Raw genomic sequence first — 144,179 nt, 5'->3', positions numbered from 1 at the left:
TAAACTAGGATCCCAAGCCACCACCCTAACCACTGAGCCAACACCAGGCTAAACTAGAATCCCAATCCACCACCCTAACCACTGAGCCAACACCAGGCTAAACTAGAATCCCAAGCCACCACCCTAACCACTGAGCCAACACCAGGCTAAACTAGGATCCCAAGCCACCACCCTTACCACTGAGCCAACACCAGGCTAAACTAGGATCCCAAGCCACCACCCTTACCACTGAGCCAACACCAGGCTCAACTAGAATCCCAATCCACCACGCCAACCACTGAGCCAACCCCAGGCTAAACTAGAATCCCAATCCACCACCCTTACCACTGAGCCAACACCAGGCTAAACTAGGATCCCAAGCCACCACCCTAACCACTGAGCCAACACCAGGCTAAACGAGAATCCCAAGCCACCACCCTAACCACTGAGCCAACACCAGGCTAAACTAGAATCCCAAGCCACCACCCTAACCACTGAGCCAACACCAGGCTAAACTAGGATCCCAAGCCACCACCCTTACCACTGAGCCAACACCAGGCTAAACTAGAATCCCAAGCCACCACCCTAACGACTGAGCCAACACCAGGCTAAACTAGGATCCCAAGCCACCACCCTTACCACTGAGCCAACACCAGGCTAAACTAGAATCCCAAGCCACCACCCTTACCACTGAACCAACACCAGGCTAAACTAGGATCCCAAGCCACCACCCTAACCACTGAACCAACACCAGGCTAAACTAGGATCCCAAGCCACCACCCTAACCACTGAGCCAACACCAGGCTAAACTAGAATCCCAAGCCACCACCCCAACCACTGAGCCAACACCAGGCTAAACTAGGATCCCAAGCCACCACCCTAACCACTGAGCCAACACCAGGCTAAACTAGAATCCCAAGCCCCCACCCTAACCACTGAGCCAACACCAGGCTAAACTAGAATCCCAAGCCACCACCCTAACCACTGAGCCAACACCAGGCTAAACTAGAATCCCAAGCCACCACCCTAACCACTGAGCCAACACCAGGCTAAACTAGAATGCCAAGCCACCACCCTAACCACTGAGCCAACACCAGGCTGAACTCGGATCCCAAGCCACCACCCTTACCACTGAGCCAACACCAGGCTAAACTAGAATCCCAAGCCACCACCCTAACCACTGAGCCAACCCCAGGCGAAACTAGAATCCCAAGCCACCACCCTAACCACTGAGCCAACACCAGGCTAAACTAGAATGCCAAGCCACCACCCTAACCACTGAGCCAACACCAGGCTAAACTAGAATCCCAAGCCACCACCCTTACCACTGAGCCAACACCAGGCTAAACTAGAATCCCAATCCACCACGCCAACCACTGAGCCAACCCCAGGCTAAACTAGAATCCCAATCCACCACCCTTACCACTGAGCCAACACCAGGCTAAACTAGGATCCCAAGCCACCACCCTAACCACTGAGCCAACACCAGGCTAAACTAGAATCCCAAGCCACCACCCTAACCACTGAGCCAACACCAGGCTAAACTAGAATCCCAAGCCACCACCCTAACCACTGGCCAACACCAGGCTAAACTAGAATCCCAAGCCACCACCCTAACGACTGAGCCAACACCAGGCTAAACTAGGATCCCAAGCCACCACCCTAACCACTGAGCCAACACCAGGCTAAACGAGAATCCCAAGCAACCACCCTAACCACTGAACCAACACCAGGCTAAACTAGGATCCCAAGCCACCACCCTAACCACTGAGCCAACACCAGGCTAAACTAGAATCCCAAGCCCCCACCCTAACCACTGAGCCAACACCAGGCTAAACTAGAATCCCAATCCACCACCCTAACCACTGAGCCAACACCAGGCTAAACTAGAATCCCAAGCCACCACCCTAACCACTGAGCCAACACCAGGCTAAACTAGGATCCCAAGCCACCACCCTTACCACTGAGCCAACACCAGGCTAAACTAGGATCCCAAGCCACCACCCTTACCACTGAGCCAACACCAGGCTAAAGTAGAATCCCAATCCACCACGCCAACCACTGAGCCAACCCCAGGCTAAACTAGAATCCCAATCCACCACCCTTACCACTGAGCCAACACCAGGCTAAACTAGGATCCCAAGCCACCACCCTAACCACTGAGCCAACACCAGGCTAAACGAGAATCCCAAGCCACCACCCTAACCACTGAGCCAACACCAGGCTAAACTAGAATCCCAAGCCACCACCCTAACCACTGAGCCAACACCAGGCTAAACTAGGATCCCAAGCCACCACCCTAACGACTGAGCCAACACCAGGCTAAACTAGGATCCCAAGTCACCACCCTTACCACTGAGCCAACACCAGGCTAAAGTAGAATCCCAATCCACCATGCCAACCACTGAGCCAACCCCAGGCTAAACTAGAATCCCAATCCACCACCCTTACCACTGAGCCAACACCAGGCTAAACTAGGATCCCAAGCCACCACCCTAACCACTGAGCCAACACCAGGCTAAACTAGAATCCCAAGCCCCCACCCTAACCACTGAGCCAACACCAGGCTAAACTAGAATCCCAAGCCACCACCCTAACCACTGAGCCAACACCAGGCTAAACTAGAATCCCAAGCCACCACCCTAACCACTGAGCCAACACCAGGCTAAACTAGAATGCCAAGCCACCCCCCTAACCACTGAGCCAACACCAGGCTGAACTAGGATCCCAAGCCACCACCCTTACCACTGAGCCAACACCAGGCTAAACTAGAATCCCAAGCCACCACCCTAACCACTGAGCCAACCCCAGGCGAAACTAGAATCCCAAGCCACCACCCTAACCACTGAGCCAACACCAGGCTAAACTAGAATGCCAAGCCACCACCCTAACCACTGAGCCAACACCAGGCTAAACTAGAATCCCAAGCCACCACCCTTACCACTGAGCCAACACCAGGCTAAACTAGAATCCCAATCCACCACGCCAACCACTGAGCCAACCCCAGGCTAAACTAGAATCCCAATCCACCACCCTTACCACTGAGCCAACACCAGGCTAAACTAGGATCCCAAGCCACCACCCTAACCACTGAGCCAACACCAGGCTAAACTAGAATCCCAAGCCACCACCCTAACCACTGAGCCAACACCAGGCTAAACTAGAATCCCAAGCCACCACCCTAACCACTGGCCAACACCAGGCTAAACTAGAATCCCAAGCCACCACCCTAACCACTGAGCCAACCCCAGGCTAAACTAGGATCCCAAGCCACCACCCTAACCACTGAGCCAACACCAGGCTAAACGAGAATCCCAAGCAACCACCCTAACCACTGAACCAACACCAGGCTAAACTAGGATCCCAAGCCACCACCCTAACCACTGAGCCAACACCAGGCTAAACTAGAATCCCAAGCCCCCACCCTAACCACTGAGCCAACACCAGGCTAAACTAGAATCCCAATCCACCACCCTAACCACTGAGCCAACACCAGGCTAAACTAGAATCCCAAGCCACCACCCTAACCACTGAGCCAACACCAGGCTAAACTAGAATCCCAAGCCACCACCCTAACCACTGAGCCAACACCAGGCTAAACTAGGATCCCAAGCCACCACCCTTACCACTGAGCCAACACCAGGCTAAACTAGAATCCCAAGCCACCACCCTAACGACTGAGCCAACACCAGGCTAAACTAGGATCCCAAGCCACCACCCTTACCACTGAGCCAACACCAGGCTAAACTAGAATCCCAAGCCACCACCCTTACCACTGAACCAACACCAGGCTAAACTAGGATCCCAAGCCACCACCCTAACCACTGAACCAACACCAGGCTAAACTAGGATCCCAAGCCACCACCCTAACCACTGAGCCAACACCAGGCTAAACTAGAATCCCAAGCCACCACCCCAACCACTGAGCCAACACCAGGCTAAACTAGGATCCCAAGCCACCACCCTAACCACTGAGCCAACACCAGGCTAAACTAGAATCCCAAGCCCCCACCCTAACCACTGAGCCAACACCAGGCTAAACTAGAATCCCAAGCCACCACCCTTACCACTGAGCCAACACCAGGCTAAACTAGAATGCCAAGCCACCACCCTAACCACTGAGCCAACACCAGGCTGAACTCGGATCCCAAGCCACCACCCTTACCACTGAGCCAACACCAGGCTAAACTAGAATCCCAAGCCACCACCCTAACCACTGAGCCAACCCCAGGCGAAACTAGAATCCCAAGCCACCACCCTAACCACTGAGCCAACACCAGGCTAAACTAGAATGCCAAGCCACCACCCTAACCACTGAGCCAACACCAGGCTAAACTAGAATCCCAAGCCACCACCCTTACCACTGAGCCAACACCAGGCTAAACTAGAATCCCAATCCACCACGCCAACCACTGAGCCAACCCCAGGCTAAACTAGAATCCCAATCCACCACCCTTACCACTGAGCCAACACCAGGCTAAACTAGGATCCCAAGCCACCACCCTAACCACTGAGCCAACACCAGGCTAAACTAGAATCCCAAGCCACCACCCTAACCACTGAGCCAACACCAGGCTAAACTAGAATCCCAAGCCACCACCCTAACCACTGGCCAACACCAGGCTAAACTAGAATCCCAAGCCACCACCCTAACGACTGAGCCAACACCAGGCTAAACTAGGATCCCAAGCCACCACCCTAACCACTGAGCCAACACCAGGCTAAACGAGAATCCCAAGCAACCACCCTAACCACTGAACCAACACCAGGCTAAACTAGGATCCCAAGCCCCCACCCTAACCACTGAGCCAACACCAGGCTAAACTAGAATCCCAAGCCACCACCCTAACCACTGAGCCAACACCAGGCTAAACTAGAATCCCAAGCCACCACCCTAACCACTGAGCCAACACCAGGCTAAACTAGAATGCCAAGCCACCCCCCTAACCACTGAGCCAACACCAGGCTGAACTAGGATCCCAAGCCACCACCCTTACCACTGAGCCAACACCAGGCTAAACTAGAATCCCAAGCCACCACCCTAACCACTGAGCCAACCCCAGGCGAAACTAGAATCCCAAGCCACCACCCTAACCACTGAGCCAACACCAGGCTAAACTAGAATGCCAAGCCACCCCCCTAACCACTGAGCCAACACCAGGCTGAACTAGGATCCCAAGCCACCACCCTTACCACTGAGCCAACACCAGGCTAAACTAGAATCCCAAGCCACCACCCTAACCACTGAGCCAACCCCAGGCGAAACTAGAATCCCAAGCCACCACCCTAACCACTGAGCCAACACCAGGCTAAACTAGAATGCCAAGCCACCACCCTAACCACTGAGCCAACACCAGGCTAAACTAGAATCCCAAGCCACCACCCTTACCACTGAGCCAACACCAGGCTAAACTAGAATCCCAATCCACCACGCCAACCACTGAGCCAACCCCAGGCTAAACTAGAATCCCAATCCACCACCCTTACCACTGAGCCAACACCAGGCTAAACTAGGATCCCAAGCCACCACCCTAACCACTGAGCCAACACCAGGCTAAACTAGAATCCCAAGCCACCACCCTAACCACTGAGCCAACACCAGGCTAAACTAGAATCCCAAGCCACCACCCTAACCACTGGCCAACACCAGGCTAAACTAGAATCCCAAGCCACCACCCTAACCACTGAGCCAACCCCAGGCTAAACTAGGATCCCAAGCCACCACCCTAACCACTGAGCCAACACCAGGCTAAACGAGAATCCCAAGCAACCACCCTAACCACTGAACCAACACCAGGCTAAACTAGGATCCCAAGCCACCACCCTAACCACTGAGCCAACACCAGGCTAAACTAGAATCCCAAGCCCCCACCCTAACCACTGAGCCAACACCAGGCTAAACTAGAATCCCAATCCACCACCCTAACCACTGAGCCAACACCAGGCTAAACTAGAATCCCAAGCCACCACCCTAACCACTGAGCCAACACCAGGCTAAACTAGAATCCCAAGCCACCACCCTAACCACTGAGCCAACACCAGGCTAAACTAGGATCCCAAGCCACCACCCTTACCACTGAGCCAACACCAGGCTAAACTAGAATCCCAAGCCACCACCCTAACGACTGAGCCAACACCAGGCTAAACTAGGATCCCAAGCCACCACCCTTACCACTGAGCCAACACCAGGCTAAACTAGAATCCCAAGCCACCACCCTTACCACTGAACCAACACCAGGCTAAACTAGGATCCCAAGCCACCACCCTAACCACTGAACCAACACCAGGCTAAACTAGGATCCCAAGCCACCACCCTAACCACTGAGCCAACACCAGGCTAAACTAGAATCCCAAGCCACCACCCCAACCACTGAGCCAACACCAGGCTAAACTAGGATCCCAAGCCACCACCCTAACCACTGAGCCAACACCAGGCTAAACTAGAATCCCAAGCCCCCACCCTAACCACTGAGCCAACACCAGGCTAAACTAGAATCCCAAGCCACCACCCTAACCACTGAGCCAACACCAGGCTAAACTAGAATCCCAAGCCACCACCCTAACCACTGAGCCAACACCAGGCTAAACTAGAATGCCAAGCCACCACCCTAACCACTGAGCCAACACCAGGCTGAACTCGGATCCCAAGCCACCACCCTTACCACTGAGCCAACACCAGGCTAAACTAGAATCCCAAGCCACCACCCTAACCACTGAGCCAACCCCAGGCGAAACTAGAATCCCAAGCCACCACCCTAACCACTGAGCCAACACCAGGCTAAACTAGAATGCCAAGCCACCACCCTAACCACTGAGCCAACACCAGGCTAAACTAGAATCCCAAGCCACCACCCTTACCACTGAGCCAACACCAGGCTAAACTAGAATCCCAATCCACCACGCCAACCACTGAGCCAACCCCAGGCTAAACTAGAATCCCAATCCACCACCCTTACCACTGAGCCAACACCAGGCTAAACTAGGATCCCAAGCCACCACCCTAACCACTGAGCCAACACCAGCCTACACTAGAATCCCAAGCCACCACCCTAACCACTGAGCCAACACCAGGGTAAACTAGGATCACAAGCCACCACCCTAACCACTGAGCCAACACCAGGCTAAACTAGAATCCCAAGCCACCACCCTAACGACTGAGCCAACACCAGGCTAAACTAGGATCCCAAGTCACCACCCTTACCACTGAGCCAACACCAGGCTAAACTAGAATCCCAAGCAACCACCCTAACCACTGAACCAACACCAGGCTAAACTAGGATCCCAAGCCACCACCCTAACCACTGAGCCAACACCAGGCTAAACTAGAATCCCAAGCCCCCACCCTAACCACTGAGCCAACACCAGGCTAAACTAGAATCCCAATCCACCACCCTAACCACTGAGCCAACACCAGGCTAAACTAGAATCCCAAGCCACCACCCTAACCACTGAGCCAACACCAGGCTAAACTAGGATCCCAAGCCACCACCCTTACCACTGAGCCAACACCAGGCTAAACTAGGATCCCAAGCCACCACCCTTACCACTGAGCCAACACCAGGCTAAAGTAGAATCCCAATCCACCACGCCAACCACTGAGCCAACCCCAGGCTAAACTAGAATCCCAATCCACCACCCTTACCACTGAGCCAACACCAGGCTAAACTAGGATCCCAAGCCACCACCCTAACCACTGAGCCAACACCAGGCTAAACGAGAATCCCAAGCCACCACCCTAACCACTGAGCCAACACCAGGCTAAACTAGAATCCCAAGCCACCACCCTAACCACTGAGCCAACACCAGGCTAAACTAGGATCCCAAGCCACCACCCTAACGACTGAGCCAACACCAGGCTAAACTAGGATCCCAAGTCACCACCCTTACCACTGAGCCAACACCAGGCTAAAGTAGAATCCCAATCCACCATGCCAACCACTGAGCCAACCCCAGGCTAAACTAGAATCCCAATCCACCACCCTTACCACTGAGCCAACACCAGGCTAAACTAGGATCCCAAGCCACCACCCTAACCACTGAGCCAACACCAGGCTAAACGAGAATCCCAAGCCACCACCCTAACCACTGAGCCAACACCAGGCTAAACTAGAATCCCAAGCCACCACCCTAACCACTGAGCCAACACCAGGCTAAACTAGAATCCCAAGCCACCACCCTAACCACTGAGCCAACACCAGGCTAACCTAGACTCCCAAGCCACCACCCTAACCACTGAGCCAACACCAGGCTAAACTAGAATGCCAAGCCACCCCCTAACCACTGAGCCAACACCAGGCTGAACTAGGATCCCAAGCCACCACCCTTACCACTGAGCCAACACCAGGCTAAACTAGAATCCCAAGCCACCACCCTAACCACTGAGCCAACCCCAGGCGAAACTAGAATCCCAAGCCACCACCCTAACCACTGAGCCAACACCAGGCTAAACTAGAATGCCAAGCCACCACCCTAACCACTGAGCCAACACCAGGCTAAACTAGAATCCCAAGCCACCACCCTTACCACTGAGCCAACACCAGGCTAAACTAGAATCCCAATCCACCACGCCAACCACTGAGCCAACCCCAGGCTAAACTAGAATCCCAATCCACCACCCTTACCACTGAGCCAACACCAGGCTAAACTAGGATCCCAAGCCACCACCCTAACCACTGAGCCAACACCAGGCTAAACTAGAATCCCAAGCCACCACCCTAACCACTGAGCCAACACCAGGCTAAACTAGAATCCCAAGCCACCACCCTAACCACTGGCCAACACCAGGCTAAACTAGAATCCCAAGCCACCACCCTAACGACTGAGCCAACACCAGGCTAAACTAGGATCCCAAGCCACCACCCTAACCACTGAGCCAACACCAGGCTAAACGAGAATCCCAAGCAACCACCCTAACCACTGAACCAACACCAGGCTAAACTAGGATCCCAAGCCACCACCCTAACCACTGAGCCAACACCAGGCTAAACTAGAATCCCAAGCCCCCACCCTAACCACTGAGCCAACACCAGGCTAAACTAGAATCCCAATCCACCACCCTAACCACTGAGCCAACACCAGGCTAAACTAGAATCCCAAGCCACCACCCTAACCACTGAGCCAACACCAGGCTAAACTAGGATCCCAAGCCACCACCCTTACCACTGAGCCAACACCAGGCTAAACTAGGATCCCAAGCCACCACCCTTACCACTGAGCCAACACCAGGCTAAAGTAGAATCCCAATCCACCACGCCAACCACTGAGCCAACCCCAGGCTAAACTAGAATCCCAATCCACCACCCTTACCACTGAGCCAACACCAGGCTAAACTAGGATCCCAAGCCACCACCCTAACCACTGAGCCAACACCAGGCTAAACGAGAATCCCAAGCCACCACCCTAACCACTGAGCCAACACCAGGCTAAACTAGAATCCCAAGCCACCACCCTAACCACTGAGCCAACACCAGGCTAAACTAGGATCCCAAGCCACCACCCTAACGACTGAGCCAACACCAGGCTAAACTAGGATCCCAAGTCACCACCTTTACCACTGAGCCAACACCAGGCTAAACTAGAATCCCAAGCCACCACCCTAACGACTGAGCCAACACCAGGCTAAACTAGGATCCCAAGTCACCACCCTTACCACTGAGCCAACACCAGGCTAAACTAGAATGCCAAGCCACCACCCTAACGACTGAGCCAACACCAGGCTAAACTAGAATGCCAAGCCACCACCCTAACCACTGAGCCAACACCAGGCTAAACGAGAATCCCAAGCCACCACCCTAACCACTGAGCCAACACCAGGCTAAACTAGGATCCCAAGCCACCACCCTAACCACTGAGCCAACACCAGGCTAAACTAGAATCCCAAGCCCCCACCCTAACCACTGAGCCAACACCAGGCTAAACTAGAATCCCAATCCACCACCCTAACCACTGAGCCAACACCAGGCTAAACTAGAATCCCAAGCCACCACCCTAACCACTGAGCCAACACCAGGCTAAACTAGGATCCCAAGCCACCACCCTTACCACTGAGCCAACACCAGGCTAAACTAGGATCCCAAGCCACCACCCTTACCACTGAGCCAACACCAGGCTAAAGTAGAATCCCAATCCACCACCCTAACCACTGAGCCAACCCCAGGCTAAACTAGAATCCCAATCCACCACCCTTACCACTGAGCCAACACCAGGCTAAACTAGGATCCCAAGCCACCACCCTAACCACTGAGCCAACACCAGGCTAAACTAGAATCCCAAGCCACCACCCTAACCACTGGCCAACACCAGGCTAAACTAGAATCCCAAGCCACCACCCTAACGACTGAGCCAACACCAGGCTAAACTAGGATCCCAAGCCACCACCCTAACCACTGAGCCAACACCAGGCTAAACGAGAATCCCAAGCAACCACCCTAACCACTGAGCCAACACCAGGCTAAACTAGAATCCCAATCCACCACCCTAACCACTGAGCCAACACCAGGCTAAACTAGAATCCCAATCCACCACCCTAACCACTGAGCCAACACCAGGCTAAACTAGAATCCCAAGCCACCACCCTAACCACTGAGCCAACACCAGGCTAAACTAGGATCCCAAGCCACCACCCTTACCACTGAGCCAACACCAGGCTAAAGTAGAATCCCAATCCACCATGCCAACCACTGAGCCAACCCCAGGCTAAACTAGAATCCCAATCCACCACCCTTACCACTGAGCCAACACCAGGCTAAACTAGGATCCCAAGCCACCACCCTAACCACTGAGCCAACACCAGGCTAAACGAGAATCCCAAGCCACCACCCTAACCACTGAGCCAACACCAGGCTAAACTAGAATCCCAAGCCCCCACCCTAACCACTGAGCCAACACCAGGCTAAACTAGAATCCCAAGCCACCACCCTAACCACTGAGCCAACACCAGGCTAAACTAGAATCCCAAGCCACCACCCTAACCACTGAGCCAACACCAGGCTAAACTAGAATCCCAAGCCACCACCCTAACCACTGAGCCAACACCAGGCTAAACTAGAATGCCAAGCCACCCCCCTAACCACTGAGCCAACACCAGGCTGAACTAGGATCCCAAGCCACCACCCTTACCACTGAGCCAACACCAGGCTAAACTAGAATCCCAAGCCACCACCCTAACCACTGAGCCAACCCCAGGCGAAACTAGAATCCCAAGCCACCACCCTAACCACTGAGCCAACACCAGGCTAAACTAGAATGCCAAGCCACCACCCTAACCACTGAGCCAACACCAGGCTAAACTAGAATCCCAAGCCACCACCCTAACCACTGAGCCAACACCAGGCTAAACTAGAATCCCAAGCCACCACCCTAACCACTGGCCAACACCAGGCTAAACTAGAATCCCAAGCCACCACCCTAACGACTGAGCCAACACCAGGCTAAACTAGGATCCCAAGCCACCACCCTAACCACTGAGCCAACACCAGGCTAAACGAGAATCCCAAGCCCCCACCCTAACCACTGAGCCAACACCAGGCTAAACTAGAATCCCAAGCAACCACCCTAACCACTGAACCAACACCAGGCTAAACTAGAATCCCAAGCCCCCACCCTAACCACTGAGCCAACACCAGGCTAAACTAGAATCCCAATCCACCACCCTAACCACTGAGCCAACACCAGGCTAAACTAGAATCCCAAGCCACCACCCTAACCACTGAGCCAACACCAGGCTAAACTAGGATCCCAAGCCACCACCCTTACCACTGAGCCAACACCAGGCTAAACTAGGATCCCAAGCCACCACCCTTACCACTGAGCCAACACCAGGCTAAAGTAGAATCCCAATCCACCACGCCAACCACTGAGCCAACCCCAGGCTAAACTAGAATCCCAATCCACCACCCTTACCACTGAGCCAACACCAGGCTAAACGAGAATCCCAAGCCACCACCCTAACCACTGAGCCAACACCAGGCTAAACTAGAATCCCAAGCCACCACCCTAACCACTGAGCCAACACCAGGCTAAACTAGGATCCCAAGCCACCACCCTAACCACTGAGCCAACACCAGGCTAAACTAGAATCCCAAGCCACCACCCTAACGACTGAGCCAACACCAGGCTAAACTAGGATCCCAAGTCACCACCCTTACCACTGAGCCAACACCAGGCTAAACTAGAATGCCAAGCCACCACCCTAACGACTGAGCCAACACCAGGCTAAACTAGAATGCCAAGCCACCACCCTAACCACTGAGCCAACACCAGGCTAAACGAGAATCCCAAGCCACCACCCTAACCACTGAGCCAACACCAGGCTAAACTAGGATCCCAAGCCACCACCCTAACCACTGAGCCAACACCAGGCTAAACTAGAATCCCAAGCCCCCACCCTAACCACTGAGCCAACACCAGGCTAAACTAGAATCCCAATCCACCACCCTAACCACTGAGCCAACACCAGGCTAAACTAGAATCCCAAGCCACCACCCTAACCACTGAGCCAACACCAGGCTAAACTAGGATCCCAAGCCACCACCCTTACCACTGAGCCAACACCAGGCTAAACTAGGATCCCAAGCCACCACCCTTACCACTGAGCCAACACCAGGCTAAAGTAGAATCCCAATCCACCACGCCAACCACTGAGCCAACCCCAGGCTAAACTAGAATCCCAATCCACCACCCTTACCACTGAGCCAACACCAGGCTAAACTAGGATCCCAAGCCACCACCCTAACCACTGAGCCAACACCAGGCTAAACGAGAATCCCAAGCCACCACCCTAACCACTGAGCCAACACCAGGCTAAACTAGAATCCCAAGCCCCCACCCTAACCACTGAGCCAACACCAGGCTAAACTAGAATCCCAAGCCACCACCCTAACCACTGAGCCAACACCAGGCTAAACTAGAATCCCAAGCCACCACCCTAACCACTGAGCCAACACCAGGCTAAACTAGAATGCCAAGCCACCACCCTAACCACTGAGCCAACACCAGGCTGAACTAGGATCCCAAGCCACCACCCTTACCACTGAGCCAACACCAGGCTAAACTAGAATCCCAAGCCACCACCCTAACCACTGAGCCAACCCCAGGCTAAACTAGAATCCCAAGCCACCACCCTAACCACTGAGCCAACACCAGGCTAAACTAGAATGCCAAGCCACCACCCTAACCACTGAGCCAACACCAGGCTAAACTAGAATCCCAAGCCACCACCCTAACCACTGAGCCAACACCAGGCTAAACTAGAATCCCAAGCCACCACCCTAACCACTAGCCAACACCAGGCTAAACTAGAATCCCAAGCCACCACCCTAACGACTGAGCCAACACCAGGCTAAACTAGGATCCCAAGCCACCACCCTAACCACTGAGCCAACACCAGGCTCAACTAGAATCCCAAGCCCCCACCCTTACCACTGAGCCAACACCAGGCTAAACTAGAATCCCAATCCACCACCCTAACCACTGAGCCAACACCAGGCTAAACTAGAATCCCAAGCCACCACCCTAACCACTGAGCCAACACCAGGCTAAACTAGGATCCCAAGCCACCACCCTTACCACTGAGCCAACACCAGGCTAAACTAGGATCCCAAGCCACCACCCTTACCACTGAGCCAACCCCAGGCTAAACTAGAATCCCAATCCACCACCCTTACCACTGAGCCAACACCAGGCTAAACTAGGATCCCAAGCCACCACCCTTACCACTGAGCCAACACCAGGCTAAACTAGGATCCCAAGCCACCACCCTAACCACTGAGCCAACACCAGGCTAAACGAGAATCCCAAGCCACCACCCTAACCACTGAGCCAACACCAGGCTAAACTAGAATCCCAAGCCACCACCCTAACCACTGAGCCAACACCAGGCTAAACTCGGATCCCAAGCCACCACCCTAACCACTGAGCCAACACCAGGCTAAACTAGAATCCCAAGCCACCACCCTAACGACTGAGCCAACACCAGGCTGAACTAGGATCCCAAGTCACCACCCTTACCACTGAGCCAACACCAGGCTAAACTAGGATCCCAAGCCACCACCCTTACCACTGAGCCAACCCCAGGCTAAACTAGAATCCCAATCCACCACCCTTACCACTGAGCCAACACCAGGCTAAACTAGGATCCCAAGCCACCACCCTTACCACTGAGCCAACACCAGGCTAAACTAGGATCCCAAGCCACCACCCTAACCACTGAGCCAACACCAGGCTAAACGAGAATCCCAAGCCACCACCCTAACCACTGAGCCAACACCAGGCTAAACTAGAATCCCAAGCCACCACCCTAACCACTGAGCCAACACCAGGCTAAACTCGGATCCCAAGCCACCACCCTAACCACTGAGCCAACACCAGGCTAAACTAGAATCCCAAGCCACCACCCTAACGACTGAGCCAACACCAGGCTGAACTAGGATCCCAAGTCACCACCCTTACCACTGAGCCAACACCAGGCTAAACTAGAATCCCAAGCCACCACCCTTACCACTGAGCCGACACCAGGCTAAAGTAGAATCCCAAGCCCCCACCCTAACTACTGAGCCAACACCAGGCTAAACTAGGATCCCAAGCCACCACCCTAACGACTGAGCCAACACCAGGCTAAACTAGGATCCCAAGCCACCACCCTAACCTCTGAGCCAACACCAGGCTAAACTAGAATCCCAAGCCACCACCCTAACCTCTGAGCCAACACCAGGCTAAACTAGGATCCCAAGCCACCACCCTAACCTCTGAGCCAACACCAGGCTAAAAAGATGTCGTGATGGTAATCCATAAGAGGATTGTGGTGTGGTGTTGTGGAATCGTAATGTTGTCATTCCTGCATTGTTTGGTATTTTTGTTGAGATTTCATCCCTCTATGTTTTTAGATCCTTGTGGAGGATCTCTTAGTCTTCCTCACGTTGTTGTTCTTGTGGACTTTTTTGTTTCACAGCCTCCAGTTTTCATCGAAACTTCCTGAAACTTGGCGTATATATGTAACAATACCCTGCGCAGGCAGCAACCATCTCCGATTTTGGAAAATTCTTCCCAGAAAAAAAAGTTGACGTCATAATATCGCCGCGAATGGAAATCACCTATACCATCATCTCCGAAACCAGGCAAGCCGTTTGAATTTTGTTTGCGGGAATCAAGCCGGGCATCAGCACAGATAATAATTTATCGCAAACCTGATACATCACAATGACGTCATATTAGTTTTTTATGACGTCATCATTAAGAGGACGAGGATCTTAGCTCATTTGAGCTTGTTATTATGAAAAATTGTTAAAAAAAAAAAATAATAAATCCCAGATGGTAAGTGTTTTCCCAGTGTTCCTCTCCATGCTCCAGGCACAGTATGCGCAGACAATGCCAATAATGTATTGGGAAGCATGATTCCTATCTTGGGAATTCCTCAAGTCTTGGCCCGATAGGCGCACCACGTACGTGACTACGCGCGATTGATAAGATTGTCCGCATCGGGTAAAAGTACAGATTGCCTTGTCTCGTGGAACATCATCCTCTCGCTCGGCGTCACGTAATCTTTTTTGGCAAAGTACGTGCGCAGGCACCGCGAAGTTCGTGAGCTCAGTCGTTGTCACGAAGGGCCCCCGGAGCACGTGGGCCCGCGAGGCGCAAGGGTTGCCTGCCGGACTGGGTGAGTTCGGTGGCGTTTTGGAACTCTTCCAAGCGAAGCAATCCGACTCATCCGAAGCATGACCCGCAGCTTGTGAACATCGTCATTGCGGAGGCGTTTCTCACGTCGTCCCGCGCACACCGAAGGAGTGTATTTTGTCGTGTGAACAATTCCTCTTCGATGCAGGTTTGTCAAGCTGTGTACGAGGTGGTGAGGAATTGATTGTTCGCTTAAGCGACTGCATGCACCGGTTGGTTCCTCGAGGGTTCAACCAGTAAGTTCATGCACGACACGCAGGACGGACAGATGTTAAAAAAAAATCAACTCATCCCCTTTCAACATTTTCACCATTTGTTGACTTGTAGCCCAGGATGAAATTCCATAAAATAAGACTTTTCCCAACCTTTACTTGCACATCGTAACCCACAACTTCCAGGTGAAAAACAAGATTGAGAAATTTCAGAAAATTAATTGAAAATACAAAACTGGAATACCTTGGTTGGATAAGTGTCCACCCCCCCGAGTGATAACTTGGTAGAAGCAGTTTGGACAGGAATTTTAGCTGTGAGTCTGTTGGGAGAGGTCTCTACCACCTTTGCACACCTTGATTGGGAAATATTTGCTCATTCTTCTGTACAAAACTGTTCAAGCTCAGTCAAGTTGCGTGGAGACCGTTGATGGACGGCAATCTTCAAGTCATGCCACAGATTTTCGATTGGATTGAGGTCGGGGCTCCGACTGGGCCACTCAAGGACATTTATCTTTTTCTTCCTGAGCAACTCCAGTGTATCTTTGGCTGTGTGCTTTGGGTCGATATCATGCTGGAAGGTGAACTTCCGTCCCAATTTCAGCTTTCTTGTCGAAGGAAGCAGGTTTTCCTCTCGGATTTTTCTGTATTTTGTTTCATCAATTTTCCCTTCTATCCTGACAAGTGTCCCAGTCCCTGCTGATGAGAAACATCCTCATAACATGATGCTGCTACCACCATGCTTCACAGGAGGGATGGTGTTCTTTGGGTGAAGTGCTGTGTTGGGTTTGTGCCAAATGTAACGTTTTGCATTTAGGCCAAAAAGTTCCATCTTGGTTTTGTCAGACCACAAAACGTTTTGCCGCATGGCGTCAGAATCTCCGGAGTGGTATTTTGCACTTCAAACCGGACTCAAGGCGGGGTTTTTAAAGTAATGGTTTCCTTTTTGCCACCCTCCCGAACAGGCCAGACTTGTGGAGTGTTTGGGATATTGTTGTCATATGCACACAGTGACCAATATTTACCATAAAGGTATGGAGCTCTTTCAAAGTTTCCATTGTCCTCTTAGTGGCTTCTCGAATCAGTCTCCTCCTGACTTGGTAATCCAGTTGGGAGGGATGGCCAGATCTTGGCAGGGTTTTGGTGGTACCACACACCTTCCACTTCTTAATACATGGCTTGACTGTGCTCAAAGGGATATTCAAGACCTTTGAATATATTCTTATACCCATCCCCTGATCTGTGCCTTCCCATACCTTTATCCCCAAGGTCTTTTCTTTGGTGCTCATGGTTGAGTCTTGACTGTGAAATGCACTACCCAGCAGAAGAAACCTCCAGGAACAACTGATTTTATTCTGAAATAATCAGAATCACTACAATTTAACACAGGTGGAGGCCAATTAACTTGTGTGTGATTTTGAAGGTGATTGGTTCCACCTGAGCTAATTAACAATTGTTATTATAAGAAGGGGGGGGGGGTGGACACTTATCCAACCAAGATATTCTAGTTTTGTATTTTAAATTAATTTTCTGAAATTTGTAGAGTTTGTTTTTCACTTGGAAGTTGTGGGTTACGATATGTAAATAAAGGTGGAAAAAAGTCTGATTTAATGCAATTTAATTCCAGGATATAAAGCAACAAAAGGTGAAAATTTTGAAAGGGGGTGTAGATGTTCTATTGGCACCGTATACTGTTCGTGAAGGACACTGTGACATCTTTAACGTCCACCATCTAATGACAATACATGGGACGACAGATAGTTTCAGGAGAATTGCCATGCCACTACTGGATTGTCGGAAAAACCCAGCTGGCTCATTAAAGATCCTCAGGGAAGGATAACTACCTGACCCACCTAGTCTGGTTCACACATGATGGTAGTCAACTCACTATCATCGTTCATGGTTATTCCCTTCCTTTCTCACAAGTCATTCTGAATGACTACGAGTCCAATTGTAAGAAATTATCCGATGATGAACTGTCTTGTTTTGAACCGTATTGTTTTGGGGATATTTGATGAAATGTTCCCTCCATTACCCAACATGCTTGGAGCTACGTGCCACCAATGTCTTTGCCAGAGAGCCACCATTTTTAAAGAGCCACCATTTTCTGGAAACACAGCTCGCTTCTGTCGTGGAGAGCTAGGACATTTGAACCATTTTGAGTGTGTCCATAATGGGTAGTGATGTTTCAGTTGAAGCTATCATGTCTGTTCATTAGCAAAAGAGCTTCACACTAGCTAAAGTGATGATGATCAGGCTTTGTGAAATTCAATCTCCATAATGATGTTGAGTTGTTAGCCCATCCACCACGCAGCGAGAGACAGGATTTTGCAATCGCTTTTGGGTGTGTATCAGTATCTTTGTCCAGGCCATAACATTTTCAACATTTGACCTTTTGTCATCAAATTTTCAACAAACCCTCATTATGAGAATATGGAGAAGAGAAATGAGAAAATCGTTTAAAAAAAATCACAAGGCAATGTCACAGTCAGTTCATGTAGCCGTTATTAGCCCGTCTGCTGCTGCGCAGCATGAGACGGCCGGGAGTTTTTTTTGGATATAACGTCGAGGCTCGTGGAAGAGTAAGTACACTGAACTGATCAGGATGTAACAGACAAGAACAGGATGCAAAGCACGCATGCATGGAGAAGGAAACCCCAAGGAGGAAAAACTGTACAATCAGGAGGGATTTTGGTGGGGTTAACGAGTGTAGAAAAGATCATGGTTTTGAATTAGGGACAACCTGAGATGGTGGTGAACAGCTGTTTTGAAGACCTGGAGAGAAGAGTGAGGTTGAAGAGGATGTGGAAGTTGATTCCAGAGGTGGGGAAAAAGAAGGATGAATAAGTGGAGGAGAGCAGTTATCCTGTATTTAGGTTGTTTTACCAGAAGGGGGTGGATGGTGAACCATGTAAGACCTGCAGAAACATGGGTTGGGTGTGGCTAGCACAGAAAGAGCAGAGGGTGCAAGACCAGAGAGGAGTCGGTAAAAGACAGAGAGACCACCAACCTGTCTATGATGGTGGAGTCATAAGCCCATAGACTTAGCTTCAGTGCAGGATAATCCAATGATCTTTAAGGTCTTGGTTTCCACAGCGTCAAGCTGAACAAGATGTGAAGCAGTGGAGCCAGTCCAATGAGGAGAACAGAACTCTATCAAGCTGCAGATGAAGCTGCAGTTCAAGCACCTTGTAGGTGGATAGGAGTTGAGGTATACCAAGGAAGGACTTGAAAATGCTCCGTTGACGGCTGGCTTTGGAGGCCAACGTTGAAATGTAGTTTGTCCAAGAAAGATCATGGCTGATAGTGAGACCCAGGAGTTTGAGTGACTGAACATCTTCAAGGAGGATTGTTAAGAAAGTACATCGGAGGGTTTGCCAGAAGGTCCTTTCGGGGAGAGATAGATAGAGATAGAGATAGAGATAGAGATAGAGATAGAGATAGAGATAGAGATAGAGATAGAGATAGAGATAGAGAGAGAGAGAGACATTTGCCAGGATTGAAAGACATGTTCCAAGTGTTTGACCAGCTTGCGAGAAGGAAGAGGCTTCTGCCTGCCTGTCTGAAGGACGAGGGATGTCACGGCAGAGGGTGGAGTCGTCAGCAAGTAGATAAAGAGGATTTTTCAGAGAGTTAGAGAGATCATTGATGAAGATCAGGAATAGGACTGGGCCCAGAACACTGCCTTGGGGCACTCCAGCCTTGACAAGGAGAGGAGATGAAAGGATTCCGTTGAGAGACACACATTGGATACGAGAGTCGAGGAAGTCAGTAAGCCATGTGTGGAGTTAGCCTTGGATGCCAAAGGGAGACAGTTTGTAGAGCAAGGCAGGATGCCAGACTGTATCAAAAGCATGAGATATGTCCAGAGAGACTTCCTGGATATCATGCCTGACATTGAGGACCTCCGTCCATTGTTGGGTGAGTAGAAGCAGCATGTCCAAGGTGCAGTGACCAATGGAATCCATGACCTTGCTGATGATTGGAAGTAAGCTAATGGGTCTGTAGTTAGGGGCATCAGTTTTTGAACATATTATTACCCTCGCCGAAGGAGGGGGGATTGCATTTCTGAACGTTTGTTCGTTTGTCTGTTTGTTTGTCTGCACAGAACTTTAATGTTTTTCTCCGCAACCACTTGTTGGATTGAGACGAAGTTTTCACTCTAGTCGTGACTACTCATGTAGAATGTTGTATTGGTATCTTTGACGTCATATGTCACATGGTGTGGCAGCCATGTTGGAAAACCGGAAAAACTTTGGACCTCTGTATCTCTAAAATCACACCGAGTAAAAAATTGAAACTTGGCACATGGCAAGTGCTCTTCATGGTGAATGAGTGTGATTTTATAAATGACACCGAAGGTGCCTTCGTTGTGACGTCATAATTGCATGCATTGCATGCTACATCTGATCAGTATGAAATTTTTTGGGGGTCATCTAGGGATAAAATGGTGCATAGAAAAAAAATTGATGACATCATCGGTCATGTGATTTGACTGCCAAGAGATGTCCATGGGCGGTGGAGAGGGGAGGGGGTTTGGGAGAGGGTAAGCATGAGGGGAGGGGCAGGGAAGGCAGCATGATGGGTAGGGAAGGTCAGGCAGGGTGAGGAGAAGGGAAGGTAAGGCAGCATGAGGTGAAAGGGAATGAATTGTGAGGGGAAGGGAAGGCAGCATAAGGGGTGGGGAAGGGAAGGCAGCATGAGAGAAAGGAAGGCAGTGTGAGGGGAGGGGAAGGGAAGGCAGTGTTCTTGTGGATCGGGCATTACGTGGCGGAGGTATGCGCTTTACAGGGTGCCCTTCTAGTTTTTGTTTTATATGAATCTATCTATGCCGAAGTGGCGGGTCATATAATGAAAGATCATACAAAAAGGGGAAACATGGTGTAAAATGAAATTGCACAGTATCAGCGAGCGAACCACCGCCTGACATACCGCACGCCGCAACACTTGTCCAAACGCAGGCAAATGGGCCCGGAACTTTGTTCAAGTCCATTGATATATTCAGTGACAGTGCGTATATTGCAAAGCACTGGCCAAGTGACTTAAGCACTCAAGCAAGCACTTCAACTAAATGGTTGAGAAGGAACAGCCCTGCTTGACAAGTGATTAGCGATCGCCAAACCGTCATATTAAACACCTCCCGGTGACACCCGAAATGTCAAACTATGTCTGGATTGAACAAAAGAACAGCTTTTTTAGAAGTTGGAACTGCTGCCAAGTTCAATTTTGGAGTTTAGATTTCGTAATTCGGCTTATTTTAAGAGATTCTGGAGGTTATGGCATGGGCGGAAATGAAATAAAGCAACGAACGCTGGCGTCTCCGGTCGTTCATAAGCATTGCAATGTATCCAGCGATTCTTAGGTATAATGATCAGGCATTCGATGATATAAGTGAGGAAAGTAGAAAAAAAAAACTTTATAGTTCAGACAACATTGTGGTCTTTTCCACGGCAAAGCAATGTTCGGCAGGCCAAAAAAAATGGCAAATTAAGACCACAGCGAGGGAGAGCAGGCTGACCAATGATGAGCCTTGTTTACATATAATTAAATAAGTCAGTTAATTATCTTCAAAAGGGGTGTTTAAATTAACCAAAACACCCAATTTTCACTCTTGCACTCCCTTGGAGTTCCATTGGTGTGCATGCAGAGTTTCAGGCTGATAGGTTTCACGGTTTTGGAGTTATGGAGGAGACACACTGACACACAGTGACATTTAATCTTTTAGATTTGAGCTTTTGTCATCAAATTTTCAACAAACTCTTATTATGAGAATATGGAGAAAATTATTAATAAATTTTACATAAATAATATTTTCTCTTGTTTTCATCAAGTTTAGTTTGGGTATAAACCGGATGCAGATGGGCTCTGCATTTTAAGATGCTTTCTTAAAGTAATGGGGAAAAAAAGAAGTACTCAAGAATTCTTCGTTCTTCAAGGAGAAGTTTTGTCAATTGCTGAATATTTTCTGGATTGGACATGAAAGTCTTAATCACGTGGGATCACCGTGTAACTCTGATCAAGTATGCTTTCAGCATAATTGACAGTGATGGTACCGGGGTCATAGTCTGAAGATTATCGGCTTGATGAAATGAAGGCAAGGGTCTTTCAGTCAGAGATGGAATGGTCTCCTTGCAAAGGTAATGGCAGCAGAAACAGTAGATAGGTTTAAATTGGAATCAGATAGATACCGAGAAGTATTTGAGATAGAGGGGTATAGTGAGAATGGCAGGACCTGCAGGTAGGTTGCGTGTGGATGGGTGATGGCATCTGGTGTTGGTGTAGCGCATGCATGATGGCCCGAATGTTCTCCTCCAATGTTAAGGTTCTTTCTAAGGAGACATTTATTGTTATTAGCTCACCTGGACTTTAGTCTGGTGAGCTTATGCGATCGGGCAGTGTCCATAGGTCAGTCAGTCAGTCGGTCGGTCAGTCAGTCAGTCCATAAACGCTTCAGTCATTATCACTTGAACCAAACACACGATTTTGTTGAAACTTGGCCACAAGCTTCATATGTGATGCCAAACGAAGTTTTATTGACCGCATCAAAATCTGTCCTCATTGAGGGGGGTCTATGGGGGTTGGTGGGAGGGGGGGGTGGTATTTCCTCTCTTCTCTGAAACTACACATACGATTTTGATGAAACTTGACCACTACCTTCATTTCTCATGATGCACCAAAGTTTGTTCATGGCATTAAAAAACCCCCATTAGATTTCACCAAATCTTTTAGAATTTTGGAGTGCCTTCAAGATTACCAACTTGATGTTGTCAATGGATGTCTTGGAACCCAACATCAGGCAAAGAAGAAATTTGTCTCCTGAGGGACACCAGATACCATTGAACAGTCACAGGGACAGACTTAATGGCACAGTTTAGCTGTTCAGGGAACTGAGGTGCAAAACTGTACGTGCGCCGAGGGTGGACAAGGAGGCTAATGTGCAAGGAATCTGTGAGTGGGTCGAGCATCACCTGTGGTCAAGTGATTCTCATCCTGCTTACAGGAGAATGCATGCATTGTATGACTCCCCAGGCCCGACCCAGACGTCTGTTAACCTCTGGCTCAGAGCCAGCAGAGACATGAATATCACTGCCAAGGTAAGTGAATCTCTCCGTGACCTCAACATCCTCGCCACAAACAGGTGCAGACAGGATAGCAGCATCCAAGATGTCATTGAAAGCCTGAATCTTAGTTTTTACCCAGGAAACTTGTAATCCCAGTGGCTCAGACTCCTCATTCAGCACCTCGAGGGCCCCCAAAAGGATATCTAGATTCTCCACAAAGATGACTGCATCATCTGCGAAATCAAGGTCAGAGATCGTGACATTCCCAAACGATGCACCGCAGCTTGATCTCTCTGACATCCTCCCTAGAATCCAGTCCATACAAGTGCTGAAAAGTGTGGGCGCCAGTACACACCCCTGATGAACTCCAGTAACAACTGGAAATAAGTCAAAGATGGTACCACCACATCTCACAGCACACTCAGTACCAGAGTAGAGTTAAGACATCAGATCGATCAGTTTTGGTGGCACCCCACGAAGACCAAGAATCCTCCAGAGGGCATCCCGATTCACTGAATCGAACGCTTTCCAGAGATCAACATAAGCTGCAAGCAGCCCCTGCCGAAACTCTCGTCTGCGTTCGGTGAGGACCCGAAGAACAAGGATACGGTCAATCGTTGACCTCATTGGTGTAAAGCCTGGATGCTGTAGACACTGGTGCTCAAGCAGATGGAGGCGAACCCGATCGAGAATTATCCGAGCAAAGACCTTGCCCGGCATTGAGAGCAGCACCACCCCTCGGTAGTTGTTGCAGTCTTTGCGATCACCCTTCCCTTTCCAGAGAGGGACAACAAGGCCCCTCTTACCTCTGGAAAGGTAAGGGTGATTGCTAGGACCTCAACAGTATACCTACCGAGTGGGGATGCTGCTCTCAGTGCTGAGAAAGGTCTTGCTTGGATAATTATTGATCGGGTTTGCCTCCATCTGCTTCAGCACTCAGAGCAGTTGGGCTTCACAGCAAAGAGGTTACCGATTGACCGTATCCTTGCTCTTCTGGTCCTCACTGAATACAGATGAGAGTTTCAGCAGGCGCTGCTTGCAGCCTATATTGATCTCCACAAATCATTCAATTCAGTGAATCGGGGATGCCCTCTGGAGGATTGTTCGTCTTCGTGGGGTGCTACCAAAACTGATCAATCTGATTTCTGAACTAATCTGTGGCACTGAGAGTGCTCTGAGGTGTGGTGCTTCCATCTCCGACTTATTTCCAGTTGTTACTGGAGTTCATCAGGGGGTGTGTACTTGCCCCCACACTTTTAATTGCTTGTATGGACTGGATTGTGGGTAGAATGTCAGAGTGATGAGGCTGCTGTGCCTAGTTTGGGAATTTCAAGATCTTTGATCTTGATTTCGCAGATGATGCAGTCATTTTTGCGGAGATGCCAGATATCCTGATGAGGGTCCTCAAGGCACTGAATGAGGAGTCCGAGCCACTGGCATTATGCGTTTGCTGGTTCAAAACTAAGATCCAGGCTTTCAAAGACATCTTGGATCCTGCTATCTTGTCCGTACCTGTTTGTGGCGAGGATGTTGAGGTCACGGAGAGATTCACTTACCTTTGTAGTGATATTCATGTCTCCGCATGTTGTGAGCCAGTGGTCAATAGCCGCCTGGATTGTCCCTTGTAGTATGTAATCCATATTTTCATTAATGTTTCGTTGTCTGAATTAATTATGTTCTGTTATCTCCAGAAACATTTAGTTTTTCTGCTACTCAGACAACGGTCTTTTTCAACCATTATCAGATCGACAAAGTGGTGGGACACCGTTACAGCCCACTTTCCAGATGTTCAATGGTCAAAAGCTGGATGGACACACCACCAGAGAGTACACTAAATTACATGCAGGTGTACCCCTAACCAAAAATATTGCTGAAGCATTCTGGAAGCCGGCTACAAACAGTGACCATTCAACTGTGGAACATGTATTCGGTGTAAACTGGGCCAATGTATGGATTTGTGTCACGAAGAATTGTATGAAGCTATTTCTGAGGTTATTGTAGCAGAACACGTTGGCATTCTGACTGCTGCACAGTTTGCAAAGTATTTTGAGTAGCAATCTGGATTGCATGACCTCACGGTGCATCGGCGCCAACCTCGATTGCATGACTTCGTGCGTTCATGTCATCGTGATAATATCAACCAGAAGGGATGGCAATCTGTCGTTCTCCAAAGCTGTTGTGGACGGCCCTCTCATGTGTACCTTCGCTACCGAAGGTGGAAGGAGGTTATGTTTTCACCCATCTGTCTGTTTGTTTGTTTCTTGAGAAAAATCGAAGATTTTTCAAGTATATCGGTTGGCCTCTTGCGTTATTCTGTCTCTGTCTGTCTGTTTGTTTGTTGTCAATCACCTTCCAGGTCACAATTTTAAACCGATATTCACAAAACTTCACCGCCTCGTGGAGTTCGTCATAAGCAAGAGGTGTATTGATTTTGAGGTCAAAAGATGATGATAGGAGGAAAAGCTCGAGATAACATTGTCATTGCAATCAGCTGCAACATCGGCAAAAGTCGTTGCCACACACAGGCCAAAGGTCAACAACTTTGTCAGATTTCTAAAATCCTCAAGTTTTATTCGTTCGAGTAGAAATTTGAACAGGATTTGCATATCAGGTCACTGAATTCAACCACCAATTATTTTTGAGGTCAACTCAGAAGGTCATCCCAGACCGAATTTCTAAAATTGTCAATTTTCATCCGAATGACATGAAATTTGAAGCGGATTTGCATATTTGTTCGTTGAATTCAACCACCAATTATTTTTGAGGTCAACAACTTTGGTGGAATTTCTAAAATTGTCAATTTTCAACCGGTTAACTTGAAATTTGAAGCGGATTTGCATATTTGGTTATTGAATTCAACCACCATGAAGGTGAAATTTGTTTTATGGATATATATTTTTTGTTTACACCATTGAGGCTCGTATGAGAGCTAATACACAGAGCGCACGACAAGGGGAGCAGGAGATGAGAGGGGTGGGAGAGGAAAGGAAAAAACAGTGTGGAACAGAGACATGAGGAGATCTGTGGAAGGGAGAGGGGTACAAAAGGGTAAACAAGAAAAAGAGTAATCAGAGATTGCAAACCCTCACCAGAACTTCTTTTGAGTGGTGTATTTTTTTATAGGTTTTCAGGTAAATCCAATATGGCTGCCAAACCATGTGACCTATGACGTCCTATGTGTGACTGTTTTGTTCCTCATGGATAGGCAGTCATATGTGTAAAGCGTCACCTCAATCTTTTCAGCCATGGAAGATTTTTGAAGGTGAAAAAAAATACCAAAAACAATATGGCTGCCGAATCACGTGACTGATGATGTCATCAAAAATTATTTATGGACAATTTTATCCATGGATGACATTCAAAATTTTTATACTAATCGGATGTAGCGTTCTACAAATGCAAAAATGACATCATAATGAAGGCACCTATGATGTCATAAAAATACCACACTCATTCTCCATGAGGAGTGCTTGCTATGTGACACTTGTACACCCATGGCTTGCGGAACACTTGTGTGAAGTTTCCCCTCGATTTGTCCAGCCGTTCTGGAGAAGATTTTTATAGGTTTTAGGGTGAATCCAATATGGCTGCCAAACCATGTAACCAATGACATCGCATGTGTGAACCTTTTGTTCCTTATGGACAGGCGGTCATATGTGTAAAGTTTTGCCTCAATCTGTTCAGCTACTTCAGAAAAGAAAATTTTTGAAGGTATGTTTTTCGAACAATATGGCTGCCAAACCACGTGACCGATGATGACATGAATTTTTTTTCTGTGGACCATTTTATCCTGAGATGATCCTCAAAATTTTTCATACTCATTGGATGTGGCATCCCACATATGCAATTATGACGTCATAAAAAAAAAAAATCGCACTCATTCAAAATGAGGAGTACTTGCTGTGTGCCAAGTTTCAATTTTTCCTTGGTGAGGTTTCAGAGATACAGATGTCCAAACTTTTTCCATTTTTCCAACATGGCTGCCACACCACGTGTCCCTTACAGAGGGACATATGACATCATAATTTTCATTGAAACATTCTGCATGAGTAGTCGCATCAATGATGAAAATTTCGTCTCAATCCGACAAGCGGTTGTAGAGAAAACACGAAAGTTCTGTGTGGACAAACAAACAGGCAGCCAGACAGACAGACACACAGACAAACAAACAAACAAACAGGCAGCCAGACAGACAGACAGAGAGACAAACAAACAAACACACAGACAGACAGACAGACAAACAAACAAACAAACACACAGACAGACAGACAGACAAACAAACAAACACACAGACAGACAAACAAACAAACAGGCAGCCAGCCAGCCAGCCAGACAGACAGACAGACAGCCAAACAAACAAGCGGACCCAAATGCAATACCCTCTCCAAATCCTTTGGCGAGGGTAACAAGATGGACACCTCAGGGACTTTCAGGTCCTTACACAACAGGGACTTTCAGGAAGGGAATTTGAAGGAGGTGGGTTTGGGGTGGATTAGTGTGGGGGGGGGGAGAGAAAAGCTTGTGGTTTTGGATTGGGGAAGAGAAGAGATGGTGCTGAACAGCTATTTTGAAGACCTGGAGGGAAGAGTGGAATTGAAAAGTGTGGGAGCTTGTTCCAAAGGCAGGGAAAAAGAGGGATGACAGAGTGAAGGTGGGCAGTGATTCTTGAATTTTGGTAGTTTAACCATAAGGGGGTTGTTGGTGGACCTTGCGCCCTGCGGAAATATGGGGTGGGGGGGGCAGAGAGCATGGGGGGTGAGGCCGGAGAGGAGACAGTAGAAGACAAAGACCACCGACCTGCCTGAGGTGAGAGAGTGAGAGGCCCAAAGACTCAGCCTCATCACAAGAGATACCAATGATTTGAAATGCCTTGGTTTCCACAGCGTGAAGCTGAGAAAGGTAAGAGGCAGGAGCACCAGCCCAGAGGGGAGAGCAGTACTCCATCAGGCTGTGGACAAAAGCTTTGTAAGTGGTCAGGAGCTCATGTTGGCTGAGGAAGGACTTTGCACGACGGAGGATTCCCAGTCGGTGACTGGCTTTAGAGGCGAGGTTGGAAATGTGGCTTTCCCAGGAAAGGAAATGGCAGATAGTGAGACCCAGAAATTGATTGAAAGGACTTCTTACAGAGGATTGTTGAGAAAGTAGATGGGGGTGCGGGGGGTTTCAGACGGTCCTTTCGGAGAGACATCGTGAGAGTGTGAGATTTGTCCGGATTGAAAGACATGTTCCACGTGTTGGACCAGTTTGTGATTTTACCCAGATCTGCAGAGAGCGAAGAAGCTGCTGCTTGCCGGTCTGAGGGATGACAGATGGTACGACAGAGGGTGGAGTCATCAGCAAAGAGATGAAGAGGATTTTCCAGAGTCGGAGAGATCATTGATGAAAACCAGAAAAGGAACAGGGTATCAGGGATTTTGCAAGTATCGTGACATGCACATCTTTCTTGTTTGTTTGTCTACAGGATACCTCAATGTTGTGGACGGATTCGGCCAAAAATTGTTGGACACGTTGGCTGTGTGACAAGGAATAACTGATTCAATTTTGGTGAATATCCAAATCTGATAATTTTTTTACAATGATTCTTCACCTTTGAGATAAGGGGCCAAAAACGATATATAGCAAGATGTTTCAAAAATTTATTGGGCCCAATATGTTCTTCTGGATCAGGCATTGCACGGTAGTGTTATGCTCTCTACCGAGTGTCCTTATAGTTGGGATTGTAATGCCGAGTTTGCTGGAAGTGCCATCATGCTCGTGTTTTAAGACACTAATATCTGCGAGCGAGCATCCTTCAGCCACTTTATACAGCAACCAACAGGTGACGTCACAGTCCATAATACATGTTTTATTGTTGCTATGGTTACGAAGCCATTTTCTGTAACTGGACAGTCAGCTTACAGAGGGCCAAAGCAACTACAATATTGTCTTGCATGAACCGGCAAGCGAGGCATGACACGCTGCTCCAGGGTATGTATCAGTCCATATAACTTTTTGGATAACATCTTGCTAAATCGCCTCGGGTTAATTTTTTTCTTCTTTTACATCGAGATATTCTGAATGCTTCCTAAGTTGCATCACCACTCGAAGTGTTGTGTTGTGACTCATTTTCTCTATGCAGGAAATGCTGGTCTGTCAATAACTGTTGAAGTGTTTTAAGAGGAGAGGACAAACAAAATCTTGAAGTTTTCATATCAACACAAAATATCAATTGTGTTCAAACTGCTTTCATAACAAGTGATTGCACTTTGCATTACCTATCGGGGCTGGCGATGGAGCTCACAGGGGTAAATGAACTTGCCTGTGAACTGTGTGGTCTTGGTTTACTTCATGACGTGACTGTAAACTGCCGCCCTGTTGTTTTGCAGGCTGGGCGCTATTGAGTGCATGATCCATCGAATGGGGGTAAGCCAGACCTCCGTCTGCCAGCATTGTTTGCCAGTGGATGTTATAGATCCCTCTGTGTCTTGTGAAAGGGTAGGCTGGCATCCATTGTGTGCTGGCATCCATTGTGTGCTGGCACCCATTGTGTGCTGGCACCTGCAGGCTAAATTCTGACTTCCTACCCTTACCATGTACCTCATGCAAGTCGCCGCTTAGTGCTGCTCATCAAGGTCGTCTGTATACGAAAAACCAGTGACCTATCGGGATGCTCAACTGGATTCGACGGATCCACCATCATCATCCAGTAGCCATACATACACACAAACACACACACGACACCCTGTAATTTCCCGCTGTGACTTATTATACCACGCCATGATTGAGCAGTAAATAACATTGTATTGTTTCAGGTGGGCGACCATGAGTGAGTGTAGTGTGAAACTGCGTGGGGTAGTGAGCACACATGGGCTTACAAGAATATATATATATATATATATATATATATATATATATATATATATATATATATATATATATATATATATATCATTGGAATACATTTCAATAAAAAATAATTGTGCATGACATTTGTAACAAGACATTATTGTAATAAATGGTTCAAGACAAAGGCAGACACTGATAGGCCTTATAGCAGCAGTACCAATGGACCCTCAAAGCTTGAACAATGGCAGCTCAAGCACCTCTCATGATAATAACATTTAAAAATCAAACGAACACATTCAAACATCGAAGGTGTGAGATCAGGTGGGGGTTAAAGTCTGGTGTTGGCTTGGCGGTAAATGTGTTTGGCTTGGGATCTTAGGGTTCTTGGGTTCAAGACCCTGTCGTGTGTTGAATTATCACCAGGTTGGTTGACTCAGCCTGTCATACTTCTGAGGTCGGCAAAATGAGTACCAGCTTACTGGTAACAGGGGAACTACATCAGTGGCACAGCTGCACCCCTAGAAAATGATGCAGCCAAGCAGCCACAGGGTGCATATGAATAAATAAACAAGATGATGTCACGCAGAGCACAATAGTTGCAAAATCCATAAAACAAATTTGACTAAAAAATAATTGGTGGTTGAATTCAATGACCAAATATGCAACAGCTCTTTAAATTTCAAGTGAGTCAGATGAAAATTGACAATTTTAGAAAATCGGCCTATGTTGACCTTTTGGCCAATGTTGACCTCCAAAATAATTGGTGGTTGAATTCTGTGACGTGATATGCAAATCCTCTTCAAATTTCATATCAATCGGATGAAAATTGAGGATTTTAGAAATGTCACCCAAGTTGTTGACCTTTAGCCTATGTTGACCTTTTGACCTCAAAAACAATAGGCTTCTTCCTTACGTCAAAGTCTACCATGTGATGAAGTTTCCTGAAGATCTATTCAAAATTGTGACCCGGAGGTGACAAACAAACAGACAGACAGACAGACAGAATGACCAAATCGACGAACCAATACACTTGAAAAAAAAATCTTCGATTTTGCAACCAACAAGTTGGAGGTTTCTGTGGATTAAGGGTGTGCTCATTTGCATGGATGTTGGGAGAAGGAATTCATGCGCGTGAGCTTATTGGTATCCTTTTTGGGACCGTCTATTATGGTATTGACACCCACAAACCAAGCCTGGTGTTGGCTTTGCAGCTAGGGTGGCTGGCTTAGGATACTAGAGTCGTGAGTTTGAGTCCAGTTGGCTGCTCAATTAACGCCAGGACTCAGCCTGTCATGCTTCCAAGGTCGGTGAAATTGGTTCCAGTGTACTGGTGGAGGGCCACAGCAACAGCGGCACAGCTGCGCTTCCATGAAACGATAGCTACTCGGCAGCCAAGCTGCCATACACAAGAACAGAACCCACAAACCACCTCGTCCCTGTCTGCATCATGCACTCTCCTGTCCTGTACCCTCCCACTCCCCTTCAAAGTATGAACATAACATAGAGATGGAATATTTGACACGAACAACTGCTTTTGTGAACCTTGCACGCACAGACGTGAATCCCCGTCTTGATAATTAAAAAACATCCTTTTGAGTATTATACAATCATTAAAACCCAAGAAGGTAAAAGATGATTACAAATGCCAATTACATTCAACTTCAAAGAAATTTCTCCGACCATTGTCGGAGAGAGGGTGCTCGGGTGCTCGGGCGGTGGGGTCTTGAGCCTTGGCGTGCGGTAATCGAGCAATTACAAGACACCGCTTGGGGGGGATTCGATCCCGGATCGATTCAGAGGAGAGAATATAGCGTGTCAACATCAAGCCTGTTGGTGATAAACGTTTGAAATCGATAACAAACGTTGCTAGGTGAGTCATGTGTGCAGCACACGCCTTATTAGAACGGACCAACCATGCATCAAAAGGAAAACATTAGGTGCACCCATCACTGCGAACCAGGGTGCCCTTAAATTAGCCTCTCAGGCTCAGCACCCGCTCGTTACACCGAGTTCATGAAGTTGCCAAAAAACCCTTGCAGGCATTCTTCGGTGGGACTCCAGATTGCTGCTTTGCTGCAAATCCGGTTTCCCTGGTGGGCAATTATTTAACAAAATAATAAATAATAACAGCCATCAATACATCCGAAAGGTGGAAATGGGAGCAGGAAAGCCATTTGGGCACCCCTAGGGCGACGGACGCCTTTTATGTGGATCCCAGAGATCTGGCTTGTGTCAAGTGCTGAGTGCGACACCGCCGGCGAAGCGACCCATGGCCTCCCTGTGGTTGGGTATGTGTATATGCTGTGCAAATTTTTTTAGACATTTTGCACTTTTCTATTGTGATGCATAAAGAAACTAAAAGTTTGTATTCGATGCAAACACATCTTTAAAAGGAAAAGAAAATCTTTTATCAAATCACTAGATTCACCAGTTCACCTTTTTCCTTCAAAACCATTGAAATTCTTCTTGGGACACTGTCAAATAATTTTGTTATAAACTCTTGTGGAATGGTGTTCCAAGCTTCTTCCAAGACCTTCCGAAGGTCATAGAAGTTGCTGGGATTCTTTTTCTTTGTCAAAATAGTAGTCCCGGACAGCTTCAATGAAATTGGGATCCGGGCTTTGTGGGTTCATTCCATGCGTTGAAGGACTTCAGGTTCCTCTTTCTCTTGTGAATAAGTTTTAATTATTCCAGCTGAGTGTTTTGGATCATTATCTTGCTGGAAGATGACTCATGCCTGGTGTTGGCTTTATGGTTAGGGTGGTGGGCTTGGGATCCTAAAGTCCTGAGTTCTTCAAATCCTGCTTGGCTGTTGAATTAATACCAGGTGGGGTTGACTCGGCCTGCCATCCTTCCAAGGCCGGCAAAATGAGTACCAGCATGCTGGGATGATTGAGCCATTTGAGTATCTTGTGTCGGAGTGGCGACCCATCCTGGATTGTGCCCAATAGCCCAGGAGACTGCTTTGGCAGCACCGATGCTCTGTACAGAGTATGGTCCCAATGGATGGAAGATGACTCATGGTGTTCCATGACCTTCCGAAGATCATATAAGTTGATGGGATTCTGTTGCTGGGATTCATCCCATCACTGGGAATAATGTAGTGGAATAAAATTTGTTTTTGCCTTGCTACAGTCAATATACCATCAATTTTCCAACACCACATGAGGATATGCACCCCCAAACCTGAATTGAACATCCCCTATGCTTAATTGTTTGATTCAAGCAAGGCTCTTTACAAGTTTAAGTTTTTCATTGTCTCACCTACGGTCTTCAATGAGATCCAAATACCTGAAACTTTGACTCGTCTGTCCAAAGCACCTGAGACCGTCGTTCCATCGTTCAATTTCTGTGTCCGAGTGTATGTTTCAGCCTTTTATTCTTGTTCCCTTTTCTTAACAGAGGATTTTTACTGAAACGCATCCTACAAGTCTCGATTTCAAGTGACCTTCGCACTGGTGATGGATGAACGACACCTGAGCCTTCTGCCAGTTCTATTATTAAGTTAACACTCGTCTTCCTTCTATTCCTCATGGGTATTATCTTCAAGTACTGCTCATCCTTGTTGGACAGCTTTTTGGATATTCCACTCCTGGGTTTGTCAATTACAGATGATGTTTCTCTGTGCTTGTTCATTGTGATTTGGATACCACACCTGGAAAATCGAGTGATACGAGCAATTTCATGAAATGTGTTTCCATCTTTAGGTGGAAACAATTATATTTATCTCCTACTGAAATTTTAGCCATTGTATTTTAAGCGAACAGTTAATCCTGATAGATCTGCATTCTGCAGTACAAAAAGTGGGGGTTTACCTTGATGGATGTGTAGACAAGAAAACCTGATGTTCATGATGAGGAACACCTGAGAATGAGTCAACAATTACATTTGATTAGTAAACGACCAATGCATCCCCCCCCCTATCTCCAGCTGTGTGGACCTCAAACATCTGAGGTCTCTGCTTTAACCTGACAGATCTCTTTCACAGAATCCTTCCAACCACAGGACATCCCCAACTCCTTAGTGTCTCTCCCCGGTTATCATCTCCTCCAATTTAATAGGCCTGAACCATACCCCGGCGGTGGAGTTGCACTTTACATCAATAAGTCAAGTCCCCACTGCCCTTGCACTGATCTTACACTTCCCAACCACCAGGAGTACCTCTGGCTGCGACTTCCTCTCCGCTCCCACCTCTTGTTCATGTGTGTGTTGTACCGTCCTCCGAACTGTGACGACTTTATCTATATCGCTCTCTCAGACAACATGGACAAAACTTTTAACAACTCATTCCAACTCTGTCTTATTCATATGTGGCAACTCCAATCGTCACAATGAAACTTGGCTTGGGGTTGGCACCTCTCTCACCAGCCATGGCACTTCAGCAATGGACTTCTGTGACTCCATGGGATTCGCTCAATTTGTGAACTTTCCAACCTAGATTTCTCCCAATGGCAAATCTTCCCTTCTGGACTTGGTGATGACGAATTTTCCAGCAAATGTCTCCTGCTCTTCCTCTGCTCCAATTGGTTCATCCGACCATATGCTTGTGAAAGTCAACATCTCTCTGGCTATTTTCAGAGAGCTGCCTCAACGTCAGTGAGTCTGGAATTTCACTCAAGTAGTTTGGCAGGGACTGCAAAGCAGCCATCTGTCTTCAGGACTGGTCAACCACATCGACTGCTGCTGATTTATCTCAGCCTGAGAATTCTTCCACAGAATCGTTCGTCTGTCTGTCTGTCTGTCTGTCTGTCTGTCTGTCTGTCTGTCTGTCTGTCTGTCTGTCTGTCTGTCTGTCTGTCTGTCTGTCTGTCTGTCTGTCTGTCTGTCTGTCTGTCTGTCTGTCTGTCTGTCTCTCAGATTCATCCCATCTTGTCATCAATTATCCTATATCTTCTTCCCACCATGGAACACTGAATCCTGAAACAATTTGCCTTCTCCTCCTGGAAGGCAAATCCGACCGAAGGCAATCTCGATGAATTCCAAAAAGTCCACAGGTGTGTGTTTGTTCTCAGGAGAGCCAGAAGACATCACCTGTCCAACCTCAAGAATTAACTTTCAAACTTGTCTACCTCATCGAAGACCTAGTAGTGCCTTGTGAAGTCTGTCTCTGGAGTATGCTCCCCGTCCATCCCTCCCCTCTCTTCAAATGGTACCACAGCGGACTCAGCCTCAATTCTGTGTCACTTTCTTCCAAATCTTGTGTCCCCAACCCCTCACTCTCAGTACCCATCCTTCCCTGTCGTACCCAACTACTCCTGTGCTTTGTGCCTTTTGCACCTGAGAAGGTGGAGAAGGTTATTTCAACCCTCGACTCAGATACTGGACTGGACAGCATCAGGTCATGTGTCCTAAAAATCTGCACTTGCACATCCTCTCTCTGCCCTTTTTCCCCACTATCACTTGTGCTAGGTCATCTTCCATCTGCTTGGAAATTCACAAACATCACTGCACTACATACAAAAGGTACAAAAACTGAATTGCTTAACTACAGACCTATTACCTTACTTCCAATCATAAGCAAGGCCATGGAATCCATCATCGCATTTGATATGAAAACCTTCTTTTTCTCCAACAACCTCATCTCAGATCACCAATTTGGTTTCAGACCTGGTCACTCCACCTTGGACATGCTGCTTCAACTCACCCAACAATGGATGGAGGTCCTCAATGTTAAACCTGAGATCAGGGCCGTCTCTCTGGACATTTCTCATCGTGCTTTCAATACAGTCTGTCATCATGTCTTGCTCTACAAACTGTCAACCTATGGCATTCGAGGCCAACTCCACACATGGTTTACTGACTTCCTCTACTCTCGTATCCAATGTGTCGCTCTCAATGGAATCCTTTCATCTCCTCTCCCTGTCAAGGTTGGAGTGCCCCAAAGCAGTGTTCTGGGCCCAGTCCTATTCCTGATCTTCATCAATGATCTCTCTATCTGAAAAATCCTCTTTATCTTTTTGCTGATGACTCCACCCTGTGACATGATATCCTTCACCTTCCCTCTTTTCAGGCAGGCTCTGCAGGCTCTTACCTCCCTTCAGACCTTGAGAAAAATCACAAGCTAGTCAAAGACTTGGAATATGTTTTTCAGTCCTGACAAATCACACACTCTCACTATCTCTCTCTGAAAGGACCATCTAGCAAACCCTCCTGTCTAATTTCTTAACAATCCTCTTGCGAAAGTTCAATCATTCAAACTCCTGGGTCTCACCATCAGCCATGATCTTTTTGGGTAAACCGTATTTCAAAATTGGCCTCAACACCAGCCATCAACTGGGCATCCTCTGTCGTACAAAGTCCTTCCTTCGCACTCCTTAACTCCTAGCCAACTTCATCTGCAACTTGATGGATTACTGTTCTCCTCTCTGGGCTAGCTCCCCGACCTCGCATCTTGCTCAGCTTGAGGCCGTGGAAACCAAGGTTTTCAAGATTATTGAAATATCCCACGCTGAAGCTGAGTCTATGGGCTTATCACTTTGCCATCGCAGACAGATCAGTGGTCGCTCTGTCATCTATTGCCTAATTTCTGGTATTGCACCCTCTGCTCTTTCGGTGATTTGTTCCCCCCCCCCACCACCCCACTCCTGCAGGGCACATACAGTCCACTATCAACCCTTTTCAGGTGAAATTACCTAAATCCAGGATCACTGTTCACCTCCACTCATTCGTTCCTATGTTTTTTTCCCCCACCTGTGGAATCAACTTCCACATCCTCTTCAATCTCATCCTTCCCCTCAAGTCTTGAAGACAGCTGTTCACCACCATCTCAGATCGTACACAATCCAAAACCATGATCTTCTCTACCCTCGTTAACCTCACCCAAATCCCTCCTCCTTCCCATCTTCCCTCCTTGGAGTTTCCCTCTCTATCCATCTTGTCCAAATCATGCATGCAGGTTTCACGTCCTGTTTTTGTCTGTTACATCCTGATCCATTAAGTGTACATATAGCAGACCCTTGCCTTGCCAGGACTGATCTAGTGTGGTGTTGTCGTACGTAATTTATCGACGTACTCACATGATAATTGCAATACTTTAATCAAAGTAGGAGCAAATCGATGTGTACAATAATCATGATCAGAAGATATTGCTCGTCTTGATTGTTGATATTCTTTTTTTGAAATCCATATTCAACATCATTATCCACCCAGATATACATTTTGGATCAAATGTATTGTTCAAATCTGCTTCATTGTCAACTCTCATTGTTATTCGAGAGCATTGTTGCTCATTGAACATTGTTGTTGATCAAGTGAGCTCACTCTCCTTGCAGAGAATGAACGCGAGTTCTTGTTGGCATTCCACCTGACATACCTGTCCTGTTTACGCGATACCTGATCACGCCCATATCCTTTGAACTATGGATAAACATCCGGATGAAGACATGACAACTGTGCCGAGTGAGGTCCCGCGGCAGTGCACGGCATATTTATTTTTCTCAATGGCCTTTCCATCGATTTATGTCGCGATTTGACTGACACAGGAATTTGCAACATCGACTAGATGTCTAAAGCAGCCTGACCAGCAAGCAGATGTCGATGTCTTCACAAGCCTGTATATCCTTCAATCAGCTTCTACCGCAACTGTCCCCAAGGCACTTGGTGCCAAACACGCACCTTCACCAACATCTCTGTCCTCCTCCACCTTATCTACCTTACCTCCGCTTCCTTTGCTCTACTCCATCAACAGTGCAAATCTATATTCAGCAACATTATCGTTCATCACAATATTGTCATTTTTAAAATCTATTATACCCAGAAAAACCTCTCACCATTCAAATATCAAAAGGATAAAAGTTCCACAAGAGGACAAACTATTTATTAAATACACACAAATGGAAACAGGTGGATGTTCAGATTGGTCCGGACATGTTGTGTATTTGTATACTTTGTAGGTGGTCCTCAGGCTGACAGGATGGTGTGGACTGAGCGCACTTACCTTTGATTCCTGACCAGACTAGAAACTGTCAGATTGGTGGTTCTTATGGGCAGGGTGTTGTATCAATAATCTTGAGACTTGTCCATTGGCATTAATTGGTTAACGGCGAGCTTTTGCTGGCGCCCTGAATAAATTCCAAATTGCTGCCCTAACTACTGCTGGGAGAGGGAAGGCAAACCACCCAGCATGACTCCTGGCCATGAAGCTGCTTTGGCAGAACCAACACTCTGCACGATCGGGTATACTGAACATGCATGAGGGCCGTACCAAAAGTAATGAACATCAGTGGATTCCACACGTTTGTGCCGGATATAGTAGAACACCAGTTATTCGCGACGTCTATCCGTCTGTCCACTCAAACATAAACCTCACAGACTCTGCGAGTTCACACCAATGGTGCTCTCTCAAGCCATTGTGACAAAATGGCTGTCAACGACGTATCGCTTCGCCAATGTGCAGTGGTTGAATTCCTCGTGAAGGAGAACAACTGAGCTGTAGATACCGATGGCCGATTGAGACAGGTGTACGAGATGCCTGCATGGGTGCTCGCAGTGTCAGAAGGTGAGTGTTGGCATTCCACCTGTCAGAAGGTGAGTGAAATACTTCGAAGCCAGAGCCACCGACATCTCCCATCAGCCATGCTGTGGTCGGCTGAAAAGTGCCACGACTGAATGCGACGAGCAGAAAGTTGATGGGCTCATCAGTCATCACTGTTAGGGACATCTCAGCTTGGTGTGGGACACCTTGGGATATTAGAAAGTTTGTTCCTGTTGTGTTCCCCATTTGCTGACGGAGGAAGACAAAAACACGCGTGTGGACAAATCATCACAGTTGCCTCAACAACATGCTCCAGAGGGTGATGACTTCCTGTTCTACATCGTAACTGGTGATGAAAGCTGGTTCCACCATTTTGATCCAGAAACCAAGCAACAAAGCATGGAATGGCATCACTCCACATCTACAAAAAAAATAAGAAAGCCAAAAAAGTATCCTCCGCTGGCAAAGTTACGGGAACATTCTGGGATACCATGGGATACATACTGGTTGATTTCCTGTACAAAGGGGAAACCATCAATGCTGCTTGCTATGTTCAGACGGTCAAGAAATTGAAATGTGCACTTCGGAAGAAGTGCGAAATGAAAAAAAGGTGTCATCTTTCAACATGACAACGCTGGACCTTACACTGCAGTCTGACATTGGAGGAACTCTCAAAGAATGGCTGGGAAGTGCTCCTGGACTTGGCCACCTCAGACTACCTTCTGTTGAGGCCCTTGAAAGATCACAAGAGAGGCGAGCATGATAAAAACGACGACGCAGTCCACATAGCTGTGTATAGCTTGTTGCAAAATGCTGGAACAGACTTCCACCCCAGTAAGCTTGGACAGCGCTGGCAGAAATGCATGGATCGTTCTGGATATTTTGTGGAAAAGTTATGTGGTACGTCCAGTTACGACTGATATCAGTTTTCTTTGATGTACCTTTGTTTTACTCGACAATAAACATGCTCATGACTTTCAGTACTGTGCGCGTGTGTGCGTGTACGCTTGCAGCGTTGGTGTGAGAAAATTTGGAGGATGTCTAAGGACTCAATAGCTCAGTGGGATATCACCACACAAGTGATGAGGTTCTTGGGATCAAGTCCCACGTTGTGTTGGAATTTTTTTCACACAAGCCCCTGTATATTATATTCTTGTGGCCATGAGTACCGAGACACCACCTTGTCACTCAGGGGGATTAATCCGCGGAAGAGCCTGACCTGGGTCCACCACCCACAATTAACGTTGCGGTACGGTGGGTTGTTTTAGAACCACGAACACCACCCAGTTAACCACGAGTTCCAGTGTCCACCGTCTAATTATTCCGTTTAACTAGAGGTCATGTGGTTACCTGAGTGCAGAGCGCGCCCTCGGCAAAGCACCAATGTTATCTGATTAGATCTCAATTAGGGCGGCTGAGCGTTTTAACCGCTGGTGCGTGCCTACTATTTTTGGTCAAATCTGTGGTAATTACCTCCCAGTCTATCTAGGTTCAGACAATGCGAGACCAATGGAAGGAAAGGACAAACACGGACAGGTTGGAAATCGACAAATAATTTATTAATAATAAAGTAAATAAATAAACCCTTTTTATTTTCCGAGTTAAATAAAGAATGAATTTCAAAGCAAAATCAATCAAAATGCCAGGAAAGAGACAAAGAGCAGATGCTTATCGGGGGTTGACTTACTTACAGCTGAACGCAGACAAGGGTAGAAAGCAGATCATTCAGGGGGAGGGAAAGAATTGTCTCGCTCACCAGAAAGTCGTCCGTGAAGCGAAAACGTCCTGAAATGCGTGCGTGCATGTCACGTCCATCGCCAGCACCCAGCTTTGCCGTGCACCCTCTTGCGGGGCAGCCTTGAACGCCAGACGAAGTCTGGAGGGCACCGAGATCATCCATCGTGGGTTTAGATCCTGGTGTTGTTGGTGACCGACCCATGCCTCATTTGTTGGTGGCACTGCTCACACCCACAAGCGCACCACACGCTCACTTGCCCAGGCACTGGGAAGGGCGAATTGTCTCGTCAGCACTGGTAAGACACCCGCTTCTTGCTTGCTTCTCTCGCCCTTTGCTTTTTCCTCTCTCCTACTCCTCTCTTCTCATTCGTTTTTATATCTCCAGGCCGTCTCCGCGGGGTGCCGTCCGCCCCAATGGTGCATGGTTACCATGATGACCGTGCACTCCCAAAAAACGCAGGTGGCGGAGCTCATGAAAGATTGCCGCTGAGGAAGAATGGGGGCTGGCTTCAGAGCTCGTGAAAGAAATGTGTGTAAACGTGTCTGTCATAAAGAAAAGAAAGCTTCCCATAAGAGAGGGGGTCTATCCATTGCCTTTCTCAACGCATCACATTTAAGATCCCATTAGACATGGGGATGGGGTTAATCTGAACATGAATTTAAGGAAATAACTGTCTGAGGACCTGATATGTAGATGCATTCATCAGACCGGATTCTAAAATCCGGAACAATATACATATATATATATATATATATATATATATATATATATATATATATATATATATATATATATATATATATATATATATATATATATATATATATATATATATATATATATATATATATATATATATACATACACACACACACATATATATTTGGTTATTATGTGTGATCAGACAGCGTCCTTCCTTTTGTCTCAAGGGTAGAGAAATATGCATTGTGTGGAATTAGAGAGCTTTCTCCCCTTTAATATGCCTGGTGTTCATTTGATAGTTAGGGTGGTGGGCTTGGGATGCTCAGATCCTGAGTTAAAACCCCACTTATCTGTTGAATTAATAACAGGTGGGGTTGACTCTGCCCGTCATCCTTCCAAGGTCGGCAAAATGAGTGCCAGCGTGCTGGTATGCTGTCTGAGTAGCGACCCGTCCAGGATTGTACCAAATAGCCAAGGAGACTGCTTCGGCAGCACCGACGCTCTGCACAGAGCATGGTCCCAATGTATGGATGGATGGTGGTCTTGGGATCATTGGGTCCTGAGTTCAAATCCTGCCACCATTGAATTAATACCAGATGGGGTTGACTCAGCCTGTCATCCTTCCGAGGTCAGCAAAATGAGTACCAGTTTTCTCGGTTGATTGAGCCATTCGAGTGTCCTGCGTCAGAGTGGGGACCTGTCCAGGATTGTGCCCAACAGCCCAGGAGACTGCTTTGGCAGCACCAATGCTCTGTACAGGGTATGGTCCCATTGGAGCACCTTTCATTTACTTTTCACATGCCCAGTCTTCACTTCTTGCTATCCTTGCATTCTCATTATGCTTTTTTCAAACACACTCCCGCCATAACCTAGCCATCACTTCAATCCGCCATTACTCATCCATCACTCCAGTGAGCCATCACCATACCTTGCTTCGCAGCCAGCAATAAGCAATCAAACCTGTCACATGCGCCTCTATGCAACAGCCATGTGACCATCAAAGGACCATCAAGGGACACCTCAGCTCCCATGGAATTGTCGGAAGATGATGCGCATGTCATAGCCGGGAACGTCTGGAGCCATCTCATGAGCTGCGGGCTCAGGGGGATGTGATGTCATGCCATGGTGTGCCCAGGGCCAATGAGCATGCTGTGCTCAGGGCTCAGGGAACGAAGCATGACCCTTGCTCCTTGGAGCTGCACTGGCAGAGGGCAGTCCATGAACTCTGACCTCGCTCAACTCAGGCTGCTTCAAAGAGCAGAACGCCCGACCATGTGAGGCTGTTAGAATGTGCTGGAGAATTGGAACGAAGGAGCCGGTCTGGAGGAGTGCTGAAGCAGGCTGTGCTGGGCTGTGGGATAAGCCGGGTGGTGTGCCAGCACGAGACAGGAGGCCACACCAACCCGAGGAGGAAAGGAAGCTTCATCACTGACGCACACGACCTTTTCTTCCTTTCTGATTTGTCTTCTTGAGATGCACGAGTCGATTCAGGGCAGCAAAAAGCCCGCCAATCATTCTTTTCAGAACGACCCCACTGATACTCACCCTTTTCACTCTTCCTCCAGCGCTTGCACCTACACCCACACTCTCCTCAAAACACGCATCGCGACACCCCCCTTTACTTCTCTTTATCTTCCCTTACCTCCTCTGCTCTTTGGAACAGCACAAGCCCACGTGTTCGTGCCAGGTAAGGGAGAGGCCGACAACGAGCCTCAAACTGCTCTCCATCTGCTCTCTTCTTCCTATCTCAGTTTCCCCGGTTGTGAGTCTGAATGGTGGCATGTCTCATGTGTAAATAAATAGGTAAGACTGTAGAAGGGGCTCGTAAGTGTTTAAAGAATAAATTCTGTTCGGTGTATATATATATATATATGCCACATAAATCCTCCCTCCTCACCCACATTGCATGTGTTGAAAGCTCACAAACACCCCACATATTGTTGTGGAGCCAGGCGTCGGTTGCGAGCACGACCGCTAGGTGGAGCAGTAGGGTCAACTCTATCTAACACCCAGAATGTAGATCGTACTTTTTGGAAAACTCTGGAAGGTACGGGTCCCTTATACTTACAGGACCGTGAACAGTCAATAAATAAACCACGTGAGACAGGTTATTCTGCCAAACTTCAAAATACCTAGAGGCCCACGTGGCGAGCTACCGAGGATTCACACCCTCGACGGCACTCGTATGGGACGAGCCGTATGCATGCTCGACTCATGCGTAACCCGAGCAGATGGTTACCGAGGTCCCGTCGGTCCAAATGTCCAATTTGCGGCTTCACAAATTTCCCAACACGCACCGTACTAAGCCAATGAAAGAAACACAAAAACGAGCTGAAACATTTAACAGGGGATTTATTTATAATGGGGGGGGGGGGGCAGGGGGGGCACGCAAGGAGCAGAGTTATCCGATTATAAGAAATGCAGTATGTACAAGGCAAAAAGCACTTAGCCGTTCCTACTTAAAGACGGGCCCACAGACAGATGCACACCCAAAAGAAACGAAAGGGACCTTCCCGCCTCGTGCGGTCTTCGACGAGACAAGTGAACCAGACCGGCGTTGAGATGCGGCCAGCCGAGTGCCAGCGAGAAGCGACCGTGCTTAGCAGACCAGGCGCTCCCGACACCGTGCCGTCCCATCTATATGTTGTTGTTCGAGGGAGGGCTTCTCTTTCCGACCACTCACCTCCCGATTGGACAAGGGGTCCTCACGCGACTCGTGGCGGCCTCCCCATTGGCTGAGGCACGCGTGTAGTGCTCGCCCTCCGCTCATTGGCTGGAGCTTCGAGCCAAAGCGACGGAGGCTCCGCCCACCTCCTCGCCTTTGGCCGCGTACCTAATGGCGCTGGTGCAGAGTCGGAAATGGGGCGGGTGAGACGCCCGCTCCTTGCCGATTGGCTTAGAGGGACGCCATGCAGATGTTAGGCTCCGCCCATGTGCGCGCTTGCTGGCGAGCGTGCGAAGAATGCCGCGAGCGTTATGGCGTCAGGATGGAGCGAAGGTGTTGTTGTCGTTGATGAAAAATCCTAACTATCAAAATAACTCACAACGCACGTACATTTAATTCCCATTAGACCCAGGGGGCAGGATCCTAACTCGAGACACATACTTACCGATATAACTGTTCTATAGAACCTGTATGTTGAGTGCTCATGGCTTCCAGATTCGTAACACAATCACCTCCCCTTTTTACAGACTCGTCCCGAGTCGTCAAATTTCCGTGTGACCAGCATGTGTAAGTTCTCCCCCAGTACATATTACCTTCGGATCCCTGAGTGGGACTTTTTTTTATACATGTCCCAAAAATAAATAACCTAATGCGCTGCGTAACTAACTAACAGACTCACTCGGACGACTTAACTAAAATTGCCGGCGCTACGACAGACACACAGGTGGGTTCAACTTATTTGCAATCTTAACTAATATTTACACTAACCATGGCCCAGGACCTGTGATCTGCGAAAGGAAAAACAGGCAAAAGTCATTGGTGCAGGGGAATGGATGGAGATGGTCTTGATGCACGGGCTGCACAATGCAGTCCTTGTGGTGTGGCTGCCTGCAGGGAAGTCTTTGCAACACACTGGCATGGTCCTGGCGCACATGATGATGGTGATGCAGGGGCAATGCAAATAGGGCTAGCAGGCATGGGGTCATGGCAGAGGCAGGCAAGTGCGGACCAGCAAATGCAGCACAAGCAGGCCGGCATAGGAAGCTGGCCAGCCTCTGGTCTCGCTCAGTGAGGTTCTGGAGGGAGTGTGGTGGTGCCGGCTGCTCTGAAAATGGGCTAGGACCTAACCTACGGTCTCCCCCCAACCTATCACCTTTGCCTGTCTCTGTCCACACCCACTCCCTTAATTTGCAACAACGAAACAACCAAATTTAGCCCCTTTTTATTTTATTTATTTATTTTTTTTACAATTTCGTCTCCCTAAACCCCTTTATCGTCTTTGTCCGGCTAACCTATCCTGTCAACCTAGCCTACTCCCAACCCCTAAAATCCTTTTTGGAGGGGAATAAGGGAGATGCTAGGGTCCTGTCTCGAGGCCCAAGGAAGCCTCAGAATGGCCTCCCACAGATTTCAGCCATCTTACCAAGGTGGGCCCAGCAGCCTACGGAGAGCAAATGGATGGATGGTGTGAAGGGGTACATTTCCTAACTATACTAGCATTTATTAAACTTTAAACTACCCCGGGGCTTTTCAAAACGCCTGCCACTTCAAACTATCGGTTCTAAAAACCATGATTCCCATCGCATGTGTTGGTGTGCATTATAAATTTGGGCCTAGCCCTTGATTTTCACTCGTGCCCTTGCACAATTTCATGGCTGGTCAGCGTGGCTCACTTGGCAGGGATTCCCCTCCTGCCAGACTCGAACCATGGCACCCCCGGGCCCTGAGGCTGTCTCCGAGCCTATCTGATCCCGATGAATGCGGGGGATTGCCTTTCCTGGCATTGCCCCCTCCGATGCCCACGTGGCATTTGGCGCTTCGAGTCCCTTTCTGAGGGTCGCCCATGGCCACTACACTATCCCGGTCCCTTGGACCCTTGGCAAACTCTGGCAGACTGTCCGGTGTCCGGGGTGCCCTCTACTCGATACTCACCTTTCAACAGCTACGCTCCCAGCCGGTCCATGGACTCCTGCACCCCTCCAAATGGGTTTCGTGCCTTCTTCCCACACCAACAACAAAACGACCTCCTTTTGGTAAATTTGACTAACCCACCAACTAACATTACACTGACCCGGGGTCACGTGGGTGGGATTCACTCCTTCCCCCACTCATTCATTCGCAACATGCATTCCACATTCACTCCATTCACACACTTGGGCCCGCTGTCCCACATTCACTCATTATGTTTCTCTTGCTTTTTAAAAAAATTCACTCCAACACTCCACACTGCCATTTTCCTTACTAAACTAAATTCCCCTAACTACCTCGTGCTCCCTCGTCATCCCTTAAACTAGTGCACGTTCCATTTAATATACGTAGCTAAGGGCCCTGTCACACCTCGACGTTTTAGCCAGCGTCTGGCAAGGTATCAAAATGTATGTAAAACGCTGGCGTACGCTGAACTATTGATGTGTTTTTTTCCAGTTTTGGACATATTCATAACGAGTTGGACGTATGCATAACGTATTAGTAACGTACACAGAACGTTTCGATAACATAGATAACTTATATCAACGAATGCTGAGCGTGTTGTCGGCGTTCACAACCTATGCCCAACGATAGTCTAACTTATACATAGCACGGTAGCGTATCGCCGACAATCACGTGGCGAAGGCTATTAATAGGCTGCGGCTCGACGATTCAAATCATAACCGCACTAGACATTGAAGTGTCAAGCCGCTGTCACACCTTGACGTTTTAGCCAGCGTATGAAAAATTTGCCGAATACGCTGGCACACGTCGAATACGTTATGGGTAAGTTTTGTATACGTTAATAGCACGCTGAAGCACGCTGGCATACGTCATAGTACGCTGGCATACGTCGTAGTATGCCGAGTACGTCGACAAATTTTCAGCATGTTGAAAATTTTTCGAAGTACTCGGCGTATGACACACGTTCCGCATACGCTGGCCATAAGTTGTAGGCATGTTATGCGATCGTTGACACGCGTTACTTGTAAGTTACTCATAAGTTGAAACACGTCGAGGTAATGGTTAGCATCAGTGTTCCAGACTCCCTGGTTTTTTTGACTTACGAAATCTTAAGATTTCGTAAGTATATTGATGACTTCCGTTTCTGTTTGTTTGTTTGTTACTTACGAAATCTAAAGATTTCTTAAGTATATTGATGACTTCCGTTTCTGTTTGTTTGTTTGTTTGTTACTTACGAAATCTAAAGATTTCTTAAGTATATTGATGACTTCCGTTTCTGTTTGTTTGTTTGTTTGTAGGCACGATAACTCGAGAACGGAAGAAGCTACCAATGTCAAATTACACCATGTGATTCAGGAGGGTGATGGCTCGTGCCGATTCGATTTTGGTCAAAATCGGTCAAAGGTCAAGGTCACAGTGGGGTCAAAAATTCAATTTTTGATGGTTTGGTACAGAATCATGGTAGAAACTTCTGGTTTGCGTCGCTACCTTCTCCAGAGACAGCTTTTATTAGACAAAGTCAGAGGTCAAGTTGACGATTTCGTAAGTACCAGTCTATGACTACTTGTTTGTTTGTAGGCACGATAACTCGAGAACGGAAGAAGCTACCAATGTCAAATGACACCACGTGATTCAGGAGGGTGATGGCTCGTGCTGATTAGATTTTGGTCAAAATCGGTCAAAGGTCAAGGTCACAGTGAGGTCAAATATTCGATTTTTGATGGTTTGGTACAGATAACTCGAGAACGGAAGAAGCTACCAATGTCAAATTACACCACATGATTCAGGAGGCTGATGGCTAGTGCTGATTAGATTTTGGTCAAAATCAGTCAAAGGTCAAGGTCACAGTGAGGTCAAACATCCAAAACATTAGATTTTTGATGGTTTGGTACAGAATCATCGTAGAAACTTCTGGTTTGCGTCGCTACCTTCTCTCGAGACAGCTTTTATTAGACAAGGTCAGAGGTCAAGTTGACGATTTCGTAAGTACCAGTCTGTGACTGCTTGTTTATTTATTTTTTCTTCTGTATGACGGTGATGTTGACACTTCGATTTCTAGTGCGGTTATGATTTAAATCGTTGAGCGGCAGCCTATTAATTATATTATATTATAACCGCACTAGATATCGAAGTGTCAACATCACCGTCAAACCGAAGAAAAAAACAAACAAAAAAACAAACAAACAGGGAGTCTGGAACACTGACGCTAACCATTACCTCGACGTGTTTCGACTTATGAGTAACTTACAAATAACGTGTGTCGACGTGTGTCAACGATCGCATAACGTGCCTACAACTTATGGCCAGCGTTATGCGGAACGTGCGAGTCATACGCTGGCATACGTCGAAAAATTTCAAGCATGGAAAATTTGCCTCACAGCTCGGCGTACTACGACGTATGCCAGCGTGCTCTTAACGTATACAAAACTTACCCATACGTATTTGACGTGTGCCAGCGTTTTAGACAAATTTTTCTTACGTCGGCATACGCTGGCGAAATCGTCAAGGTGTGACAGGGCCTGAAGCTACGTCCCCACTACACATTCCATATCTGTCCATGTCTCCCAATATCCATTTTCCATCTTAAATCGAAACTAAATTTCCTCCAACTCGTCCACGGGCCCCATGAGGCCGGTCTAACTAGGCTAAACCCATCCCACCAACTAGTGCTTCCTTTGCCCAAACACCAGGCTGTGTACTTGGAGCGTGCCTTTTTTTTTCTTTGCACCGCCAAGGCGGCAGTTTATGGCTTGCCCGTTCATCCCTTCCATCGGGCGATAACTGAAGCCTTAACGTCGTCCTGCGCATCCCAAAAAGCGCTTGCTTCCGAGGGATTCCCCACGCGAGCCAACGTGCACTGTTTACCCAGCCTTCGTGCCATGAGGTCCATGCCGATGTCGTCACCAGCACACCGAACCTGCGCGGTTTCCTGTCCAGGCCAGTACGAGCGCATCGTCACGGTAACCCGCTCCGCGAACAGAACACGCGGCACGCACCACGTGGAGCTTCGCACACGCGCTCGCATGTGAACCCCTGTTTGCCGAATTCAAACAACCCTCGCCTACATTTTAACCATCCACGCGACAGTCTCTTTCAAAATGCGGGACGTTCCCGCAACGGAATCCCTCGACGTAGTCGCGTGCGTGAGGGCCGTTTGCGAAATGCCGAACGGGCCTCGTACGCAGCGTATCGCGGGACCAGTGCGGTTACCAAAATAACTTTATACGGTGCAGAAGGCTCGCCACACCCGTCTCCCGTCTTGATCGGTAAGTCGTCCATTTCCATGCACGCACTCACGCATGCCATGACACTCACACCATTTTTACCCTCTGGCACACATCTAAGCACACTCTCCAGGACAATCACACTGGGGAATCGTGTCAACTCAAGAAATCCCGGGTTTCCATACCCCCCAAGCTCCATGTGTACCTGTTCACAGCACTCATCCGCTCAACCTCGTTCAGCCTGCACGGGCTCACCACGTCGTGATCTGCCTCGAGAGAGCGTATTTTCTCCCTCTGTTCGTTAAGGAGGCTATCCTGCTGCTCGCACCGGGTCACAAAACATTCCACCAGCTCAACCCCATCGTCCCCTCTTAGCTCTACCTGAGTGTGCTCGTCTTTTTGCTCATCCAATTCGTTCCTCTCTTTTGATGTCTGCGTCTCCATCACCTGATCTATCTCTCGTATCTTCTATTATTTCTGACTCCTGGATTTTCATCTCTGCTGTTTCCTCCTTTGTCTCTTTTATTTCTTTTAATTCCTGTGTTTCTGTCTCCTCATTTAATTTCTGCGTCATCCCCTCGTGTCTCGTCCTCCACGTCTCCCATCAATTATGGCGTCGTTCATCGTCCCGACCTTACCAGTCTCCATCGCGGGCCCGACACAATTTGCACTCCCTCTGGTCGGTTCGGTCACTCCGCCACGTGGTGCCGCCATTTTCTCGCCCACTGATGCCTGATATAAACCCACTGATGCCTGATATAAATATTAACCAACCAACACACTCATGCCTGATATAATCCCACTGATGTCTGATATAAACCCACTGATGCCTGAAATAAACCCAGTGATGCCTAATATAAACACACTGATGCATGATATAAACCACCTGATGCCTTATATAAGGCCACTGATGCCTAATATAAACACAATGATGCCTGATATAAACACACTGATGAATGATATAAACCACCTGATGCCTTATATAAGGCCACTGATGCCTAATATAAACACAATGATGCCTAATATAAACACAGTGATGCCGAATATAAACACACTGATGCCTAATATAAACACACTGATGAATGATATAAACCACCTGATGCCTTATATACGGCCACTGATGCCTGATATAAACCCACTGATGCCTAATATAAACACACTGATGCCTAATATAAACCCACTGATGCCTAATATAAACACACTGATGCCTAATATAAACACACTGATGCCGAATATAAACACACTGATGCCTAATATAAACACACTGATGAATGATATAAACCACCTGATGCCTTATATACGGCCACTGATGCCTTATATACGGCCACTGATGCCTAATATAAACACACTGATGCCTAATATAAACCCACTGATGCCTAATATAAACACACTGATGCCTAATATAAACACACTGATGCCTAATATAAACACACTGATGCCTGGTATAAACACACTGATGCCTGATATAAACACACTGATGTCTGCTATAAACACACTGATGCCTGGTATAAACCCCCTGATGCCTTATATAAGGCCACTGATGCCTAATATAAACACAATGATGTCTGGTATAAACCCACTGATGCCTAATATAAACCCACTGATGCCTAATATAAACACTCTGATGCCTGGTATAAACACACTGATGCCTAATATAAACACACTGATGCCTGAAATAAACCCAGTGATGCCTAATATAAACACACTGATGCATGATATAAACCACCTGATGCCTTATATAAGGCCACTGATGCCTAATATAAACACAATGATGCCTAATATAAACACAGTGATGCCTAATATAAACACAATGATGCCTGGTATAAACCCACTGATGCCTAATATAAACACACTGATGCATGATATAAACCCCCTGATGCCTTATATAAGGCAACTGATGCCTAATATAAACACAATGATGCCTGATATAAACCCACTGATGCCTAATATAAACCCACTGATGCCTGGTATAAACACACTGATGCCTAATATAAACACACTGATGCCTGGTATAAACCCCCTGATGCCTTATATAAGGCCACTGATGCCTAATATAAACACAATGATGCCTAATATAAACACAGTGATGCCTAATATAAACACAATGATGCCTGGTATAAACCCACTGATGCCTAATATAAACACACTGATGCCTGGTATAAACCCCCTGATGCCTTATATAAGGCCACTGATGCCTAATATAAACACAATGATGCCTAATATAAACACAGTGATGCCTAATATAAACACAATGATGCCTGGTATAAACCCACTGATGCCTAATATAAACACACTGATGCATGATATAAACCCCCTGATGCCTTATATAAGGCCACTGATGCCTAATATAAACACAATGATGCCTGATATAAACCCACTGATGCCTAATATAAACCCACTGATGCCTGGTATAAACACACTGATGCCTAATATAAACACACTGATGCCTAATATAAACACACTGATGCCTAATATAAACACACTGATGCCTAATATAAACACACTGATGCCTAATATAAACACACTGATGCCTAATATAAACACACTGATGCCTAATATAAACACACTGATGCCTAATATAAACACACTGATGCCTAATATAAACACACTGATGCCTAATATAAACACACTGATGCCTAATATAAACACACTGATGCCTGGTATAAACACACTGATGCCTGGTATAAACACACTGATGCCTGGTATAAACACACTGATGCCTGGTATAAACACACTGATGCCTGGTATAAACACACTGATGCCTGGTATAAACACACTGATGCCTGGTATAAACACACTGATGCCTAATATAAACACACTGATGCCTGGTATAAACACACTGATGCATGGTATAAACCCCCTGATGCCTTATATAAGGCCACTGATGCCTAATATAAACACAATGATGCCTGATATAAACCCACTGATGCCTAATATAAACACACTGATGCCTGATATAAACACACTGATGCCTGATATAAACACACTGATGCCTGATATAAACACACTGATGCCTGATATAAACACACTGATGCCTGATATAAACACACTGATGCCTGATATAAACACACTGATGCCTGATATAAACACACTGATGCCTGATATAAACACACTGATGCCTGATATAAACACACTGATGCCTGATATAAACACACTGATGCCTGATATAAACACACTGATGCCTGATATAAACACACTGATGCCTGATATAAACACACTGATGCCTGATATAAACACACTGATGCCTGATATAAACACAATGATGCCTGATATAAACACAATGATGCCTGATATAAACACACTGATGCCTGGTATAAACCCCCTGATGCCTTATATAAGGCCACTGATGCCTAATATAAACACAATGATGCCTGATATAAACCCACTGATGCCTAATATAAACACACTGATGCCTGGTATAAACACACTCATGCCTAATATAAACACACTGATGCCTGATATAAACACACTGATGCCTGGTATAAACACACTGATGCCTAATATAAACACACTGATGCATGATATAAACCCCCTGATGCCTTATATAAGGCCACTGATGCCTAATATAAACACAATGATGCCTGATATAAACCCACTGATGCCTAATATAAACACAATGATGCCTGATATAAACACACTGATGCCTGATATAAACCCACTGATGGCTGATATTAACCAAATGATGCCTGATATAAACCCACTGATGCCTAATATAAACACACTGATGCCTGGTATAAACACACTGATGCCTAATATAAACACACTGATGCCTAATATAAACACACTGATGCCTAATATAAACACACTGATGCCTGGTATAAACACACTGATGCCTAATATAAACACACTGATGCATGATATAAACCCCCTGATGCCTTATATAAGGCCACTGATGCCTAATATAAACACAATGATGCCTGATATAAACCCACTGATGCCTAATATAAACACACTGATGCCTGGTATAAACACACTGATGCCTAATATAAACACACTGATGCCTGATATAAACACACTGATGCCTGATATAAACACACTGATGCCTGATATAAACACACTGATGCCTGATATAAACCCACTGATGCCTGGTATAAACACACTGATGCCTGGTATAAACACACCGATTCCTGATATAAACCCACTGATGGCTGATATTAACCAAATGATGCCTGATATAAACCCACAGATGCCTAATATTAACTAATATATTCCTGATATAAACTAGGGTATGCCTTGGGTAAAAATAGGTGTACCATATCCCTGTGTCATAAGAGGCGACCAGGGTTGCGTCAGGAAGGGCATCCGGCGTAAAAACTAAGCCAAATCACTATGCGGATCATAGGGATGATCCGCTGTGGCGACCCCGAATGGGAGCAGCCGAAAGAAGAAGAGGTTTCTGATATAAACCCACTGATGCCTGATATAAACCCACTGGTGCCTGATAAAACCCATAGATTCCTGATATAAACACACTGATGCCTTATATAAACACACTGATGCCTTATATAAACACACTGATGCCTTATATAAACACACTGATTCCTGATATTAACACACTGATTCCCGATAGAAACACACTAATTCCTGATATAAGCCCACTGATGCCTTATATAAACGCACTGATGCCTTATACTTTCAGTAAATCGTCATTTGCCGTTTTATATGAATATGTTAATTGGCTCATTAAATATGCAAATAAATATTTTGTGAGCACAGAATATTATTCTCTCGGAAAAAGTATATTACAGAAATAAATGTCATTTTCTGTCTGTCTGTCGGTGTGTAACACCAATCACACCAAAACTACGAGGTCAATTGCCACCAAACTTGTCACATGGACCAAGTTCGACCTTGTGGTGGACATGGGCTACTTCATTTCATCTGTTCTCGCAGAGGTTCGGGAGGGAAGTTCGACAAAAATTCTCTATGTGAATGTGTATTGTGTTGTGCCACCCGGTGGTGGTGGCAGAGGGTATTACAAGTTAGCAGTGGAGATGACTTGTATTTGTGCACTGTATATGTCCCCAGAGTGGGAAGCCCCAAAACCAACCTCCAATAAAATCAGGGGAGGCAAGGGAAGGGGGGAGGGGAGGCAAGGGAAGGGGGGAGGGGAGGCAAGGGAAGGGGGGAGGGGAGGCAAGGGAAGGGGGGTGGGAGTCTCCTGGGGGGTGGGAGGTTCTGCGACCCGCGGCTCATGGAATTATCCGGAGCGATGGCCTACAATTTCGGGGAAGTCTGGTGGGAGACAGTGTAACCTCCCCCACCTAGCGGTCGTTCTCGCCACCGACCCCCGGCCCCCCACGACAATATTATTGGCACCTTTTAGAAGTTGTGAGAAATAATGACATTTCAAGCAGGTGATTCTCCTTTACTTTGGAATTGAACTCAACTGTGGTGACACGTTGCTCCAGCGCATGACCCCATACCTAACCTGACCAGTGGTGAGTTGCAGATGCCTGCAATATAAAAATCACTCATTCAACCAGCTTGAATAGAGCAAAGGAGACATTCTGCTGTTTTGTGTCACTGTGTGTACCACAATGAGCATGGAGAAAATAACGAAAACCAGAGAATTGTCTGAGGTCAGATTCAAGATTTTCACCAAGCATGGACAATCTCAAGGCTACAAGTCCATCTCCAGAGACCTTGATGTTCCTGTCTCCACCGTACGCAATGTTATCAGGAAGTTGAAGGCCCATGGCACTGTAGCCAACTCCCTGGGCATGGCCACAAGAGAAAACTTAATTGAAGATTGCAGCGAAGGATTGTTTGAATGGTGGAGAAAGTACCTCGATCAACTGCCAAACAGATTCAAGCTGACCTTCAGACACAAGGTACGACAGTTTCAACTCGCACCATCCGTCGCCAACTCAATGAAAGTCGATTCTGTGGTGGGAGACCCAGGAGGACCTCACTGCTGAGAGAGAGACACACACAAGAAAGTCTGACTGGTGTTTGTCAAAACACACCTGAACAAGCCAAAATCCTTCTCAGAGAATGTCCTGTGCACAGACGACACTAAATTAGAGCTTTTTGGTGAAGCACATCATCTCTATGTTTATAGAAAACAAAATGAAGCTTTCAAAGTAAAGAACACCTTTCCTACAGTCAAACATGGAGGAGGTTCAGTGATGTTTTGGGGTTGCTGTGCTGCCTCTGGCATTGGGTGCCTTGAGTGTGTGCACGGCATCATGAAATCAGGAGATTCCCAAGGCATTTTGGAGCACATTGTTCAACCCAGTGTCAGAAAGCTGGGTCTCCATTGAAGGTCATGGGTCTTGGAACAGGACAATGACCCCAAACACACTTCAAAAAGCACCCAGGAATGGTTCAAGATAAAACGCTGGACTGTTCTGAAGTGGCCAGCAATGAGTCCAGATCTCAATCCCATTGAAGTTCTGAATCAAAAACAAAGGTTAACTGCAATACTAACAGTGAAATAAATAATTGTGGAGACCAACTACTTTCGTCAATTTCAACTTGTTTTTCGAGAACATTGTGAGTTATTTGAAAAAAGTGCAAGGGTGCAAATATTTTTGGCCATGACAGTTTATAGTAATGATTCGCATGCACATAATCTTCTTCTTCCGATAGAAACCGCGCTCTCTGAGCATGATGAAATAGTAATGATGCGCATGTACCCTAATCTTCTTCTTCCTCCGATATAAACCCACGCTCTCAAGGAGCATGATCGGTTTATGACTATATAGTAATGATGTGCATGCATGGAAATCTGATTTAACTGTTTTGAATGAATCAATGATGAGGTCACGGTACATGATGGTGGTGGTAACCTGGTTCCAGCCATGGAGGGTCCGGGGAAAGAGAGAGTCTGAGCTCGTGCCCGGTGGTCGATCGCCTCTTGGAAAAAGTGCGGAGTCCTGAAATCCTCGAGTTTTTTTCTTCACCATGTTGTAAATACTGTACTTGTAGATCGCTACCAAGCCACTGTTGATCTTGCACAGCATGGTAAGCCTGTCCGCTTTCCTTCTGTCCTCCAGAGTTCTCCATCTGAGGTCATTCAGCATTTCCTACAGCCTCCCGGGGTGTGTTCCATTCCCAAGTTTCTTGTAGAGCGCTTGCCAAGTGGCTTAAGCATTCAAGGAAGCACTCCATTCGAAACTGTTGATAAGGAATGGCTGGCTCGACTGAGCTCTGATTCTGAGCTCGACCTGCACTGTTTCTCTATGTAAGCCACCATTTCAGATCAATATGGCTTCAAGATGTGATGTCACTGGCAAAACTGAAGATTGACACTCTAGGGCTTTCTTTTTTTTTTAAGACACATTGTGATTGGCCAAAAATAAAAAATTAAAAAATTGAATTTTCTTTTTCCCTTCAAATTAGATCATGATTGATTTTCAATGGTTTTCAGAAAAAAAAAATTGCATTTGGATTCCCCTTTAAGCCCTCAGACACACGATGGAAGACATAATGAATTGTGAGAATACCCAGTGCAGATAGCAATTGTCTTTTGCAGGCAACGAGGGGGGAAGGACACGACCCGTAGAGGGGGCGTGGTGTCGGGAGGAAGGGCGGGAGTGGCTTCTTCCCCCTTGAGCTCGTTCCAGGGAGCAGCTTACAGCTCAGCGCTTCCAGGGTTCTACGGTATCAATTCTGGTTATCTCATGCCTTTATAGCTGAGCCCACCTTTATCATGTCATTGATGACAATTTACACCCCTCCCCTCACCTCTACTATTAGTGCAAGCTCTGACAGGTGGGCGGGGCTTACACCTTTCTCACCTTCAGTCACAATTTCTTGTACCAAGGCCAATATAGGTGATGGTAATGTCACCAGGACGACCACATAAACTTGTGGAAATGGCCTTATGTGGTGTAAAAAGGGAACATTTTTGGAACACTTATCTGCAGGTCAGAACAGGTATGGGATCCCCCAGGCAGATGCCTAGCCCATCCCCATCTCCTTGAGATGCCGATCAACCTACTGTAACCATGAGGCACGTGGTCAGCCCATTGGCCTCCTCCACTCATGAGCCTCCCTCACTGAGAGAATCTGGTGAGCAGGATCAGCGTCAGGAAAATGAGCCACATGTCCATACAGCCGCAGTTGTTGCTCATGGACGATGCAGGTAACAAATCTCATTTGAGTCTCTCTCATCAACCACTCGTTAGATACAAAGTCTGACCAGCGACAGCTCACGATTCTCCGAGGAGGCTTGATACCGAAGGAGTTAAGTCTCCGTCTCAAATCCGTAGAGCAAGACCGGAAGCACCAAGTACTTAGAGACTCGGACTTTTGCCCTCCTGCATAGGTAACGACAGTGCCACACCCCATGATCAAGTGAATCCATAACTCCCCAGGCCCAACCAAGACATCTATTGATCTTGTATTGAGCTCATTACATGCAGAGATATGAATATCACTGCCAAGGTAAGTGAATCTCTCCGTGACCTCAACAACCTCACCACAAACAGGTACAGACAACATAGCAGCATCCACAATGTCAATGAAAGCCTGGATCATAGTTTTGACCCAGGAAACCCATAATGCCAGCGGCTCTGACTCCTCATTCATCTCCTCGAGGGCCCCCACAAGGATAACCAGTGTCGAAACAAAGATGACTGCATAATCTGCGAAATCAAGGTCAGAGATCTTGACATTCCCAAACGATGCACCACAGCTTCATCTCTGACATCCTCTCCAGAATCCAGTCCATACAAGCACTGAAAAGTGTGGGGTCAGTACACACCCCTGACGAACTCCAGTAACAACTGGAAATAAGTCAGAGAAGGAACCACCACACCTCACAGCACTCTCAGTACCAGAGTATAGTTGAGAAATCAGATTGATCAGTTTTGGTGGCACCCCACAAAGACCAAGAATCCTCCAGGGGGCATCCCGATTCACTGAATCGAACGCTTTACAGAGGTCAACATAGGCTGCAAGCAGCCCCTGCCGAAACTCTCGTCTGCTTTCGATGAGGACGTATACCCAGCAAATGGGAGATGGCCAAAGGAGAAGGAACAACAGCCATGCAGGATTTGAAGGCATTTCACCCATTGGTGTATTTCTCTTTATCGACCGAAATGGAGCATATCTTTGTCATGTTGTCAGTATGGCCCATTAATGTGTGTGCACCAATAAATGATCCCACAACTTTCATCTCTCCCTTGTATTTGCAATCTCAAGGAAAAACTTCGGTCAAACAATTACATCACTCAATGAAAAAAAGACAAAAGTGTACATTTCATCAGACTTCCTCATAAAACTTTTCTCATGATCCTTGTTCTCTCAAATCCTTATGGCCTTTTCATAAAAGACAAGTACTATAATGCAAGTTCATTTCTCCTACAACCTGAGCAAGCACTCATTACCAAACGGAATACTGACTCACAAACAGATTAAGAATTTAAACACACAATTTGAATTCTCATTTGGTGTGAAGGTGTTAAATGACCCAAAAATAACCAACACAACAAAGCAAAACATCTCGTTGGAACGGCAATGAGAATTATTTTCCACTTTCGATTACACCATAATCACCAATATGTGATAGGATGAATGGTGCAGTTTCGTCACTCGTTTCTTCCTTCGTTCTTTCCCTCGTTCCTTCACTCTCTCTTTTGAGTCTTGAGGCAAAAACAAAATGAAAGAGTTCATTCAGAAAGCCAAACAAGTTGTGTGGAAAAATGAAGCAAGAAACACTAGTGAATGATGATTAAATACCTCCATTGTGCAGCATCCTTCAGATAGTACACACAAGCAATAACACCCTGGAAACAAGAGCGCAAGTGAGCACAATATACGCCCGAAAAAGTCTCTGTGACACACACACACACACACACAATTATACATTCAAACACGTCAATTTATGAAGAACAAGAAGGTATATACAGAATTGTGCTACTACATGGAAAACAGCATCCTGGTTGCCATGGCAACCACTTTAGATGACGAACGTATGTCGTGACACACCGTCTCCATGGTCTGCACCTATGTACCAAATATGAAACGTGAAAGTTGAAAACTTTGGGAGTTAGAGTGCGGACAGGAACGGACGGAAGGACGGACGGGCAGACAGACGGACAACAGGTATCACATAATACGCCCTGATATATATCGGGCGTATAAAAACAAAGAATAATAATCAGAATTTCAAGAAAAGAACAGTTAAAATAATAGAACGGCATTCACTAGAGTGCATACCTCCGCCAGGATGAACAGTTTACGGTTGGTATCCCACTGAAAGGCCAGACCTGCATCCAGATCTCAACCAAAATTTAATCGGCTTGTTCCTGTCACCTACCCAACACATGCACCAAGTTTCGTCCATAAATTTTTGAGATATTGTGATATATATATATATATATATATATATATATATATATATATATATATATATATATATATATATATATATATATATATATATATACATATACATATACATATACATATATATACATATACACACATAGTTTTTTGGCCCTATCTCTCAATGATGAAGAATCACTTAAAAATTCTAGTATCCAGATCCGGATCCGGATCTTCACTAAACTATAATCACTTCGTCCTCGTCTCACACACACAACCTGTCCACCACATTTCATCTGAATCCATCCACAACGTTTTGAGATATCCTCACAGACAGACAGAAAAACAAATAAACCAATGTCACCGCAGGGTGACCGTATCTTGCCAAAAGGTGACCACGTGTGACTTCTTTAAGGTCACACTGAGGTGAACAGAGCTGCTATCCACCAGGAGCGACTCCTTGAGGAATATCTGCCTACGAGAGATTCCGATGAGAATCCTTCTACAGAGTAACCATGAAAAATATGCTTTTGCCTCATAATGTCACCAAATGATGTCATAATGTCTCAAGCTTGACATATCTAGAAAGCACTCATCGAGGTGTTCAATTTGAGGTACTACACGATATGGTTCCTAAAACTTGAAAATTTGACCTTGGGGTCAAATATGTTTGACCTCAGGTGCTAACTATGAAGGTCAAGGCCAATCGCCACCAAAAATTAATCAGCTGAGCACCAGACCATGAACGATATTCCCATGAAGTTTGAAGACGATCCGATCAAAATTACTCAAAAAATAAGGGTTTCGTCGACTCCCCTGATTTGCGACAAAGTGACCTTGACCTTTGACCTTCAAAATTTTATGTGCTGAAAGGGACCTCTATAGGCCTCTGATATGCGAAGTTACAAAAATTTCCAATGACAACTGTGCTCTGCAGAGTGATTTATACGTGATTACAGACCAAAAAACAAAAAAAAACAAAAAAAAACATGAAGGTCAAGGCCAATCGCCACCAAAAATTAATCAGCTGAGCGCCAGACCATGAACTATATTCCCATGAAGTTTGAAGACGATCCGATCAAAATTACTCAAAAAATAAGGGTTTCGTCGACTCCCCTGATTTGTGCCAAAGTGACCTTGACCTTTGACCTTGACCTTCAAAATTTTGTGCACTGAAAGGGAACTCTATAGGCCTCTGATATGCGAAGTTACAAAAATTTCCGATGATAACTGTGCTCTGCAGAATTTTTTATACGTGATTACAGACAGAAAAAAAAAAACAAAACAAAAAAAAAAAACATACAAGCTGACTAACATATCTTGCAAAAACTTCGTTTTGGCAAGATAAACAAGCCGGTAGGCGACATGGGTGGTCGCTATATAATTTCATCCTGGTCATACAGTTTTTGACAGATAGGGCTGAAATTTTTTGACAAAGAGGTTGATTATAGTGCGCATAAAAGCGCGGAAGCCGATTTTTGATTTTCGAAAAAAATATATATAAAAATATTTTTCGGATTGTTTTCATAAATTTCAAAGTCCCATTGCTAAGGCAACGGTGGCGTTCATAGCAACGGTGCTCAAAAGCATACAACTAGATCCTGGTATGAACCTACCAGTCAAGTTTCATCAAAATCGGTTGATTCCTCTGGCCTCCAGAGCTGTCCATTACATACATATAGACAGACGGAAAATCTGAGAATAACGGTAATCCAGCGACCACCCAACAAACAAACTGGTGAATACATAACCTCAGTCCACCTTTAGTGGTGGAGGTAATGTATGTTTTTTCTTGAAAAATATTCATGGAATATGCAAGCTTTCCAGGGCATCGGTGTTGCCAAAGCAAAGCAGTATCAAGGCAAGGAATATGGTGATTTACTTTTGCCTTCCAATTGCTAGTCAGGAATGGAATTTGGAATTTGTTCAGGGTGCCAGCAATAACTTGCCTACTCTCTACGAAAGACTTTCAACAGATGACCTTTAACATCCACCAACTACTGCCAGTTGCAACCTCAGCATAACATCCCAACTATCAGACTGTGTACTCAATGATGTGACACTGCTTGCGAAGCACCAGGATGACATTGTATCATCATGCCAGCCATTGATCCTGGCTAGATAGATCATATCTTACCCACTTTGAGCTATTAGGCAATAGAAGCTCACGGTTAAATGCTAAACGTATTTCAGGTCGATAAAAAATATTTGAGTTTAAAGTTGTTCATCAGTGGAGGTATGAACTCATTGCTTTAAAAACTAGAACGGCACTCGGTGGAGCTCATACCTTCGTCAGGCTGAACAGTTGATGTTTTGTATCCCACTGATGGGCCGGATTTGGATCCGGACCTGAACCTAAATCGAATGAGCTTGTTCTTCTCACATAATCAACTTATTCACCAAGTTTTGTCCCATGCACAGCTTTTTGAAATATCCTGCCCAATAATAATGTTGAGATATCGTTTTTGGCCCAATCTCTCAGTGGTGAAGAATCACATAAAAAATTCTCGCGTCGAGATCCGTATCTAGATCTTCACCAAAATATAAGGGCCAAAAAACTATATATAATTAAACAATTATTTCTCTGAAACCGTTTAACCTATCAATACTAGACTTTGCAGTTATGATCCACTCCCCTTGACGTCATTTTTAAGTCATTTGTATGCAGCATCAGTCACGTGGTGTGGCAGCCACATTGATTTCAAGGAAATGTTAAAAAATTATGTTTTGGAAACCGCTGTAGCCATCGACAGTAAACTTTGCATTTATGATCCACTGCCCTTACTCCATGTAACGCAACATGTTTCACATCGATCCGTGAGGCGGTTTTGGAGAAAAAGGTTTTGAAACATTCAGTTTTCAGACTAACATGGCTGCTGAACCACATGAGCTATGGCATTGAAAATGTTGACTGCTCATGTTTTGGAAGAGGATAATGCGTTGATTGATCGTAAAAGGTTCATTTTTCTATGCAATATGGCTACCATACCACGTGACCTATAACATTATTTCCACACTGTACACAGCAATAGTTAGATGATATTTAGTAAATTTCGCTTCAATCGGATGAGCAATTCCAGAGAAAACATTATTTAATATTTTTATTCAATCCAATGTGGCCGCAGAAACACATGACATCAATTTTTTTTATCACCGTAGTATCATCAATACATGGTGAATAGGTGTGTGAAGGTCCTCTCAATCTGTCCAGCCATCTGGAGAAGAAGATTTTAGAAGATTTTAGGGTAAATCCAAGATTGCTGCCAAACCATGTGACCTATGATGTCATAGCTATCAAACTTTATTCAACATTGCTAGTTGATCATTTTTGTGCAGTTTCACTTTGATCTTTAAAGCTGTGCTGGAGAAGATTTTTTCCTTTAAAAAAAAAAAAAAAATTAATAATAATTAAAAAAAAAAAATATATATATATATATATATATGTATATGGCTACCAAAGCACATGACCGATGACATCATAAACATTTTTCTGTCAACCAATCTATCCCTAGATGAACCTCACAACCTTTCATACTGATTGAATGCAGCGTTCTACGTGTCGAATTTTGACCGGGATACCACTTCACTGATGATGTCATCGTCATATCACCCTTACTCACAATCTTCTTCTTCTTCTTCTTGCGCATGGCAGCTTCGCTGCTGGGTAGTTATTTTGTTGGGGCGCGACTATGCCGCTGATGCTGTGCCCCGACACCAGTACACTGGTTCTCATTTCGCTGGCCTCAGGAGGTCAACTCCACCTGCTGTTAATTCAGTGGCCAATAAGGCTCGAACTCAAGATCCTAAGACCCAAAGCCACACACCCTAACCACTAAGCCAACAAGCTTTTATTCACAATGAAGAGTAGTTGCCAGGTTCCAAGTTTCAATTTTTTGCATGGTGCAGTTTAGGATAAACAGAGGTCTAGAGTTTTTCTGTTTTTCCAATATGGCTGCCACCCCCACGTGACATATGACATCATAATTATTTTTAAAATCCTGCATGAGTAGTCACATCTATGGTGAAAAATTTGTGTCAATCCGACAAGCGGTTGCAAAGAAAACAGGGAAAATTCACATGGACATACATTCTCACGTACGTATGAACGGCCAACCCGAAAACATGCGGCGACTTCGTCATCGGAGGCATAAAAACAACGTTTTGTATGAATAACAATACCGGTATGTTTAACTCCGAAATCTACACCTGTAAAATGGCAGGTTGTTAAAAAACAAACATATTAAAACTCTACATCCACTTACTACGGCAAGCATCAAGGACCCCTGGATGGTAGCTGCCCATTGAAAATGTAAGTGGTCATTGAGGTAACCTCCAAGGGTTGGTCCAAGGAAATTGCTGTGGGTAAGAAATAAAGGCACATTTCCATTTCAAAATTGCTCAGTTATAACAATTATTTATCTTTACACTGCTATGCAGCAAAAGGTTATTCAATAATGCTGAATATCATAACAGCAACATCTTAGCAGCCCGATCGGCACCGCCAAGCACCTGGCAACCAGCAGCACCACCCAGCGTTTTGCCAAAATAAGTTCAAGGCAATCTCTTCATGTTGTGGCTGGCTAAAGAAATAGATAAGTCGATTCATTTGACAATAATTCCAGGGCAAAAGGGTGAGACGAAGATTTTCTGGGACTGAAGAAGATGTTCTCATTTATCAAACTAACATAAAGTAAATTCCAGATCAGAAGAGTGATGCAGTTGCGGTCTGCCTGACAGTGAGTTATGGAATCAGTCCCGTTCGGCCCACGTGATGAACTTCTCACCCAACAGACCATCAGTTTAGAATTTGTCCCGGTCACAGAACTGTAGACAGGCTGCTGCTTCTCTGAGCAATCGTCAGAGACCAAATCTCAAACGCGAGATCAGGACCATGTCTCCTTGGACATATCTCAGCTATTCGACAATCTGATATCTCGCTCTGCGTGTCACTATCACCTGCGGTAACCAATTTAACTCATCCAATGGGATCAAACTCATACCCATGGTATGTAAAAGCAAGTATTTAACCACTCAACCAAACAGCCGAAAAATGCTGGTGTGTAAATGGAATATTTTAAAGATACTTCATTACCAATCAAAAAGAAAATGTGATTTCAAAAGTTTACTTCATATAGATTTGAGCTGTCAAAAGCAAAGCCCACTTGGTTTATGGGCACAAAATTCAATGCACTTACCATAAGGTGCATTAAATAAAGTAATAAAGGGTGTCATGCACACAAATTGAAAACTGAAAATGGATAATTCACAAACATTATCTTACTCCACACATTACAAGATGAAAATTAAGAATCACAAAGCCTGTGTGATGAACCTCTCACCCAACAGACCACATGCTGCCAAACAGTCCTGATACAAGCCCCATTGTACTCAGTCCTTCCTCAAAGCCATTTTGACTGCCAAAAACAAGAAAGAAACATCAACAATATTAGAAAGATTAAAAAAAAAAACATTCCTGGTGTGCTTATGCCTTAATATTTAAACTGTACACTGTACAGTGTACTCACAGGGCCGTGTCCAACATCTCAGCAAATATGGGAACCACAGTAAAACCCAAAGCAAGGCCATTAATAGCCAGGCTCAGCACCATGATCCACAACTGTCTGTGTAGAAAGGATGAGAGAAAAATTTCACATGTATGTATATGCAAATGCCCATGTACAGTGGGTAACAAACACTAGAGCCCAGTTGCAAATTTATAAAATTTGATGTGATAAAAGAAATAGTCATCATACAAAACCAAAAACACTTGCTCGGGATTTCCATGAACTCTTATGGATAAAGCAACACTTATTATAAAAGGGGAAAAAAAATCAAATCTACCCTTAAATATATTCAATAATTAATCCATGCGACACTGTTTTGCTTTTAGAACTCTCAAATCCATTTGGCATTGATTTAATTAATTTATTAATTGCGTACAAGTCCATTTTGTCTCAACAGTTTTGTAATGAACTCGAGAGTATAATCAGACTTCTCATTTAAATTTTATCTCTCTCAAATATATTAACCAATCATTACCTCTGCAACTGAAGGTGGATGGAGGTTATGTTTTCACGTCTGTCTGTCTATCGATATACCTATGAGCAGGATATCTCAAAAAGTTATGGACTGATTCAGACTAAACTTGGTGAACAAGTTTGGTGTGTGACAAGGACGAATTAATTAGATTTTGGTGAAGATCCGGATGTGGATCCGGATACGAGAAAGATTTTTTAATTTTTACCTCCACCACCTAAAGTGGACGGGAGTTATGTTTTCACCCCTGTCCGTCACTTTGGTTAGTCTGGTCTGTTTTTTTGTACATCAATCGCCTACAGGCTCCATTCTTACTTCGATCATCACAAAACTTCACCACCTGGTAGAGGTAGTGACAAGCTGGAAGCCTCTTGTTTTTAAGGTCAATAGCTCAAAGGTCAAGTTCACATAAATCATCAATTTTCAACCGATTCACTTTCTATATACAGTATTACAGTGCCTATCTATAGAAAGTCAACACACCATTTAAAAATTTTCACCTTTTCTTGCCTTACAACCTGGAATTAAATTGCATTAAATCAGACTTTTTCCACCTTTATTTACACGTCGAAACCCATAACTTCCAAGTGAAAAAAAATTCCACAAATATCAGAAAATTAATAAAAAAATACAAAAATAAAACGTCTTGGTTGGAAGTGCCCCCCCCACCCCCACCCCTTATAATAGCAATGGTAAATTAGCTCAGGTGAACCAATCACCTTCAAAATCACACCAAGTTAATTGGCCTCCACATTTGTTAAATTGTTGTGATTTATTATTTCAGAATAAAATCAACTGTACTTGAAGGTTTCCTCTGATAGGTCGTGCATTTCATAGCAAAGACTCAACCATGAGCACCAAGGAGCTTTCAAAAGACCTCTGGGACAAAAATTGTGGAAAGGCACAGATCAGGGGATGGGTATAAAATATTTTAAAGGCCTTGAATATCCCTTGGAGCACAGTCAAGACAATCATTAATAAGTGGTAGGCACATGGTACCACCAAGACCCTGCCTCGATCAGGCCGTTCCTCCAAACTGGATGACCAAACAAGGAGGAGACTGATCAGAGAGACAACCACGAGGCCAACGGCAACTTTGAAAGAGCTACATGACTTTATGGCAAAGACTGGTCACTGTGTGCATGTGACAAAAATATCCCAAACACTCCACAAGTCTGGACTGTATGGTAGGGTGGCAAGAAGGAAGCCATTACTCAAAAAAGCCCGCCTTGAGTCCTGTTTGAAGTGCAAAAAACTACTCCGGAGATTGACGCCATGTGGCAAAACGTTTTGTGGTCTGACAAAACAAAGATGGAACTTTTTGGCCTAAATGCAAAATGTTATGTTTGGCACAAACCCAACACAGCACATCACCCAAAGAACACCATCCCTACTGTGAAGCATGGTGGTGTTGCAGCATCATGTTATGGGAATGTTTCTCATCATCAGGGACTGGGGCACTTGTCAGGATAGAAGGGAAAATGATGGGAGTAAATTACAGAAAAATCCTAGAGGAAAACCTTCCCTGTGCAAGAAAAATGAAATTGGGATGGAAGTTCACCTTTCAGCAGGACGATGACACGAAGCACACAGCCAAAGCTACATTGGAGTGGCTAAGGAAACAAAAAGATAAATGTCCTTGAGTGGCCCAATCAGAGCCCCGACCTAAATCCAATTGAAAATCTGTGGCATGACTTGAAGATTGCTGTCCATCAACACTCGTGGCAACTTGACTGTGATTAAACAGTTTTGTGCAGAAGAATGGGAAAATATTGCCCAATCAGGGTGTGCAAAGTTGGGAGAGACCTATCCCAACAGACTCACAGCTGTAATAGCTGTCAAAGGTGCTTCCACCAAGTATTAACTCAGTGGAGTGGACACTTATCAACCAAGATGTTCTCGTTTTGTATTGGTTCACGAAAAAATATAAGAGACCACTATATTCGTTATTGTTGTGTCTGTCTGTCTGTCTGCATGTATGTCTGTCATACATGCTCCGTATGAGCATAGCTCCGTGGGTTTTGATCCGATCCTGACAAAATTTTGGTGGGAGGTTTATATCATGATCTAGTTGTGTTTTCCTGAAAATGGGCGTGGTGCGCCCATTATGGGTGGAGCCACGCCCAAAAAACATGTGTTTTTAGGGGGTAGCCAATTTCAATTTGCATCTTCTGCTTGGGGGTTTGTCAAATCTGACAGGGGTTTCGGTATTTGGTTAGCCCAATGGCACCTGCATAGCCCCACAAAGCTCGATTTTCATTTTCGTCCCAAGGTCAAGGTCACAAGGTCACAAACTTAGAAAATTGCGAATTTTGACATAAAAAATTTTCTTCTCCGAGGGGTTTGTCAAATCTGGCAGGGATTTCAGTATTTGGTCAGACCGATGGCACCTGCATAGCCCCACAGAGCTCGATTTTTCATTTTTGTCCCAAGGTCAAGGCCACAAGGTCACAAACTTAGAAAATTGCGAATTGTGTTTTTAGGGGGTAGCCGATTTCAATTTGCATCTTCTCCTCGGGGGTTTGTCGAATCTGGCAGGGGTTTCGGTATTTGGTTAGCCCAATGGCACCTGCATAGCCCCAACGGAGCTCGATTTTTCATTTTCATCCCAAGGTCAAGGTGACAAGGTCACGAACTTAGAAAATTGCGAATTGTGTTTTTAGGGGGTAGCGGATTTCAATTTGCATCTTCTCCTCGGGGGTTTGTCGAATCTGGCAGGGGTTTCGGTATTTGGTTAGCCCAATGGCACGTGCATAGCCCCACGGAGCTCGATTTTTCATTTTCGTCCCAAGGTCAAGGTCACAAGGTCACAAACTTAGAAAATTGCGAATTGTGTTTTTTAGGGGATAGCAGATTTCAATTTGCATCTTCTCCTTGGGGATTTGTCGAATCTGGCAGGGTTTCGGTATTTGGTTAGCCCAATGGCACCTGCATAGCCCCACGGAGCTCGATTTTTCATTTTCGTCCCAAGGTCAAGGTCACAACGTCACGAACTTAGAAAATTTCGAATTTTGACATAAAAATCAGATGACCGCCCAAACTTTGAGAGTTTGGATGACAATATTTTTTATGCATACTCTTGAGGTCATTCCTCACCTAAAGTCTTGAAACCATTTTGCTCTATCTTGAACACCTTGCCCGTGGCGCCCCCTTCAAGTTTGTTTTTATGCTGATTTCATCAAAGTATGGATAATACGATGAGTGCGAAATACCATATAGCCTATATGACGTTATATTGTTCCTGGAATGCTCCAGAGGAAGTTTTGCACCAAAGGTCATAATCCTTGACCTTTGACCTTAAAAGGTTAAATTTTCAAAGTTGTGGGAATCGAACCGGGTTTTCGACCTTCTTCGACGAACTAACTCCAATAAGCGATAGCACGTATCCCGTTTCCTTATTTTAATGTCCACAACATTGTTTTGTGACCTTTAAAGGTTATGCAAAGGTCAAATTTTTAAAGTTGTTGAACGAAACCGGGTTTTCAACATTTTGCAGCTAATAACCTGTCACTTGTACCACATCATGTTGATCATTTTTATAACTTGGTCAAACATTATAACATTGTCTCATCCTTGACTTCTGAAACAATCTGCATCGTCAAATACCGCTCGTGAACCATTGTCGTCTTCAGACTTGTTTTTAATTAATTTCCTGAAATTTGCAGAATTTGTTTTTTCTGAAATGCAATTTAATTCCAGGTTATAAGGAAACAAAATGTAAAAAAAAATTGAAAGGGGGTGTAGACTCTCTGTAGGCACTGTGCAGAGGCCCTAGATATCCTTTTGGGAGCACTTGAGGTGCTGAATGAGGAGTCGGAGCTGCTGGGATTATGTGTTTCCTGGAACAAAACTAATATCCAGGTTTTCAATGACATCTTGGATGCTGCTCTCGTCTGTACCCATTTGTGGTGAGGATGTTGAGGTCATCGAGAGATTCACTTACCTAGGCAGTGATATTCATGTCTCTGCTGGCTGTGAGCCAGAGGTCAATAGACACCTGGGTCGGGCCTGGAGAGTTATGGATTCACTGAATCACAGGGTGTGGTGCTGTTAGTATCTGGCAGAAGGACGAAAGTCTGAGTCTTCAGGTCCTTGGTACTTCCAGTCTTGCTCTACGGATGTGAGACTTGGAGTCTGACCAGGAATCTGAGGAGACTTAACTCTTTCAGTTCCAGTTCTCTTCGGAGAATCCTTGGCTGTCGAGCAGTTGCTGCGACTCAGATGAGATTTGTATCCTGTATAGTCCGTGAGTGTCAGCTGCGGCTGTATGGACACGTCACTGGTTTTCCTAATGCTGATCCTGCTCACCAGATTCTCTCAGCAAGGGAGCCTCATTAGTGGTGGAAGCCAACGGGTCGACCACATGCCTCATGGGTTTCAGCAGGTTGATCAGCATTTCAAGGAGATGGGGATGGGCCAGGCATCTGTCTAGCGGATGGCCAGATGGAGGCCCCTGGAGTACCAGCGGAAAGTGGACGCAGCGACGCGCTGCTCCAGCACATGCTCCCATACCTAACCTACTTGACCTGTATATATAAAAACGAAAAGTATGGTCCCTGAGACGGTGAGGCTGTGAAGCCGTCAAGCCGTCCATCAGTCCATGAAGACTATATGCCCATTAATCACGTCCTGTTTGAACGTTAGTTGTAGACTACAGAAAAGTCGATAAACTCCGCACTTTTGGAATGTCTCTTTCACAGTGAAGCTGTTTGACTACATGTCTCTTAATTATGTACTGTTTGAATGTCAGTTGCAGACTGCACATATGTCTATTAATAAGTTCTTTCATCCCCTCTTCCTGTGCAGGCTGGAGTTCCTCAAGGTAGCGTTCTGGGCCCTGTTCTTTTTCTGGTTTTCATCAATGATCTCTCGGACTCTCTGGAAAATCCTCTATTTCTCTTTGCCGATGACTCCACCCTCTGCCGTACCATCTGTCATCCCTCAGACCGGCAAGCAGCAGCTTCTTCGCTCACTGCAGATCTGGATAAAATCACAAACTGGTCCAACACGTGGAACATGTCTTTCAATCCACACAAATCTCACACTCTCACTATGTCTCTTCGAAAGGACCGTTTACAAAACCCCCCCATCCACTTTCTCAACAATCCACTGGAAGAAGTCTTTTCTTTCAAGCTTCTGGGTCTCACTATCTGCCATGACCTTTCCTGGGAAAGTCACATTTCCAACCTTGCCTCAAAAGCCAGTCGCCGACTGGGAATCCTCCGTCGTGCAAAGTCCTTCCTCGGCCCTCTTGAGCTCCTGACTACTTACAAAGCTTTTGTCCGTAGCCTGATGGAGTACTGCTCTCCCCTCTGGGCTGGTGCTCCTGCCTCCCACCTTTCTCGACTTCACGCTGTCGAAACCAGGGCTTTTAAGATCATTGGCATCTCCCGCAATGAAGCTGAGTCTTTGGGCCTCTCACTCAATCACCGCAGGTTGGTCGGTGGTCTTTCTGTCTTCTACCGACTCCTCTCCAGCCTTGCCCCCCTGCTCTCTCTGCGATTTGTCCCAACCACATTTCCACAGGGCGCTCAAGGTCCGCCAACAACCCCCTTCTGGTAAAACTACCAAAATCACGAATCACTGCTCATCTTCACTCTTTCATTCCTCTTTTTCCCGCCTTTGGAATAAACTTCCTCACTCTATTCTTTCCCATTCTTCCCTCCAGGCTTTCAAAACAGCTGTTCACCACCACCTCTTATCTTCCCCCATCCAAATCCTCGATCTTTTCTACCCCCGATAATCCACCCATGCCCACTTCCTTCAATTCTCCTGCTTTCCTTCCTGAAAGTCCCTGTAATGTCCATCTTCTCCTCGTCATGTTCCCCGTCCCATCCCCATCCCTCTCCCTTCCACAGTTCACCTGTGTCTGTTCCCCAATGTTTTGTCCCTTCCACTCCCACCCCTCTTGTCTCATGCCTCCTTGCTGTGAGTTGTGTGTTAGCTCTCATACGAGCCTCGACCAAGGTATACAAAAAAAAAAAAAAAAAAAAAAAAAAAATAAGGTACTGTTTGAACATCAGTTTCACCCTGACTTCACACACATACACCTATTAATTACGTACTATTGGAATGTATGTTACGACAGTTTAGACTGCTGAGACCCCTTCAACCGTTGAAGATCCTTTAAGACCCTCAATATGCTGAAAGACCCAAAAGTCCCCAATGACCCAAAAGTCTCCGAGGAGCCAAAAGAACCAAAAGACCCCATAGACCATTTACATCCCTTACACCGTTCAAACAGATTGGACAGCTTAGACTAGTGATCTTTACAATTTTTTAGTAGAAGCAACTTTTGCCGATAAAACATAAGTGTGAGAGGCGCCACACAGCCTGCAAGACACCAAAATAACTGCTATTAAGGCCCCGCCTCTACATACTGTTGTTGTTGTTGTTGTTGTTGTTGTTGTTGTTGTTGTTGTTGTTGTGTTTACTGGGCTATAGGCATAATTGTTTTCATACTGCCATCTACCCATGTAGTTACGTTATTTTATGCATCGCACTGGAACACTCAATTGAACCCATCAAATCAATTTGATAGCATTTATGGCGGATTATGATGGGGTGTTTTCACATTTGTGTATTATCGACTGCAGTGTAGGCCACCAGGGGCCGCCAGTGGCTCATGGACCGCACAATGAAAAAGAGGGGCTTAGACCATTGACCATTTAGACCACTTAGACCTTTTTATATTACAAATAAATTTCAAACAAATATAATATCACCAATATTACAAATATATTTAAACAAAACAAATCTTTGTATTATTATTTATCAGTGTAAATCATGACAACACAGCAAATCTGTGACATCAGTATTTGCAACGTGTGGAGAGGTGAGCGTAGCAGGCTGTAGCGACCATGTGTGTGTGTGTGTGTGTATGTGTATATATATATATATATATATATATATATATATATACATATATATATACATACATATATATCAAAATAAATATATATATATATATATCCACATATCTTCTTCTTCTTTCGGCTGCTCCCCTGAGGGGTCGCCACAGCAGATCATCAGTTATGATGCACATACTGATTTGGCACAGGTTTTACGCCGGATGCCCTTCCTGACGCAACCCTGGTCACCTCTTACAACACAGGGATAAGGATTGGGTTTCGCCATGATTCCGGGCTGCCCTACACCCTCTCATAGCGCGGCCCAGTGCAGAGCTCCCGTCCTCAAGCGATCCTCCAACCCAAGCCTCCGGGTAGCCGGATTACATGCGCATGCCACTATGCCCGGTATATATATATATATATATATATATATATATATATATATATATATATATATATATATATATATATATATATATATATATATATATATATATATATATATATATATATATATATATATATATATATATATATATATATACAGTGCGGAGAAAAAGTATTTGATACACTGCCGATTTTGCAGTTTTTCCCACTTAGAAAGCACGGAGAGGTTTGTAATTTTTATCATAGGTACACTTCAACTGTGAAAGATGGAATCTAAAACAAAAATCCTGAAAATCACATTGTATGATTTTTAAATAATTAATTTGCATTTTATTGCATGAAATAAGTATTTGATCACCGACCAACCAGTAAGAATTCCGACTCTCACAGACCTGTAAGTTTTGTCTTTAAGAAGCCCTCCCATTCTCCACTCATTACCTGTATGAACTCGTTATCGACATAACAGACAGCTGTCCACATTCAATCAATCAGACTCCAACCTCTCCACAATGGGTAAGACCAGAGGGCTGTCTAAGAACATCAGGGACAAAATTGTAGACTTGCACAAGGCTGGGATGGGCTACAGTACAATATGCAAGCAGCTTGGTGAGAAGGCAACAACTGTTGGCGCAATTATTAGAAAATGGAATAAGTTCAAGATAACAGTCAATCTCCCTCGGTCTGGGGCTCCATGCAAGATCTCACCTCGTGGAGCATCAATGATCATGATAAAGGTGAGGGATCAGCCCAGAACTACACGGCAGGACCTGGTCAATGACCTGAAGAGAGCTGGGACCACAGTATCAAAGAAAACCATAAGTAACACACTACGCCATCATGGATTAAAATCCTGCAGCGCACGCAAGGTCCCTCTGCTCAAGCCAGCGCATGTCCAGGCCCGTCTGAAGTTTGCCAATGACCATCTGGATGATCCAGAGAAGGAATGGGAGAAGGTCATGTGGGCTGATGAGACCAAAATAGAGCTTTTTGGTTTAAACTCCACTCGCCGTGTTTGGAGGAAGAAGAAGGATGAGTACAAACCCAAGAACACCATCCCAACCGTGAAGCGTGGAGGTGGAAACATCATTCTTTGGGGATGCTTTTCTGCAAAGGGGACAGGACGACTGCACCGTATTGAGGGGAGGATGGATGGGGCCATGTATTGCGAGATCTTGGCCAACAACCTCCTTCCCTCAACAAGAGCATTGAAGATGGAGCGTGGCTGGGTCTTCCAGTATGACAACGACCCGAAACACACAGCCAGGGCAACTAAGGAGTGGCTCCGTCAGAAGCATCCCAAGGTCCTGGAGTTGCCTTGCCAGTCTCCAGACCTGAACCCTATAGAAATTCTTTGGATGGAGCTGAAAGTCTGTGTTACCCAGCGACAGCCCCGAAACCTGAAGGATCTGGAGAAGATCTGTATGGAGGAGTGGGCCAAAATCCCTGCTGCAGTCTGTGCAAACCTGGTTAAGAACTATAGGAAACATCTGATCTCTGTAATTGCAAACAAAGGTTTCTGTAACAAATATTAAGTTCTGTTTTTCTGATGTATCAAATACTTATTTCATGCAATAAAATGCAAATTAATTATTTAAAAATCATACAATTTGATTTTCAGGATTTTTGTTTTAGATTCCGTCTTTCACAGTTGAAGTGTACCTATGATAAAAATTACAGACCTCTACGTGCTTTGCAAGTGGGAAAACCTGCAAAATCGGCAGTGTATCAAATACTTGTTCTCCCCACTGTATGTATGTATGTATATATATATATATATATATATATATATATATATATATATATATATATATATATATATATATATATATATATATATATATATATCCACATATATATATATCCACATATAGTACACACACACACACATACACCTCAATTTACGTCTCGTATGCGTTATTGAAAAGTGTGACAAATCAAAACGACGTAAATAAAATCAATTTTCACATAAGAAATAGAGTAATGGAATAAGGCTGGGTGGGGGGTGGGGGTGAGGGGCGACATCGTAATTTTAACCTACGATATTACCTTTTTGACTTAAACAGTGATAATGTAAACACGAATTCTTGCACATATTTTGACAGTAAAAAGTTTAAATTAAACAATTTCATTAAAGTGAATCCCAGAAACTGCATATGCCTTTTAACACGACGTAACTAATCTCTCTATGTACACACTAAAGGTCAACGATCTCTTATCCACTATATCCAATGGGTTCCAAACCTTGTCTTTATTTACTCTTCCCTACTGAGATTCCCCCATGGAAAACCCAGCCGTGTTCACCACGCCTATTGCTCGTGTTGCACAACCTCTCGCCTTCTGCACACGGGTCGCCCTGCAGAGCCTCTCTCACATCACCTACGCACACAAGCAGTCTCATGGCCTTTCTCACACCACTTCGGCACACGAGCAGGCATTGGACTGAGAAGAGGAATCAGTTGTAAAAACATCGGGGTTTCGTTTTTTCTGCACATGGTTTCAAATGAAGCCGATCATAGTTAAGCTATCTCAGGGCCATGCCCCATATGTACGGCAACACCAAATAGTTTTAAGTAATATCTATCGGTTATTAAACAAATAGGAAAGATCAGACAGTTTGAGGTGACGTTTCTTTCGTTAAACAATGGCCTGAGGACTTATGCGAGTCACAAGCGAAAAGCACGCACACACAAAGTCATTGCCATTTTCCACCCGACCTGAGCTGGTCAACGGCAAAAACAGTCACAGCACAAATTCAGGGAGCACTGAAGCTGTGCAAACATGGCAGTTGGTGGATCAGCTACAACGGTGGGGAATAACCATGGAATGCCAAGTTACAAGCATAGAACTATGTCCAATTCTAAAAGCAGAAAAGCCTCCTTCATTTGCAAATCTGAAAAAAAATCAATAGCAAGTCACCTGCAGTTCGCAGAAGCAATCGGATCACCTCTGAAGTAAATTCATTACAACAAGAATGACACAATTAGTGAAAATGAGCTGCCCATAAAGAAGCTAATCTCCAATTCTTACCAAACCTGATGGTTCAAGAACAAACACAGAAAAAACATGCATGCAATCGTTATAATGTCTAAGGGGGAGTGCAGACAGAAACATACTGATGTGCGTAAATGAAGGGAGCAGGTCCCATCATACAAAAGCAGATGCCGGACATCAAGGAGCCAATCACCATCGAAGGTCGACGGAGGTTCTGTAACGCAACACATGGTCACTACTGATATTAGGCTCATTGTTGACCGTCGACAAACACAGTGTTGTTTTGAGTAATTAAGTTTTGACTCTGTAAGCTCCTGACTGTAAAGATAGTCTTAAAAAGGGGTTGAATCAACAAAAATAAGTGTTTTAAATTGCAGAAAGGCTGAAATTCATAGTGGGCACAAGAAAATGCTCGATCAGATATGATCTACCATTGAACATCTATCCTTAAACGAAGCAATGACTTAAATACTTGGAGGGTTTCTAAACAAACAAGGTATGAAACTGTTTCACTGGTAAAAAATAAAGATAAAAAAAATTTATGAGGTTAAAAGCAATATTGAAAAGATAAAATTGAATCTTCGATATCCACAAATGACAAAATATTTTGTCGAGTAATGCTCTGTTCATATTTTCTGCACTGCCTCCCCCACACCACAAAGTATTCCATTCGTAAAGAATGTAACTGTTCCAAGAAGTTCTGAATACAGATGTCCATTTCTACTTCATCAAAGGACGTGGGTGACAAGATTACGAAATTTGAAGTATGCATGAAAAAATGCTCCCAAGGAAGGAGTCGAGTCTCTTGTAGTAACGGCTTCATTTGATACTTACTCCGCTGTTATTGTCTTTGTATACTAATTACAGCTCTCTCTCATTTTCTCCGACATTGCTCCACTCACTGCGGTCCACTCTAAATTTGGAAACTTTGACAATTCCATCACTAAGGATTGCCTGTGAATACTCTTCCTCATTCTTTGAGTTTGGATGTAATGAACAGTGCCTCCAGAAAGGATTCCCTCAACTTGACTTTTTTCACATTTTGTTGTGTTACAGCATAAATTTAAAATGGATTAAATTGAGATTTTTTTTTGCCAATGATCTCCACAAAATACCCCATAATATCAAAGTGGAATTTTAATATTTTTTTTCGAAATTTTTACAAATTAAATAAAATGAAAATCTGAAATGTCTTGAGTCGATAAGTATTATGTTTGTGGGATAAATTAAGGGATTTCATAGGAGAGATAGGATTGTATGGAGTTGCTTGGCCCGTGGATGTGTAGGAGACATCTCGATGTAAACTAAGTAGGGAAACTGTGAGCTTACATGTTACTTGTCATCACACGGGGGGGTGGTGCGGAGTTAATTAGATAGGGATCAAGAATAATTTCCCCCAGTATGTAAATCGCCCCCCTGTGATTTTTACCTCCATCACTGAAGGTGAAGGAGGTTATGATGTCACTCCTTTCTGTTTGTTTGTGCACAGGATATCTCAAAAAGTTGTAGACGGATAAAGACGAAATTTTGTGGACAGGTTGGGTGTATGACAAGGACGAACTGATTAGATTTTGGTGAAGATCCAGATACTAGAATTTTTCGTGATTTTTTCACCATTGAGAGATAGGGCCAAAAACACACACACACACATATATATATATATACATATATATATATATATATAGCACGATATACTATATACAGCACGATATACTATATACAGCACGATATACTATATACAGCACGATATACTATATACAGCACGATATCTCAAAAAGTTGTGAAAGGATTCGGATGAAGCTTGGTGGACATGTTGGGTGTGTGACCACGACGAATTGATTTGATTTTGGTGAAGATCCGAATCTGGATCTGGACACGACAATTATTTAATTTTAAAGTGATTCTTCACCATTGAGAGATCGGGCCAAAAACGATATACAGTTGTTCTATATCGCATGATATTTCAAAAATGTATTGAGCCCGATATGTTCTCGTGGATCAGGCATTACGTAGCGGAGGTATGCACTCTACCGAGTGCTCTTCTAATTCCCTATGTTTTTGTATTCCAAACCAGCAATGATAGAATTACGTTTTTGTAACGGCAACGGCCATTACAACTGAGCTGCATGACAAAGTAGGCAAGAAGCCCCGCCTCCAAGGGGGACGGCGGGTGAAGTCATGCCCCCGAGGCTGATGATTGATGGGTGTGACGTGAGACGCATGAAGAAGAAGGGCACGTAAGAGGTCAAGTGAGTGAGAGGATGGGGAAGCAGCTAGTAGTGAGAAGCGAACGCACAAGTGGAGTTTGGTGTGAGAGAGGTGATCAAAGAAAAGCAGACCGCGTCTCGGCAAGAGAATGGAGAGGCAAGATCGGCGGTCGAAAGAGCAGGTCATTACGGCTGGCTTTCCTTCGACGCATGAAGAAGAGTGAGGTTGCTGTTGTAGTCGTGAGAGGAACGTGACTGGGACGGAGGATCTCGCTTTGCTCTCCTCTCGGCACGACAAAATAGCTGCGTGATTCTCATATTCTTACTGGGGCAAATTGACCGCGTGCTGAGCAAGACGTTGGCTATTGACTCTTGGTTGGTCACGAGACACGGACCCCAAAGCCTCGTGTATATCACCGAAGGGAGCGGCACCATTCTGCAGAGAGCGGGATCAGAGAGCGTGGCTGATGAAGAAGCTACACCGTGGTTCAAGAGCTCTGACATTGAATATTGCCTCATGAATTGCTCGGCGCTATTTTTGGGGCGTGGTTACATCATCAAGTCCTAAAAGATTGCCTGGACTCAGCTAAGTGAAGGAACGAAAAGGGATTTCTTTATTTTATAGGACCCCTTGTCTATGTGTGTGTCTGAGTGTGGGGGCACCTCAAATAGGAATTTAGGCTGTAGATTTAGGTTACCTCACGTTTGATTCATTTTCATTATAATTGTTGATTTTTCTGTTGAATAAATCATTATTTATTTAATTTCCTTGTGTTCGTGTAGCTGTTGTGGGTTCGAGAGTAAAAACCGCTGTGCTGTACTACCGTCCTGGTGAAGCGCCGAACACTTCTTTCCCGCATGCGCCATTAATCTCCAAAAAGGGTTAACTGTAAGCCTCAAAGAAAGAACTGTTTAGCCATCCATCCAGGGAGGGGCTAAACCCCTGGACACGACAGTATTCAACCCCTTTGCTATGACACTCCAAATTGAGCTCAGGTGTATCCAACTTCCTTTGATCATCCTTGAGGCATCTCTACAACTTATTCAATTGCTTGGACACGATTTAGAAAGAAAACCGCCTTTCTATAGCATGTCCCACAGTTGACTGCATATCAGAGTAGAAACTCCCATGAAGTCCAAGGAACTGTCTGTAGAACTCCGAGATAGAATTGTGAGGAGGCATAGATCTGGGGAAGGGTATAAAACAATTTCAAGAGTGTTCAAATTTCCCAAGAGTACAGTGAGCTCCATCATAAGGAAAGGGAAATAATATAGAACTATCCAGACTCTTCCTCGAGCTGGCCGTCTGACCAACCGGCAAGGATGACCTTGGTCAAGAACCACTGATAGAACGACAGAGTTCCTTGGCTGAGATGGGAGAACCTGCTGGAAGGACAACAGTCTCTGCAGCATTTCACAAATCTAGGCTTTACGGGAGAGTGGCCAGACGGAAGTCACTCCTAAGAAAAAGGCACGTGAAAGACAATGCACGACGCAAAAGATTCTATGATCTGATGAGACAAAAATTCAACTCTTTGGCCTGAATACAAAGCGATACACCTGCCAGAAACCGAGCACAAATAATCACCCATTTACCACCATCCCTACCATGAAGCATGGTGGTGGAAGCACCAGCTATGGGGATGCTTTTCAGTGGCAGGGACTGGGAGACATGAAAGAATATAGGGAACAATGGAGTCAAATACAAGCAAATTATTGAGGAGAACCTGCTTCAGAGTGCAAAAGGTCTCAAACTGCGGCAAAGATTTACGGTCCAACATGACAATGACCCCAAGCACACAGCCAAAGCAACACTGGAATGGCTTTAGAACAAGAACGTGAAAGTCCTTGAGTGGCCCAGCCAAAGCCCAGACTTGAATCCCATTGAGAATCTGTGGAAAGACCTAAGGATTGCGGTTCACCGACGCTCCCCATCCAACTTGACAGAGCTTGAGTAAATATGCAAGAATGGGAGAAAATCCCCAAATCGAGATGTGCAAAGCTGATACAGACATATCTAAGAAGACTAAAAGCTATAATTGCTGCCAAAGGCACTTCTACTAAGTATTGACTCAGGGGGCTGAACACTGTTGTGTCTCTGGGGTATATTGAGGAATTTCATAGCAAAGGTAGGATTGTATGGAGTAGTATGGCCCACGGACAAGCAGAAGACATCTTGATGTAACTTAAGTAGGGAAACTGTCAGCTTAAGTTGTTGCATGCCACCGCACGGGAAGTGGTGCGGAGTTAATTAGGTAAGATTTAAGGATATTTTCTCCCAGTATGTGATTGCACATTGTGACCTTTTCCTATGTTTTTGCATTTGCAAGACCGGTGATAAAAAGGAATAAAACCCTGAGAACAACCGAGCCAGCCATTTCCGAGCAGGCGAAAACCCCACCTCCAGGAATGGCAACTAGCGAGACCAAGCCCCTGGGGGGGGGGTGATGGATGGGGCGTGACGTGAGAGAGAAGAGACGAGGATCGAGTCAGGATCGGGGGTCAGACAGACAAACAGAAGCGTGAAGGGAGGTTCTGTGAGGTACGCGTTTGGAGACAGAGGTCTTGTTTTTCTGGCTTCGCTTGGACACGGTAAAGAAGGCTGCACGATTCTCATGTTCGTGCCGAGTCAAATTTGCTCGCGTGATGGAGCAAGACGCTCGCCCTTGACTGTTTGGCTGGGTCGTGTGACACCGCACATTGGAGCCTCGTGTTGTGCCATCAGGGAAGAAGGTGGCGCCATTTTTCAGAGAAGGGATCAATGGCATCGGATCGTGAAAAGAAGCTGCACGGCGGTTTCCGAGCCCTGGCTTTGAACACCGCCCGAACTACCTTGTGTGCACTTCCCGAGAGAGTGGCTTGGCGCCACTTTGCGAGCTTCCCGCGCAGGATGACGCGGTTCGATCGTCATGTTCTCAAAGACCATCTCTGGGCACACAGCTCAGTGCCGGGATAAAAGAACGGATTATTCTTTTATTTATTGTGTCCCCTTGTCTGTATGGATGCGCCTCGAATCGGAAATTAGGTTTAGTCCACCTCACGTTTCATCATTATTCCGTTTTGATTTTTTTCCATTATAAATGTCCGATTTATGTCATAAACTCTTATTTATCATGATTTCTTGCGTCTGTCTGTCTGTCGTGGGTTCGAGTATAAACCCTCGTGCTTCCATGGTCCGGTCCCACGCGTGCTATAATCTCCAAGGATCACATGTTTATCCCCAAGGTATAACTGTTTGGCTATCCGTCCAGGTCAGTCTTAACCGACGTGGACACAAAAATGCTTATGCAAATTAGATATTTCTGTTCAGGTATCCCCCACTTAACAAAGGGTTACTTGCCTTTATGACCACTCGTTATGCGAATCTTCATTATGCAGGAACTCATTTTCCATTACTTCCTTTGGGAAAATTACAATTAGATTCCAAACCGTAATGTGTTGGTCTAAAAGCGAAGCCGTATGCTTGGGAAACGATGGTTTTAGTTGCATATATGGTATTACAATAATGCTACGGTTTTGGAAATGTACCCCAGAGGGATAGCATACATGGACACGAGGGAAACTCGAGGATAGGTTATTTCAATAATTTACGTGTTGGTAGAACTTTGCTCCATGTCAAATGGTTTGGGAGGGGGGTGGGATGTGTTGAGGTTAGTTTGTTTCCTGATGTGATGTCCTTCCCCCTCTGCCTTTCTCAATCCACCAATAATCTCCTTCACCAAACCTTAATTCAACAATCCCTCCTTCACACTATTGGTGTTACCTTCAACCCACAGCTAGTCGGTTGTCCCTCTGTATCCCTCTCCGTTGGCCACTCCATCCACGCATTGTTGCGTTTGGCACATTCGGACCGTCTGTAGTCATTAATCCTTCGAGCTGATTGGATTACCTTCACCACATCGGACTTTCTCCCTTCTCACATGCATGTCCATGGCAAGAAGTGTGCAATGCTTTTCCCATACATAATAAAGTGCGGCACATCTCGCATGCATGACACAGTTGTGTACTGTGCAAAGGACATTTTACTCTCAGGGAGGGGCTCGAGGGCACCTGGCCGTATCTTTCGCGCACGAGGAGAGGGGTGAGGGGCTGTGTTGAAAGTTTCCTCAGGAACAGTAGCATTTTCCATAAACTGTGTCGTAGACATGCCCACATCGGATGTGCACCAATGATAAATAGGCTTGCATGAGACAAGACAGAGAAGGCGATATCCTGTGAGGAAGAAGAAGCCCAGGGTGTATACAGGAAGAAATGCCTAAAAGCTTGTCTAGCATGCGGCAGAGGGGTATGCAGAGCGTGTGGAGAGAGGGAGGGAGCTCATGGTGTGGAGGAGAGCAGTGTAGAAAGCCCAGGGTGCAGCGTGGCTTGTGTGTGAGCTGCTTGCCGTTGGCATATATGGGATGCCAGAGAGGACTTGCCTACATGTTCTGGATGCCTCAGAAACAGCTGCACATCCCATCGCTACTCCACTGTCCATCTTCCCCATCCTTTCCCCTTCCCCCCCCAGTATATTTGGACCAGCACAACACTTGTTTGGCTGTGAGAGGTGAGGGAAGGAGTCGACCACTCACTCCATACTTTTCTTTTCTTCTCAGTTCTTCGCGTCTTCTTCTTCTCCCCGGATTGAATGATGGCCATATGTCTTTTGTGTAAATAAGATTGTATAAGAATACACGTTTGGGTTAAAACTGCTCTTCTGTGCCTTTTGCCTGTAAGTACTTGCTTTTAAATGATTGTGTGTGTGTGTGTGTGTGTGTGTGTGTGTGTGTGTGTGTGTGTGTGTGTGTGTGTGTGTGTGTGTAAATAAATAATTATTGGTTGTTATTTCAAATCTGTCTCGGTTGTCCCTTTCCTTCATTGGTCTGACAGTGTACAAGCATAATTAGACAAGTTGTATCCCACCAATTGGCTCTACTCATTAGCCAGCATACACTCACTGTATCGTTCGGCAGTAACCCAGGTGTGTGCTGAGGGCACGAACCTCAGTTAATTCAGTCACCTCCTCAGGTAAACGGAGTCTGACGGATAACCCGCTTAGAGTTGACGAGGTCAATTGTCGTTCATGGTTGCTTAAGGCCCAGTCACACCTTGACGTTTTAGCCAGCAATGGCAACATATTAAAATGTATGTAAAACGCTGGCTTACATTGAACTTTTTTTTTTAAAGATTCGGACGTATTCATAACGACTTGGTCTTATGCATAACGTATTAGTAACGGACAGAGAACGTTTCGTTGTGTTATAGATAACTTATACCAACGAATGCTGAACCTGTTGTCGGCCTTCACAACCTATGCCCAACGATAGACTAACTTAGGCATAGCACGCTGCACGCATCACCGATGATGATGTGGCGTAGCCCATTAAAAGGCTGCTGCACAACGATTCAAATCATAACCGCTGCAGAAATGGAAGTGTCAACATCGCAGTCACACCTTGGCGATCTTGCCAGCGTATGCCGACCTCTGAAAAATGCGTCTAAAACGCTGGCGCACGTCGAATACGGTATGGGTAAGTTTGGTATGCGTGAATAGAACGCTAAAGTACGCTATCATACGTCGTAGTAAGTGGAGTACGTCTTGTAATTTTAAACATGTTGAAAATTTTACGACGTACTTGCCGTATGACACACGCTCTGCATGCGATGGGAATAAGTTGTACGCACAATATGCAATCGTTGACACACATCGACACACGTTACTTGTAAGGTGCTCATAAGTCGAAACACGTCAAGGTAATGGTTAGCGTCAGTGTTCCAGACTCCCTGTTTTTTTTTTCTTCGGTATGACGGTGTTCAGTGTACAGTGCGGTTATGATTTAAATCGTTGAGCAGCAGCCTATTATATTATAACCGCACTAGAAATCGAAGTGTCAAAATCACCATCATACTGAAGGAAGGAAGAAAAAATAAATAAAACCAGGAAGTCTGGAACACTGACGCTAACCATTACCTTGATGTGTTTCGACTTATGAGCACCTTACAAGTAACGTGTGTCGTCGTATGTCACCGATCGCGTAACGTGAGTACAACACGTTACTCATAGGTTAGAAATAAGTTTCGGGTACGCTAAACATTACCTCGACGTGTTTCGACTTATGAGTAACTTACAAGTAACGTGTGTCAACGATCGCGTAACGTGCCTACAACTTATGGCCAGCGTTATGCGGAACGTGTGAGTCATACGCTGGCATAAGTCTTAAAATTTCAAGCATGGAAAAGGCGAAGACGAAGCAAGCACAAGGTGGAGATATTTATTTTAAAATCTTTCATTCTGAAAAGTTAATTATTCGCACGACTTCTGCAAAGTTAAAAAAAAAAAACCCCATTGAAAAGTTATTCGGTGGAAAAACGTGTTGTACTTATCATCACCACGCAAGTGACATTGCACAATCACCATGACACTGTTATGGTTCCTTCATTGTAGTGCATGAAGACCTTCGTTATGCGTTCAATATTCCTAAATGAAACCATTTGTTGTAGCGAGCCTTCGTCAGGTGGGGGATACCTGTATTTCATTTTCAATGAATTTGTAAAAAAATTCTAAAACAATGTATTCACTTCGGCATTATGGGGTATTTTGTGTAGATCGGTAACAAAATATATATATATATATATATATATATATATATATATATATATATATATATATATATATATATATATATTTTTTTTTTTACTTTAATCCATTTTAAATTCAGGCTGTAACACAGCAAAATGTGAAAAGTTCAAGAGGTGTGAATACTTTCTGAAGGCACTGTACATAATATTAATAAGTAGCAAATGCCAATTCAAATGCAAACCCTTGAGAAGGAAGCCATGAAGAATGTGGATGCTCAGTGAGAGGTTGTTGAGAGACTGTGTTGAAAAGAAAGCACATATTATTCAAAGCAAGTCAATACAAAATAAATCAATAAATATTCCTGCAATGTACCTACTTGCTTGTTCTGTCTACAGAAACATGCAAATCAGGACTAAAAAAAATATATATTGAAAACAGACTTTACCAGCACATTATTCTCATTCAAATGTTGCTTCTTTTTCAAAAACTACTACCAAAAGGTAAAAGGAATAAAAATGATAAAAAAACACATTTTTAATTCTTGCGATTATTACAGGTTTGAGATCACACAAGTAGCCGATGATAGGAGAGCCGATGGCGTACGTGGCGCTCAGCGTGAGGAAGACTAAGCCGATGTATTTTGGTTTCAGCTGGAACTGCAGGAAAATTGGAAAGCGGAGAAAGCAAATGAAAACAGCAGGAAGCAGAAATGTGCACTCGAGCCAAGTATTTGAGATTCACTCTCACATCCACAAACAAATACATCGATGGTTCAAAATTGACCAGAACAAATCCTCATACTTCACTCTTCCTTTGGTAAAAATCAAACTTAAGCTAGCACAACGGTTAAATGGCTATCAGCCCAAAATATAGTATTGTGCAAATAAAAATTCACATTTGTATTATTAATCAAATTCATACAAATAACAAATTCATATTATCACACCATTTGAAAGCCTTTATCCCTGAGCAGGGGTCAGCTTTTTGCGGGCTCCAATCATGGTACCCCTTTGAGTGGCAATGTTTTTACGGCCGGAAGCCCTTCCTGACGGCAACCCTTTAGTCGCCTTCGACCCTGCAGGGATAATTACCAGTATACTGGTGCTCATTTTGCCGACCTTTGGAAGGATGACAAGCTGAGTCAACCCCCCTGATGCTAACTAGGTGGACAGCGAGGCTCGAACTCAGGACCCCAAGGATCCCAAGCCACCACCTCAACCACTAAGCCACACCAGGCGCATACAAATAACAAATTCATACAATTAATCAAATTCATACAAATAATCAAATTCAATAACTTCCAAACAGTTAAATATCAAATGCTGAGTACGGTCACAATTTTAGTAAAGGTTCCTAGAAACAAAGGATGCCAGACTGTGTCGAATGCCCGAGATATGTTCATCAAATGCTGAAATGCTGAATATGGTTATAATTTTTGGTGAAATGATGCAATTGTTAATTTAATTAAAGGGTTTTTCTCTCTTCCGAAAAAAAAAAAATACCAGGTACTGCAAATGCACACACCGTTAAGGTGCAGCCAATGAAAGAAACTGAACACCTAACCTGCCAATTTGGTAACAAGCAAAAGCAGTCCTAGTCTCAGGCGATGTTTCATTCGCTAAACCAAATGGACTTCCTCAGACCAAAAGACCCCAGGCCTCATCACTTGTCCACTTTTAGACTCAAAATGCAGTCATTTCCAATCACGGGCTTCTGTATTGGGGGGAGGGGGAGGGGGGGAATTCAGAGCATTATCATACCGACCTGCAAAAACACCATTTACATCATGGATAGGTTGCTGTGCACTCTTCCCTCTTGTATTAAAAGTCTCACAAAGTGAAAACCTGCCTTCATAATTCTGCTTGCTCTTCTAATCATTCCTCAACACCTCAAGTCAAAAGTCTAATCATTTCTAGATCAGGATGACACAATGTGTAGCCCTCTGAAAAAGGAATAGAGGGTATTTCCAGAGCATCAGATAGGTCCTTTATACAGATGAGGAACTACACTGGGCCAAAAACACTGCCTTGGGGAACTCCAGCCTCCACTGAGAGAGGGGAGAAGAGCGTTCCATTGATGGCAAGATGTTGACTGCGTGAGTGCAGGAAGTCAGAAATCCAGGAATTAATGTGGCTTTGAATGGCGCAGGCAGAGAGCTTGGCAAGCAATGGATGCCAGACTGTGTCGAATGCTTGAGATATGTCTAGTTTGAGATCGAGAGCCCACAACCATGGGTGAAAAATTAGCAGTAGTATGTCCAGAACTGAATGACTAAGACTTAATTGAAGATGATGGTCAGAGATCAGATTGTTTTAAAATAGTAACGACTTGACAACAGAAGTAATGATGGATTCCATGACTTTTCTAATAAATGTAAGAAAGCTCACTGGCCTAATCATTCACAAAAGAGGTGGTGACAATGCCAAGTCTCACCAAGTTGAGCAACCATCTTGAAATACAAGAACTGAAATATTAAAAAGCCAGTTCAACTTCAAAAGTGTGGTGAAATAGGATTTCAACTTCAAAGATGTTGGAAGGATGATGGGAAGCATGTCACAGGAAGTGAATTCCAAAGCGAGACAGCACGAGGAAGAAAAAAAAAACTATTTGTATATCATTCTACACTTTGAATCAGCTACAGTGTATGGATGGGCAGAGATGGTAAGCAATATGCACAAAAGGGAAAGACCTGTTTCTAGAGTGGGACATGGACAACAATTTCATTTTCTTTGTATGAAGGTTAACATCCAGTCATGCCCACACTTCAACTTCTTCTTCTTTCGGCTGGTCCCGTTCGGGGTCGCCACAGCGGATCATCCGTATGATCTGCATAGTGATTTGGCACATGTTTTACGCCGGATGCCCTTCCTGACGCAACCCTGGTCGCCTCTTACGACACAGGGATATGGTACACCTATTTTAACCAGGGTATACACCGGCCCAGTATACTGGTACTCACTTCGCGAACCTCGGAAGGATGACAGGCTGAGTCAACCCCCTGGTGTATTAATTCAGAGGCCCAACGGGGATTGAACTCAGGACCTTTTGGATCCCAAGCCGCTGCCCTAACCACTGCGCCAACACCAGGCTTATGCCCCCACTTCAACACGTTCTCTGAATCATTCTCCAACAAAACACTCACCTAATTACTCTACCGGTCTAAAGTTTTAGAAAACCGCCATTTTTACAGTTTTATTCTGAAATTTAATCAGTTTAATGTTTCAATGTATTCTGAAATTAAAGCATAGAACAAATAAACAATTGCAGATAAAAAAGAAATCATGGAATCATTTTGTTGAACAAAATTAAATCTAATTTTTTGACTCGTCAATGTAGCCACCTTTTGCAGATATAACAGCCGAACATACTCGTGGCATTCTTTTTACAATGGAAATCAAATATTGTTCGGAAAGTTCTTCCCAACACTGTTGCAGAAGTTCCCACAAATGTGTTGCCCTTGTAGGTTGCTTTGCTTTCACCCTTCTGTCCAGTTCATCCCAAACCAGCTCGATGGGGTTTAAGTCTGGAGACTGTGCTGGCCATTCCATGATTTGAAGACTACCGTCTTGTTCTTTTCTTCTAAGGAAGTTCTAACATAGCCTAGAGGTATGTTTTGGGTCGTTATCTTGCTGTAGGATGAACCCTTGACCAACTAGGCATAGACCAGAGGGTATTGCATGGCGCTGCAAAATGTTGTGGTAGCCCTTTTGGTTCAGGGTGCCAGTCACTCTGCGCAAGTCGCTGACTCTGGATCCAGCAAAAGAGCCCCAGATCATCATGCTTCCTCCTCCATGTTCGACAGTTGGTGTCACACATTGAGGAACTATCCTTTTGCCTCCTCGACGGCGTACAAAAACCCTGTGTGATGAACCGAAGATTTCAAATTTTGATTCATCGGTCCATAAGACCTTTTTCTAGTTTCAGTAGTCCTCTGGTGGTGCTTCATGGCCCAGGCAAGCCTCTTTTTCTTATTTTGCAATCTTAGCAATGGCTTTCTTACTGCCACTCGACCTGTCAAACCTGCAGCTCGAAGTCTTCTCTTCACAGTTGAAACTGACACTTCCTTACTTCGACCAGTGTTCAGCTGTGCTTGAAGCTGCTGTCCTGTGAGCTGCCTATCACGCAAGCTGTTGAGTCTCAGAAACTTGTCTTCTGATTGTGTTGTGGCTTTGGGTCTGCCAGACCTCTTCCTGTCAGAGTTTCCTCCAGTTTCAGTGTCTTTTGATGGTGTAGGAAACTGTACTCACTGCCACCTTGGCTTACTTTGCAATTTCTCCAAAGGAAAGAACACTTTTAAGGGTTATTATGGTCTGTCTGTCTTCCTTTGTTAGTTGTCTTTTTCTCACCATGATGATAGCAATATACTACTTCCTGCAGTGCAATATTGTCCAAATAATGCTTCAGAGGGTGTAGCAACACAGTCTGTTCCAACACTACTTTTATACAGAAAGAGGGTTTGTAACTAATCACCAAAAGTTGTGACACCTGTAGGAATTGTTTGCATCAACTTTCAAGGCTTAATTTACTTGCATTGCTGCAGAACAGCTGCAGTTGCTCACCCACTACTTGTTCCCTGAAAAGGGCCTTTTTTTAACAACTCTGAAATTTACATTATTTTTCAGTTTTTGGTAACCTAAAGTTTTTTTTAACCTCTGGCAGTTTACTGCTTAGCTTTGTACCATTTCAGGTTATTCACTGGACTTGAACTGCTTAAATTTCAGTAAAAACTGTAAAAATGGGGGTGTTCTTACACTTTTGACCAGTACAGTACGAGTGATGTTGAGTGAATCAGCAGATGTGCAGTAAAGTGATGACTCATCAACATATATGGCTTGCTGAGACAGAACATTCTCAGGAAGATCATTGATACTCACAAGGAACAAAGCGGGACCAAGGACAGTGCCCTATGAAACACCAGAGTTGATGCGAGTAGGAGAATATGGACCCCCAAGTCCCACCTTCATCTTGCGATTTGTAAGAAGAGCTGAAATGATTGAATGCATTACTCCAGATACACCATATGACTGAAGCTTGTGCAGCAGACCCTTGTGTCACACTCTTTTCAAAGGTCCTTGAGACATCCAGAGCTACTAATCGAACTTCACCCTTGAGATCCAATGCCTATTGATATAATCAGTCATTAATGGTAGCAAACCACCAGAAGTGCAAGAATGGCGAAAGCCATATTGGCAGTCAATGAGAAGTTTCTTGTCCTCCAGGTGGCTGAGAAGTTGTTGATTGATGAACCAGAATCATGGCTCATCAATCAACAACTTCTCAGCCTTGGAATGCTCACCAGCATGCATGAAAATAAGGGACACCAGGAATCCACTTTCTAGGATGAAGGAAACACCGAATCAAACAGGAACAAGTTGTGTAGCTTATCAAGAATCGATGACAGTTCAGGACAACACATTTTACATATCATCACGGGGATGTCCCTGATCATTGATGGAAGAATTAGTAGCCGAGCGATCTGCGAGCATGTTAGCTTTATTCAGAGATGGGGTGCAATTTGACGGTGCGGATGCGGGGGATTTCCCTGGCTCTGTTGTTTTTTTGTTTTTTTTTAATCTCCCTGGCACACACTTGAAATTGCCATCCCTGTGGGGGATAAACTTATCCCCACATCAAAAGATTATCATCACTTACAAATCACTATCATCACTTGATAATATCACCATTATCATCACTTGACAAAACTGCATGTGACAAAGCACAGCAAATTAACCAATGAAAATCAGCTACAGCATTGTCATTACATTGCTGTATTTCGATTAGACATTTAAAAAAATATAAATCTGTTATCATGTCAAACTTTGATTTAAATTGATAATAAGTTTTGAATCTGTAAATGTGGAGGTTAAATAGTTCAAAGATATTTTTTTTCACTTGTGAGGTACCCGTGCTACGCATGGGAGGGAGCCAAAATGCAAACGGACAATGTGGAGACAGCAAATGCCAAACCATGAACCAATAAATTCTACATTCCTGTTGCACCTTCAGTCGAGCGTCGGGCATGGAAAGCCGGTTCGTGAAGGAAATGGGCAACAAAATAAATAAAAATTACTGCAGCTGACCCCAACAGAATTAGGTGGGTAATATTTCTATGATGGCAATGGCGAAACTGCAAATGCTGAATCCACGAAGGTCACCAATGGAAATCCTCACATAATTTCCTTCTCACTTAAACTCGATCTCTCTCAATATTTTCATTCCAATCACAAATTAATACTGTAAACAAAGATAAACGCCATTTGGAGGTTACATCCGGATCAGGAGCAACAACATATGGATCGAAACTCAAAATCATAATTGTATTGAGGAATTTATGAAACCTCCCTCCCACCCACCTTTGGACACCAGCTGGGACCACAAAACATTCCACAGAAGGTTTGGTGAGGCTAGCCCCCAAACTGAGGGAGTAGTTTGGGGATGGACAGATGGATAGACACACTCCTGCTTTATAATATAGATTACTTTATTTTTTTTCCAGTGCGAGAAATGTATTCGCGATATATTTACGTTATTTCTTCGAAATAAGCTCGAAGAGTGGGTCCAGGTATCAGTCAATACGTCCGTCTGTTAATATTTTCCGAAAACATCTCACAAACCACCCAAATGATATGGAGCAAATTTGGTATGATGCGTCAGAACAGGAAGATCTCATGGGATTGTGCTCACCCTCCCGATCTGCCCCCTATAAGAAAGAGGGGTTTCACCTCAAATTCAGGAAATTTATTTTAAAATATTAGAAACCGACAGGCAGATGCAAACCAAACTCTTCATGAAACATAAAGAACATACCATTAACTTAAATTATGCTCCCCATGACTACCACTTCGGGAAGGGGGCCATGGCCGCCTTACCCTAATCCCTCATTTTCACCCTGCCTGTTGGGGAAATAAGAGTCATACCTCCATGGGGCTATTTTTACAGCGCGTGCGCTGTATACAATTGCACCGAGTTTGAAATGTCCCCGGCGTCATCTCCCACGTCTCCGGTGGGTCCGGTGTCCCCCCCCCCCCACCCCCACATGCCTCAAGACAGCCAATGACGGCCATCCGGTAGATGCAGTGCATAACCTCGACGGAAATGGTGACAATTGACGGAAATACCCGAGTATTTCAATGGAAATTTGTGAAACTAATGTGTTATATATGTGAAAACCATTTAATTTATTGCTTGACGGAAAAAAAAAAACGAAGAAACGCTCCCCTCATGTACGAACGAATGAAAGACGTCATTTCCGTCCGCCATGGCATTTCATGCCGAACGCAGAAAGCTAAGTTCTTCTTATGCCATCATTCTCTTTAATACTAGCCATAAACAAGTGCTTCGTCATGCATTCGTAGTTGAAATTTACTTACAATCATTCTTTTGCGGCCTCCTGCCACGCTGTATCAAACGATTTCATTCCTTCTGTTACATATAAAGGTGCTTATCACAATAATAACAAGATTTTTACATTTCAAATAATAAGTACGCTTTTTAATTGTTTTTCAACTGAAAAAGCATAAATTGCATATTTTAACATTAGTGTACTCATTTTATTCACCACACGCGCTGTATTGAAGGATTTCACTTGTTTTAATTGTAATGTGACTTTTGAGCTTGATGTCGCTATTGTTATGTATAGCTTGTAAGTTGTAAAAGTCAGAAATAACAAAAAAAAAAAAATAAAACCATGATGTCTGTGAATTCTATCCCCCCCATTGGAAATTCTACAAATCACACCCTGTCCAGAGGTGAAGTAACAATTTCAGGTCCATGAAAGAGAGGAGGTATAGATGATGTATTGGGGTTGAGGACACTGTTGGCAATCCGCCAAACGACCGTAGAGCCAAGCTGCTGAGTAGCAATAGAATCGGCTACAGAATCTGCTTATTGCTGCTTAGCATCCTCAAGAACACTCTTAGAGAGGTTACTGGCTTACCGGAACAGGCATTTGGACTTGCACATTGTACCGCTTGAAAAAAGTTGGTGCATTGAGCAATTGCTGATGCACTGCACAAGCCAGAGTGAACCATGGATGGGAACGAATCTTCACTTGATAGATAATGTGAGGGAATACAAGTGTCCATACCAGTGAGAATCTATTGGGATATTTCCCTGGGCAGCCATATCCAGACCAATACTTAATGCTGAGGTCCACGTAACAGCAAGAAATGAACGAAGTCCATCCCAATCAGCCTTCCAAAACTGAATCACAGTATGATGAGAGAGATGATCTGGATTTGAGAGTGAACAGTAATATACACAAACTTCTTCTTCTTCTTCTTCTTGCGTATGGCAGCTTGGCTGCCGGGTAGCGATCATTTTGTAGGGGCACGACTATGCCGCTGATGCTGTGCCCCAACACCAGTACACTGTTACTCATTTCGCTGACCTCAGAAGGATGACAGGCTGAGTCAACCCTACCTGGTGTTAATTCAGCCGCAAACGGGACTCAAACTCAGGATCTGAAGATCCCAAGCCAGCCACCCTCACCACTAAGCCAACACCAGGCTAGGACACAAACAGAAACAGTGAAATGATCCGAGTAACCAATTGGAGGCAGGATATCAGTAACACAGTCACCAGGGTTGGAACACAAAAAGAGATCAGTCAAGTATCTTCCATCTGAAGCACGGTCAGGAATATGAGTGAGAGGGGCAACAATATGGGTGACATTTTTGAGAGATTGAAAAATGATATGTAGCAATATCAGGAGTCAGTATCATGAGGGTGTAGCAGCCATTCCTTGTGGTGAACACCAAAGTCAACAAATACCATGATATGTGCAGAAGGGTGAAGTAAGATAGCCCTGTCAATGCTGTCTGAGATCATGTGCAGCACAGCACAAGATGGAAAGGAAGGTGAGCGATACGTTGTTGAATGTAGAAGAGCAAGGCGGAAACACAAACTCGTGAGTGCCACTTTCAAGAGAATTTTCACGAGCTAATGGTGGAGAGTCTTTAACATAGATACCCCAGGATGGACAGACACCCGTTTCAAATCTTAAGGAATGAACAAAAGTTACCATTAGTTGGGTTCGCTTTCCATGTTGAGAAAACAAGCTGCTTGACTGCAACTGCCTCACCACAGGATTCAGTTTAGCAGGGTCTAGAGGATGGAATGGAAAAAAAAAAGTCACAGATGGGATAGGATGAACCAGTGCATGAAAGAAAGTAGGCTTTTGTGAAAGTATTCCCATATGGATTCAACATCAGTAATGTGGAGACGGTCCAATCTTTTTGTGAGCGGGCAGAGTGAAGTCCCTACCAGTTGGCCTGTGTAAAAATCCATATTCTACGTCAATGAGGTTGCCACCTTACAATATTCAGAGAGATATGGGCTTTGACAATAAAATGATCATAATAGCCTATAGGGGCAGAAGAAGAACAAGAGATTGGATGGAAAGTTATTCATTACAAGGTCCATGAGAGAGGATGAAGCAGTCGGAGAAATCCATGTTGGGAAGTTTACAGTTCGAGTAAATCCCACAGAGTCATGTTGTTGCAATGGTATATCATTGATTGATGCTGAGCCAACACTCTGCCAGCTGGCATGGTGATAGCTGAAATCACCATAGATGAGGAACATAGATTTGGAATGGATGATTATGAGTTTATCTTTGTTTGAGGAAAAAAAAAAAAAGAGATGTATGGAGAGTCGTTATGTTCGGGTATATACTACACAGACAAGCATTAAGTAGTTGCAGAGATGTAGACACGGCAAAGGTATTCCAGAGGGCTTGGAGTGGTTAGTGAGAACAGACAATGAGCAATGGAGCACTTGACACACACAGTAACATTGCCCATCAAAATGTAGAAGAGAATAGCCAGAGAGAGAAACAGAGGGGTCAGAACATCAGACAAGAGAAACGTATTTGTTAAACACACAATATCCAGAGCAGCAGCAGCAAGACAGGCGATTGGGAGGGGTGTGGAAAAGGGGGATTACATGATGCACAGCGGAGGGTGTGGGATGCACGACGAGGGGTACACAATAGTAAAAGTTAATGGTCGTGTGGTGGCATTTTCTGTAGACTAGGACTTATCATGATCCATAATTATGATAAACGAAGACAGACCTCGTGATGGGGATTAAATGAAGGGTTACTGAAAGAACGGAAGAAAGTTTTCAATGCTGAAAGGCTCTGACAGATTTCCATTGTTGTTGTCTTCAAACCCATTACTAATAGACATTGGAAGAAGACAAGGTGCTTGTTTACACTGCTAGATACAAGGGCACTCACAATAGCATTCCATCAAAGTTGATACTTTGGGTGTTGTCTACAATAGAACAAGGAATCTTGATAAAGCTTGGGAATGTTAATCTCAAGTTTGGGTGCACTGTTCCAATACTTTCAGATTTTATACTATATTGCATTTACTGCATGGAAGAAAAGCAAACTTTAAATTTCACCTGATTTTTGAGGAATATTGAAATAGTTGGGTCAAGAAAGCCAACTGAGCACGCTTGGAGAACCACGAGCACTGACGACATGATGATTGGAGGTAGCATGAGGAGACGAAAAAAGGACGCTTTGAAGATTGTTCCCTCTAAACAATGGGACAAAACATACCAGTTGATAATCCACTTTTCCATAATAGCCACTCAATACACAAGCTCAAGCAATGCCTCGAAAATCATGCCAATAATGAGGTGGTGCAGTTCCAATGTACCAAAGGTAGAAACAATGGAACAGTTAACTGTACCAGAGGTAGAAATTCCAAACAAATAATGGTGATTAACTGAGGCATTGTCAGAAATAATGAGATGGTTGCTGGGAAATAGAACATAAACAATACCATTGTGCCGCTGCAACAAAAAATCATAAATGACCATTAATTGGTAATTTTTTTTAATCTACCTGGAAATGATCAAAAGAAAATGTGTTGAATGTTTATTGGAGAATGTTGCTGATTTAGGAGCATCTGAAACATTAAAGTGGTGCTAAGGCAGTTTAGATTTCATTTTTTTAATCATATTAAGGGCACCAAACATCTGCTGTCAGTTCAGATCAGATTAGATCTGTGACTTGCTGCAGGTACCATGAAAAACTGTACGAACCTGTTTCATGGTCGGGTTGTCGGTGACTAAACCGTCTCCCCCACCAAGTTTCTTGGTGAGGAGGGTGTATGATATGGACACCCAGCAGGAATAAAAACAAAACCTGTCAAAGGGCAGAGGAGCTCCTTGTGAGCCAACAGCCATCCATATCTCGTGCCCAACTGTGTCTGCGGACGTCGTCTGCAGTTGGGTTTCTTTTTATTAGGAGGTTGGTGGCAGAATTTGCACTCCGGCACCGTAAAACCCTTCATTCCGCAAAACATACGAAAAGCACAAAAACAAAAATCTGAAAACCCACACCATGGGAGTACCTCCTGTGCAGCTGCACTTAGCAGGGCAGCTCACCAGATTACAGGATTGGGACAAAGCCTTCGGGACCCCCAATCTTTGATGAGAAGAGGGAAAACACGGGGTAACCTTCCCGGGTCACATTGCGGTAGTGTGTGTCGGGGTGATGCTAAGGTGTCATCCACCAAACGGCGGTCTCCTTTGGTTAACCTGAAGCGGTCCCTTCAGGTGGGTGCCTGGAATGTCCTATCCCTAAAAGAGGATGATTACCTGTCTCTGTTATCATCTGAGCTCAAGCGTTTGGACATCGGTATTGCAGCACTCTCTAAGGTTCAGAGACCGGATTGTGGCGAGATCATGGCGGGTGGTTACACCTACTATTGGTCTGGTCGTTCTAATGGTTACCATGCCCAAGGAGTTGTTGCAGCTGTGCTCAATAGGCTGACTCCAATGATAATTGAGGTAACACCGGTCAATATGCATATTATGACTTGGACTTGGCGCCCCTTTTGGCCAATCACGGGGGCGACGAGCACCATTGCGCGCTAAAACCGTCCAGTGAGCGAGAGCGGGTCGGAGGTGGCGTCGCCTCCCATCTGGAGAAGGGGTGAATAATTGTCCGGGGCGATCCGACTTAAGTGAGTGAGTCGGAGCTGGGTTTTTGGTCTGCCAGATCACCTGACTGTCTGCTGGCGCTCGCTGCTTCGTCCACTCATCCGAGGCGTCTTGTCCGGCACAGTACGACAAGCGATCGGCCAACTCAGCACGGGAGGTCACCTCGTCTCGCCTCCTCTGGATTCGGCTGCCCTGGTCCGTCCTTTGGCGACTGGAGCTTTGGGAAGGGGTGGACATCCAGCCGCGCGTTCGCAGCCAGGTAGCCAGCCATCCTGACTTCCAGCCGAACTATCCTCCTCGGTTGGAGAGCCGAATGAAGACCGTCGAGGTCCATCTTCTTTTTGGGTATTTGTGTGTGCGCGTGTGTCCTTGGGCCCCGTCTGTAAGTAGGAATTGTTAAGTGCTTTTTGCTTGTACATCGATTACATTGCTTAGTCGGTTTAACTCTGCTCTTTCTGCGTTCCCATCCCCCCCATTATAAATAAATCCCGTTAAATGTTTCAGCTTGTTTCTGTGTTTTCTTCATTGGTTTCGCACGGTGCGTGTTGGGAAATTTGGGAAGCGGCAAATTGTGCATTTGGACCGACGGACCTCGTTAACTATTACGCACGGTTCGAGCAAGCCAACGGCTCGTTCCGCTCAAGCTCCGCCGAGGGTGAATTTCCCCGGTAGTTTGGACGACGTGAGTATTTAGGTAAATTGAAATTGGCAATCGACCCTATCCCACATGGTCGACCTATTGGCGATCTTCGGTCCGATAAGGGACCCATCGGCTCCGGAGTTATTCGGGGTGATGACCTATACATTCCAGGTGTTCAGTGGAGCCAACTCTACTGCTCCACCTTGCGGTCGTGCTCGCCACCGACACCCGGCTCCACAACAATATATATATATATATATATATATATACATACATACATACATACATACATACATACATACATACATACATACATACATACATATATATATATATATATACATACATACATACATACATACATACATACATACATATATATATATATATATATATATATATATATATATACACATCTGAAGACGACGATGGTTCACGAGCGGTATTTGACGATGTAGATTGTTTCAGAAGTCAAGGATGAGACAATGTGATAATGTTTGACCAAGTTATAAAAATGATTAACATGATGTGGTACGAGTGACAGGTTATTAGGTGCAAAATGTCGAAAACCTGGTTTCGTTCAACAACTTAAAAAATTTGACCTTCGCATAACCTTTAAAGGTCACAAAACAATGTTGTGGACATTAAAATAAGGAAACAGGATACGTGCTATAGCTTATTGGAGTTAGTTCGTCGAAGAAGGTCAAAAACCCGGTTCGATTCCCACAACTTTGAAAATTTGACCTTTGTGAACTTTAAAGGTCAAAGGTCAAGGATTATGACCTTTGGTGCATAACTTCCTCTGGAACATTCCAGGAACAATACAACGTCATATAGGCTTTATGGAATTTTGCACTCCTCGGATTATCCATACTTTGATGAAATCAGCGTAAAAACAAACTTGAAGGGGGCGCCACGGGCAAGGTGTTCGAGATAGAGCAAAATGGTTTCAAGACTTTAGGTGGGGAATGACCTCAAGATTATGCATAAAAAATAGTCATCCTAGCTCTCAAAGTTTGGGCGGTCGTATGATTTTTATGTCAAAATTCGAAATTTTCTAAGTTCGTGACCTTGTGACGAAAATGAATGAAAAAAAAACAAAAACAAAAAAAAACAAATCGAGCTCCGTGGGGCTGTGCAGGTGCCATTGGGCTAACCAAATACCAAAACCCCTGTCAGATTCAACAAACCCCCTCGGAGAAGATGCAAATTGAAATCGGCTACCCCCTAAAAGCACATGTTTTTTGGGCATGGCTCCGCCCATAATGGGCGCACCATGCCCATTCTCAGGAAAACACAACTTGATCATGATATAAACCTCCCACCAAAATTTTATCAGGATCGGATCAAAACACACGGAGCTATGCTCGGGACAGACAGACAGACAGACAGACAGATAGACAGGCACACAACAATAATGAATATAGTGGTCACTTATTTTTTTCGTGAAAAGATTTTTTCACTTTTTTCGTGAACCAATAATCTGCCAAGCTTATATGCATTTGAACATGATGTGGGACAGCTAGTTGGATCATCACTGAAACAGAAACTTGCATGATCCTGGAGACTGTTTTCAGAAAGCAAGAGTCATCACATGCAACACAAAAGACGAACAGACAGCTGGCTTAATGTTCCCTCCAAAAGATGGTGTATTCATTGATGCAACACTTGGCCCAAACAAATTCACAAAAATAAGAGTAGAAATTGAGTGTCAAACACACCTTGAGAAGGAAGCAGTATCATGTTTAAAGGAACCATGAGCAGCAAGAGGCCTCCTATGATGAAGAAGGGCATTTCGTATCCCCATGCACTATAAAGAAAGCCACCCAATGGTGGACCCAGTAGTAAACCTAGACCAGTAAAGATTTCCAGGACGCCCTGGAAAGGATGCACAAAACCAATATATACATATTACATGCACACTCGACATTATGTAAACAAAGATGGGTTCTATGGCATAGCCAATCAAAAATTGCACCAAGTACACCTCCCCGATTGTGTAACAAACGGGATCAAGCAGACCGACAAAGTTTCTCATTTCACAATGTTATTTGAACTGCAAGCTGGCAGGATGGTCTAAACTCTAAAGTCTGGGCTTGAATGTCAGCCTAAGCTATCAACCACCATCCTGGTGTTTCGCAGGCTGGTGGCATCATCATTGTGTGTGCAGTCCCTCAGATGGACATAAAACTGGGTGTCCCATATGCAAGCATTTGTTGCTAGACGTTATAAATCCCACGGTGTCCTTCACAAAGAACAAGTGAGTTATCGCCAGCAGCTTGAACAAATTACTGCCCTGACTTCCTGTGTCGTCATGCCGACCTGACCAGGCGTGTCTAACTAACTAAGAAACTGCTTCAGCAGCACCGATACTCCATATGGTGCACGGTGGTGGTGGTGATGATGATTATTATTATTTTAACTGCATTATATTTTGTCACCTATTTTGACAATTATCTCACTCTTTGGGATTTTCGCGAAACATTGTTGCAAAATGTCAGACCTGCTATAGAAATAGCTTTTGAGATAAGTGTTGCATTTTATAGATTTGATCAACTTAGCAATTTTTGCGTTGACCGCACAACTCGAGCTTTGATCCAACTTCGGCCCAAATTGACTTTGAGATGACTTTGGTGTTACATGAAAGTTGAGAGGTAGCTCAACCATCAATACGCATTTCATTGAAGTTGCACTGTGACATTATCTAATGAAGGTCACCTTCCCCAGAGGTTACAAAAATAAGCAGTCTTCAATTTTGACCAAAATCCCACATTATAACAAGGAACCATTACAGTAGTACTTTGTGAAAAGAAATAAAGTTCGAATCGGCAAATAAAATGAAAACCCACAATAACCAGACTTGTGCCGCCATATCAGATTTTTGTGACAAAATAGATTCAAATGGGGCATGTGGTGATATCCGTTTTTCTTGCTTGATGCAATCCCTTGTTAGAGCATTACACAGGCCTGGGTCACAGCTTTAGGTGTCAGTCATAATTCATACTCCAATGTGAGTGAATTTGTGATGATGGCCAAAAAGATGGAAGGAAGTTTTACCTTCCCCGATGAGTGATGCAACGATTTTGATTGTCATGGATTGATAACGTAGGACTTACATTTGATCACCAGACAAACGGCAGAGAGAGATAAGGAGAGGGAGATAGAAAGAGAAAGAGGGAGGGAGATAGAGAGAGAAAGAGGGACATCTTTTTTTTGCCATAAGGGAGATTGAGAGAGCGAGATGGAGAGAGCGAGATGGAGAGAGAGAGAGATCCCATCTCTCAGGAAAAAACCTGAAAACATGTGCAAACGAGAAGGGCACTCGGTAGTGCACATACCTCCGCCACGTAATGCCTGATCCACAAGAACTTATCGGGCCCAACACATTTTTTAAATATCATGTTCTACAGTACTATATCGTTTTTGGCCATTTCTCTCAATGGTGAAGAATCACTTTAAAAATTAAATAATTCTCGTATCCAGATCTGGATTCGGATCTTCACCAAAATTGAATCAATTCGTTCTTGCTGCACACCCAACCAAGTTTAGTCCAAATCCGTCCACAACTTTTTGAGATATCCTGCACACAAACAAAAGACAGACAGAAAGGGGTGAAAACATAACCTCATTCACCGGTGGTGACAGAGGTAATGAATTCAGACCAACATCAATCGACATGTTGTACATGCATGCGAACACAAACTGATCATCTTCGTGATACGCTGAAAGAGCCCTTTAAAGGGAAGAAGACGAAAACGAAGAAAAAGACTATACCTTGTGGCACTCCAACCTTAACAGGAAGAAGAGATGAAAGGATTCTGTTGAGAGCAATACCTTGGCTGTGAGAGTAGAAGAAGTCAGTAACCCAAGAGTGGAGTTGGCCTTGGATGTCATAAGCAGAGAATTTGGAGAGCAAGGCAGTGTGTCAGACTGCATCAATCGCTCAAGATATGTCTCGAGAAATGGCCCTGATCTCAAGTCTGACATTGACAGTGTCCGTCTATTGTTAGGAGAGTAAGAGCAGCATGTCCAAGGTGGAGTGACCTGGTCCGAATCAGAGTTCATGATTTGGGATGAGGCCGTTGGAGAAAAGGAATGATTTCATATCAACTGTGATGATCAATTCCATGAATTTGATGTTTGGAAGCAAGTTTATCAGTTTGTAATCAAGATCAGTTTTTGCAACTCTTTGCAGCGATGTTTGTGGATTTCCAAGCAGGTGGAAGATGGCCCAGAGTAAACAATAGGGTGAAAAATGTCAGAGAGGGGATGTGCAAGAAGAGCGGCAGAGCAGGTTTTTAGGATACGTGAGCTGATGCCATCCAATCCAGCTGCAAACTCAGAATTGAAGGTTGCCAGAAACTTCTCCACATTCTCAGGTGCAAATGACAGAGTCCAGGAACAGTTGGGTATAACTGGGGAGGGTGAGTACAGAGTGAAGGGTTGGGGACACAAGTTTTGGAAGCAAACACAGACTTGGGGCATTCGGCCTTCTCACAAGTGAAGTCAGCTGTGGTGCCATTTGAAGAAAAGGAAGGGATGGAGGGGGAGCATTCTCCAGAGACAGACTAAACAAGACACCAGAGAGTTTTAGAGGACCGAGACAAGTTTGAAAGTTCATTCTTGAGGTTCAACTGATGTTTTCTGGCTCTCCTGAGAGTGGACACACACTTGTTGCAGTCTTTGTGGAATGAGCTGAGATTTCCTTTGGTTGAGTTTGCTTTCCAGGAAAGGAAGGCAGGTTGTTTCAGAGCAACTGCCTCACCACAGGATTTAGTGTACCATGAATCCTGTAGTGAGGCATTTGCTGTGGAAGAAGGATCAGAGAACTGAAGATGAGATGGGATGAATCTGTGCATAAGAGAGCAGGATTCTGTGGAACAATTCTTAGGCTGAGTAAATATCAGAGTAGTAGAAATGGAAGACCAGTCCTGAAGAGAGAGAGACGGGGCTGCTTGCAGTCCCTGTCAATCTACTTGAGTGAAATGCCAGATTGCTGGTACTGAGGAAGCTCTCTGAGAATAGGCAGAAAGATGTTGACTCTCAGAAGCATATGATCAAATGAACCAATTGGAGCATATGAAGAGCATGAGATATTGTTGTGGGCCGAGTATCGGCTGAGAGCTCGACTGCCAGATGAAGCAGCAGGGTCGACTCTACCGAACACCTGGAATTTAGATCGTACCATTCCGGAGAACTCCGAAAGGTACGGCTCTGTCGCAGGACCGTGAATAGTCAAGAAATCCACCACATGGTACAGGGTTATTTGCCAATCTTCAAAATACCTAGAAGACCACGTGGCGCTCTAACGAGGATTCACAACCTCGGCGGCGCTCGTACAGAACGAGCCGCTATCGTGCTCGAGCCGTGTGTGACCCGAGCGGATGATCACCGAGATCCGTCGGTCCAAATGTTCCCTTACGGTGGCAACACCGGCCTTGCTAATTCTCCACACGCGTCACGCTAAGCCAATGGAAGAAACACAGCAACGAACTGATACATTTAACAAATGTATTTATTTATAATGGGGCGGGGGGGGGCACACAAGAAGGCAGAGTTAACCAAATATAGAAGGAATGAAATGCAAATAATGTATAAGGCACTTAACAGTTTTACTTAATAGACTGGCGCCACAAACACACACACACACACACACACACACACACACACACACACACACACACACACACACACACACACACACACACACACACACACACACACACACACACACACACACACACACACACACACACACACAAAGAACCAGTGGCCACAGCCTTTATTGAGGCCTCCAGCTCGGAGGGAAAGGCGAGCTGAAGACCAGAGCCTGCCTCAGACCTGTCCACCTCGTGTGGTCTTCGAGCTGGTGGGGTGGCGGGACTCAGACCTCTCGCGTGTGAGGAGAACGCGATCTCCACTCGTGTCACCCGTTTCTCTCTCCTGGTTCACCGACCGAGACACGGCGCGCAACCCTTGCGGTTATTGTCGAGGAGGAGGAGGATCTCTTGTGGAGGAAGAGGAGGATCTCTTGTGGAGGAAGAGGAGGATCTCTCAAGCTAAGCCCTTTGGTCCGATCGCGCCGTGCCTATATTCACCCTTCTCTCGGGGGGGGGGGGGGCGGGGGACGCCTCCACCTTCCCCCACTGGACGGTTTTGGCGTGCAGAATCGCTCGTCGCCCTGTCATTGGCCAAAACGAGCGGCAAGTCCGTCGATTGGCCCGGGGGCGTGGTGACGTCGCGTGGACCGCCTTTCTCACCGTCGCGGGGTCTGATTGGCTGAGGGGCGGCCACCTCACTCATACCACGCTGATTGGTTGAGGGCCGCCGCGAGGCTCCTCCATGAACTCCGCCCACCATGGCATCGGCCAGAGCGAGGTGAAGGTGAAGGAGATGCTGGCGTTGTTGGTGGTGTAAAAATAAAAGAAAACCCTGACTATCAAAGTAACTCGCAGCACATGAACATTTATTCACCCATTAAACAAGGGACGGGGACCCTAACTAAAACACATACCGATATAACTGTTCTGTAGGACCTGTATGTTGTGTGCGATGGGTCCCAGATTCGTAACATTTCCAGGGACGTTTGTAATCACGAAGTCCAGAAGGGAGGATTTGCCATTGGGAGAAATCCGGTTGGGAAAGTTCAGATTGAGTCAGTCCCATGGAGTCATAGAAGTCTTCCTGAAGAGCTATGGCTGGTGAGAGAGGTACCAATACCTCACCAATTTGCATGGTGACAATTTAAATCTCCACATATGAGGGAGAGAGAATATGGATGAGTGGTTAAAAGTTGGTCCATGTTGTCTGAGAGAGATATATAGTTTTCTGGCTCTCCTGCACCCTGTTACTGTTTGGAGGAAGGTACAACACAGACTAAGAAGAGGTGGAAGCAGAGGGGAATTCACAACCATAGGTACTCCTGGTTGGCTGGGAGGTGTAACATCAGTACAAGAACAGAGAGAAACTTATGTAAAGTGCAACTCCACCGCCAGGGCGGAGTTCAGGCCTTTCAAATTGGAGGAGACAAAAGCCAGGGAGACACACTAAGGAGTCGAGTTTGGGATGTCCTGTGTGAGGAAGGATACAGTTAAACAGATGATGTCTGGTTTATTGTCAATGGCCTGGATTAATAGGTCTGTCAGGTTGGAGCAGAAACCTTGGATGGTCGAGGTCCACATCGTTAGGGACAGGTGCGGAGGCTATGCGGGGGCAGGGTGAATGAGAATGTTTGAGTGTATGGGGGGCAGGGGGAGGATTAAGTGGGTGGGGTGTAGGGGAAGGATGGAACGGGTATGGTGAGGGGGAATGTAGAAAGGGTGGGGGACATGAAGCCTGAACAGGTTACATTTTGTAACCCATTGAAAGGCCAGATCTGCATCCTTTGCTGAACCAAAATCGAATCAGCTTGTTTTTGTCACCAACTCAACAACTCATCCACCAAGTTTTTTTGTTTTTTTAATATACATGCTCTCGGCTCATGGAAGAGCTATGGCAAAACAAAATCAGAACACAACAAAACAAAGGGAACACCAGGAGAAAGGAAGGCAGGAGATGGAGGCCCCTGGAGGACCGGCGGAAAGTGAACGCAGCGATGCGCTGCTCCTACGGATGCTCCCATACCTGACCTTAGGAGAAAGAGGAAAACACCAACAGTAGGGCGGAGGGAGAAAGTAGATGTAGATAAACAAGGGATGTCTGAAATGAGGGGTAAGGGAGAACGCAAAGGGTGAACAAGATGGAGACATAAGCAAAATTTTGGGAGGGATGCGGTTTTAACGGGTGTAGAAAAGATCATGATTTATGGGTGGGGGATGATGTGAGATGATGGTGAACAGCTGTCTTGAAGATTTGGTGGGAAGAATGAGATTGAAGAGAATATAAAAGAGTGGTTCCACAGGTGGGGAAAAAGGGAGAAAGGAATAAATGAGCGGAGATGAGCAGCAATTCTGGATTTAGGCAGTTCCACTGAGAGGGGATTGTTGGTGGACCGCATGCGTCCTGTGGATACCTGGGGGGTGGGGGGGACAAAGCATTGAGAGGGAAGTGGGTGCAAGTCCAGAAATAAAGTGGAAGAAGCCAGACTGACCAGTCAGTGATCATCTTTAGGATATTCAGTCATTCAAACTCCTGGGTCTCACCATCAGCCATCATCTTTCTTGAGCAAACCACATTTCAAAGTTGGCCTCCAAAGCCAGCCACCAACTGGACATCCTCCGTTGTACAAAGTCCTTCCTTGGCACACCTGAACTCCTATTCACCCTCAAGGCCTTCAATGATGAGTTCTGCTCTCCCCTCAGGGCTGGCTCCTCAGCCTCACAACTTACCCAGCTCGACACCGTGGAAACCAAGGCCTTCAAGGTTATTGGAATCTCCCACGATTAAGCTGAATCTATGGGTCTATCACTATGCCATCACAGACAGTTCGGTGGTCTATCAATATTCTACCACATCGTTTCTGGTTTTGCACCCTCTTATTTCTCTGCTTTGTCCCCTGCAGGTTTCTGCAGGGCACACAAGGTCCACCAACAACCCACTTCTGTTGAACTACTGAAATGCAGGATAACTGCTCACCTCGACTCATTCATTCCTCTTTATTCCCCACCTGTGGAACCAACTTCCACATGGTCTTCAATCTCATTCTTTCCTCCATGTCTTCAAGACAGCTCTTACCACCATCTCAGATCGTCCGCAATCTAAAAACATTGTCATTTCTACTCTCACACCCCCAACCCAAGCCCACCCACCACACCAACCCAAGCCCACCCACCCACCCAACCAACCCAAGCCCACCCTCAGCCCTTCCTTCCAAATTTCAACTTTATTCCCTCCTGTATTCATCTTGTCCTCCCCTTGCCACATTTCTACTCACACCTATTGTTTGTCCAAGTCTCCCTCTATCTTGGCCTTCAACTCTGTTGTTGGTGCCCCCCACCCCCCTCTTCCTCTTGTCCTGATCCATTCAGTGTACCAGCTCTTCCTCGAGCCTAGACTATGTATACAAAATATATATATATATATATATATATATATATATATATATATGAAAAAAGATGTACTCAGGGTCCAACTCACGTTCAAACAGCATGTACTTCATAGATATACTCACACAGGTCAACCGAGAGTTCGTCAACCCATGTTTTCAGTTTTGTAGACAGTATATATCAAGTGAATCAGATGAAAATTGATGATTTATGTGATCTTGACTTTTGACCTCAAAAATTTAGGCTTCCAGCTTGTCACTACCTCTACCAGGTGGTTAAGTTTCATGAAGATCAGAGTAAAAATTTGACCTGTAGGCAAATGAAACAGACAAACAGAAAAACTGACCACATGAACCAATATTACTTGCAAAATCTTCGAATCTTGGATTTCGCAAATAACAAACAGACAGACAAAATTGGGTGAAAATAACTTTCGTCCACCTCTGGTGGCGACGGAAAAAGATCGCTGTGGAGTGAAAACAAATTTTTATTTTTTTTTGAAATGACGAGGGGAAGTAGACAATAGTTGCCATGGAAACATGTTGAAGGCGAAGTAAAATACTTCGGAAGAAAGAAGCAAAATGAGGAATACGGAGACAAAAGGGAGATAATTTTCACAGTTGCTAGCAAAGGAGCGGCTTAAGTAGGCATTGAACAACATGAAAACAAATTAGACAAACAGAGCACAAACAAGATACGATTCAGAACAGAAAATTGGACGGGATATAATTGCAACACACGGACGAAGATATCACAGAAAATACGACAAATTTGGTTCAGAAACTTAGCTCTGAGGTGGAAGCGGAAGATTCTACCAACACGTGGAAAAAAAATCCCCCAACCGGAAGTCAATGTGTTTATGCCTCTCAATGAGTGCCTCGACATGCGTTTTTGTGCTGGGTAGGTGTATCCTTGTCCAGGCCATGGGCTCGTTCGGATCTGATCTTGAGTTTCCTCTTTCTTATTTGTTAATTCCCCTGCTTTGCCCTGCTACCCAACTGTCGGTGTGTTGCCTTTTTATACTCTCACCTCGCTCTCCCATGAGCCTCGATTGCGTATATATATATATATATATATATATATATATATATATATATATATATATATATATATATATATATATATATATATATATATATATATATATATATATATTGTTTTTTTATTCTTCTTCTTCTTTCGGCTGCTCCCATTCGGGGTCACCACAGCGGATCATCCGCATGATCCGCATAGTGATTTGGCACATGTTTTACGCCGGATGCCCTTCCTGACACAACCCTGGTCGCCTCTTACGACACAGGGATATGGTACACCTATTTTAACCGGGGTATACACCGGCCCAGTACACTGGTACTCATTTCGCCGACCTCGGAAGGATGACAGGCTGAGTCAACCCCCTGGTGTATTAATTCAGTGGCCCAACGGGGCTTGAACTCAGCACCTTTTGGATCCCAAGGCGTTGCCCTAACCACTGCGCCAACACCAGGATATATATATATATTATATCTGTAAACCACTGCACGGGTCCTATTCTTCCTCAACTCGAGAACATGGCATTCTGTGGCTAGTCATGTACAGTGAAACTGCTTTCTTTCTCGCCACGGAAGGGTAACCGAACTGAGGGAAACTTTAGGTCACTCTAAGAGTTGCAACAAATGTGTCCATTCTTTGGCACACAAGAAAATTGTTCTCAAAGCTGAACTCCCCAACAAGTCTCCTCCTTCAATGTCCTAGTAGAACCTTGTCATGTAAACCTTTGATGTATTTTACCCTTCATACCCAATAAAGATTCTCTCTCTGCAGACTCTGCTCTTATGCAATACCCTCTCAGCCACTGCTGACTGATCTCAGTCTTTCACAGCCATTATAAACAGAAACATTTGTCCTGCCTCAGTCCCACATCCCTGATGAGTGACTGTTCTAAAATCCTGCTCTGCTGCTTTGGTTTCTTTCTTCTTGCCCTTCATACCTTTGGCCACCTCCCATATGCCTGGGAGACAACAGCTCTTATCAATCAAAAGGATGCAAAAATAAATCTTCTCCACCAGTAAGCTTACCACCTGAGCTTTATCATCTTACGATAATTCACCATCTGTCTGTCTGTCTGTTCCCAGGTACCGCAAAAATGGCTGAACCAATCGCAACCATTTTTTGGGGTGTGTAATCCTGGGACCACTTGGAGTAAAATAGGCATAAATATAATAACATGACCCCCTTGAGGGCTCCCGTAGGGAGAGGGTGCTTCTAGTTATTATAAAGAAAAGTAATGGAATCAATCACCAATGCTTGCAGTCTTTCCGTTTTTCAAACAACCTGACATCTTACCAAATATTTTGTTTCAATCCAGGTTACTTTAGATATGCAATGCTTCTCTTTCAACCATGGATGCAGGCTTAAATTCTCAACAAGAGGTCAGGGGAGTCTGCCTCCACCCACAACCAACCTGGTTAAACTCCCCAAAACAAGCTTAATGTTCACTCCAGCAACAAACACCACCCCAGCACAGCCTGTGCCAGCCTGTGCCCCCCAGCACAACCAAACCAGCCTGTGCCCCCCAGCACAACCAAACTAGCCTGTGCCCCCCAGCACAACCAAACTAACATACACCACCCAGCAGAACCAAAACCAACATGCTTAGTGTTCTCGAGTAACCCCCCCCTCCCCCCCTCACCTGGTTAAACTCCCCAAAACAAGCTTTATAGGCACCCCAGTAACCAACCCCCTCCCCTACATCCAGTTAAACCCTCAAAAGTAAGCTCAGTGTACACTTCTACTCATTTGTTTCTCTTTTCTCCAATTTGTGGACCAGTCTTAGATTTAACTACACTCTTCCTTCCAGGATTTCAACTTGGCAGTCCACTTCCATCTCACAAATCATTCAAGCAGCTCAAAATAAACACACAATCAATGCGTATATATGAACAAATTATAAAATCACGATTTCAACTGCATGGTCTCAAGAGGTCGCAAAAGGCGGTGGTATTAATGGTAACCAAATCAAAGTGTTCCCACCATTAGAGTTGCGATGTTGTCAGGAAAGTTCTGAGCCATGATTGCACTGGATGTCGTCGACGAGAAAGCAAAACCGATGGCATCAAAAGTACGCACCACGAAGCACAAGGTTATGTACATTGGGCCAGATGAAGCTTTGTCGAGCAGTCTGAACAAACACCCCCAAAAAAGAAAAATTTAAAAATAAAATAAAAATTAACCTCAACATATTACAAATATAGAAATCCCTCTCCACAATATTACCCATCCTGTTTCAAACTTCCTATTTTGCAATTATCAATCTGAACTAAAACAAAATTAATTGTACAGTGTTGAAGAATAAACAGAATTGCATGAACTTAACCTGAAAGTATTTAAAAGAAAAAGCAAACCACAGTTGAACTTCAATTCAGCTAATACACATACAAGTATATTGCAGCAAAGAGACTTCCTGTGGAAGAGGCGATTCTTCACTTAAAAACCCAAACTTACCCAAAGAGCACAGTGCAAACGCCAGATATCAATATGCCAGAAACAAACATGAATTTTGCACCAATATGGACAATCTGCAACAAAAACAAAAATATGATTAAAAATAAAAATAAATAAAAAATAAAAAAGGGAAGGCAAGATATCTCTGGTTAAATATGATGAAAAATAAAAATAAAAAAATTAACAAAAACATTTAAAACAGCATATATCAAGAGCAAAAAAAATAGGACCACTGGACCTGGAGCTTATCTGGGCCTGAGCCTAATGTTGCAACCCAAATTTTTTAGAATTCTCAGTGGTGGGTCTGGAGAGGGGAAGATATTGAAAGAAATTTGCACGACTGCCGTTTTGACACTTCCGGTCATTTGATCAGCTTGGCCTCAGCAACTTAACATTAGGACCGTATCCTAAAGTTGTTACCCAAATTTGGTAAGATTCTGACTGATGGGTCTGGAGTAGAAGATTTTTGAGGGAATTTATGCGATTTTCCCAAAATTGGCAAAGTCGGCCATTTAGACACTTCCGGTCACGTGATCGGCATGACCACAGTTTTACATCCCTACCCTATCCAAATGTTGTAACCCTAATTTGGTAGCATTCTGACTGGTGGGTTTGGAGAAGTTGATTTTTGAAGGAATTTGCGGCACTGCCATTTTGACACACTTCTGGTCATGTGATCAGCATGGAATCCACAATTTAACATCCCTACTCTATCCAAATGTTGAAACCCAAATTTAGTAGCATTCTGACTTGTACGTCGAGAGAAGAAGATTTTTGAAGGAATTTACACTATTTTTCCCAAAAATTTATGAAGTCGGCCATTTTGACATACTTGAAGTCAAGTGACCGGAACGAGCTTTGAAATTCCTGTTACTAGTCAGGAGAGGAATGTTATTGCCAAATTTCAGCCAGATCGGCTTCGCGGTTTGGCTGGAGAAGTCAAAAAAGGAGATGGATGGATGGACTGTGTGCAATGACAATAAATTATCTGGAATTGAAATTCCAGATAAGCTTAATAAAAAAAAAATAATAATAAAAAAATATCCTTCAATCCTCTCGTTAAAGAATATGAAACTTTTCATTATATTTCACTCCGAAAGAACTCATCAAGACGATTCACACATTAAACATTTATACTTACAATTTGAAGGATCATTTCCATTATGCACAATTCAAGAAAGAACTGTAAGTGAATGGCTGATATCAGTCTAATCTGCAACTCATTTTACTCTGATGGGGATTCAACATTAAAGGATGCTTCATTGGAGCATTTGAGCAACTGGTCACTGCTGCTTAAAATTCAAGAAAACAACATTGGTTAGAAAAGAATACGATTCAGGAATGGGAATAATGAAAGTAAGCTTTGTTATTCGTTTGCCAGAAGAAGTCAAATGCAATTTTAGATGTTGCCGAGGAAAATCTGAAATTAGCAAGGAATAATTAACAACAATGTGTTTATTATGCAGAGAAGTAGGGTAGAAAATAGATATCTGGGATTACTCCAAGCCTTATTCATCCTTCCTGCCCAATTGTGTGAACAAGTCACATTACATTTGTTATTCATACATACATGCAAGTGTATGTGTGTATGTATATATATATATATATATATATATATATATATATATATATATATATATATATATATATATATATATATATATATATATATATATATATATATATATATATATATATATATATATATATATATATATATATATATATATACATAGTGGGGAGAACAAGTATTTGATACACTGCCGATTTTGCAGGTTTTCCCACTGACAAAGCACGTAGAGGTGTGTAATTTTTTTATCATAGGTACACTTCAACTGTGAAAGACGGAATCGAAAACAAAAATCCTGAAAATCACATTGTATGATTTTTAAATAATTAATTTGCATTTTATTGCATGAAATAAGTAGTTGATACATCAGAAAAACAGAACTTAATATTTGGTACAGAAACCTTTGTTTACAATTAGAGATCAGATGTTTCCAATAGTTCTTAACCAGGTTTGCACAGACTGCAGCAGGGATTTTGGCCCACTCCTCCATACAGATCTTCTCCAGATCCTTCAGGTTTCGGGGCTGTCGCTGGGCAACACAGACTTTCAGCTCCCTCCAAAGATTTTCTATTGGGTTCAGGTCTGGAGACTGGCGAGGCCACTCCAGGACCTTGAGATGCTTCTTACGGAGCCACTCCTTAGTTGCCCTGGCTGTGTTTCGGGTTGTTGTCATGCTGGAAGACCCAGCCACGCCCCATCTTCAATGCTCTTGTTGAGGGAAGGAGGTTGTTGGCCAAGATCTCGTGATACATGGCCCCATCCATCCTCCCCTCAATACGGTGCAGTCGTCTTGTCCCCTTTGCAGAAAAGCATCCCCAAAGAATGATGTTTCCACCTCCATGCTTCACGGTTGGGATGGTGTTCTTGGGGTTGTTCTCATCCTTCTTCTTCTTCTTCCTCCAAACACGGCGAGTGGAGTTTAAACCAAAAAGCTCTATTTTGGTCTCATCAGACCACATGACCTTCTCCCTTTCCTCCTCTGGATCATCCAGATGGTCATTGGCAAACTTCAGACGGGCCTGGACATGCGCTGGCTTGAGCAGAGGGACCTTGTGTGTGCTGCAGGATTTTAATCCATGACGGCGTAGTGTTACTTATGGTTTTCTTTGATACTGTGGTCCCAGCTCTCTTCAGGTCATTGACCAGGTCCTGCCGTGTAGTTCTGGGCTGATCCCTCACCTCTCTCATGATCATTGAGGCTCCATGAGGTGAGATCTTGCATGGAGCCCCAGACCAAGGGAGATTGACTTATCTTGAACTTCTTCCATTTTCTAATAATTGCGCCAACAGTTGTTGCCTTCTCACCAAGCTGCTTGCCTATTGTCCTGTAGCCCATCCCAGCCTTGTGCAAGTCTACAATTTTGTCCCTGATGTCCTTAGACAGCTCTCTGGTCTTGCCCATTGTGGAGAGGTTGGAGTCTGATTGATTGAGTGTGGACAGCTGTCTTTTATGCAGATAACGAGTTCAAACAGGTGCAGTTAATACAGGTAATGAGTGGAGAATGGGAGGGCTTCTTAAAGACAAAACTAACAGGTCTGTGAGAGCCGGAATTCTTACTGGTTGGTAGGTGATCAAATACTTGTTTCATGCAATAAAATGCAAATTAATTATTTTAAAAAAATCACACAATGTGATTTTCAGGATTTTTGTTTTAGATTCCGTCTTTCACAGTTGAAGTGTACCTATGATAAAAAAAATTACACACCTCTCCGTGCTTTGTAAGTGGGAAAACCTGCAAAATCGGCAGTGCATCAAATACTTGTTCTCCCCACTGTATATACTGTTACGGTTGTGGAAATTCACAGAACACCATTCAGGCTTCCCAGAGATCAGTTATGTCGATAAGTGCGTGTTCAGATTAGATTTCCCCACCGATGTCGAAAGGGTATTATTTGTGTAACCGGGCTGTGATCTTTGAGTCAGCCATTATTCTTTTCCTATCTTTATTTTGGAACAACCACAACTGCCTCTCCACAACCCCGCCATCCCCACCACAACATCGCCTCATCTTCATATCCACAAACGCCGCCATCCCCACCACAACATCGCCATCTTTTCGCCATCCACGGCGAATCCCACGGACGAGCGCCATCTCTGCCGACAGACGTGGGAGCTGACGATTTCTACAACGTCCACTTTCCACGGCTGATGATTTCTCCCACATCTGTGCATGTCCGAGCTTCGCGATGAAATCAGATGAAAAGATCAAAAGGGGCGGAGCCAGCGAGGGATGAAGGGTGAGAGGTGAGAGATCAAACGCACCCACGGACCCCATATAAAGGCGCGCTGAACGCCAAGCAAGCAGTCTGTCGGGGAGCTGCAGAGAGTGGAAGTCTGGAGTCGAGCTGGCGTAGAGTCGGAGGAAGCCAGCAGCCCGCCAAGGTTCGAGTCCAGTGGAGGGCAGTCGGAGCTTGGAGCGCAGCCAGCCTGCCGTGCAGAACCACGGGAAGGTGGAGAAAGCCGGAGAGAGGTCGCCAACGCTGAGGAACGGGCGGGCTCTTAAAAGAGCATCAACTCTCGAAAGAGCAAAGGCCCGTTCGTTCCTCGGAGGCGTTGTCGGCTAGGCCCGAACCACCAGGCCGCACGGTGGGGCCTGTGCCAAGCAAGTCGCGCAGCGCCAATTGCTGTGTCGACGAAACATCGAGGGTCAACCAGCGAGTCACCACGAAGGTGGCAGGTAACACTGAACAACAAAATTTTTTTACTGGAGATGTGTAAAGTGATTTAGACTAATTTGGGTACGCTGATTTCAAAAATCATAACCGTTTTGCTGTATCACGTCAGGATTTTCAGTAACAGAAATGTTCCCATTGCCTAGAAGTCAGGATTTCAATGAAATTTACAAAAATTCATTTATTCATTTATTTCATCATGAATGCTTCAAAATTATAGAAATTACAGAAAAACTCCACTAGAATGTAATTAAAAATGCTTTAGGCATTTGGCTTTGCGTTTGTGCTGCTCTGTGTCAGTTTCACGATGCAGGAACCAGCAGAAATCGCCCATCATGTTCGGGTTGTGCCGCCCTTGGTAACGCGTCTCCATGAGTGAAATCTCTTGGTGGAATCGGCCGCCGTGCTCGTCCGAGACTGCTCCCAAGTTGTCAGGGAAGAAGTTCAGGTGCTGGTGTAGGAAATGGATTTTCAGGGACATCCTGGAGCCAAGTTTCCTGAAGGACTCCAGCAGCTGCTGCACTATTTCTTCATAGTTGTCCGCGCGCTCGTTCCCCCAAGAAGTTGTCCGTCACAGCTTTGAAGCTCCTCCACGCTGCCAGCTCTTGGGGTTTAGAGTTGTCGGAAAAGTTTCGTCCTTCATAATCTGTCGGATTTGCGGTCTAACAAAGACACCAGCCTTGATCTTGGCCTCCGACAAGGTGTTGCCAAACTTTTCCTTGAGGTATAAAAACCCACGCCCATTCAGATCCATTGCCCGCACAAAACTTTTCATCACCCCGTCCTTTATGTGGAGTGGTGGGAAGGAAAACCTTGGCTGGGTCGACAAGGGCGACATGCTTCACGTTGTGTCGACCAGGTACATGCTCTTTTCGCTCTTCCCAATCTTTCTTCGTCCAGTGATTCTTGTCGTCTCTGCTATCCCAGAGACAAAGGAAGCACATGTATTTCGTGTAGCCTGACTGCAGCCCTAACAACAGCGCCACCACTTTCAAGTCTCCGCAGATGTGCCAGTTGAAGTCATTGTACTTGATGGAATCAAGCAGCTGCCGCATAGTCTCATAGGTCTCTGTCATGCCGAACGCGTGAGCCAGTGGGACCGATGGTTTCTCGTTGCCATTGTGGAGCAAAACAGCCTTCAAGCTGTTCTTCCCCGAGTCGATGAAGAGGCGCCAGTCTGCAGGATCGTGATCACACCCAAGTTCTTTCAACAGACCGTTGATGTCACTGCAGAATGTCATCGTGTCTTCCATCTCAAAGAACTCAGCCATGTCTCTGTGACGTGCTCTGAACAAGGATATCTTGGTGTTAGGTTCAAGTAGATTCCACTGCTGCAGCCTTGATCCAAGCAGCTCTGCCTTCGCCTTTGACAGCGAGAGATCTCTTACAAGATCATTTAAGTCTCCCTGGTTCAGAAGGTGTGATTCTTGAGTGTCGGGTTCAAAAAGGTTCATCATCACCATCCTCTTCACCACTGCTTACAGCTATGTTCTGATCAGCTGGAGGTGTTGGAACGGGTTCTCGTCATCATGAGGCACAGGTTTATTTGTGCAGAGACGCAGTCAGCGTACTTGATGTGACCTTTATTCTTCTTGTTGAAGCCGGCGATGCTTGTGCAGCAGAAATAACAATCATCATGATGATTCTGCGGCTCACGCCATATCATGGGCACCGCAAATGGCATGCTCGCGCGCTTGCCCACCAACCACTGAGTCAAGGTTGTGTGACAGCTTGTGCAGCAGATGTGTGGTGCCCAGCTCTGTTCTTGGTCCCCCACCTTACACCCGAAGTAGTGAAAGTAGGCGGCCTTCATTTTCACTGCTGTAGATATACTTCGCTGTTGATCTTTTTTGGTATACCGACCACAGACATAACAGAAGTTGTCAGGATGATTGGTACAGGAACGCCTACTCATCTTTATCTGAAAGAAAGAAATATAACACAAGTTAACAACAATTGTACGAAATAGACATGTTAAAGACATATGTAAATTTCATTGAAATCCTGACGTGATACAGCAAAACGGTTATGATTTTTGAAATCAGCGTACCCAAATTAGTCTTAATCACTTTACACATCTCCAGTAAAAAAAAATTTTTGAAATTTGTTGTTCAGTGTAATCAGCACGGCCTCTCGGAGCTCCTGCGGTCTTCACAGCTTCGTGAACTATTAAAGGCCCACGAGGTCCAGTTCTGCCCTTTTCTTTCCTGGGGTTTTTCTTTGTATGAATGTCGTGGCACCTTGTCCGTCAAGTAAAGAACTGTTAAGTGATTGTGTACATAATAAATAAAACGGTTGTAGTTCTTTGTCTTGCTCGTTCCTGCATTACTTTACTGACTGCATGATTGCATACGTGTATATAAATAAATGTCATTGTTTGAATGTCCACCTGTTCGTTGCGTCCTTTCCCTCAATTGAGCTGCCGTATTGCGTTCGGGATATTAGCTGGCTTTTAAATAGCCGATAAAGTAATCGGATCCGGCGGGGCTTGGCGATATACAACGCTCGGAAAAATCGCAAATGGAGCGAGCTGCTTAAGCGGCTCGTTTCCAAGCAGGTCCCATTGAGGTGTAAATCCCCGGCATTTCTGTCTGCGCACATACTTAGGTAAATCGACAATTCGGCGATCGGACCCTGTCGCGCATGGACAGAATAGTTCGCTGATTTACGGTGTGATTAAATACACACCCATAGCTGGATTTCGGCATTGATCCGAAAGCTGTGACTGAATTGCCATGGTAGGTGGGCGTGTGGCCGCAATTAGCTAAAAGCGGTCATCCGCACGCCAGAGTGGTGAGAATCCACAATACTGGTGTCAGCGAGCGGAATTCAAACCCCTCCATCTCCACACGAAATTAACGGAACCGGATCAAGGGTGTGCGAGGCGACCCTCCGGTTTCATCAAATTACGAGCGTATAAATTATTTTCGATACGCAAGATGGCAGTTCAAGGCGAACAGGGGCAGGAGGGATTAGGATTAGAAATGGATTTGGAAATGTTAGAATCTATGGCTCAGGACGAGATCACTGTGCAGGACATTTCCATGCAGGTTGAATACCCCCCACAACCGAACCCAGCGTCCGAAATGGGTGCAGCGGCAGGGGCCACGGCTTTTGACCCCCTCCCCCCCGTCAAAATCCTTCCCCGGTCCCCAGCAAAACTGCGACCGATGAGGGCGGATCGGTTGCGTTGAGTTCAAGTGGAATGGCCCAGATATTGGCAATACTGGCAGAAATGAATGGAAATGCGCAGCAAATGAAAAACGAAATGAAGGCAAATTTAAAGGAAAACGCAAAGGAAATAAAAGAAGAAATGGGAAACAAAATGGATACAAATGCGCAACAAATGCAAAGTAAAATGGATGAGAATATGCAAACACTGCGGGGTGAGATGCAGAGCATGGGGCAAAGCCTGCAGGCGGGCACGAAGGGCATAGTGGCAATTGCGCGCAGCGAAACGCGGACGATGGATTGCAAGATGGCGGCACCACGTGGCAGTACGACCGAACCGACAAGGGGGAGTGTGGATTGTGTCCGGCCCGCGATGGAGACGGGGGAGGTCAAAATAATTTGGGACACGTGTAGGACGAGACATGTGGAGGTGACTACGACAGAAAAAATAATTGTGACAGAGACACGGATAACAAGGGAAGAGACGGAGGTAATGAAAGAGGTGACGGAGTTGGCAGAGACACGAAGGAATTAAAAGAAATAACAGAGACATGGGAGATAGAGGGTGAATCGGACGGAAGTAAAGACGAACACACACACACACACACACACACACACACACACACACACACACACACACACACACACACACACACACACACACACACACACACACACACACACACACACACACACACACACACACGGAGGTAGTGGAGGACAATGGGGGCGGGCTGGCAGAATGTGTCGAGACCCGGTGCGAGCAGCAGGATGGCCCTCTCCAGGAACGAGGGGAGGGAATATTCCCCCTTGAAGCGGATCGCGACCAGGTGAGTCCGGTCGAGCTTTGCGAGTTGTCACAACACAAAAAAAACTCATGTCACAACAACTGTACACACAGAAGCACAACAGGGTTTGTGGAGTAATCCACTGGCACATCTGCAAAAACTTCAATATCCAAATTCCAGAAAATGCGTGGAAACATGAACTAAAAGTGATAATTGAGAACAAGAAGTAACGCTCACATACGACCTGATGATCCCATCGAGCATGAACAAACAAAACAAAGCATTGCGACCGGATATAGTACTTAAGTAGAAAAAAAGAAAAAAAACCAGTGTTGCTGATTGAGACATCAGTTCCTGGCGATTTTGGCCTAAACAACACAGAAATCAAGAAAATGACCAAATAATTGGACCTCAAAAATGAATTGAAAAGATCGTGAAATCTAAAGAGCGCTGAAATTGTACCAGTGATCATTGGAGCAATGGGAATGATGAAGAAGAACCTGACAGATCTTTTAAAAATATCCTTGGGACTATTAATGCAAGAAAACTATCGTTGGAAGCTATCCGGGACTCAGTGGCGATCCTGAAGAGAGTCCTCAGAACAAAACTTTGAAAAACAACTTCATATCACAGCTTGGTCCATGAATTATGACCTCCCTCTCCCCCCCCCCCACACCAAAATGGAGGTGGATACTTTGAGATCTGGGAGGACTTTGTTCCACCTTCTGAAACCCGCATATGGAGATAAGAACCAACAACACACACATGCAAGCACACACACAATTCGGACAACTCAACAAAAAGAGCCAAGGCCTCCCTCTGCCAACTCCTTCCCATCTTTTCTCTCCCTCCCACCTTCCGCCCCCCCCCAACCGCAAGTCCTCACCCTTCCCCTCCCAACCCCAAGGCATCGATCCCCTACCCACACTCAAGCAATCAACCCCCCCCCCCACCGCCCTCTCAAACCAAAAGTCCTCAGCCTCCCCTCCCCCTTCCAAAGTTGTCCCATCTTTACCTTTACTCTTACACTCCTGATCTTTAAAAACAAACGGGAATTCCCATGTCTAAACAGGATGCTTTCTGCTCCATTATCGTGCAATCACCGACTTCACAGAAACCTGTCAGGGGCCATTCAAAAATTACATTATGCATTTTTTGCCCGAACGTGACACCCCCACCCCATGTATCATTATCATTTCAATCGTATGTAATTAATACACCTACTCATGCTCTGTGTGGACAAACAGACCCAAGTGCAATGCCCTCTCTTCTGGCAAGGGTAACAAGGATGAAAATTGGGCAAGGCTGGCACACATGCCCACACACCTTGCAAACTTACATATCGCCCAGCAATGGGTGAAAAAACCAACGCAGTCAGGGAAAAAATCCCGAAGATCAAACCAACAATCGTATCAGTCGCTCCTTTGTGCATAGCCTGCAAATGAAATGGAATGTTATAAACATGTTACAAAGTAAAAGCTACAAGATCATCTGAGAACTGTGATACAACCATCATGGGGCTTTGCTTCATTCCATGAACGATCATGAAATATAAACTTTTATACTAAGAAGGCTATCTGAATGATAGCAGCAAGTGTACAAAGAGTGAAAAATTACTGGAGGAGACTCGTGACACAGGATAAGGGGGTCACATGCATCATATTTGCCATAACATGCATCAACTCGTGATCACGACACCCATCCCAACTCTGTTTCTCATCTGCAGAGATACCAATGATCACCATGCCAGCTGACTGGGTGTTAGCTCAGAAACAACGAAAGCAGAGATGTCGATCTCGATTTGGTCCTTGTTGTTGGCTCATCAGGACAATATACTGGTGATCGTTGATTCGTGACAATATTAGGCTCATTAATAAAACTGAATCAAAACCCCTAACTTGAGGCAGCAGGGCACAAATCGAGTCCCATCATAGTGCTTACTACACGACCTGCCAGTAACATTATCTCTGCTTTCATCAATTTATGACAATAGGCTATAATCTCAATGCAAAGGCTTGAGTACCATACGGATGCCTCCTAGTTTGGAGGTGATGTGTTGGTATATGTACATGATGCCAGCATTGCGTCACAAGGTCAGTGTGCATCCTTGGTTGAATATGTATATATTACATTTGGACCTGTTGAGGGTGGGAGGTTCATCCGAGTTGGTCGATTTCACACGTAGACTTAGTTGGGTATTTCTTCATGCAACAAAGACCCAATGTGTGCTTTCGCTGCTTGTATACTTCTCAAAAGGATGTGCAGTATAAATATGTAAATTAAGAATACTTAAGAGATGAAAGTTAAACAATACCGTACCTCATTTGGGAAGAAAGGAGCCAGGATAGAGTAGCAAGCCATGAGGCAGAAGTTGACGCTAGCAATGGAGATAAGGGTCAGCACTTTATTTTTGCCAAATCCACAGCACTTGCTTTCATTCTGTTCTACTTCATCTTGTGTACACCCAATTTCTTGCTCGTCTTTGTGTGCTTCATGCAATAATGGGCATTCTTCAGGGTATGCATCATAATCAAAAACTCCAGAATCAATTTCAGCCTCCATTCTGTTGATTCAACAACAACAACAAAAAATGAAATAAAACAAGAAATCTGAACATGTGTAGGATTGTTCTTAAATAAATAAATATACATATATATATAAAAATAATCTGAAACACACTTTGGATTGCACATCTAATAAAGTTGGTGGAGGGATAAGAAATAGCACAAGGCATGGCAACACAACTAAAATACACATACTGGAAAACTTAGACTAGAGTTCATTGAACACACCTTATCCCACACAGTCTTGAGAGGAAAATAAAAATAAACTAGCATCCGTTGAAGACAAAGTCTTCGATATCTTGACCGAATCTTCATATCGTTCTTCCCCCCCCCACATCGTAATAAAAAAAAAAAAAAAAAAAAAAAATTAATCTGTAAACATCAAAAGGCACAAATTCACCACTTGCTTGATATGTGTACCAAATTTCGTAAAGATATCTTGAGGGGATTTGTAGTTAAGCTCCGGAAACCAAATGTGACAGACGGACGTACGGACGGCCAGACGGACGGAACCCATTTCTATATCCCCCCGCCAACTTATTTGGTTGGCAGGGGATCATAAACAAGAGTGCAAGTGAGCACAATATCCACCCGAACAAGAACGTATATACAGAATTGTGCTACCACATGGAAAACAGCATCCTGGTTGCCATGGCAACCACTTCAGATGAACATATGTCACGATACACAGTCTGTACCTATGTACCAAATAATATGGAATAGGTAAAGCCTAGAAGCGAACGTAGAATTATTTTTACATATATCAAATTAAAGTCTTTTTGCTATGAAAAAATAAATGTTACCTTAACATTACCTTCACAACAACTACACCGCCTAGAACAGGATCTCATCTGAAAAAAATAAATATTACCTCAACACTATACCTCAACAACGACACTGCCTAGAACAGGATCTCATCTGAAAAAAAAAAATCCTCAACATTACGTTCACAACGACAACTACACCGCCTAGAACAGGATCTCATCTAAAAAAATTAATATTACCTCAACAACGACACCACCTAGAACAGGATCTCATCTGAAAAAAATAAATATTACCTCAACAACGACACCGCCTAGAACAGGATCTCATCTGAAAAAAAAATCCTCAACATTACCTTCACAACGACAACTACACCGCCTAGAACAGGATCTCATCTGAAAAAAAAATTCCTCAACATTACCTTCACAACAACTACACCGCCTAGAACAGGATCTCATCTGAAAAAAATAAACATTACCTCAACAACGACACTGCCTAGAACAGGATCTCATCTGAAAAAAAAAAATCCTCAACATTACGTTCACAACGACAACTACACCGCCTAGAACAGGATCTCATCTAAAAAAATAAATATTACCTCAACAACGACACCGCCGAGAACAGGATCTCATCTGAAAAAAAAAATCCTCAACATTACTTTCACAACGACAACTACACCGCCTAGAACAGGATCTCATCTGAAAAAATAAATATTACCTCAACATTACCTTCACAACAACAACTTCACCGCCTAGAACAGGATCGCATCTAAAATATAAATACGAGAAGTGAACGTAAAATTCTTCTTACATTCGCTTCTGACTTTACCAATGACTTGTTCACAACTGTATACGCAATTTCCAGTTACTTCGGCCTGGATTCGGGATCAGCGATCAAATAATGTAAATCACGATTGAAAATTATTTTTTGATGATGCGGGAGATATCTTTATTAAAATCAGTGGAGGAAACATACACCATGTCTGATATTTGGGTCTTTCATGTCTCCGACGATGCCTTTATCTCCCGGCACGCATCATTCCCAATGACAAAAACCGGAAGCAAAAAAAAAAAACCGGAAGCAAAAGGGTCATAGCCAACGACACGGATTCCAAATTGCCAGGGTATTGTGTTGTTGTTTCCTATTCTCTCATGTGCACGCATTAAGTATGAAGCTCACTACGTTCGCTATGAAACGTGAAAGTTGAAAACTTTGGGAGTTAGAGTGCGGACAGGAACGGACGGACGGACGAACGGTATCACATAATACGCCCGATATATCGGGCGTATAAAAAAAGGACATGGGCGGGCTCTACAAGGAGCAAATTTTATTTGTTGAGAGGACGTAAAATGCCATAATATTTCATCCAAGTGTTGCTAAATGAAAGGTTTTTTTTAAAGTGCCAATGAGGCAACTTGCGTTCTGCAGTGATCAAGTATATTGTTATGTTTGTGGGGTAGATGGAGGAATTTCGTAGTAAAGGTCGGATTTTATAAATCGGTGGATGAGTTGGAGACATTTCGATGTAAATAAAGTAGGGAAAACTGTGAGCTTAAGCTGTTACGTGTCACCACATGGAAGGTGGTGCTGTGTTAACTCGGGAGGGTTTCGAGATAATTCTACCAGTACGTGATTGCCCCCCCCCCCCAAATATGACCTTTTCCTACGTTTTTGCATTTACAAAGCCGGAAATAAAAGAACCATATTTTAACAACAACCACCAATCCGGCTGCCGACGAGGTACGGACACAATAAATCGGCAGACCAAAACCCTACCTTCCCAGCTTCGTATGGGCAGGCCATGCCGAGGCTGATGATTCGTCGTGGTGAGGTTAGAGGGACAGCGGTCAGAACAGAGGAAGATGTCTCTCTCTCTTGCTGCTACTTGGCATGGTCAAGATAGCAACACGATTGTTGTTCGTGCTGATGTGAATTTGTTTGCGTGTTGGAACAGGATGTTGGCCGTTGTCTGTTCGGTTGAGTCGTGAAGTTTGTACGCTTTGAGAAGGAGAGAAGAAAAGGAACGCGTCTCTTAGCCTTATCTCGGAGCCTCAGCAATCGCCATGTTGTATGAGAGGCGAAGGGGCTACAGAGACAAGAGGGTGGTTGGAAGCAAAGCGTGAGGCTCTGGGCTCTTCTCGGCATGACAGGAAGGCTGGCCGATTCTCGTTGTCGTGCTGGTGTGAATTTGTTCACATTTGAAATAAGATGCTTAGCTATTGACTGGGACGTGAAGTTTGTGCATTTTTGAGGAGAGAAGAGCACGTCGCTTGGCCTTGTTACGGAGCCTCAGCAATCGCCTTGTTCTATGATCAAGGAGAAAGGCGGTGCCATTTGGTGTACGGGAACCTGGAACTTCGAGGGAACGGTGTGGCAATGTCAATCGTGAGAATAAACTGTGCGGCTGTTCGAGGGCCCTGGAGTTGAAGACCACGTACGTGCAAATTACCCCATGTATGTGACCGCAAGGAGTGACTTTGCGCCCTTTTGTTGTGCATTTCCCGTGCAGTGGCTTTGAGGTTAAATGACTGAGGCTCCAAAAAGGTCATCTCTGGACACACATCAAGTGCCAGAATAAAGTGAGGATTTTCCTATATTTTATGTTCCCTTGTATGTTTTTGTGACTGAGGGGAGATGCCTCAAATTAGGCTTCAGTTTACCTCACTTTTCATTACGTTATGCTTTGATTTATCTTCATCAAAACTCCTTGATTTATTTTTATTAAGCCATCATTTCTTGAATTTATTTGTGTTTGTTTACTCGTGGTTTCGAGGATGAACCTGTTTGCCTCCGTTCTGGTTCGTGCTCCACCGCCTTCCGTCCCGCATGCGCCATAATCTCCAAGGATCTCAGCTGTATGCCTCCAAGGGAGAAAACCATTTGGATATCCGTCGAGGTTGGTGTTAACAACCCCAAACATGACAACTGGGTCAGGAGTGGGATACAACCTAAGCTGGTCGGCGTGGCAATATAATTCAATTTAAACTATTAGGGCACTCGGTAGAGAGCATCTCTGCCACGCAATGCCCATTATATATCCACGAGAATATATCGGGCCCATTACACTTTTGAAATATCATGCTATATCGTTTTTGGCCCTATCAATGGTGAAGAATCAATTTGAGAATTAAACAATTCTCGTATCCAGATTGTGCTTCGGATCTTCACCAAAATCTCATCAGTTTGTCCTTGTCACACACCAAACCTGTCCACCAAGTTTCATCCACATCAGTCCACAACTTTGAGATATCGTGCTATATAGAATTTTTGGCCCCATCTCTGAATGGTGAAGAATCACGTAAAAAATTGTAGTAGGCAGATCCGGATTCAAAGCTTCACCAAAAAATAATCAGTTCATCCTTGTCACTAACCAAACCTGTCCACAACTTATTGAGATTTCCTGCACACAAAGACAGACAAACAAACAAACAAACAAACAAGATGCCGTGCAGCACACGATACATGCAAAATCCATAAAACAAATTTGACTACAAAAATAATTGGTGGTTGAATTCAATGACCAAATATGCAACTCCTCTTCAAATTTCAAGTCAATCGGATGAAAATTGACAATCGGCCTTTATTGACCTCGAAAATAATTGGTGGTTTAATTCAGTGACCTGATATGCAAATTCTCTTCAAATTTCAAGTCAATGAGATGAAAATTGAGGATTTTAGAAATACCTCCTTAGTTGTTGAACTTTGACCTACGTTGATCTTTTGGTCCATGTTTACCCCCCCCCCCCCCTCCCAGGTGTCCCAAGGCTCATGGAAGAACCGATACACAAATCAAATAGAGGTACTATCCATGAAGAGACAGAATGGATGAAAACAGGACGTTGCTCAAGGTATGCTAACCGCCATGGGAAGCAAGGACAATGTGACGTTTCGGGCGTTAACCCTTCACCTGGGCAAAAGACGAGTTAAGGAAAGGCGAACACCCGAAATGTCAGTATCTCCTTCCCGCAATGGTTCGCATACCTCGATCAATGTTCTATTGATTTAATCCATCATAGTACCTGTCCACAGAAGCAGATTGACACTAGCCTTCATCAGCAAGACCAATTCTTCATTCCATATGAAAAAGAGATAATTGTAACTTTACATGACATGGGACACTTGATTTAATAGGGTTCCCTCACAAGGAACCTAAATGCAGGAGGAAAACCATTAGGCCCATCAAGCCAATGCTGCTATGACCAACCTATGGTCATTTGTCTGTGCTCTAGCCTTTTTTTTTTTTTAATGTTGAGCATCAAACAAGGAAGCAGCACGTACCATGTCAACGTGTTTGGTTGGACTCGGACGGGGTTTGAACCACTGAGTCTGGTTCCACAAATCCAATGATGGACAACTCCAAACAGGATCTGATATTTAAAGCTGGGTCTTCTGAAACAAGCAAATGTGAAAGGTTTCTCAAAAATTATTCATGTGAAAATACAAAACTTTAAATTCGTCATGATCTGCATATAATATGACGTAGACAAGGGACTGGATTTGAAGTGAAAGAAGAATGGATGATATAGGACAAGACAAAAGATGGATAGGTCTAAGGGGAGGTGAAGGAGGGTTACAATGGAAGTCAAAAGAAGATGAGGGAATTGAAGCAACGAGAGAGGAGAAGAAAGGGTTCAATATAGACAGTGGATGAAAAACAAGTTTTGCGTTCGTCATACGCTTGTATATTGACCGTGAATATGCAATGAGTGCTGATGGGGAAAATATGAGGCTGGCACCAATGCTGTTGCCCAGAATTTATTGCCGACCATTAGAGGGAAGAAACGATGGGAGCACCGTACTCACGTATCGCCGAACCTGAAGTGAACAGCCAAACACAACCAGCACGTCACGTGGTGCAACAAAAGATGACCGCAGTGCTCAGGGCATGGGGTAGAAGCCACGTGCCAAACAAAATACCATCACTGTGGTCACAAACTCAAAGATTGTCCCTTCCATCAGGTAATCCCTATTATCAGCTTATCTGGAATTGGAATTCCAGATAAGGTATTGTCATCGTGCACCGTCTGTCCGTCTCCTATTTTGACTTCTCTGGCCGAACCGCTGGGCCAATCCGGCTGAAATTTGGCAGCATCGTTCTGCTCCTGACTGGTAACGGGGATTGCAAAGCTCATTCCGATAAAGTGACATCAAGTCGGTCAAATTGGCCGACTTAGTAAATTTCTTCAAAAATCTTCAACAGATACACCAGTCAGAATGCCACCAAATTTGGATTGCATTAGGACAGGGTTCTGATGTTAAATAACAGAGGCCACGCTGATCACATGACTGGAAGTGTCAAAATGGAGGTCTTCGTAAATTTTTGGGAAAATTATGTAAATTCCTTCAAAAAAAAATCTTCCTCTCCAGACCCACAAATCAGAACGCGATCAAATTTGGGTTACAACATTAGGCCAAGGACAGATAAGCCACAAGTCCATTGGTCCTATTTTTATTATTCTTATCCATCCCCATCATCTGATCGAGCGAACTCGGGCATTAGCAACAACTCTTCTCCACAGATCCCTTCTCTCCATACAGCCTGGCAACTCCTGCCTGCCAATACCCGAATCGCGCTCTAGAGTATCGATGTCGGTTAGGGCCGGTCTACCTCGTGTTCTGTGACCGTGCAATGATAGCGCTATGGACAGTTTCCTCCCGGCTTCTCCAGCAATGTCCGCTGAACCTAAAACGCCTCTGCAGTAACGTCTGTGATACCTGTGGTAGTGTACCATATAGCACACTATTTGTCAGGTGCTGTCGCCAGGAAACGTTCAGGGCGGCTCTTAAAAGTCTCGTATAAACCCCATCTAATCCCCTGGTCAAGGTTTGTGTAAGTGTCCAGCATTCTGTTCCATAGAGGAGTACACTTTCAACAGCAGCTTGAAAAAATCCTCGCTTTTGACCTCGGGTCAGTTCGCTTTTCCAGATGGTAGTTAACTTTGATGACGCTGCCCAGGATTTGGCAATTCGAATTTCCATGTCCCGAGCAGTGTCATCTACCCAAGATCCGAGGGACTGAAAATCACTGACGTGTTTTAGTGCATCTCCCTGAAGAGCAACAAGTGTGTCATCATGATGAGTGTTGAATGACATGTACTCTGTTTTGCCAGCGTTGATGTTAAGGCCTATCTCTTTGGCAGCAGATTCGACCCGATTGCAGGAGTTTTTGTGCATCCTGGAAGGTATCAGAAAGTAACGCGATGTCATCAGCAAAGTCGGTATCTGTGATGGTTACCGCAGGATACCTCTTGCTTTGGCGTTGTTGCAGAGTAAATCCGAGTTGCTCATGATCTCTAGTTGCTTTGCGCATCGCATAATCAAGCATGATGATAAACAGGAATGGTGCTAGAGTATCCCCCTGAAGGACGCCTGCAAGAATAGCAAAGAAGTCGGTGTCGCCGTCAGGGCTCTTAACATGTGCTATGGTGTCATTATACATGATGCCAATGGCATTGACCAAGAACTGCGGGATGCCGTAAGCTAGGAGAATTTGGAGCATTTCACCTCAGTGGATGCTGTCAAAGGCTTTTCGGAAATCTACAAATGTTAAAATGGCAGACAGATGTCTTACTTTAATGCCTTCGATTATCCTTCTTAGTGTCAGAATTTGCGCAATGGTACCTCTGTTTGGACGGAAGCCATTTTGATTATTGCGAAGTAGGGGTTCAATCTGAGGACAAATTCGGTATAGCAGTAGCTTGTTGTATATTTTAGCCAAAATGCAGGTTAAACTGATACCCCTATAATTACTAGCTAGGCCCAGATCACCCTTTTTCGGGAAAGGGAGCATAACACTTCTGGACCACTCTGATGGTTTGTCTCAATGCAATGCCATATTGCAAATATCGAGCAAATGCTGGTTTCGAGCTCCACTTTTCCAGACTTCAGCAGGGATGTTATCGCAGGACATGGTCTTAACTGATATCAGTTCGTCCATGGTGAAGGGGTCAGTGTTGATCGGAAAGGTATCATCCACCACAATATCAACTGGTACATCAATTACCGATGGTGGTTCCCCTCGAAGCTGCTCAAAGTGCTGCTGCCATTTGTCCATCCTCAGCACATTACATTTATGTTGAATTGCATCTGCCAATCTTGTACCAAATCGAAAGCATCTCAACTTTACCGATTATGATCATGCCCTCTCTGCTATCTACCTTACACCTAAGTTTAGAAAGCTAACTCCTAACCCCACAATCTAAATCATTGATGTACATTATGAATAATAATGGTCTGAGTACCGATCCCCAAGGTAACCCACTACGGTACTTACATCTTACCAGCCCAACAATCTCCCCCTCACAGCCACCCTTTGCATCTTTCACAAAGCCAGTGTGGTGGTGACGTTGATTATCATAGTAAACGCGACTAGAGCAAACACAAACATCCACATTTGCGTATTACGACGAGATCATGTGAACTGTGACCAGCCGTCCCATTTTATAGCAAAATGTTTCATGGCCCATCTCGTACCTTCCCGGGAAACCATTCGCATTCTCAGTAATTTGCCGCATTTCAGTCACGATGACAATTACCAATATGCAACTGGCGTTTACATACAGAGTGTGACCGTAACATGCTCAAGCCAACTCAGGCTTAAGGACGACGGTGGACCCTTGACTCCTGCCCGAGTAGCCCTTAGTTGTACGTTTTCAAGCGAGCTGGTCACCCTGTATAGCAAGCTGAAACTTGGTAGTCTGCGTGTACTTGTAAAAATAGGTGTTTCTCTTCGTCGGATGTCCTTTGCGTGATGTGGCACTCAGGCTGGTTTAAGTTGATGTGGCACTCAGGCACCACGTACGGCAGAGAAGACCGGTCTCGATAGCGTACATAATAGGTTGAGAAGTTAATGAACAAAGACGACTGATCATCACCCAGAGTGCGAGACGATCAATCTGGTACAGTGTCCAATAAATAAGCACAATAGCGAAAACCGGGGAAAAAAAGAAAAGATAAAAAAAGAAACAAGCAGGGAGGCGATGATGGTTCACGGGCATTATTGAACAATGCCACGATAGGTACAATCGAGTTAGTGGAAGCTTTTGAGGAAGCCCTTCCATAAAAACCTATCTCTTGTCAAAATTGACCAAATCAAATCGGATTTTTTTTATATGTTGTACTAATGGACATTACGCACAGCTAGGAAATGAAATTGCGAGAAAAAAAAAGTTCAAGTGGGCGTGGCTCCGCCCACAAGGGGTGTGGGACGCCCCTCATACAAAAAGACACAACGAGACCATGATATCTAGCTTGTGTCCAAGTTTCATCAAGATCGCATCAAACTTCACGGAGCTATGCTCTGGAGAGAGTCACAAACAGACAGACAAGCCGTTAGGCGACATGGGTGGTCGCTACATAATTGCATACTAGTCATACAGTTTTTGACAAAGAGGTTGATTATAGTTCGCATAAAAGCAGATTTTTGAAAAAATAATTTTTTTTAGGATTTTTCAAAAATGTCAAAGTCCCGTTGCTAAGCAACAGTGGTGCCCATAGCAACGGTGCTCAAAAGCATACAACTAGATCCTGGTTTGAACCTTGCTGTCAAGTTTCATCAAAAATCGGTTGACTCCTCTGTCCTCCAGACCTGTCCATTACAAACAAACATACATACAGACAGAAAAAGTGAAAATAAGGGTACGCAAGCGACCACCCAACAGACAGACAGAGACACAACGAAAATAGTAGGTACTGCTGGCGCCCCCGAACCAAAAAAAAACAAACAAACGTGATGATTAAAAGGATAGAATCATCTTTAAACTAGAGGGGGAGCACTCGGGAGAGTGCAAAACCTCCGCCGCCAATACTGCTGGGTCACTCAAGTGAACCTGATATCTTATTCATTAAATATGATGTCAACAGTGCTGACAGTTATAGTTCTTTTCTCCATTTTTTTTTGGGGGTGGGGGGTTGGAAATCACTTAAAACATGTAGAAATGCAAAAAAAAGAAATTGAAATTTTGTTGAAAAAAGTTGCAAAAATTTTTTTTTTCTCCAACAATTTTTTTTTGGGGGGGGGGAGGTTGGAAATCACTTAAAATATGTAGAAATGCAAAGAAAAATTTTTTTCTCTAATTTTTTTTGGGGGGGTGGGGGGGGTTGGAAATCACTTAAAACATGTAGAATTGCAAAAAAAAAAATTTTTCTCTAACAATTTTTTTTGGGGGGGGGGGAGGACCAAGTCCAAAATTTAATGGCATGATCCTTGGACCATACCTTAACCCCCCCCCCAACAAGTTTCGTCGAAATCCGTCGAGGAGTTTTTCCGTAATACTGTTCACAAAAAAAAAAAAAATAATAAACCAATGTCACCGCAGGGTGACCCGTATCTTGCCAAAAGGTGACCATGTGTGACTTCTTTAAGGTCACAATGAGGTGAACAGAGCTGCTATCCACCAGGAGCGACTCCTTGAGGAATATCTGCCTACGAGAGATTCCGATGAGAATTGTTCCACAGAGTAACCATGAAAAATATGCTTTTGCCTCATAACGTCACCAAATGACGTCATAATGTCTCAAGCTTGACATATCCAGAAAGCACTCATCGAGATGTTCAATTTGAGGGACTACACGATATGGTTCCTAAAACTTGAAAATTTGACCTTGGGGTCAAATATGTTTGACCTTAGGCATTAACCATGAAGGTCAAGGCCAATCGCCACCAAAAATTAATCAGCTGAGCACCAGACCATGAACTATATTCCCATGAAGTTTGAAGACGATCCGATCAAAATTACTCAAAAAAAATAAGGGTTTCGTCGACTCCCCTGATTTGCGACAGTGACCTTGACCTTTGACCTTGACCTTCAAAATTTTGTGCACTGAAAGGGACCTCCATAGGCCTCTGATATGCGAAGTTACAAAAATTTCCAATGATAACTGTGCTCTGCAGAATTTTTTATACGTGATTACAGACAAAAAAAAAACAACAAAAAAAAAAACATACAAGCCAACTAACATATGTTGCAAAAACTTTGTTTTGGCAAGATAACAAACAAACAAACAGAAAGGGGTGAAAACAGTAACATCCATCAATCTTCGAAGATGGCGGAGGTTAATTATTCGATTCCTTAAAAAAACCCAATAAATCATCGCGAACGAGGACACTCCCGAGATCCAGGACGACGCTGGTTAAAACGACGGACAGGTGCGTGACGTGTCCCGCTCCACGATGCCGGTCGTGAAGAACCTCTTCTTCTTCTTCTTCTTCTTCTTCGCAGTGCGGTCATGAGGTAAATGTGGCTCCAGTGCACTTGCTGAAGGGACCACATTTCAACAACGTCATACACTTATTACGTACGTTTATGCCGAGTTATGCACAATGGAAATAACACTTATAAACAAAACCCCATTATCCCTGAGCCACATCGGTAACGATACAATAAGCCGGCCCTCAGGACACTGGCTCCATGTACACGTAGCCTGCTCAAACGATCCACACGTGTGGTATCAAAGTACACAGGCTTCAAGATTACATGCGCAGCGCCAAACAAGTATAAGGAGAGCCTTCTGTTTGGAAAAAAAACCATCAGACTGAATAACAAGAATCAATTAAAGAATAAAATAAAAGGTTATACCTGCTCGGAAAAAAAGTGAAAATTAATTTCTAATATTTATATAAATATACATTCGCATTGTAAACCACTGATGTTACTCTCAAACCAGCAAATTAAACCGGAACGCTTAATTAGTCCTCAAAGTAAGACAACATGTAAATCAGTTACGTGAATCGGGTGATGTTTCGACGCAATAATAGATTCAAGCAGACGACACAGCGCAGAACTCTCTCTCAATGCCTTCCAAATCCCGCCATTGATCCAACTCCGACTCGGATTCTTCTTCCTCCTTCTTCTTCTTCTTAAGTTTACTCATAAGCTTCTTCTTCTTCTTCTTAAGAGCCTCATTGGCTTCTTCTTCTTCCAAAGTTTCCTCATAAACGTCTTCTTCTTCTTCCTTTGGTTTAATGGCGTTTTCAGAGCTGCGAGGCTCTATATACGCCACACATATAAACACTTCGCCTGGAGTCGACAAGTCCTGGGGACTTCATGGTGTTTGACTCGTTTATTACTTACGAAACTTATATTGATGACTTCCGTCATCTGTTTGTGTGTTTGTTTGTGTGTGTGTGTGTGTGTGTGTGTGTGTGTGTGTGTGTGTGTGTGTGTGTGTGTGTGTGTGTGTGTGTGTGTGTGTGTGTGTGTTTGTTTGTGTGTTTGTGTGTTTGTGTGTTTGTGTGTTTGTGTGTTTGTTTGTCGGCACGATAACTCGAGAACGGAAGAAGCCACCAACGTCAAATTACACCATGTGATTCAGGAGGGTGATGGCTAGCGCTGATTAGATTTTGGTCAAAATCGGTCAAAGGTCAAGGTCACAGTGAGGTCAAACATCCAAAACATGATAACTCGAGAAAAGCTACCACAGGTATTGTTGACGGAGCGTGAGTTTGGAAGATCGAGGTAAGTTCGGCGGAATTTGTGTGTCAATTCGTCGAATCACAGCTGTTTTAAAAATTTCAGTGTTAGCGCCTATGGCGCAGAACGCCTTGCCTAGTTGTAGGCCGCGTTGTGTTTTCGATAAAGATGGCGTTTAAAAGTCATTTTTCATCCCAATAAAGCTTATCGTCGCATGCCTGACTCACTTTGCCGTCGGATGGTGGAAAGATTGTTTGTGGATGGCCGAATATTACGGTTTTATGACTTTGATAAAATAATATTAAATAATTCCTTAAATTCCTGTGGAGAAATGGAGTATTTTTGCTTCGGTCAACGTTACAAGTTCGTTTTAACTTCGATTTTAATTTTGTCTTCGGTTTTTGCGACAGCTTAAGACGCTTAACACTCGGTTGTCGAAATTCTGGTAAAAATCGGATGTTTTGGAGACGTTTTAAGATTGCATAAAAATATTTCACCCGCCGCATCACGGCTTGTCACGTGGCGCAGCGCGCTCGAGCAGACGCGTCGTTGAGTCACGTAAAAGTTTTGCGTGTGGGCGCTGACGTCATCGCGCTTGCCCTGGCGTCCTTTCGAGTTGGGGGGGCCTTCGAGTGTGATCTTTACGTTGCCTTAATCCACGGTAACTCGAGAACGGAAGAACCTACCAATGTCAAATTACACCACGTGATTCAGGAGGGTGATGGCTAGCACTGATTATATTTTGGTCAAAATCGGCCAAAGGTCAAGGTCACAGTGAGGTCAAACATTCGATTTTTGATGGTTTGGTGCAGAATCATCGTAGAAACTTCTGGTTTGCGTCGCTACCTTCTCTGGAGACAGCTTTTATTAGACAAGGTCAGAGGTCAAGTTGACGATTTCGTAAGTACCAGTCTATGACTGCTTGTTTTATGAATATTTAAAACGATTTGCAGAGTCGACGGTGCTTTTGGCTCAGTCCACACCGTCTATCCGGTGCACCTGACTCGATGATACCCATCTCTTGACAGACTGGAAGAGGTACGACATGGGTCACCTGTGTAGTATCGGCAGATACTACACCTGTGTAGTGCATGGCAGAGTGAGGCGTGGTGGTGGTCGTATGGCAGCTTAGCTGCCGAGCAGCTGTCATTTCTTGAAGTGCGACTGTGTCGCTGATGCAGTGCACCTCTACCAGTACACACACTGGAACTGGTACTCATTTCGCCGACCTCGGAAGGATGACAGGCTGAGTCAACCCCCTGGTGTATTAATTCAGCGGCCGACGGGGCTGGAACTCAGGACCCTAGGATCCCAAGCCACCACCCTAACCACTGAGCCAAACTCAGGACCCTATGATCCCAAGCCACCACCCTAACCACTGAGCCAAACTCAGGACCCTCGGATCCCAAGCCACCACCCTAACCACTGAGCCAAACTCAGGACCCTAGAATCCCAAGCTGCCACCCTAACCACTGAGCCAAACTCAGGACACTCAGATCCCAAGCCGTCACCCTAACCACTGAGCCAAACTCAGGACCCTAGGATCCCAAGCCACCACCCTTACCACTGAGCCAAACACGGGACCCTCGGATCCCAAGCCACCACCCTAACCACTGAGACAAACTCAGGACCCTAGGATCCCAAGCCACCACCCTAACCACTGAGCCAAAATCAGGACCCGAGGATCCCAAGCCGCCACCCTAACCACTGAGCCAAACTCAGGACCCCAGGATCCCAAGCCACCACCCTAACCACTGAGCCAAACTCAGGACCCAGGATCCCAAGCCGCCACCCAAACCACTGAGCCAAACTCAGGACCCTTGGATCCCAAGCCGCCACCCTAACCACTGAGACAAACTCAGGACCCTAGGATCCCAAGCCGCCACCCTAACCACTGAGCCAAAATCAGGACCCGAGGATCCCAAGCCGCCACCCTAACCACTGAGCCAAACTCAGGACCCCAGGATCCCAAGCCACCACCCTAACCACTGAGCCAAACTCAGGACCCCAGGATCCCAAGCCGCCACCCTAACCACTGAGCCAAACTCAGGACCCTTGGATCCCAAGCTGCCACCCTAACCACTGAGCCAAACTGAGGACCCTAGGATCCCAAGCAGCCACCCTAACCACTGAGCCAACACCAGGCTGAGTGAGGCATGTTTGGATGGAGTAAATGGCGTTTGATTCTCTCTCTCTCTCTCTCTCTCTCTCTCTCTCTCTCTCTCTCTCTCTCTCTCTCTCTCTCTCTCTCTCTCTCTCTCTCTCTCTCTCTCTCTCTCTCTCTCTCTCTCTCTCTCTCTCTCTCTCTCTCTCTCTCTCTCTCTCTCTCTCTCTCTCTCTCTCTCTCTCTCTCTCTCTCTCTCTCTCTCTCTCTCTCTCTCTCTCTCTCACTCTCACTCTCTCTCTCTCTCTCTCTCTCTCCATGTGTCATCACTGTGCGAAAAACGTCACAATTGGTGACGAGGATTTGTTGAATCATGACTACATCGCATGCTAAGGTCCTGGAATATGCCAGAGAGAACTTTTGAACTCTTTGCTGAGCAGCTCAGTTTCTATTTCATCGCCAACGACATCGCCGATGCTGGGAAACGGAAAGCGTTTCCTCTGTCGTCGCTCCCAGCGGAGGTGTTCTATCGACTGTCTGACTTGATTTCACATGCGAAGGCGTCCGATGATGCTATCACCTCCTAATCCATAGTCAAGCTGTTGCACGACCATATTAAACCGGGCAAGTCGCCACAGTTATCACGGATCCAATTCTAATCCTCATCTCTCTTGTGCAGTGAAAAATGTGCAATCTGAGTCCCCCATACAGAGAACATTGTATAAAGACGTGTTCCAAATCTTCGGGAACCTTACACGGTTACACCGCTCTCAGCCACAGGATCCATAGGGTGACACCCTATCCTAACGTACATAGGAAGTTCAGACCACACTGTCCAGGTCTGAGCCTGTGGAGAATTACCTGGTCTTACTGGGAAACCTTTGGAAGCGAGACAGAGGATCCAACCAAAGGGTGGACCTTATAGCAAGCAGAATGTCCCTTTCGTGGAGGGCTTCCACTGAAATTGCCAAATATATATATATATATATATATATATATATATATATATATATATATATATATATATATATATATATATATATATATATATATATATATATATATATATATATACGAGGTACGTCTAAAAAGTAATGGGACTGACTTCACAGAAATTTTATTCCAAAAAATATATGAAATCACAGCTTGTCCCCTTCAAAATGGTTTCCCTCCAGTCTCACACACTTGTCCATCCTCTTCTTCCACGCTTCGATGCACCCCCGGAAGGCTTCTTCTGGAATCCTCTGGAGCTCCGTCATTACGGCCCTTTTGATGGCCTCCACATCAGGAAATCGGGACCCCTTGATCACCCCCTTGAGCTTGGGGAATAGGAAAGAATCACAAGGGGCCAAGTCTGGCGAATACGGGGGTTACTCCAGAGTTGGCAGGTTCCTCTCCGCCAGAAACTGTCGGATGCTCAGGGAACTGTGAGCAGGGGCATTGTCGTGGTGGGGCACCCGAGCGTTGTTCTCCCACGGATCCCTCCTCTTGTCCCGGACTGATCTCATGAGGTGCTGGAGGATCTCCTTGTACACGTATTGATTCACTGTTTGACCCTGTGGAAGAAACTCGAAGTGGACGAAGCCTTTGATATCAAAAAAAAAACGCGATGAGCATCACCTTGACCTTCGACTTCGACATCCTTGCTTTCTTTGGTCTTGGTGATGCCGGACTTTTCCACTGACGACGCTGCCGTTTGGTCTCGGGATCGTATTCGAATATCCACGATTCATCACCAGTAATGACTCTCCTGAGCAGGTCTGGATCGTCCTCGAGGCGCTCGATAATGTCTTGACAGACAGTGACTCTTTGCTGTTTCTGGTCCTCGGACAACAGCCTGGGGACCATCTTTGCACACACCTTGCGCATTTCGAGATTTCCAGTGGTGATGCCCCAGACAGTGTCCTTGTTGATGGAAATTTCCTCAGCAATCATCCGCACCGTGAGTCGACGATCTGCGCGCACCATCTGCTTCACACGCTCGATGTTGTCCGCCGTTCTGCTCATTGAAGGTCTTCCAGACCGTGGATCATCTTCCACCTCCTCCCGTCCCTCTTTGAACCTCTTGTCCCATTCAAATGCACGTGTACGTGACATCGTTTCTTTCCTGTAGACTTGCTGCAGCATTACGAAGGATTCGGAAGGTTTTTTGCCAAGCTTGGCAAGAAACTTCAGATTGGCTCTCTGCTCACGACTCATAGTGCGACGAGTCAGACTAGACAACGTGTGAAGCATGACTCAGACTATACAAGGTGTTTAAAGGGGTCTAAGGTATCTCAAGGTTTAAAGGGTCTCAGTGGCTATAGAAAATCGAGTTATCGACTTATACTCACCGGTGACTCAGGTGTCATAAATGACCAGTGCCCATGGGAATAAGCTGTTCACGAAAAGGGGCTTGATGATAGTAGTCCCACAGTTGAAAGGCGCGAAAGCCCACTAAAGATAGAGCTGTGATGTGGCTCATGGGACAAAGCTCCGGGAGTCAAGAGAGGGAATGCATCACTGAAGATAGGGCTGCAAATGTGGTTGAACTCCAATGAACTTTAGTTTAACTCCAGTGAAACTCAATTCCGTGAGTCATTTCCACAACAATTAATGTGTACAGCGAGCTGCCAGGCAGGGAAGCGTTGCCACACTTCTGTTAAAGTCTTCCTCACCACTCGTCCCTCGAGGTGGAGGTCCAAGAGCCCGATAGTAGTGTGGTGCAAAATGATTGGTTAGAAACCAGATTTTTCAAAAACATGACAACATTCCTGTCAATGGTTGGACAAGTAAATAGAACAAAGTTCATGATGTAAAAGTGCTCACAAGTTGGCACCGATGAAAAATACACAATAGGTCTCAGAGGTCGAAGGGTCCAAAGGGTCATAAGGATTCTTTAGCGTCTAAAGGGTATGTTTCAACAGTAGTTAGGGTCGAAAGGGGTTTAAAGGGCCTGTGGGGTCTAATGGATGGAAGGGGTCGAAAGTGTTCAATGGGTCTGAAGGGGCTAAATGGTTGAAAGGGACTTAAAAGGTCTACAGGTCTGAGGAGTCGAAGTTTATAAAGGGTGTAAAGGTCCAAAGGGTCTAAGAGGTCAAAGGGGCCCAAATGATCCAATGAGTCTATAAGGGTATTAAAGGATCTAAACATCTAAAGGGTATGTTGCAATAGTAATGGTATCGGGGGTTTAAAAGGCAAAAAAAAATTGTCTTCATGGGCTTTGGGTCTCTGGGGTCTAAGGAGTCATAAGAGGTTTTCAGGATTAAGGGGGTTTTAAAGGATCGAAAGGGTAATATGTTCCAATAGTCATTAGGGGTCTAAGGGTTTAAAGGGGTCCAAAGGTCTAAAAGATCTATGGAATGTTAAGGTGTCTTAGGGGATGAAAGGGTCTCAGGGGTTCAAAAGTTTTAAAAAGGTGTTAAGGGGTCGAAGAGGTCTAAAATATCTAAAAGGGTGTAAATGGGTCTCAAAGGGTCTGCAAGTCTAAGGATTTGAAAGGGTGTAAAGGTATAAGGGGTCCAAAGGGTCTATAGAAGCCTGGTGTTGGCCAAGTGGTGAGAGTGGCTGGCTTGGGATCTTAGGGTCCTGAGTTCAAGCCCCGATGGCCACTGAATCAACACCAGGTGGGGTTGACTCAGATAAGCTGAGGTTATCCTTCTGAGATCGGCAAAATGAGTACCAGTGTACTGGTATAAATGTTTGTATTAGCGCTGTTCCATGCCTGCAACCCCAAGTGTGATGAATCTTCATCCTGATGAAGTAGCACTCATATGGAGGGAAGGAAGGAAGGAAGGAAGGGGTCTAAAGCGTCTATGGAAGTCCAAAGCATCTATAGAGGTTTAAAGAGTCATAAGGGGTCTGAAGGTCGAAGGGGCGATGGGGGTCTAAGGGGTTATAAGAGGTCTAAAAGGTACGTTCCTTTAGTACTTAGGGTCTGAATTGTGTTTCACTCTTGGTTTCACTCAGAGCCAAAGCTCTGAGCTACTTATACTGCCCATTGCGAAATCGGTGGTGCAACATCAGGCGGCGGAGGTTGAACTTGTTGAAAGAGAGGGCAAAATAATCTGCTTGCAAAATAAAATTTGGCATCACCATTATTCATGCCTGTTCTTCCATCATTATCCCGCCCCCCGGAGGGAGAGAGTGGGATATTGTAATCGTCCGGTTTGTTTGTCTGTTTGTTTGTCTGTCTGTCTGTGAGCAACTTTACGGCAAAACGGCTTTAGCAAACACTATCAAATTTAATCCACAGGTGGGCAATGACCCTTGGACGACCCCATTAACTTTTGGGTCCAATTGGATCAAAGGTCAAGGTCAAGGTCACGAAAAGATCAAAATCGTTTTTCCCTCATAACTTCATCAAAAATGATCTGATTTACTTCAAACTAAGCTTATAGTGAACCTTATTCTATTTGTCACTTATAATCCTTCCCATTCCTAGAGTGAAAAATGCATATTTGTGAAGATCGGTAGGGTCCGAAATTTTGGGGGTCATGGTCATCGGTCAAAATTACAAATTTTCCATGAAAACTAAAACATGGTTACGAAAATACAACTTTACAGGAAAACGGCTGGCTCAAACACTGTCAAATTGTATCAACAGGTGGGTAATGAACCTCGGCCGACCCCATTAACTTTTGGGTCCAATTAGGTCAAAGGTCAAGGTCAGGTCACGAAAAGGTCAAAATCGTTTTTCGCTCATAACTTCGTCAAAAATGGTTTAATTGACTTCAAACTAAGACGAAAATATTCCTTATTCTATTCTTTATAATGAACATTCAGGTTAAGGATGTATCAAATTTAAATTTGATCCCCAAAATAACTTTATGCCTTAAATTGGTGGGATTTGTTGTGCCTGGCACCACTTGTTAAAGGTTAATTTTCGGTTACAATGTTGAGTGGAGGTTTTCCTTGAATTTAATGATTACCTTTCACTGCAAATAGGTACACTGTGTCCCTGTGTGTCAGAATAGGGGACTAAAGGGTTGGCGTCAGGAAAGGCATCCGGCCATGAAAAAAAACATTGCCTCAAAAAGGGAACCATGATGAAAGATTGTCATAGGACCCACAAGGCTAACCCTCACTCGAGCAGGGAAAAATGAAAATGGCCTTAAAGTGTGTGTGCGTGCGTGCGTGCGTGCGCACGTGTCAATGTGTCTCCTTCATAGGTTTCAGGTTTCTTGTCTGCCATTGGTAACATGTAACCCAGTGCTACCTGCCTCATGGTCGGGTTGTCGGTGACTAAACCGACACCCCTCACCGACTTTGCTAGTGGGGAGGGTGACTGTGACACCCTGCCAGGACAAAAAACAACACCTGCCAAAGGGCGGATGAGCTCCTTTAGTGAGCCAATGGCCATCCAGTAAGGGGATGATGTCTCCGTAAAAACACCCATCCGGTTTGACCGGTTTATTAGGTAGTAGGTTGTAGACAGCAACCGCTCTGGGTAGTAATACCATTCTGACTTAGGAGCATTAAAGTGGTGCCCGGAACCATCTTACACTCTCCGTGTCAGGATTGCTGGTCTTACTTTCTGTCTCACTCAAACTATAGCTACTGGGCTAGCTTTAATATCCCTTTCTTGCAAACAAACATACACTTTTCATCATACATTTTTAGATCCTCATGGAGGATCTCTAAGTCTTACTCACGTTGTTGTTCTTGTGGACTTTTTTGTTTCACAGCCTACAGTTTTCATCGAAACTTCCTGAAACTTGGCGTATATATATGTAAAAATACCCTACGCAGACAGTAACCATCTCCGATTTTGAAAATTCCTCCGAGAAAAAAAAAAGTTATGACGTCAAAATATCTCCGCTAATGGAAATCGCCTAAAAAATTATCTCCAAAACTAGGCAAGCTTTTTGAATTATGTTTGCGGGAATCGAACAGGGCATTAGCAGAGATGAATTACCGCACATATGATACATCACTATGACGTCATATCAATTTTTATGACGTCATTCCTATTTTTTGACTTTTTGTTTCACAACCCAGAGTTTTCATCGGATCTTCGTGAAACTTGCCATGTATATGCAGAAAGCCCACGCGCAGGCAGTAACCATCTCCGATTTTGGAAATTCTTCTGAGAAAAAAAAGTTGACGTCATAATATCGCCGCTAATGGAAATCGCCTATACCATTATCTCCGAAACTAGGCAAGCCGTTTGAATTTTGTTTGCGGGAATCAAGCCGGGCATTAGCACAGATAATAATTTATCACAAACCTGATACATCACAATGACGTCATATTCGTTTTTATGACGTCATCATTAAGAGGACGAGGATCTTAGCTCATTCGAGCTTGTTCTTACTCATTTTCCCTCATCACTTTACATTCTCTCTCTTTTATTTTTCTTTCCTTTCTCTCCGGTGACCTCCGGTGACCTGCTTGTCTCTGCTTCCAACGAGAGGGGGAGGGGGGGGGCTCAGGCAGTAGTAGTATCGGTCCCTCCCAAGACACTTGCATTTTGAACGAACATGACTCTTTTTCAATTCATTTTACCAACTTCCGTGGTCTTTCTTCAAATCTTTCCTCTGTTGAACATCATCGAGCAAGCTCCTCTCCTAATATCTTGCTTCTCTCAGAGACCCAATTATCACATGACATTCTTGATAATTCTTATAACATTTCGAAATGCAACCTTCACTCACGATTCCGCTTGTGTCCACATGCTCTAACAGCTCTTACATTTTTTCATTGCTAATGATTTGGAACAAATTATCACCCACCCTACACATATCCCAAATCGTCATGACCACACGACCGATACTTTGGATTTATTCTTCACTTCCAATCCGTTTCATCACAACTACACAATTTCACCTCCAATTGGTTCTGCTGACCACAATCTTGTGAACATCACTTTACTTACCACCACCGCTTCTCATCGGACTGCTCCACCGAACCGCCAATTTTGGCATTTCAATAATGTTGACTGGACTGGTTTATGAAACTTCTTCTCTGACTTTCCCTGGAAAGACTACTGCCTCTCCTCGGGCGATGCCTCCATCTCTGCTGAACGTATATCTGAAGTTATTGTTGCAGGAATGGAAGCTTATATCCCCTTATCTTTCAAATCTATCTCTCCTACAAATTCTTGGTTCAATAATTCCTGCTCTGCGACCATTCATGCAAGGGATGCCGCATATCGGACATGGAAAAACTCTTCTTCCTTTGACTCGCATTCAGCTTTCATATCTGCCAGAAATCATTGCAAGCATGATATTCGTGAAGCGAAGCATTCCTTTATTCAAAAGAAATGTGACAACCTCTCATCTTCTTCCACGAATAGATCTTTCTGGTCCTTAGCTAAAAGTATCTCCAACAACTTATGTCGCTCTAACTTTCCTTTGCTTTTCCGTTCTGATGATACTATCGCTGTCTCTCCGACTGATAACGCAATTCTTTTTGGTTCTCTTTTCTCCTCTAACTCCATACTGGATGACTCGAACATTCCATCCCCCTCTGATGCTCCCCTCGCCAATCTTATGTCCCTCTGTATAATCTCTTTTCATGTAGTCAAAAACATACTCCTCTCTCTGGACATAAGCAAGGCCTACAGGCAAGATGGCATTCCTCCCCGTGTCTTGAAGGACTGTGCTTCAGAACTTGCACCAGTGCTTGCTCGTTTGTTTCGTTTTTGTTTAAAAACCCAATCTTTTCCTCTTACCTGGAAACATGCTTTAGTACAGTCGTCCATTTGCCAGAGAAGTAACCATGTTGTCCTCAAAAGTGTGTGGTTTTATGGTGGTTTCTTGTTCACCGGCATGCCATAGACAAAATTAAGCTTGGTTGCCCGGATGGCAACCATGGGGAAATCTGTTATTTTTGCGCAAATACAAGATGGCCGTCATCGACCGGGCTGAAAATATAACTTTTTAGGAAATGAACTTAAAATTACACATGAGACATCTTATCCATATAATTTTGGCACGAGGAATCGATATTTAACCTTATTTTTGTGATTAGAAGTAAATTTGAGGTCAATGTTGGAGTTCCTGGCAATTGTTTGCCGTGTGACATCCATTTTGAATGACAACAAGGTCACTATTCTGACAGCTGGACGCTCACATACGACAACAATGCGAGCTACTAATTCATTGTTTTGTTTTTACAGATATGGCTGATTCAAGGTGCATTCTTCCCATGTGTCATGGTGGAGGGGAATTAAATAAATTCGCTGATCAAGGGATCAAGACATTGATCACCTGTGCCAAAGCCCGTGGAGATGAAGAGCTACGTGCAAAACTACAGGACATTGTTGATGGTGGTGGTGATGCTGTTCGCATAGAATGCACAAAGGATGCTACTGTACTTACACATCAAAACAAATAAATTGAGACTTCGTAAATCACAGAAAAGAAAAGCTGAAGATGATTGTGTTAGTGACAACAAGATCTCACACACAGGCAACAGGCAGTGGTGCGTTTGTTTACAAACGTGACTGCATTTTTTTGTGGCAAAGAATGTTTACCTGTTGATGACAAACATCCAGAAAGATGGGATCGTGTTCGTCAGTGCATGACTAAAGAACGTTTTGACAAGGAAGGTAATCCCATAAAAAACTATGAAAGATGCCATCATTAAATAATGCTGCTGAGCAACGTAATGATGAAGTAGCCAGAACGGTCAAGTTACATATTGGATATTTGGTTGATCTCCCTGCGGCTGAGTGCAAATACCATGTACGCTGTTATAACAGTTTCATGACAGTCCCTAAATATGCTGATTTGCCAACTGGTGTTGCAGAAGAAAGTGCCCTAAAGAACGTCATAGAGCGCATGAATTGTGACAGGTCAAAGATGTGGAATAGCGTTGAACTGCATTCCCTGTACTGTGATCTTGGTGGCAAACTCACTCGACGTGATATGTTTAGCAAACTCACAGACTGCATGAGTAAGGACGTTATGTTAGTTTGGGTAGATGGATGTGCTACCATTGTTGGTTTCCGTGAGTCCATTGCTAACCATCTGAAAATGGTTAAAGTGGATGATGCAGATGAGAGGAGTATTGATTCTGTGGTAAGGCAGATCAAGAAGGAGGCACGCTCAGTCAAGTACAACAGTGCCAATTATGACCTCTCAGAATTTACACAAGCCAACACAATCAAGGCAACAAGCCCAACTTTACTGAGGTTGATTTCAGACTTGGTGTCTGGTGGTGAAATGACCAATAAATCTCAAAGCCTGAGCCAGTCAATTCAAAGTCATGTGACAGGTACCAGAAATCAGACAACATTAGGACTGCCTGTCAAACGACTGCACCGCCATGGCAGTTCTGATCTTCTAAAGCTCCTTCATGAACATGGGTTCACAACATCATATGATGAGGTCCTGAGATTCAGGAAATCCGCTGCTCATTTTCTCGGTGACAATGCTCAGCTTCTCCACCAATTCATGGGTTTTGAGTAGAACTGTTGGTGTGATTTTTGCCTGGTTTGATAATCTTGATCTGCAAGTGTTCATGCCTAATGGTCGGCGCAATACTCATGTCCTCTCACATGAATTTCAGCAACCCCATCCTGCAGGCATTCTTGAGTATGGGCATGCTCACCCAGGGAAGAGCGACCTTATTATCCCACGACTGTCTAAGAAAGCTGCCCAGTCTAGAACAAGCAGCAGCTCATCAGGGAGCCTTCCTCTGCAGCACTACACTGGGCCATCCAAAGTGAACCCCCCAGCTGTGGATGCAACCTCTGGATTCTCCTACCAAGAAGTGTGTGCCCGGCAAGCTAGTTTAGCTGCTGCACAGGAAAAGGACATGAAGTGGCTAAACACAGTCAGCACACAGGTGAACGCCATGGAATGGGGTGGGTTCAACAACCAAGAAGCATTCACCAGTCATGCAGAAAAAAGCCAGCAAGTACCTACATGTTCGGGCCCCTTATTGATGCCAAAGCTTCTCATCCAGACACTGTAGTGACTTCACTGGAGTATCTTCAGAAGTAATTGACTGATATGGGAATGACTTATGTCCACATCTCTGTGGATCTCCAGCTCTACATGGTGGCTTGCCAAATCAAGTGGCATGACGTTGATCGCTTTGAAAATGTGATTCTGAGGCCTGGGATAATGCACACTGTGCAGTCCTTCTGTGGTTGCATTGGCAAACTCATGCGTGGGTCTGGTGTTGAGACTCTCATCAGTTCAGCATTCGGGGGCCTGGCAGGAACCATGAGTGGCAAGTCCTGGGTTCGATCAATGAGAGCCTTCCGGATGGTTTCGACTGCCCTTCTCATTTCCTTCCTCACCACTGGCCCCAAGACATTCCAGGAGCTGTGCAGCTACCTTGAGACATG

At 44.8% G+C, this 144,179-nt stretch overlaps 1 protein-coding gene across 3 annotated transcripts; it reads right to left on the bottom strand.

Moving 5' to 3' along the window:
- Window positions 1-57,598: 57,598 nt before the first annotated feature.
- Window positions 57,599-131,262, bottom strand: LOC147020683 (MFS-type transporter SLC18B1-like). Of its 3 annotated transcripts, none has more exons than XM_085896224.1 (15): window positions 131,107-131,261; window positions 124,661-124,771; window positions 119,376-119,619; window positions 118,396-118,491; window positions 108,855-108,928; window positions 108,384-108,531; window positions 98,109-98,265; window positions 94,197-94,333; window positions 84,341-84,442; window positions 75,143-75,234; window positions 64,281-64,376; window positions 64,095-64,169; window positions 63,018-63,111; window positions 58,168-58,261; window positions 57,599-58,070 (listed from the first exon to the last, which is right to left on the bottom strand). In XM_085896224.1, the coding sequence occupies exons 3-14, from the start codon at window positions 119,616-119,618 to the stop codon at window positions 58,187-58,189; spliced, it is 1,389 nt and encodes a 462-aa protein (XP_085752350.1). In that variant the 5' UTR covers window position 119,619; window positions 124,661-124,771; window positions 131,107-131,261; the 3' UTR covers window positions 57,599-58,070; window positions 58,168-58,186. The 3 variants fall into 3 exon arrangements, with proteins under 3 accessions (XP_085752350.1, XP_085752348.1, XP_085752349.1); XM_085896222.1 differs by having other exon boundaries at window positions 58,168-58,214; window positions 131,107-131,260; XM_085896223.1 differs by lacking the exon at window positions 124,661-124,771 and having other exon boundaries at window positions 58,168-58,214; window positions 131,107-131,262.
- Window positions 131,263-144,179: the final 12,917 nt, after the last annotated feature.

The sequence above is a fragment of the Eptatretus burgeri genome, chromosome 9 (genome assembly GCF_056783735.1).
Source record: "Eptatretus burgeri isolate ZD-2024b chromosome 9, Ebu_testis_v1, whole genome shotgun sequence".
NCBI lineage: Eukaryota > Metazoa > Chordata > Myxini > Myxiniformes > Myxinidae > Eptatretus > Eptatretus burgeri.
This window is presented reverse-complemented; position numbering and strand designations above follow the sequence as displayed.

Excerpts from the sequence above, each read along its gene's own strand:
- LOC147020683 (XM_085896223.1), bottom strand. The coding sequence starts at position 119,618 with ATGGAGGCTGAAATTGATTCTGGAGTTTTTGATTATGATGCATACCCT. Across the intron at positions 98,266-108,383 it reads ACAACATCGCAACTCTAATG|GGCGTCCTGGAAATCTTTAC; the intron begins GTGGGAACACTT and ends CATCCTTTCCAG. Across the intron at positions 75,235-84,340 it reads ACTTGTGTGATCTCAAACCT|AACCTCCGTCGACCTTCGAT; the intron begins GTAATAATCGCA and ends GTTGCGTTACAG.